Here is a 144,179-nt window from a genome sequence, read left to right on the forward strand (position 1 = left end):
CCACCCTGCACCCGTCCAGACCCCCGTCCGAGGACAATGCTTGTCAGATGGATCAGCAAGTACCCAGAGGTCACCCCTGGCTTCCTGCTCACACTTAACGTCTGCCCCTTCAGGAACTTAAGCCTTACCTCCCTAGCATGCAACCTGTGGGGCAGCATGCTTCAGAACTGCGCCTATGTGAACTTGTACCCACCCCTGCCTTGGCTGCCAACAACTTCCCTTTTTACATACTCATTTTGCCTGAAAATGAAAGTTATCCATTTCCTGTGTCCATAGAGCCCCGAGGCTCTGGAAATCATTTTCCGTGGTTTCCTTATTTACTTGCAGATCAGTTCCTTTGCATGAAAGCACCAGTGTGCTTTCCACAGGATTTTCCAGGAATTGGGTCCACAAGTATGGGTGGGTGACAACAGACACCTGCAATGGCTCCTAAGGTGTGTGCTTCCAAGTATGGCTCTCCTGCTATGATTAGGCCAGGGGTACTAGGGGAGTGACACCCTGAGCCATGGCACTGTGGCAAGCTGAAGAGGGAGCGAGCTTAGAAAACAACACACATAAGAAAGGGGCTTTCTTTGAAGTCCTTGCATCTGAGAAGTTCTTTCCAAAGGAATACAATCTCGAGCTCCCTGTCTACTATCTCATCAAACAGGGAAAACCTACCCATGGGAGAGGAGACTGCTGCTTATACCAGATCTGCCACCCTTCCTGAGAATTGCTGCCCCAGAGACTATTTTGCATAGCAGGGCAGACCTACGTGAGTGCCCCCTCCTCATGCTCCTAAGGCCTACACCTTCCCACCTGCCCTGCAGGTGCCCCAGGCCCCTCTTTTCTGTCACCATCTATCTCCTCCCCGAGAATCCCCAAGCCAGTATTCAGAAAGCTCTTCAAGCTTCAACCACTTGGCTTTGAGTTCCATTAAAAATTTTTATTTACTTATTTGAAAGCCAGAATGTGGGAGGAGAGAGAGTTACCATCTGCTTCACTCTCCTGCAACTGTCAGGGCTGGGCCAGGCTAAAGCCAGGGGCCTCATCTCCCATGTAGGTGACAGGGGCAAGTGCTTGGGGCACCACCTGTTGCTTTCCAAGGTGTATTAGCAGGATTGGAAGCAAGGCATCAGGACCTGGAACCAGTGTGCCAGTAGGAGTTGCTAGCATTGCAAGTGGTGGATTAGCCCTCTACACTCCAGCATCAGCACCTAAATCTCGTATTTTGCATGGTTCTATTTTGTTGGTTCAACTATTGGACTTTCTAATGGCTGAGAGGATTTCTTCTTGGCCCTACTAGGAAAATCTCCTCCCCTACCTCTTCCCAGAGGACCAGGTAACCAGAACTTCTGGACCATTTCTGCAAATGACCAGGCAAGGGCTCAGCTAGAGGTCAACTGTCAGAGCTTGGTGGGGCAATAACAGAGGCCAGTACCCCACAATGTTGTGGGCTGAGCAGTTGATTAGTGCTCATTAGGCTGAACAGGAACAGGAACTGGGCAGGAACAGGAACTGGGCTTGTGGCTAAAAACATCTAGACTAATTGGACTTATCTGTATCCAATATCCTGCTAAATGAGGATGGGAGGAAGAGTATATAACGAGAGGTGAAGGAGCAATGAAGTGAGACTTTGCAGAGACTTCTACCATCACTGGTCTCCTGTCAGTGCTTCATCCCCAGACCCTCTCCCTGCCTACGTACTGACTCGCCTGGACGGAGCACCACAATGAATTGAGCCAGGAGCACTACAACGAATTGAGCCAAGGTTGAGTCACAGCTGTGGAAGTATCTTCTGGCTTTGGCCTTCAGGAATGCTCCATATGGATCTTTCAAGGGCTACCTGTATTCAATCAGAAAGTCCCAGAACAGAGAAGGCCTTGGATGGAAATCTCCCTGAATAAAGAGGCAAATCCAAAGAAATGTGGTTAGCTGTATGAGTCAGGCTTGCAGCATGATTACAAAAGTGGCTATGCAGGGCTTTGAAAGCAGCTCACAGAAAATTAAGAGGGTAAAGGCAGGGAAACCAATGGTTTTTGTCTAACAATTCCAGTCTTCATGGAAACAAAGGCATGATTCTAAGAACAACTCAAATTCCCTCCTTTTCTTTAACTAACCGCACAGCCAGGTATTCACAGATGTAAAGTTTCAAGGACATAAAAAGTAAAAAATGCACAGATTTTAAAACATCGTGGATGTAAAACAACTGGATGAGAGCTGTCCCGTACTTGAAGCTGTGCCAGACCCGGCATTTTGCTCTTTCCATGGGCCAATTCCCTGTTACGAATGGTGCCAGCTGATCCTCAATTGCAGCCCAGCACCCACGGTTACCCTTCCAGTAGAAGTTGTGGAACTTGATTTGTTAACTGAGCTTGCAACTTTCTCTCCCATCCACTCCACCTGTGGCCTCTGAGTCTAAGTTGTCAGACTCTCTGGGGCAACTGATTCCTCGCCTCTCGGGTCAGTCACCCTCATATCCACAGGTTCTCTTGACCCCTTCATACCTTTCTCATTTCAAACTTCTCATCTGCAAATCTCGCCCACCAGAGATTTCCTACATAGCTTTAATGCCCGTGTGCTTTGTCATAACAAATCTGGTGGTTCACAAAGTCAGAAACTTGAGAGCAGCCTGAACCAATCTCCCAGCCATTCTCTGGGTTCTGTCCCTAAATGTGGCTGACTGTGAAGCATGGGCAGACCCTGTATTTGGTACCTGGAGAAAGGACTAAACTTCTCCATAGGGAGCCTGGGGGCCTTTGTTCTGAGATGCTGGTTGAGGGACCTGAAAACATAATGAACTTTCCCAGCAGGCTGTTCTCACCCTAGAATACCTCCTCTGCTCCACCACTGCAGTCAGTAGAGAAGGGGAATTGTGTTTAGATGAGAATCGCAGTTAATTTGCACAAGAGCCAAACCTCCTTGGTAATTCCTCATGACCCAGTCATCCCTGATCTGGCGACCCATCTTACCTCAGTTCCTGAGCACAGCCTGTTTTCAGGAATCGACCTCAACGTAGCCATCTCTTCTGCTTCCCTTGCACTCTGACCCACAACATCTCTGCAGGGACATGTAGAGCGAGCCTGTTCCTGTGGACTCACTTTGCCTTGAGGACCCTGCCAATCCCCTGCAGCTTTGTCAAAGGCCTCAAAGCCAGCTGGGGCTCTGGAGCCTCTCCCCAGGGTTCCACTCTGTGTGCTCCCAAGCTTTACGTCCTACCCAAATGGAGTTGTTTGCTCACGTCAACAGACACCAGCTGAAGAAAGCCCGCCCATCTAAATTTAAATAGGTGCAAGCACCTGTTAGTTGTTTAGGACAGACTGGTCCTGCGCAGTCAGCTCTCCCAGGATGCCTAGGTCAATATTGCCCAGCCCTCTACCTAAAGTGAAAACACCTGCCTAAATTTCTAGGGCCAGCTAGTTGCTGCCACTAATGGGTTCCTAATTTTACTGTTCTTGCTACACTTGGATCTCCTCCCACAGGCCTTCAGGGGCTCTTTGAAAGCTTTTCAGTTAGTCTTGCTCATGCCCCATGTGCTTGGCTTACCTAGTTATGATAAAGCCTGTTCACCCATATTGCTATGAAAATGATGGGATCATTTTAGGAATGTGAGATGCCCTTTTGCCTCTCAGTTATGCCGGGCAGTGCGTTTCTCATGTCAGTTACACCCTGCTACTATACCTGTGTGGAGTAGCCACTGAGCTGCCTTGCTGACAAAGGTAGCATTCTTAGCATTAGACTCCTCTGCCCACCTCTTTCTTGTACCCGGTCTGCTCTCTTCCATTCATCACACAGCACCTCTCTTGGTGACAGATCACCCTGCCAAGCCTTCCCACCGGCATCATCTTCCATCACTGTAATGCTTAAAAGCTGGCCACTCCGCTGCCTCTGTCTGAGGGGGCGGATGCATGCTGTACGCTTTGTTTCCCTTGTGATGATTTTGCTCACATGAAATTCTTCAGGCATATCCTGTGCCCATCGCAGCTCAAGCTGCTGAACTTGAAGCTCTTCTTGGAGCTTATCACCATTTACAGTGGTTACAGGCACTGCTTGGGAGTCAGCCTTGCTGTTGGCACAACCTGGATATCTCAGATTTCTAACGCCTGCCGATGTTCCTCCTGCCAGCAAGCCTGTACCTGCTGCCTTATTGAAGGCTATTCTCCCAACAATTGCTATGTTCATTGTTCAGCCTAGAGTGTATATCTAGAGAACAAGAGGGCCAACAAGGTTGCTGAATACAGACAAAAAGAGATTCCTCTAATCCCCTTCTCCCCACCAGGTTTACAAACCGGCCCTCTGTGGTTTGCCCTCAAGAGTTTACATGTTGAGGGCTTCACCCCCTGGTTGGTGATGTTGAGTTGGGACCCACCAGAGTTGGTCATTGGACGCATCGCCTTAGAAGAGATTTAGTTCTCACAGGACCTTGCTTAGTTTCCGTGGGAGACCTGCGAGACTGGCCCTCCCCATTCTCTGCCTTCCATGCTTCTCCTGCTTACCTGCAAGCCAGCCATCACGTCACCTGCTGTGACTCATTGCGTGGGAGAGCTGACAGGAGGGCTGCCTTGCTTTGGACTATTCAAAACTGAGGCAAACCCTTTTTCTTCATATAGCAACCAGCTTCTGGTATTTCTTTACAGTAATGACATATGACCTGCGACACTGCTTCTTCCCCTAGGGGATATTACTGATTATCAGGCAGGTGTCCTACAAGCTGAAAAGGACAAAGGGAAACAGCAGGGGGCTGGAATATAATGGGCTGGGTGGACTTCTCAGCTTGCTCCAATCTCCCGTTAGATAGGACCTCTGTGTAGACCAGGGATAATCAAGGAACGTGAAAAGGCACAGAGTGTTTAAAGAGGAGCTGGATGAACTTCACTTAGGAAAGCTGGAAGGAAGACATCACAAACACAGATGCAAAATATCCTTAAAAGTAAAACAATATCTCACATGAACCCTGTGTAGGTATCACTAGGGAGAGAGAAAACCAAGAGCTTGGATCTTTCAGTGGGGCTAGGAAAAGGGATGAGCATTGGCTGGCACTAATTCCTATCCCCAGTAGAAAATCCCTAAATGGGCCCAGTGTGGTAGCCTAGTGGCTAAATCCTCTCCTTGCATGTGCCATGATCCCAAATGGGTGCTGGTTTAGTTCCTGGCTGCTCCACTTCCAATCAGCTTCCTGCCTGTTGCCTGGGAGAGCAGTTGAGGATGGCCCAAAGCCTTGGGACCCTGCACCTGCAAGGAAGACCCAGAAGAAGCTCCTGGCTTCAAATCAGCTTAGCTCTGGCTGTTGTGGCCACTTGCGAAGTGAACCAGCACATGGATTTTTCTCTCTGTATATTTGCCTTTCTAGTAAAAGTAAATAAATCTTTGCAAAATCAAAAACAAAAAGGCTTAAAGGAACTGCTTCGTGGGCTGCAGCCGGATGGGCATACCCTTTCCCCTCAGAGCTCTCCAGGCCAGGGGTGCAGATGCTGTTCGCAGGTGGATCCCAACTCAACACCACCAACCTGGGGGTGAAGCCTTCAACATGTAAACTCTTGAGGGCAAAGCACAGAGGGCGGGTTTGTAAATCTGGTCGTAGACTCTACATGACCCACCTGGTCCATCAGAGAAGAAATACAAAGTCTAAATTGGCATCACGTCCTTACCCACACTGCCCTCTCGGTGAGCACCAAAAGAAATCACCATGTCATCTGATTCCTCATGCGTTCCAGTGAGTGAGAGTAACAAGCCACAGTCTCTATTCACACAACTTCATGGTCCACGAAGGAACTTCCATCATCAGCCTATCTCCAGGGAGTCCTTGAGAATAAACTGTTTCAAGTAAGAAATAGTAAATTCAAACATAAGCAGAGATGACTAGCACATCATTTTCAACTTCAGTGCGGAAGCTGGATCACGGAGTAAGAGCTGAAATAATCAAGCAAGCCTTTGCCTTCTGGAGGAAAAGACATCTCTGAAGGTGTTTAGCCCTGTTCCTGGTGGTGCACATGTGAACCGGTTCTGTAACACCCAGATCCACTGCCTCCCAGTACTGACGGCAACCATCGGGAAACGGAAGCCTCCCACTTTTCACCCTGCTTGGGCAAGGCACAAAGGACCCGGGCGCCTTGCTGGGAAACACAATCTTGGGATTCAGTGCTGGCAGGACCGAGAGAGCCACACAAGGGCTTCATTCAGGCGGATGAGGGCTGGCACAAGTACTATTGCTGCAAGGAACCCTACAAACCACTGAGCACACATATTAACCAGCCTGACTTTTGTTCCTTGCTTCTACAGTGACAGCATGTGATCTGGGTCAAGCTAGCCTAATTTCTCCCTGGCCTGACTTGTGACACATCTCTGTATCTGAATGAGGGTAGAGGAGCAAGCCGCACCACAGAAGAGAATCTAGAGGTAAATGTGTTCTTGCATGCAGCCAGAGAGAATGCAAACTGCTCCACCATTACACAAAACAGTATCTCCACACTGTTCATCAGGAAGTTAAAACAAACACTGCCACAGGAACTAGTAATCCTGCTGACCCTACACCTGAAGGCGATGAAATCAGAACGATGAGGATGCATCTGTTGTAGCACTACTGCCATCAGCTAAAAAAATAACCCAAGTCTCCACCCACTTACAACCGGATAAAGGAAACATGGTGCATACGCACCAGGGAATACTATTCAGCCACGAAAAGGACAAAATCCTATCCTTTGTGACAATACGGATGAACTTGAAGGTCATTACCTCAAGAAACTAAGTTAGTCAACAGAAAGCCAAATACCACATGATCTCCCTCATGTTTAGAATCTTAAAAAGTTGGCTCTGACAGTATGAGAATGGTATCTAAAGACAAGACTGTGGAGAGAGAGGGACAGAAGAGCATAGCGTTAACAGGCTCAAAACTACAGTGAGATAGAAGAGAGAATCCTGGCATTTTGTGGAAGAGGGGGGTAACTACAGATGATAACAACAATGTACTGTATATTTTTAAAAACAGAAGAAAGGAGTATGCATGTTTCCACGAGAAAGATATGAAAAAATTTTGAGTGGATATGTCTACCTTGATTTGAACATGGGACAATGGATACTCATGAGAAATTACATGATGCCCTTGTCAGCTACAATTTTATGTATCAAATAATACACATGAAAGTTGCAACAGCAGAATAAGGAGATGTGATTTGTCATTCTGCTACAAATTAACTATGTCCCTCAGGTGGGGTGGCGAAAGACACTGAAAAATATTTCTGGCCATCACAGTGTTGTAGTTACTTTAAGTTCATTCTAAAAGTAACACTTTTCCTTCATCCTAAAGTCATGATCTGCTTGAAGCTCACCTTGGACTTGAGCATTCTTTCACATGGTCCTTTCTATGTGGTCAGGAGCTGGCTGTTTGTCAGGCTGCTACAAGACTAAGGGTCTTAAGCCTTTGTAGATCACTGCATGTAGCATCCATCACACAGTAGCTAGAAAGTCAAAGTTATGCATAATTACTGAATGAATGAAGAAATATAAGAAGTATACCTCACATGGTCTTTATTTTCTGCTGCTCCTGAGCAGTTAGAGTAATGGTTTCACATTTGAGACTTTTCTGCAATTGAAAGAAATCATGACATCAGATCAACAATATGGAAATGAAAAATGTCACGTTAAGGATCAAATGCAAAGTAAATAACTTTTAGATGGAGAGATACAAAGATAGAATTGAAAACAATAAAACTGATAATAGTGTTTAAGTGGAGAAAGCAGAGATAAATAGAAAATGGATCAATAACCAAATATTAGCACATTTTATCTCTGTGTAAATGTATCTTTTTTCAAATGAAAAAAAGTGACAAATTTCTAGAAAATATTAATTACCACTGTTGGCCTCAGAGGATAAAATCAGAACATGGCAATGACTATGAAAGACGTATAAGAAATGGTCAAGCTCCCTACCCAAACTAAAGAAGTACTGTTAAAGATGATCTTACTGGGAAATCCTGCCACCTGTTAAGTAGCAGATGAAATGAAATGTGCTGGGCATGCATAAAAGAAGAAAAGTTCCCACACTCCCATGATCAGACTATGATTCCTATTCAAACTCAACAAAGGTAACAAAGTGAAGCACAGACCAACAGCACTTATGAATATATAGGGGAGGAATGAACGTTTTCCTTTACTCTCCAACTCAGTAGCTGAGTTAATCTGTCATTAGACAAACTGGCTATGAAGTGAATAGTTAACAGATTAACAGGTGGACAGACATACACATTTGATTGATGGCAACAGCTTTTAATGCCTGGGATTTTCATAAAAAAACAAGTGAAAAACCAAAGCAGCAGTTAGACTTGGAAGCTTATACCATTTTAACAAAAGGTGCTAAGTTGTGAACAAAGGAAGGACATCTGGTACACTGTGTGCAGGGCGTGTGCAGAGTGATACACTGTGGGAAAGTGACTAGGAAATATATGGGGAAATGATGGGAGAAAGCAATTATTTTATTGAAGTCGGCTTATGTAATTGATACTGGTGCCGATTTTCTGTCTCCAGGAATAGGGCTGGCTCCCCTCACCTTGGTATAAAAATTCACGTCACTTTTACAATGAGATACTTATGTCTTACTTTTAGGCAAAAAAATAACTATTCAATAAAAATGGTTGGACAATTAAATGAGTGACAATCTTTTTTTAAAAGGTTGAATTTTCCTACTTCATATAGCAGGAAAGTTTTAGTTAGACCAACAAAAATTTAAATTTAATCAAACTAACTCAAGAAGATAGTAGACCTGGGGAGTACTTACCCTAGTGATTAAGACACTGGTTAGGGAGCCTGTGGCCCACACCTGGGTTCCTGGGACTCACTCCTGCCTCTCCCCAGACAGGGATGATGGCTCAAATCGTTGAGTTCCTTCCACCCACTGTGGGGACCTGGATTGAGTTCCTACCTCCCCAGCTCCAGCTCTTGCATGCTTCTGGGTAGTGCACCACTGGGTGAGAACTTTATCTTTGCCACTCAAATGAATTTTGAAGTATCAGACAAAACCATGGGAGGATTTTTATGAGTAAATAGTAAGTTCTTTAGAGAAAATAGACATTCAAAAAAATCTCAGGAGAGATTAGCAATAGTAAGAAGTCTAATTTCCAGACCAAGTAGAGGGATCTGGGGATGCTTAGCCCTCTACAAGTGAACTCTCAAAGGAGTGGGTCATGCCAAACACTCCCCTTAATACTGGTAAGCAGTGCTACTGATATAGTGATGTATCACTTACTGTTCTATCTCCTAGTGCAGGAAAAGTACAGCCTCAATTGCTTCTACGTTAGCTTTTCCTTTGAAATTCAAATGAAATTAGTTTCAGTTCCAATTCTTAACATCCCTTTTCAGGGAAACTTGGGCGATTTAGGCATGTCATAGTCACTTTGGCACTTGGAAGATCCATTTCATCTTTCTCAGAGTTACTCCTCCTCTCCCTGTCCCTGTGGTATACATTCTAGAAACTCAGCTCTATTCTGTACACACTGCTGTGTGTTGGGTTGTAACCCACTTTCAGGCAAAAGGTTAAGTTTTCCTATTGCATGAAGCTTGCAATGTGCGAAAACAATTCCATAGTATACTAATCATGTAGCTTGGGGACTGTTTCTTATCTGTATTTATAGGACTGCCTTAACTTCCATTTTTAAGATCGTTAAGTTGCATATCATTCCACTTTATTAGATGATGTGATTTATTTTACAAAACTTGATCAATAGGCATTTGTAGTGTTTCATAATCTATTGCTGTCACCAACGACTCAACGATTTACAGTATGTGGAGGTCATTCTGCATGGGTAAGGATGTTTGGAGGACGAGTTCATACAGATTTGCTGCGTTACAGGGCAGGGACATTTACAATTTGGGCAGATATTGTCATGCTGCCCTCCACAAGGGTTTTATCTCATTCCTGTTTCCACTAAGGGCAGAATCATCCTTCCTTGACACTCCCACCAGCCGAGAATGTTACTAAGCTTTTCAAGTTTGTCACTCTTATGGGTAGAAAGCAGACTTCCACTGAATGTTGGTAGATTATTCTCATGAAGAGACTTATAAAGTGATGGTATATACTAAATCATCTATGCATTTAATATGTCCCTGGACTTTCTGGCCCTTTCCACTGGTCTCTTGTATCTTCACTACCACATTTTTAATCACATGAGCGTTATATTCTTACACTCTATGGCATGGCTAACCATCCTGTTTTTATTTCCCCCCTACAAATTAAATGAATATTCTTCATTTTTATAGGAATTTGAGAAACAGCTTGCCTGACTCTAATTCTATACATTTTATTGAAATTACATCACATGAACAGATTATCTAGGGGAAACAATTACTCACTTGTTAAAAAACTTTTCATTGAAGTTTTACCATTTCTTTTCCTATCCTTTCAGTTAGGTCTTGAGTTTTTAACAACAATGTTGTCTTAATTAAAATGTTACTTTTTAGTTTTTCACAGCAACCTTGGGAAACAGGCAGGTCAGATGAGATAGGCTATTAGTCCAAGCCTAGATTTGAAAGAAAGGCCAAATCCAGTTTCAAGTGTATCATTAACTAATGCCTGAGCAGCAGATTTAAGCAAATTCAACACCCACTTTTAGACAAAAAGTTAAGTTTTCCTACTGCACAAAGCTAGCAATGTGCGAGAACAATTCCACAGTGTACTTCTTGTGTGAAGGTCTGTGGCCAAGCGCTGAGGAATGCATTCCGATCATGAAGCAGCAATCTCCGAAGAATTTTGAAACTGGAGTTGGCTTGAACGTCATACAATGACACCCAGAATCTTGGCCCATTTCCCAGATGTTCCCTTTTTGGTTTTGTAGCAAGTTTAATCATGCCTGGCAGTTTGCTGAATATGGTCCTTGGCTCAGTGACTTCCAATGCGGACCAGTGGCTTTTGTCTGACCCAAGGTTTGTGGATCATAATTTACAGACATATTGCAGCTGTAAATAAATTCTCTGCTGAGCTGGTGCCCAGGAATCTCTGGCACGGGCACGAGACAGGAGAGGGGCTTGTGGACAATGGAAGGCAAAGGTCTTGAGACAATGCTCCGTTGTGAACATGAACTGCATACCTGGGCACGTGCAACTGCATGTGGAGACTCTTCCAGTCTTGAAATAAACATCTACTGGGTTTAAAAACTATTTTGAATGACCGCTCACTGAAGGTCAGCCAAAACTTGATGAACTGGGTGTCTCCTATCATCATGCTAGCGGACACGGGTGAGTCGAGAAGCAGTCCGCATCAGCTGCTGAACTGTTTAAGGCACAACACATGTTGACATACAGCTGAGTGTACTTTGGGACTATATTTTCCAAATACCATACTCATCATTTTAGTCAACACTTCTTTCCTCATGCCTTGTGTCAATAACAGCTCACATATTTAAAATACTTGTTAAAGTGCATGGCAAGATGTTACACAAAACCAGGCAATATTCGAATTTTTGGTGGCCACAAAACTCTGAACATTCTTTAGCTTCTCCCTCCACACAAAAAGACCACTGTGTTCCAAATTAGTATATTATGCAAGAATCCCACTAGTGTGTAGTTGAATGAATGCTGAGCTTGTTCGGTGACAAGCAAAAAGTAGGATAAAAGCTAAAAGCAAAAACCTGGGGCAAGTTCAGAGCAGCAAGACAAAAGGCAAATCGAAGATAAAGTAGTTAATTCTCTGGGCAGAGACCAGCTCGTAAGTCCCGACCAGTAAGCGTGGAAAGATGAGCGGTGAAGGAGCTGGCTGTTCAGTTTAGTGATCGCACTGGTTTGGTGAGCACTGAAAATGTTCAAAATCATGAGAGTCAACTTTCCTGAATAGGAGAGAGAACTGATGTGATGCTATTGGATGCCAAATGCCCTTGCTTCCCACCCTAATGGTAGCACCTTAGGCTATAAATACTAAATTACCGATTCATGAGAAAATAATGAAAGGTGAGAAGTAAAAGGAAATTGGTACAATAAATGAAATACATGGCACATTTCCAAGTCCAGCAACGCCATAGCACATACTTCGTGACTCCCTTTATAATAATGGATGTGTCAACCAAGTTATACAAGGAATATTTGACTTAAACAACACTGTACTTTTGAGTCTTAAGCTGCGAGGATTAAATGCTATGATTACAGGATTCAGAAAATCTCAGATGAATGGAAATCCAAGTCTGATGAGACTCAGACAGGATTTAAACTAAAGGGAGCTACTGTTCTTTTGATGATAATTTTTGATTAAAGATTTATGGATGTAGAGATTTATGGACTGTTGAGGATGTGTCTTTGTAAATCTCTAAGTGCATAAATGTATAATCAAAAATGATCACTAGCTTGCTGAATGTATCAAATGCAGCTTCTATGAAGATCTCTGTTAACCTTCACTTTGCTGTCTTCCTGGCCCCATTGTAGGTGCTTTAGATCTATTTCCTCATTGAGTGCCCACTGTACCCCTAAGAGGGAAATACTGCTACTGAACGCTGTTCACCAAGGTCAGGAAGGTAGGCCCAGCAGGCCACAGTCACACTGCTGCGCGGTGATGGTGGGGACAACTTCCAAGATGGGGCTTGAATCCAGCCACACTCCACATAGAAATCTGGATGTGGAGGCCTGAGAATTATGACTTCGGCAAAAATTCTAGCCTCTCCACTGCTTGTGGTCTTCATTGCTGGTAAAAACAGCCACAGTGTTTGCAAGGGGGAGGAAATCAGTGATTTTCACATGGGAGAGAAAGAGTTGATTGCATCCTGTTGGGCTGGCCTCCCATGGGCTCTGTGCCAAGTGCTTGGTGCCTCCACCATCTCCCAGTGTAATCTGTGTTTCTTCTGGCACACGTGGCAGCAGAGACCCCCTACCCAGGAACCAAGCAGTCCTGGGAGGGGCTTGGCCACACCCCTAGAGCTCAGAACTCTAGGAAGCATCCTGTATTGTAACCTGTCTTTGCTATTCTGGAACCTCATCTTTCAGAGTGTGAAAGCTTTTTCAGAATTGGACTTCATGAAATCTTTCAGAATTCCTTAGAATCATAAAATTACACAAACATTTATAATTTATAATCATAAAATTACACAAGCTAATTTAAAGAATGCTCGTGAAACTGCAGAATTAAAAGATTACTTTTATATCCCCAAACTGGGAAATCCACACAGTTCTTTCACAATGAGCATTTTTCCACAAACTTTTTAGAACCCTCAAAAGCATGGATTTGAAAAAAAAAAACTGGTCCCTAAATCAACATCATTTCATTCTGTTATCCACATCTTTTTGAGTACAAGATACTCAAATCCCCAACTGTCTGTAAATCTCTCCCTCTGTATCTCTTTCAAAAATAAATAAATCTTAAAAAAATGTTCATAGTTATTCCTACTCCTGGAGATCTTGGCATGTAGTACTTGTCTAGAAAGAATCTAGTCAATTTAATCTAAAATGAGCTGTGGAGGGGCCAATGATTGATCGGGCTGGGTTCCAACCTTCAAAGACCTTAACTCAAACAACTGGGGGAAGAGACATGAAATAAAGCTCTCATCAAGGCAAAACAAATCCAGAGCAGTGACTGGGAGGCTCCTTGCTCATGCTGCTGGCTCAGAAGCTTGGTCCAGGCCCACCAGGGAGTGTAGGAAAGGTTTCCTAAGACCTTGTCCTCAAAGGCAATTTCCACTGGGCCAGTGGAGATTACTTTGGTTGAGTGATTCTTGATTTGCACTCCTCTGGATTCAGGATAAGAGACCTATTCCAAAGCAACTACAGAAGGGGGAAAAAAAAGCACACTTTGACAAACGGGGGGTGATATTGCTTCAGTCTTCCGAGAATTCTACGCTCTGTTCATGTGTGCAGTTTTTCCCCCTGTGGCAGATAAGAAAGAGGTCGGATTTGGCCATGGACGGCACAGGGTTTTGTCACAGCACTTGCCACAGGATAGTGTCACCTGGACTTTGGGGCCAGCCAGCAAACAGGCCTCTTGGCTCTGTACAGTTTGAGTTGAGATTCACGGGCTCATGGGGAGAGAAACTAGGACTGACTGAAGTTGTGTATTCCTCCCCTGGCCATGATGTTGACTGGGCTGTGGTTGAGTGGTTAGTGGTGAAAAGGATTCACACACAGAGAAAATAATTTTATTCAGGAGTCAAGAAGACTTCCAAGTAATGTTTATGGGAGCAGCAGCCTCATTACAACCACAGGGATTGCCAGGTCTGTAGTAGTACTTCAGGAAGCCACTTACCATAAAATGAGGCATTTCTAGGCAACAGCATGTAACCTGCTCTGACATGGGTTGACTGGGGAAGACAGACAGCAGAAGGCAAGGAAGGAGTTGGGTTAGAAGCTTGTGGACAGCCTGGAATGGAAGCTGGTACCAAGGGCAGAGGTTGAGAAACATGGTGAGCAGGCCCATGTGACCCTGTCCCCTTCCCTGGCATTCTGCCCCTGGAATGTCCAAGCTACCAAACCATGGTGATCACACACCAGCCTCATCCCTTCCCACGATGACCTTCCCTTCCTCCTGGCAGCCTCCCCACCTGCACCCCTCACCCTGCCCCATCTCAATTCTGAATGTGGTTACTTTGGCCTGGCCTTTTACTTTCTAACCCAAGGTCAATACCACCTCAGGGAATTAGTTCTGTCCAGCACTGAAATTCCTGAATCATTAAAACAACACGTATCTCAAACCCCACTTTATAAGTCATTCTGGTATCAACCAAAGGGGTGAACAAATGGGAAGATGAGTGGAAAAGGTGGAATATTGGTCTCAGTCTGCATGGAGTCCTGGGGACAGCTTGGGAACAAATATTCTGGTCAGTTTCTGAACTCTGGGCCAAGGAGCTGCGCAATTATACTAAGACCAGACATGCTGCTTTCTTGTCTGTGCACCTTCTCCAGGGATGTCCATGACACAGTCCATTGCCAACACCCTTCCTAGAACAGCGTACAGTGGCCACAGCCATATAGTCTTTCTAAGGTTTTTGGGAGGCTTACCATAAACATCAGCAGAAGTATACTTTCTCAAATGCTTTCAGCTTTGCTTTGGAGGTTGTATATTGTAGGACAAAAGAATGGATCAATCCAGCCTGAAAAACAGGGTTATTCAGGAAAACACACTTCTTGCTCACTGCTTTAAAGTTATTAAATGTGCAGTTCTAGTTGAGAAAAAGCAGACTGGCAATGCCGGTTTTTTTTTTTCGTTTGTCTGTTTGTTTGTTTTGCCTTCCAACTTGACCATGACAAATAACACAGAAATAATGTGTGCTCCCACATAAAGCAGAAGACGCTGAGAAAATGAATGTCTTGGCTATTGAAGATGAGAGGGAACATCAGAAAACAAAACAACAAATACCACAAAAATGCCACTTTTAGCACTGTCAGCACATGGGGACAGAAGAGGTCCCAGCAGTGGCAGGAAGCTCTAAGGGTTCCCAGAGAGCCGTAGTGCCCACTGCCTCCGAGAAACGCATCTGAGAGCAGGAGCCAAAACCTGCTCCAACTCTCAGGGCAAGCCTGGGTTCAGGGCAGCCTTAGAACTAGAGAGCAGTTACATTTTTCTAACAGGAAGCCCACAGGGAATCAAAGAAACCATTTTAGGCCTAGCAGAGGTGGAAGGCAGAGGATATGGGTGTGGTCAGGAAAAGGGAGTGATATTCCTGGGTATGACAATCTTTCTAGAAGGAACCATCAAAGGTCAGGTATTAACACTTGGAGTAATCCTGAACACATGGGATCAGGATCATTGGGTTCAGCCAGCTGCAAATTAAAAATACCTGAAAAATCCAACCAACCTACCTACCTGTGTCTGTGCTGAACTGTCTGTGTTCTCTAAACAGTATGGAATAACAACCACTCCCGTAGCATTCAAAGTGCACTGGGTGTTACAACCCAGAGGTGACGTAAAGCGCAGGGAGAATGGGTGTAGGTTATATGCAAATACCATGCCGTTCACCATGAGGGACTGAGCACTGGCAGATTCTGGTGTCCTGGAACCAATCCCCCGGGATAAGGAGGGACCACTGGTTTCTCTTGCTCTAACTGAAGAGCAGATGTCATCTCTTGGAAGAGTGTTTTCCAGTATATCCTGAGAACCGTGGGATGGGGAGGAAGCAAGCTGTACTCTGCCACAAGTAAATGAAAAACCATAAGGTAGCAGACAATACTATGCCTACACCCACTTGTGCTGAAACACAAAAGCAGAGGAAAAGTTCATGTCAGCAACCTGCCAAGGATTATTTTTGAAGTAAACACACACACACACACACACACACACACACTCTCTCTCTCCCCGCTAGTCTCCAAAAACTACAGTACTTAAATTTCTATGCATTAACTCATGATATAAAAGTTTAGAAATGACCCACCTACCAGGAGTTGATAAAAGGACAAAACAGACTCTACAAAAGGGACTATTTCACATCAGTTGACACAGTGCAACCTACTTCCTGACAAAGCACCCACTTGTTGTCACCTGGAAAACTAACGAAATCTGGATATTCTCTCCCCTCTTTTTTTTTTTTTGGTAGTTTGGCGTTTTCCTCCCCTGCTCCTAGGATTTGAAATCTGAAACATGAGAGGAGGGAACTCTGTCCAGATGGGGGAGGCTGGGAGGATAAGGAGAGCAGCTGCGGAGCGCCAGCCTCCAGATCCTGTCCACAGCTTGCCATGAGGCAAGAGGCATCTCACACAGGCTGAGGGTGACAAGGTGATGGGGTAAGCGGGCAGTGGTGGAGAAGGGGCAGTTTTGCCCTTTAGGAACAGCTGCGGATTAGGAGCTGGATGTCAACTGTGGCTCTGGCACTGGCTGGACGTGTGATCAGAGTGGGGAAGCAGTTGCTTGTAAAACAAAAGGACTTACGTGAGGGGTTGACACCGTGTGAAGCAATGAAATGTAACCTAAGCATATTTCAGAGACAACAGTGTCTGGTTAAGACCCTTTGAGAACCCCCTCTCCCTGCCCCAGAGCACCATTTAGTTTAGTGCAGCAGAGGTACCTCAAGTCTCTCCTTGAAGGAACCTTTCAGGTTGAGCATCCGCTAGACTCACCTTTGGACAGGACACCTGTGGCCACTTACAGCCCATACAATGGAAAGGGATGAGCTCGACACCATGCCCGGCCTGATTCCATCACTGTGGGCATTTTCCCTGCGAGACGCTGCTACTTTCCTTCTGGGTCACTGTGTAGTCCTGCCTTGTGTTGCAATCCCTCATGGCTTTTACTGCTTCTTACATGTACAGGTGAAACTCAAGCAGGATTGGACAAGAGGACCTGTAACATCCATAACAAACCTGAAAATTTATAGCTTTTGAAAATTACCACCTGCATCCCCTGAAAACCGAAATAGGATGTCACAGCACAAAGTCACAGAAGCAGGGCTCTGAGGTGAGACTGAAGCTACAAACAGCCAGCCTGGACGCTGACAGAGACGTGGGCAGATCACAGATAACACATGAGGCTAACCACAGATGTCACCCACCAACACCCTCTGCAGTCCAACTCTTGTTCCTCCTTCTGCTCTATGATCAGCATCTTCGCCCTGCCAGGAGCTTTCCTTACCTTGTTAAAGTGTTTTTTTTTTTTTAACTACCATTTCTGTAACAAGGATTATTCAAAAGCATTTGGTATACAACTAAATGAAGTTTAATCAAATGCCCCAAGATGACAAAAATATCAGTCTAAGTCATCAGAAAGAAATTCCCTGACTTGTCACCTTTCCCTCCAGGTTGGTCTGACTCCTCCTGGCGTGGCTTAGGTCTCTTAAGGGAAGGGAAGCCTTTGCTCCCATGGAGGAAATAGCAGAGACAGCATGAGTGTTCACAGGTCTCTGGGGCCTCCAGTCTGCTCTAGCTGTCCCCCACAAGGATGTAAAGGACAAGATCCCCGAGCCTAGTCTCACACGTAAAGCAGCAGGGACCGGAGGCCTCAGGCTGTCCTGTAACCACACCACACTGTACAGCCACATCAGGGTTCTAACAGAAGCAACCCACTGCTGAAAATAAAATCAATAAAATCATGAACCAACAAAAAGTCTTAGTAAGGCTGACTTTAAAGGGGGGAAAAAAGCAAGATTCCACCTAACACATTTTTATCTTAATCCCTTACTCTAACTTCAGTTGACTGATCTGATGAACACATGAGAATCATACCAGGTACACAAAATAGAGAATAAAATTTTAATGGTATCAAAAACAGAACTTTTTTAGGGGGGCCAATTTAGTACTTGGTGGAATAGAGATGCAAAATGTTACTCAGTAACTGACCTAGCTTCTAAATCAAGCCAGAATGACACATAATCTGTGTATTACTGGGTATGCACAAGTATATCTCATGGTAACATGCACAGACGTGGAAGAGCAAATACTATAAAACCCAAATCGCATCTCTACTGAGGAAACACTGAAGACAAAACACCTCTCCAGGAACCTGGGACATCTATTTTGAGAAAAGGGGTTCTAGATGTTGCTCTTTCCAATAATTCAAATAAACTCCAAGTGTTTAAGTTTGACTTCTCTCAGTATGAACGAAAGAGGCAGACGGATTCCTCTGGCTATAGGAACACACTAAGAAATAAAGTTGGATATCCAGCTCAAAGGTTTGACAGTTTCCACTCTTCTTGGGTAGAAAGGATTCTTCGCGTTTCAGTGGTGAAGAATGGAACCCTTGAACACAGGCGTTTGTGACACCACCTATGGGCACCAACGCTCCAGTCCCTTTTGAGTCAGTCACATGACAGGAGTTTAATTTTCCTGAGAACTAAATCAGACCTACTAAATGACAGGCCATGAAAATGATCTGAGTTCATAGGAATCTCAAAGTTTGAGAAAGATCACTTCAGCCTTGCTCACTAAAGTCCTTTTATAGTAAGAATTTCCTAGTGAGTCATGGTCATGGTGGTGGAGCCCAGGGAATTTTTTTAACACTAAAAAGCACTTTCTGCTGTGCAAATTCAATGCGAGGCTGAAGAAGTTAACAGTACCAACACTGCTGTACGGGGGGAACACCTTACCTGCCACCCACAGCCACTGCTTATCTTACAGAGAAAGGAGTGGTTCAGACGGCCCCTGCAAGGGAGGTCAAGACAGTCCCTCAGTGGAAGCTGGAGGGCACTGCTGGAGAGCAAGGGTCCGCTGTGGTAGGGATGCCATGGGTCCCTTCTCCTCTCCAGAATGAAAGGGCCACAGAGCACGCACACAGGGGAGCACATCAGCTTGAGGGTCACCTCCTCCAACTGGGAACTGCCACTATAATTACTGCCTGCAGGTCATGCATGGCATGAGGCTTCAGTCTCAGCACAGGTAGACGTGTGCGGAGGCGGGAGCCGGGCACTTCCAGCATTTTGGAGTCTTGGCGGGTTACCCTGGAACAGGAGAATCACTCACTCGCCTTAAGGAGCTGCTAGCAGGACGGCTGAGTGCCTACCTCTTGCAGTACTTTGAGCTCCTCAGATGAAAAGCACTGTGGACTGCTGTGAGGAAGACTGCCGGGGTGCCCAGAGTCCTGAGTTCCTGGGCCCTGTGTCTCACCATTTAGCTCAACACACCCACAATCAAATCTGTTAGTGGTATGCTAACTGTTTGGCACACAAATTTTTAGAACCGGAAAGAGTTGCCATAGTCCCAATTTCAAAAACATTAACTTGCTGACAAGTTTATTGAGATATACCCAATACGGAGTACTTTATGTCAAGTTCAGAAAAAATTCAGCTTTCTCTGAGGTACACGTGAAATAATATTTAAAGAAAAAAGTAATTGAGCTAGTATTACTTTTTGGAAAAAGCTTTTTAATGGAAAAGGAGCCTGAAAATATGCCACAGTGTCTATATTTTCATCTGAAGAGTACAAAGATGGGAGTTCTGAGAAAAAAGTCTCAAACATTATAGAAAATAAATGTGGTTCTTACATTATGTTCAAAAGAAATATTAAAATATGTAATGTTTCATATTGAAATAAAGCAATTAGAGGTAATAAATTATGAGTATTTCAAATATTGTTTCTTTTAAAGTATTAGTCTTTTCTAAACAAGTTAAGTTGAAAAATTTAAAATGTTATATTTTTTTCAAAGGACTTGTGGAAATGCAAGCTTTCGTAGAAATCTAAACACTACTTATAATCTTTACAGAGAATACATTCTATCTCAGCCCTTTCAGATTTCTAAGACATCTCGGCCAGTCCACTGGAATCCATCCGTCACCAGGCCTTTGTATCTGGGCTAGGTCAGGTTGTGATCTATGACGTTCACATGCAGTTGACTCAAACCTTCCTCATTTCCAGGTTTTACTCATCACGCTGCAGCGGATTCTGTCAGATTCATAATTGAAATAATGTAAACTATAAATAACTTCTGTAGGACTGAAAACATTGAGAAAAAATAAAGTGCTTTTAAATTCAAATATTTCTTGCCCCTCAAAAAAACTGAGACAATTTACTCCTGAAATCTCCACATCTTGAAACACACCATTTAAACAAGGGAAAAAAAAATCGGTTTTGAGTCATTAATGTCCTTCAAGAGTTCAGATTGGATCTAAATTGGGTTTTGCATCATTGTCACGCTCATGTTTATACATGAAGGTTAGGAGAAAGAGAGCGACATCCAAGGACGACCAATAGGCAGTATGCGATGTGACAGCGGACCAATAGCGGCTCTCCACGAGGCCTTCTCGCAGTTCAAAATCAATTCTGTGATCCAACTCCACTGCAAAGAGAAAAGGTTCAATGAATAAAGGTTACAATAAGATAGGTTCTATATAAACTTACTAGAGTTGAGGCCAACAACTTAGTTAACAGATGATTTTTTTTAAGAAATTCTCCACTGTTATCTTGTGGGAGGAACACTCAGAAGAAGTTCCGCAGCTCGGGGTCCCACTCATAAAGCCCTTTCTTTTGTATGCTCCAGCTAGTAGGGGACACTAGAGGAAGAAGATGAAAAAATATATACTTGGTATCACTGAGTATTTCTGAAGCAGAAAACAGATAAATAAAGCAAAATCCCACTAAGATGGGTTCAAGTCCTGGCAAAGCCATTTATTTATCTTTGTGCCTAATCTGTTATAAGGAAAATACCTCCCTTGAAGAATTATGGGCAGACTCGCATGCAACAGTGCCCACAGGAGCATAACAGACCACTCAGTGTCTCTTAATGAGGGAAGCCCTGTTTATCAACTGGTTCTGTTGGGGATGTACTCAAAGATAAGAGTCTTTTTATAGTCCTAGAATGCTCTCTTTCCCACCAAGCAGAATTGCTGCTGTGTAGCCACCTCACACCCAAGTCAGGTCACCCAGTCTAACACGCCAGGACATACAAGTGCTCACTTGATGTTCACTCAACGAAAGAACTGAGTGATAGGATAGGACAGCTAACCAGGAGAACAGTGGGGCTTCTTGGGATGAAGGACTGTGCTTCTAACAATGCTGGCTTAACTATTTCAGTGAACTCAATGGTCTTTTCTAAAATACTTCCAAAGTCTTTGTAATACCTGCTTGAGAAAAATTACCTTGAAAAATCAAGGCTCTAGGGCAGGGGTGAGGAATGTTCAGGCTGTATAAGGCCTGTGAAACCAGGCAACTGCTGGCAGGATTCAAAATTCAACACATCTGCAGCAGGCTCATTTTTTAAGCTGTTGATTTTGGATGTTATGTGAATGAGGTTTCCTAACTCTCCTCTAAGAGACGTTCAGTGGACTCACTAATATATCCGTACAGAGGGACACTTAGATGACACTTTGACCTTCAGGAACTCCTTTATAATGGTCAGTGGCCCAAACAGCACCATCCTACCATTTCAACAAAAGCCAAAAGTGCCTTGGTCATCACCAATCATACGCTTACTGGTTGCTTTCTTTGCTCAGAGCAGCAAAGGATGTGAGAAGTAAACACTGGGAAAACAAGACGAAGGTTGGGGAAGGTGGGTTTTGCTCTACACTGGGAATCTGGTCATCACAAATGGGAAAGCTCATGACTTGAGGGAATGATTTCCTGCAAACAGTTCGCTGAGCTTTAACCACGCATGCTATGGTAGTCCCTTCTAGCGTTTTTAAATGGCCAACACAACTACTGTTTATCCATTGATGCATTCCTGATGCATGGTCAGGAATCTACCAACGCAGCTTTACAGGCGGTTTATACGCCTAGGAGGTATAAATGTCAATTATGCTATACAATGCTCGTAAAATATACACTCTCCAAGTGGCTGCAATGGCTGCAGCTGATCCAAAGCTAGGAGCCAGCTGCCAGGAGCCTCCTCTGGGTCCCCCACAGAAGGTCTAAATGCTTCTACTGCTTTCTCAGGCCACAAGCAGGGGGCTGGATGGAAAGTGGAGCAGCTGGAACACTAATCGGTGCCCATATGGAAGCCTGGCACATGCAAGGCAAGGACTTAGCCCTTAGGCTACTGTGCTGGGCCCATTGGTGCTAATTTGTAGATTCATCCCAGTACCATATATGGGAAGATGAAAAGACAAGAGGAAAGTGGATATGCCTGTACTGTCTTCAAAGCACTGCCTTTCCTATAGTAGGGACTAAAACATTAACTAGGTCTTGATAAGAATGCCTGAGGGAAGCGGGAATCTAATCAAGGTCATTACTCCTGCCCTTTTAAAATCTGTCTTTAGGTGGGTTCTGCCAGTACAGAAGAATTAAGAATCCAGCTTATATCTTTACCAGTACTGCACTCACACCAGGGAATTATGTGTGTAAGAACTGTCAACATGAATACTGCATGGAAAACAAAATAACAGGAAGTGACAGATCATCTTTCTACTATATAATGTGTACTAAATTGGTCAGGTTTTTACCATTTACTGAAAACATTTCAATTTCCTGGAGACAAAATTTCCAAAACCTAACAAGTCATAAAGTTGTATTATTTGCAAGTAATAATTATAGCCATAATTGCATGGGTTGGGGCTCCAAGTAGATACCAAGAAAACACTTAAGTACTCATGCTCCCAAAGGAATGATGACTCATTCACAAGAAACACGTTTAGAGTTCTTCTTGGAAACTACACATTTCACATGGTTAATTACTGCACACATAAGGGATATTTACAATTTGTGAATTATCATAGTTGCAAATATATTTAAGAATAGCCTCTAACTGTCTTAAGAAAGTGTAACAAAGGCTGGTATTGTGATACAGCCAGTTTAGCTACTGCCTGCAGGGCCTGGCTTCCCTTTTCAGAGTGCCTGCTTGAATCCTGGTCCTGCCAATGTGCCTGGGAAAGCAGCAGAGGATGCTTCAGTTTCCCCTGCTCATGTGGGAGAGCCAGAGGAAGCTTCATGCCCCCGGCTCTGGCTTGGCCCAGACCTGGCCATTGTGGACATTGTAGGAGTCAACTGGCAGATGGAAGATTTCTTTTTTTTTTTTTTTTTTTTTTTTTTTTTAAAGATTTATTCATTTTATTACAGCCAGATATACACAGAGGAGGAGAGACAGAGAGGAAGATCTTCCGTCCGATGATTCACTCCCCAAGTGAGCCGCAACGGGCCGATGCGCGCCGATCCGATGCCGGGAACCTGGAACCTCTTCCGGGTCTCCCACGCGGGTGCAGTGTCCCAAAGCATTGGGCCGTCCTCAACTGCTTTCCCAGGCCACAAGCAGGGAGCTGGATGGGAAGTGGAGCTGCCGGGATTAGAACCGGCGGCCATATGGGATCCCGGGGCTTTCAAGGCGAGGACTTTAGCCGCTAGACCACGCCGCCGGGCCCGGAAGATTTCTTTATCTCTCAGTCTCTCCCACTCTGCCATCCTGCCTTTCAAACACACACACACACACACACACACACACACACACACACACACACACCATATATATATTTTAAAAGCAACACCATCACTTAAATGGGTGTTCTAGTCAATTATTTTGTCAGAAACATTTTCCCAAATTTATCCTGGAAGATATTCAATTTCCTAACACTGGATGGCAATATGAGAAACTTCACGGAATGTCGGATTTGCTGCTTTGTCCACAACTCGGCTTACTAAATTTTCCTAACTGTATTCAGAACTATTCCCTTCCCTTCCTCCTCAGTTTTCCTCAAGGGAACTAACAGAGTACTGCATACACCACGGGTGCTGTGTGCCCGTGGTCTGGCTCCTGCAGCTGCCTCTCCCGGCAGCATCCTTGTATTCGTGTACACCCAGAGGCCAACCTTCCTACAGAGCCTTGCAGGATCCCTCCGGGTGCAGCAGTTCCTCATTGCTCAGAGCAGAGGCCCTGGGCCTCACCTCTGCACTTCGGTCACGTGCCTCATCCCATGCTGCCATAGGCAGTTACCTATGCAGACATCTGCCTTCCCAGTTTTCATTCCAGCTCTCTGTATTTGTACTATAGTGTGTTTCATCTTGGTTTTTTGGCACATACTAAACAGTTAATAAAAATTGTTGCTTAAATGAGAACAGAAGACAGACCCATATAAACATTCCCACCCAAACCTGCTGTGTTTATAAGGAACAGTAAGCTGGGATGGCTCTGAGGTATCAGGCTCCCTGACAGCAGGACAAATGTGTCAGTGATTCCCTTTCCTTTCTCAAACTAAAAATGGGAAGAGCTTAAATCAAGTTAGTTCTTTACAGGAGTGACTGGCTGTTATATGGGCAGAGACCGCACTTATATTAAGATTATGTTGTGGGGAGAATTCATAGAATTAGACCAACATATTTCCATTGCTATGGAGCCAAAAACAGGCTTGTAAAAATACAATTCTGGAGCAAGTATCAAGTAAAGAGAATTTTTGAAAACTGGAAATATTTATGTAAACCAGCAATAAAATATAAATTTAAGCATCGTTAAATAGCCAAAGGAAAAACCTGTGATCTTTTTTTTTTTAATTCAAAGTGAGAAACCACAAACCCAGTACGTAAGAAAAAAAAAAAGAGAAGCTATGGATGTGAAGTTAGCCATGAGACACTTTAAAACTGACAAAGATTAACTCCTAGTAATGCATTCAGAATATGATGAAAATGAAGAAAATGAAAATGTCCCTGGCACTCACCAATACTACTTTCAAAGTGAATCTGTCCCTGGCTGAAGCCAGGTGTCAGCTAAGGCACGCCTACCGCCTAAGGGGGAATGCTACTGGTCATCCGCAGCAACCAGATGCTCCAGCTCTCTGCACCAAGACCTTCTTGTATCAAAGTGGGTTACAACAAAGAACAGAGAACCTGTGAAACATCTGAAGAAACACAATGGCCTAACGCTTTCTTCACCTCACTAAACAGGTCCCACTTTGAAAAAGGGTACAGAAATATTTTAGCACCTTAAGTGCCTAATCCATACTCAGGTTTCAGGAACACCATAAGATTAGAAAATACACATAACATGGTGGTGACAGAGAAGCTGATCTCACAGAAGAACTGAAGCCATGTTCCAATGAGCGGAAGAACACTAAGCAAATCAGTCCCAGTTTTCTGAGAGCTATTCCTGACATATACCATACCGAGGGTATTATCTGTATTCTGCATTACATTTTCCGGAAAAAGAAGTTGTGGGAGATAAAGGAAGGATTCTTGAAGTCTGAAATCTGTGGAAAAAACAAAAAATGAGACACTGTAAAGGATTGGCTGATGGTTAAAAATGGCCTTCAATCAATGAGGCAGTAGCCAAATGTTAGGCCAGCACCTTGAATAACTGGAGGAGAGCCAGCATACATACAGAAGTATACACTGCTTTTTTTCGAGGTATTCTTTCATAAAAAAATGTAAGCATAATTAACGTTGAAATATAATGTATATGCTGTTAACATCTAAATAGCCCTTAAATTTATAACTTTTAGCTGGTAACCAAGAGGCAAAACAATGTTGAAAGGAAGTTTTTTTTTTTTCTTTTCATTAATACCAACACAGGAGGACAGAAATGAATTAGTAGACCCCCCAAAGCCTGGACTTTTCATAAAAGAAATGAAGAACAGCTATGTGAGGTGCTTCAGTTGGAAGAAAATGGAGTGGATTTCAAGAGATAGTCTTACTCTTGAAACAGTCTCAGTGATTGTGAACGCAAGGCTGTGAGCACCTGCCCCTCAGAGAGTGAGAACCAAAGATGAGCTTCAGAATAAGGATCACCCCAAAGAATGGAAGCCATCACATGAGGAGAAGAAGGAAGCAAAGCCGGAATGACCGCATCACAACACCCAAATCCAGGACAATTGTAGGAGGAAAAGTCTGAATGATTTGCAAGATATAGACAAGATGGCACAATTGCGATATTAGAAATTGTAAGTCAGGATTACATAGAAGAGTACATTACTGAAGCAGGTCAAAGAACTAGCAAGGCAAGCCTTCAGATTTGATTTCAAAGGAAGAAATTTGAGTCCAGCTTTAGTAATTAGCATTTATATCTAGAGATGAATGTATGTAACTAATGCTAACAAACAACTCAGATTTAGTTAAATCTATAGTTGACAAGAAATCTGCCACCTTAAGATCAGAAATTTAGACATGAATGACTGAATATGGATGTTGTTAAAATGACCAACACACTGTGATGTGATACAACCCAACAGCAAGGTCCCTGCCTTCCATGTGATTTCTCTACGCAGTTCTTCTATCTTGGATTCTCTCTACATTCTTGGAGTTTACACCTTGTTCTGCTCCTCTGGATTCCTCATTCATCCTAGTGTTTTGTAGTATTATTGTTGCATAATAACAACATTACAAAGAATCTTGCTTTCTACCTGTTTTCCTAAAAAATCCTATGAAATTATTTTTTCTCTGGTTTTACAGTTTTGACATCTGCATGTCGCAACAAATTCTTGTATCTTTACAATTATATTTTTGATATTAAGCAAAAAAAGAAAACTCAAATCAGTTCCAGTACAGTTCTTACAGAAAAGCTAAAATATAAATTTTACATGAATGTCAAAGTCTGAAAAGAACTTTGGAGACAATGTTCAAAAGACAAGTAATTATAAAATTTTTAGTACTCAAGAGTGTGGCACACTAAATTACATTAAAAATGCTTTTGTGGCCTGGTGTAGTAGCCTAGTGGCTTAAATCCGTGCCTGGCATGTACCGAGATCCCATATGGGCACTGTTCATGAACCAGCTGCTCCGCTTCCCATCCAGCTCCGTTTGTGGCCTGCGAAAGAAGCGGAGGACGGCCCAAAGCCTTGGGACCCTGCACCCATGTGGGAGACATGGAAGAAGGTCCTGGCTCCTGGCCTTGTATCAGCTCAGCTCTGGCCATTGCAGACACTTGGGGAGTGAACCAGTGGATGGAACATGCTTCTCTCTCTCCTTCACTCTGTTAATCTGCCTTTCCAATACAAATAAATAAATTTTAAAAAAGAATGCTTTGACCAAACAGGAACGGTCAAGCCTAGTTATCACTCATCCTGGAAAGCAAGTGACTGTGGAAAGCTTGGGAGCTAGTCACACCTGCACTTGTGTCCTGGAACTGTAAGTTTAAAGGATGACAACATGTCCTGGGTGTTTTGAAGTTCAGAACTGCCGTCACAGTAGAGGACCATCTTAGTATACTGGGAATGAAATCTGCTTAGGGAAAGAAAGCACATTTCTCTTTTTGCTAAAGTAACAAAAAGGGAATGCCTAGTTAAGAATCTATGCTTCCTTTTACACATCAATTGAGAAGTAGAACACTACTTATTTTACTTGACAATTACAAAAATATTCAAGTTTAGATCCCTGGAAGTGAATACATATTAAGCATATTAGTGTTTTACAACTAGTCAACCTTTACACTTCGTATGTTTACTGGAAAAACTTAAATAAAATTCAAGTCTAATGCTAAGGCCAATATAGCCATCATTTTTTCATTCACTCATTTCTTTAACATGGCCTTCACACTAGACAGCTGTGACAGGATTGGAAAGCAAACAGCAGGTTCAGCACAACTGCCATGATCTGATGGTCTTATAATTAGATTGGATGAAGGGAGCTGAGGGATTGGCAACAGAATGGTTCTGGAAGAGCAGTTTTAAAAAAGTCTAAAGACCAGACACAGCATAGCTTTGAAGTACTTACAGGAATCTAAGATACAGAGGATCATTTGAACAGAAATCTACTTTGTAAAGAATAGGGAATACTTACCCCCAAGAGATCTATGCTTGTTATTTGGGACTCTGCTGCCACAAGGTTCTGATTACTTGTGTTCTAAACATTAATTCACTAGTGCAGAAAATAAAAGTGCATTTACCTGGAAATCATTTTTTTTAAATGTAAGAAGGTAAGGTATGCTTTAGATCTCAGAGTTGATGGCTAATGTTACCATTTTAAACCTTCCTACTCAGCTCCAGTTGTAAAAAGAACATAAACTTAGAGAAAGAACTGTGCGAACTAACATGCAGAGTCAAGAAGGCCAGAGCTGCTCTGTGGCAGAGTCTGCGTTGCCACAGTGGCTGCAGAGGGAGAAGCAGCTGGCTTTTTCTCGTCTTCCATTGAGTCCTTCGAGCTCTCGGATGACTGCGATGTAGATGACCGTCCGAATCTTGAGAACAGCATTCCACCAAGTCCTTTTCCAATGCTAGCAGCCCCTGTATTCCAAAAAACAAGGCAGTCATTCTGTGAGTCACTCCGAACTTCAAATTAAAGAGCACCACCCACCATTACAGCCAATTGGCAGAGGCATGAGGCCTCACTCATGCTTTTCCAGGGTGGGAACCTAAGAAAACTGTCATTTATATAGTACATTTCCAAATAAAAATGGTATTGGATTGAATAAGATTTGTATAAACTTCACAGAAATAGCATATAGGACCAGAAGAAACAATATTCTATTTCACTATGGTGACCACTGTCCATTGTTTAGAAGAGTCATGCCATTGGCATGGGTATATATTTACTATGAGTATGCCTACTGTCAAAATAATGTGGTGATGTTATAAGAAGCTACCAATAAACTGGGTATGACAATGTGAAACATTAAATAAGTACAGTAGCTAAAGTTTATTTACAGTGCCATCTTGTGGCATTTTATGTTAAAGCAATTTGTAACCAAAAGCAACGGACAAATTCAACTGGCATCAAAGTGGGTTCCAGGACTAAAACACACACTGGGTAAGCACTGGAGATCATTCAAAGGGAAAATAAATATACATATTGCTCCCAAGAAGCTCACAGTTTGAGCAACTAGAACATTTCAGATAACAGGATGATGTGTCCCCATAGTACACAAGTACTTGTGGATTTCACAGATGAGGAAGCAGAGAATTAAACAGCATGAGATTTGCTCAAGATCTCCCACTAAGCATGCAGCAGGGCCAAGATGAAAAGGGCTGGATTCTTACAAGCTTGCTCTTTCTGGTCCATCCAACTATCTCATAATTTAAAACTTGACAGTGACAAAACAGTCTTAGGGTCTGACTTTCCTCTTTAGTCCTCAAAAATGAACAGCGAGAGAAGTGGTTAATCCTACACACAGGGGTTAAGTGCTGCAAGTTTTGTAATATATTGACTGTCTTCAAGTCCCTCTGATTAAATGTCTATATGAAAAGTGCTTCTATTCATAGATATGGAACACTTAGAGTAAATTACCTAATATACTTGCTTTGCCTATATTTGTTATAGATTCTGAATAGTGCCGGCGGGACAAGACAGGTGAGGTCACAGGGCTGGATACGGCTGAAACGCCTTCGTTGTCGGAAACTGAGGTAGCTTCTTTGGCTGGGTGCAGAAAGCTCGGCTTCATGTGCTCATAAGGTAGAGGGTTTGAAGTATTGTACCAGTGGATCTGGACAGGGGAGATGTTGCTGTAGTGCTTCAGTATTAACGGTTCTAATCGATAAGCCTTCATTAAAAAAAATTCAAAGAAGCACAACAGTAAAGAACAATGTTTGAACTTTAGTAACTGTTTTTATTTTACTATATGGCAAGTGGACCTTAAGAAATTACCAAAAAAAAATCCACAATGAATATTTCCAACACATATTTCTATTTGTTCAATGTTAATATGCAGTTGGTTTGATCACAAATCCTAAACAAGTGAAGAGATTATGACACAAAAAAGAAAACAACTGGAGTTCATCTAGGCTAACAGTATCATTAATCAGCTGTTTAGAGAAATGGGTGAATTCTGACTAGGATTATATCATCTGACAATTCGATTAATGCTGGTCTGACAAAGTAGTGGATGGTGATGGGCAGCACTGGCCAATAAGGTCCATTTTTAAAATTCTCGGAGCTCTAACTAAACCTTTCAAATAGGTTTTCAGATTAATGTAGCAGCATAACTCCAATGCCACCTAAAACCATCCATCTGATGTGAAATGTAGAGGATACAGAAAAAAGGCAACGTGGTATCACAATTCCCCAAGCTCATGCTGGGGTCTCTGCCACTTGTGAAGTCCATGTGGCCGTGGAACACAAGGTTTCACAGCCTCAGCGTCCTTCAGAGGGACAGGAGCAGCAGTGTTGGTAAACAGTGTTTAGCACAGTTCTGACATTATAAGGATCACAAAAGCAGACATGTGGTGCAGCTGTTTGGATGTGGCTAGGAATGCCTGCAGTGGCTGGCGTGGCTGGTCCAGCTGAGCCTCTCTGTTCCTGAATCCAGCTTCTTAATGCGAAGACTGGAAGCCAGCAGGTGGCAGTTCAAGTACTTGGGATTTGACATCCACTTAGGAGACCAGAATTGAGTGCTCATACCCTGCCTCCAGTCTGCCTCAGCACAGGCTGTTAGGAACATTTGGGGAGTAAACCAGCAGATGGGGAGATTTCTGTTGGTGTGCCTTTCAAAGAAAAACAACAATAACAACAAAAACCCAAAACCCAACAACCAAATCAAACCAAAATCTACAAGAGCTATAAAGTGAATAAAAATGGGGGTGGCGCCATGGCTTAAGGCTAAGCCTCTACCCGTGTCGGCATTCCATATGGGTACCGGTTCATGTGCTGGCTGTCCCACTTCCCATCCAGCTCCCTACTTGTGGCTTGGGAAAGTAGTAGAGGATAGCTCAATCTCTTGGGTCCCTGTACCCATGCAGGAGACTAAGAAGTTCTTGGCTCCTGGCTCTTGGTTTCAGATCAGCTCAGCTCCTGCCATGGCGGCCGGTAAGGAAGTGAACCAGTGGATGGAAGCTGCTTCTCTTTCTGTCTCTTCTTCTCCCTGTAAATCTATACTTCAATTAAAAATGAATTTTAAAAACATCATTCCTCTACAAAATTACAGAGTTTAAAATATACAAAGAATAGAGTTCAGAGTTCATCTGTAAACTCAAGTTTGCTTTCAAATTATAAGAGAGTGAGCACAATGAATGTACATTAATGAAATGCTTATTGCCTAGCTGGGTGTTTTTATATTACACCTAATCCTAATAACTCTATGAAGAAAAAAAACATTTTCTGCATCATAGACTCCCAGAAGTGATTTAGTCAAGATGGTTTATTCCATATCTGAATTTAATTTAGCTACCAGGTAAGTTTATTTCATAAATACAAGAGATTTTCTAAAATTCTAGTGCTGACTCAATATTATACTTATTTGCTACCAAACAACCTTTAAAGTCCTTCATGCAGCTATATAAAGCTCTTTTACAGAGACTGAATGTTATTTAACATAGCTTGCATTAGCATTAGTCATACTTCATTTTGTCCCTAAATGGATTTAAGGAAGTGTTTTTCTTGTCTAAAAATCTTACTTGGCATCACATTATTTATCAGAATGTAAGATACCTGGAGGGCTTATATGAAAAGAAAAAAATTATTGCAGTACAAGCCCAAGAGAATGGATAATGTTGACTTTTTAAAAATAACTCTATTCAGCTAAAATAAGGGGTTCCACCTTTCCACGTTTAATATAGAGCATTTGAATATTTTCACTTTGAGAGGATTTAGCAAACACGCCTCATTATTGCAACGTGCTTTAGAGGAATGTATTGAAAGCAGGACTTTAAGGTCTATCTATGGTTGCTAGGTTACTGACACTGCAAGTGGCCAAGCAGCCCAACAAATTGCTCTCTTTTGTATTAACTCCCAGCGATAACTTATTACGGTACGTTCCTTTTTTTTTTAAAAGCTTATTTCTTTTTATTGAAAAGTCAGATTTACAGAGAGAAGGAGAAACAGAAAGATCTTCCAACCGCTGGTTCACTCTCCAAGTGTCTGCAATGGCCAGAGCTGAGGCAACTGAAACCAGAGCCAGGAGTTTCTTCCGGGTCTCCCATGTGGATGCAGGTTCCCAAGGCTTTGTGTCGTCTTCCACTGCTTTACCAGGCCACAAGCAGGGAGTTGGATGGGAAATGGAGCAGTCAGGACCAGAACCGGAGCCCACATGGAATCCTGGTGCATGCAAGGTGAGGACTTTAGACACGAGGCTTCCATGTCAGGCTCTGTCGTTATGTTCCTATAGCATAAACAGATTTTTTTGCAAGGCATTTTATTTTTAAAAAAGATTTGCTTTTTTTACTTTGAAAGGCAGAGTGCCAGAGAGACAGAGAGAGAGACAACAGATAGATACAGAATCCCTCATCTGCAGATTTACTTCCCAAATGGCTGTGACCAGCTAGGGCTGAGCCAGCAGTCAGGAACTCCATCTGTGTCTCTCACCTGGGTGGCAGAAACTCAAGTACTTGAGCCATTGTCCACTGCCTCCCAGGTGCGTTAGCAAGGAACTGGATTGGAAGAAGAGCAGCATGGCTTCGAACCAGCATTCTGATATGGGACGCTGATGTTACAGGAAGGAACTTAGTGTGCAGGACCACAGTGCCCACCCCAGTTATTTTTTTTTTCATGAGCCTTAAATTCACCTAAACACAAATGTTTTAAAAATACAAACTTCACAAAGATGATCAGACAAATGAACTCTTTGAAATAATTTCACAGTACCTTATAAGGTTTCTTAGAGATTTTTTTAGGGAACAACCGAATATTGAGAAAAAAGGCTTCATTATTGCAACTCACCACTGGATCTGTGGGATGAAAGATGTTTAGTAACCGGTTACAAATTTCTCTAGGCAAAATGTGGTCTTGACTTCCAGTGTTTCCTGGGCGGATGCCACGCAGTGCTAAAAAAACCGCTAATGGGGATCCCATGCAAAAGAAATTCTCAACCTAAAAATAATAAAATTCTTGTCAGGTCACTTTTTGAAAACATTTGTTAATAAAATTACTTCAAATAACTCTTTTTATAATTTTTTTAAGGATTTATTTTCATTTGAAAGGCAAAGTTAGAGACAGAGGAGAGAGATCTTCCATTTGCTGGTTCACTCCCTAAACGGCTGCAATGGCCAGTCCAAAGCCAGAAGCAAGGAGCCTCTTCTGTGTCTCCCCACGGGTTAGGGATCCAAGTCATCTTCCGAGCTGGGAACAACTGGGAGTAGAGCCCAGCCCATATGAGACACCTCTGCACCAGCAGTGAGGCTTATGTACCACAGTGCCAAATCACCTTTACAAACTAATTTATTTGGAAGACAGAGAGGCAGAGATAGATCTTCCATCCACTGGTTCACTCTAACTGCCTGCAACAGCCAGCACTGTCCAAAGCCAAGAACCTGAGATTCAGTTTGGATTTGCCAGGAGCTGCTTCCCTGGGTGAGCATTAGCAGGAAACTGGATCAGAAGCAGAGTAGCTGGGACTTGAACCAGGCACTTCAGCAGGGAGCAAGGGCATCCCAAGTGCTGTCTTAACTGCTGTGCCAAATGCTTACTTGGGCTGTTATTTAAAAAAAAAAAAAATAGGATTTTTCCTTAACATATATTATAAAACACAAATGACAGTATCATCTCCAAGTGTATTTGTCTCTTCTTAATGATTTTGTCAAGACAGTATTTTTATCACTTGGTAACTAGGTACCTACCTTTAATCATTCTAGTTAGAAATGACTAAGTGCCAGAAGAACCTCATTATCGTTAAACTGAATGTAAGTTGAAAAAGAAAGAAGAGAAGGGGAATGAAGGCCATTTCATTGTGCAAGGGATTCTGTACCCTAGTCAAAGATTTATGAAACTGCTCTGCTGCATGAAGCCACAGGCTGGCTGCTGGGACACACATAGGCCAACAAGGACCACTGGAACAGAGCTTCCATGAACAAAAACACATGAGCAACAAAGGGGAAAAGTGCTGTAAGGCAGGGAAGAAAGGAACAATCAGTTCCAACTTGGAGGCTACAACATACAGATCATTTGTGCTGGCTGGTAAAGATGAAAACACCCAAATCCTTTTTTATTCATAGTAAGTTTCTAGTATCTCTAGCATGTACCTGAAAATCTAGGGTATGAGACACAGAATCAGAGATGTCATGATCCAAATCTATGATAAAAATGACATGTAGAACCAAAGGAGTAAGTTGCCTGACAGGTCCTTAAAATGAGAGGTGGGTGGGCCCGGCGGCGTGGCCTAGCGGCTAAAGTCCTCGCCTTGAAAGCCCCGGGATCCCATATGGGCGCCGGTTCTAATCCCGGCAGCTCCACTTCCCATCCAGCTCCCTGCTTGTGGCCTGGGAAAGCAGTTGAGGACGGCCCAAAGCCTTGGGACACTGCACCCGCGTGGGAGACCCGGAAGAGGTTCCAGGTTCCCAGCATCGGATCGGCACGCATCGGCCCGTTGCGGCTCACTTGGGGAGTGAATCATGGGATGGAGGATCTTCCTCTCTGTCTCTCCTCCTCTCTATATATCTGGCTGTAATAAAAAATAAAATCTTTAAAAAAAAAAATGAGAGGTGGGTTTCCTACAAAGCTAAGGAATGTCTGCACTTACTCAGCAGGTGGAGGAGGAGCACCACAGAGGGGCTGTGCGGAGCGAAAAGGCCCTGCAGAGAGTGGTACCACAGAGGCTGGGAGAAGCTGAGAGTCTTAAAAAAAAGACCACAGCAGTCCATAGTATTGGATTACTGATAGAATTTTGCAATATTCTCTCCTAAATCTATCCTATATCTCATTTTTCCTGTTTTAGTGAATAACATCCTGGACACAACATCAGTAAGTCACTTTAACCATCGAGCCTAACTCTCTACCTCATCACCTGCCCCTTGGACTGTAATCTAACAATGTCCCTGGACTGTAATCTAACAACGTCCCTGGACTGTAATCTAACAATGTCCCTGGACTGTAATCTAACAATGTCCCTGGACTGTAATCTAACAATGTCCTTGGACTGTTATCTAACAATGTCCCTGGACTGTTATCTAACAATGTCCTTGGACTGTTATCTAACAATGTCCCTGGACTGTAATCTAACAATGTCCCTGGACTGTAATCTAACAATGTCCCTGGACTGTAATCTAACAATGTCCTTGGACTGTAATCTAACAATGTCCTTGCACTTTCTCCACCTTGACCGCCCTTCCTTCCCCACAAGACTCGACTGCATTTTCTTCTCCAAAATGAAAAAATACATATGCATTTAAGTTGGTACCTCTAAGTTAAAGCAGGTTTGAGACAAAGTTTTGAAAGGGCTGGGTGATTTCAACATGCCTGATGGTAAGGGAAATTAACTTGTGAAAATACTATTTTTTAAAAGGAACAAGGCCATTTCTCCCATTAAATGAGGAAAGAAGGTTGAAAATTACTTAAATTTTTTCTGCTTAAGTGTGCACACACTTGTGTGCATGCACACACACAGTCCTAGGAAAATGCTTTATGCATTCACTGATTAGGCACTTCATTAATATCTGCTAAATAGTTTTATTCTTGGAATAAACAACTTCATTCATGATGAGATTGCAGCTTGATAGACAAATACACAAAGGAATGATTATCTCTCCAATAACGATGACGACTGCTTTAATGGTATTTACATCTAACATTTTAAAAGGTCAAACAGGGCTTTAGACATTTAGTCTGTCAGTCAGAAATGAACAAATAATGGACTCCGAAACAGTGATTGTGTTACGTAGCAAGTTGGTGGGAAAGCCACACGATCAAGGCAGAAGTTTCCTGTTTTCTATACCAATGTCTGTCAATATTCTTTTACCTTTTCCAAAGTTAATTTTTAATTTACTTGAAAGGTAAAGAGAGGAGCGAAGAGACAGAAGCAGAGGAGAGGGGAGGTAGGGAGGGGAAAAGAAGAGAACAGGAGAGGGAAGAAGAGAATGGGACAGGAAGGAGAAGGAGGGGAGGGGCAGGACGGACAGAATGGGGGGCCCCCGAGGCTGAGCTGCAGGAGGGGAGGGGTAGGACGGACAGAATGGGGGCCCCGAGGCTGAGCTGCAGGAGGGGAGGGGTAGGACGCACAGAATGGGGGCCCCCGAGGCTGAGCTGCAGGAGGGGAGGGGTAGGACGAACAGAATGGGGGGGCCCCGAGGCTGAGCTGCAGGAGGGGAGGGGTAGGACGCACAGAATGGGGGGACCCCGAGGCTGAGCTGCAGGAGGGGAGGGGTAGGACGCACAGAATGGGGGGGCCCCGAGGCTGAGCTGCAGGAGGGGAGGGGTAGGACGGACAGAATGGGGGGACCCCGAGGCTGAGCTGCAGGAGGGGAGGGGTAGGACGCACAGAATGGGGGCCCCGAGGCTGAGCTGCAGGAGGGGAGGGGTAGGACGAACAGAATGGGGGGGCCCCGAGGCTGAGCTGCAGGAGGGGAGGGGTAGGACGCACAGAATGGGGGGGCCCCGAGGCTGAGCCGCCACCTGCTGACTCTCAGGAGAGTGTGGGTGTGAGTGCAGGCACTGCCGCACGGGACACAGGCCCCTGAACTGCCAGGCTAGGTGTCTACCATCCACACCAAATGCAAACCCAGCTTCTCATCAACAAGCAAGAGACGACTTACAGTTTCTTTAGAACCCTGCACTCCTAAGCATTAATTTATCAGTTCCATCAGATATTCGTATCTAAACTTCACATTTTTGTTTCTTTTTCCCTAATTATATGACAATTTACCAACTCATTAAATTATGCATGATTATGCTTCAGGATACCTAATTACACTGTATATACGGAATTTCAAGATCCCAATATACTTACTGTGTAATACCCAAGCCTACATTAGAAAATTCAAAACAGAAACAGAGGTATTTAATTTTCTACCATATCAATTTGGTATGTCTAGCATAAATTATACTCATAATAATGACAGGAAAGAGGACTCCAAGGACCACACTCCTTGTACATCTTGAACCGTGTGGTAAAATTTTGTGACAAAACACCTTTTAAGAAAATGCAACAAAAGTAGACTAGATATGAGCATATACTCAATAGGAACTGAGGATGAAGAACTGATTTACTACTGACAGGAAGTCAACTGCCACTTAGGTCAAGATGTGTCCCTTTCAACAGCACTGACACCTCGGTGCCACCTTGGGGTTCCCTTTGCCTCTGCTCTACTTCCAACTGGGCCGTCTCACGTGCCAGATTCCTGACAAGCTGTCCGTCGCAACTTTCCAACCATTCCTGCTCTCCTCCAGCCCTCACCCTAAGTCCCGCGTGTCAAACACACAGTATGTGTTTAACCAGCATTCATGTGAAAGAACAGTAACTGAATCTTAAAGCCATGGCTCAAATGATGTTTAAAAACTCTGATCACTCTCTCCTCACCTTAAATTTTAAGGCAGGTGCTTGTGACACAGATGATGCCTTCAGTCCATGGAGCCGTTCTTCTATTTCTCTCAGCCTAGGAAGTGGTAGGAGGTTATATACATACACATTTACAGTTCCATCAACTTGACATTTACTAATGCATAAAAAAGCAAATGGCAACCTATTATTAATTCCTCACATTTTCCTTATCACCAGTATTAAACAGATGTAGTTGCCGTACCACATGTAAAAATCTATAATTACAAAAATCATCTGCACCCCTCATAAGAAGTGTTAGCAACTGGTTTTATTTTTTTAAAAAATTATCTATTTGAGAAGCTAACAAAGAGAGAGCTCCCATCGGCTGCTTCACTTCTACAAGCTGGGAGCTGGGAACTTAACTGAGATCTCCCACTTGGGTCTGAGAAATTCCTTGAGGCAGGAGTTGAATTACTTCACCTATCACCCTGGTTCACAGCGTGTGCAGGAGCAGTAAGTTGGAGTCGAAGTGGGGACAGGAGTTGATCAGACACTGAAGTGTGACACGGGCTTGTTAACTGGTCCTGTTACTAGCTTTCAGCAATTCCATAAAGACACTTTACATTCTCTTCAAAGGTCAAGATATTTTACCGTCGTTTTGTTATATAGAGTTCATCAAGAAGATTTCTTTCCTCATAGCTCATCCATCGCTCCTCAGGCAGCTCTTCTTCCTTCTGAATCAACTGTTCATAAAGTCGAACTGGATTCCAGCCAGTCATTATATCATAAGTGATTACACATCCCAAGGAATGGGACACTATTGAGACTTTACCCCCTTTTTCTTCAAAGTCTGGATTCCGAGAACAGAAAAGGGAATATAATCGATTGAGCTCTTGCTGAAGGCCTTTAACTAGCTGTTTGAAATAAGAAAATATTGTCATATTAGCGTTACCCTGAGAGCTATAACTTTATTTCTATACTCAGATACATTAGGAAAGAAAAGTGGTAATCACTGAACAAATATATCTAGTGTATACCGAGGTAAACTCTGGTGTTTTAAAACCTGTGGGAATGAAGTGAAGCATATATATTTGAGTCCATACCACACTAAAAAATGCAGGTTGAACACACAGTCCTTAAACTAACAAAATGAGCTAGCAGTTTCACAGTAAAAAGTTTACATGTAGTTTCCAATTAGATTTCCAAAGACTCCTGGAAATTTCTTATTCACTGCAACTTACTGATATGCAATTCTACATTTTTGTATACAAGGTTTTCAGTTATGGTAATTTTTAAAAAATACACATGTATTTATGCTAATAAGTACATATAACATATTATTATGTATTTAGATTACTATGGTAAAATCACATGAATGAAGAAAAAACAATTGATCTATTTGAAATTTTAAAATTGCCACTAAATTGATAACAGCTATGAGTAAGAAGTTAATTTCTATGGATGGAAAGCAAGGAATTTTTTTTAAGTTTTTACGTTGATAATGTGACAAGTGTCGTAATTTTTCTCTGTGAGACTACTTTGACATTAAGTTTAACAGATACTCCTAAAATACGGAGTAAAGTCCTCTTATTATCCAAGCCCATAGCAGGGTCCAAGTTCTAAGGCAGTCTTGTCTTATCTTCTTATTTCCTTGCTTCTATTTGATAACAAATTTCCTATTAGATATTCAATTTCTCAGGTTTTTTTCAAAGATGTTATTTTATTTACCTGAAAGGCAGAATTAGACAGAAACAGATGTATCTGCTGATTCACTTCCCAAATGGCTGCAGCAGCCTGGTCTGGGCCAGGGCAGGCCAAAGCTAGGGTTATGGAACTTCACCTGGGCCTCCCACAGGAGAGCAGGGTCCAGGCACTTGGGCCATCCTCTGCTGCTTTCTCAGGTGCATCAGCAGGGAGTTGGTTCAGATGTGGAGCGGCAGGGACTTGAAATGGTGTCACAGACGGTGGCTTAGCCCGCTACATTACACTGGTGCCTCCTTTTGGTACTTCTTACATAACAGCCATTGTTCTGTCAGGCAAATATTTATTCTCTGGTGCTCCCACTACCAATTGTGTTATCTTGACACCTAGTCTCCATCAGCTTGTGCTAAGCATTCTTTACCAGCTGACAAGCTGGAAATGATCTGAGCACTTTGTGGCTGGCTGGGGTTAGCCAACAGGAGTACAGATTAAAGGGTGATGTCCATTCTGCTGATATCTCAGAGCTTAATGAATGTAATATTGAGGTCTAGCTTAAGTCATTAAGACCATGGGGCATGTCTGACGAAACAGAAGCATCCCGGGAAGAAGAGGATAAGATGAGGTGGCAGTGTGAGGAAGGATGACAGCTCCCTTTCCTTCAGGGAGCAAAGTCAGCTTTACTTAAACTGGACATTGCAACTATTTCCTGCAGCAAATCAGAGCCCCACACTTCAGTGTGAGCTTTCTCTAACTTTCAACATACACACACGTCCACACACCCCAGAGCCACTTGTAGGGTGTGTGAAACACAGATGCTAGGCCCGTCCCAGACTTTCGTACTCAGAAAGTCTGAGACGAGGCCTGGGAATGTGCATCTCTGTTTCCAGGAGAGGAGGATGCTGCTGGCCTGCAGATGACAAGTTCAGAATTCCTGGCTTGGTGGCAAATGCACATAAATGCACCTTTTAGAAAGGGTAGTTCCCACCACGGACCTAGCCTCTCTGTCCCGATGTTTTTGCCTGTACCAATGGGAGGCACTTAGAGTGCTAGTTCAAAGATGCTGAGCAAACTCTGTTTCAGACTGCTGAGAAACCTCAGCCACAAGTTCTGTAAAATTCACCAAGGTCAGAAGACTAAAGTAAAGCACCGGCTGTTCTCTCCTTTATTACAGTCATTGCTCCTCTTGCAACTGACTGTTTCATTCAGTTCCATTCTGATGATAATTATCTCTGCAGACATGAGAGCAAAGCAAGAAAACAGTGGCCTTCCCAGCCATCGGTAGCCAATAGAGCTTTGCACTGGAAACTACACCTGTTTTCATTTGTGTTGTTACTAATGAAACCTTACTGTTACTCTTCAGGGACATAGCTCAGCACAATTTATTCTAGAACATTCAGGCTATCTTCTAAGAGGTATTCCCAACCAAATATATGTGGGTATGTCTATGAGGGTATGGAAAAGGAAATTAAAAGTATGAATTCCACCCTCCTCATACACTAACATGCTGCCAGCCTCCTCTTCCTAATTTTCTCCCTCATTGGTTTATTGCCAAAATTTGGTTTAGATTTTCTAGCCTTCAGGAAACATTTAACAATGCCCACCACACAATGCAAAGGATTGTGATGTATTCATCTTCACCACCGGGCCTTCCTGTTGGTTAGAATTCAGGCCCAGAACACTAGTTCTTGCAGCAACGTAAGACTCACTGAAGTTGCTCCTTACTTTTAGCAGAGGCAGCTGTTTCCCACGTTGTCAAATCTGTGAGCTGTGTGAACATGGCATCTCCTTCCTCCATGGGGATGTGCCAGACACTGGCTTCTGCTTCCTTTGTCTCCCTGACCTCAAGTTGCCCTCCTCTTACAGGCTAACAAGACCCAGGCATGTGCATCTTTTCTCTGAATCACTTCCCCTTCCAATCAGTTTATAGAACTGGCATGTAGGATAGAACTTTTTATTCCTTTTTACACTTCTTCAAATTCAAGGCTATAATTGAAAAGAAAAAGGTAACAAATGCTGGCGAGGATGCAGAGGGAAGAACTCTTGCACATTACTGATGGGAACACAAGGAGTCATTATGGAAAAAAGTATGGCAATTCTTCAGAAAACTAAAAATAGAAGTATCTTATGAACCTGGTATCACATTATTGGGTCAACATCCAAAGGAAATAAATACCAGTTTACCAAACAGATAACTGCATACTCTGCACTGTTTACAATAGCCAAGATATGGAACAACTGAGGTGTTCACTGACTGATGGATGAATAAAGGAAATGTGGCAAATATATACGAACGGGTATTATTCAGCTATAAAAAAGAATGAAGTCCTGAGTGAGCTCTACAGTGTGGCAGGGTGATGACAGTGATGAACAATTTATCACACATTTTAAAAAGAGCTAGAAGTGGGCCTGGCATTTTGGCACAGTGAGTTACACAGGTGCCTGCAATTCTGACATTCCAATATGAGCAACACTTCAAGTCTTGCTGCTCCATTTCTGGACAAGCGCTTTCCTAACGTGTGTGGGAAAGCAGAAGCTGACGGCTCAGGGCCTTGAGCCCCTGCCACCCACATGGGAGACCAGACTGTAGTTTTGGGTTCCTGGTTTTGACCTGGCCCAGCTCTGGCTCTTGAGGCCATTTGGGAAGTAAAACAGCAGGTGAGACACACCTCTCTGTTTGGAACTCTGACTCGCCAATAACATATCTTAAATCAATAACGAAAAGAGATAGAAGGGAGGAATCTTAAAGTTCCTAACCCAAGAAATGATATTACATATTTAAGGAGATAGAAATACCTCAATATTTAAGCAGGCAAAAGCAGACATCATGGTTTGATAACTGCATATTGATTGTATACAGAAATTATACTGTACTCCAAACACATAATGCACCAAATAAAACAAATATAATAAATACTGTTACCGCCTTTTCCAAATCCAAGTTATTTTTTGGTTTATGCAAGTGAAAATGTGTCAAATATGCTCAGAAAATATTTGGCAACATAAACTTCTTAAAAATCACTGGCTAATTTGAAAATGATCAAAACACTATTAGAGATACAAGAGCATGCAAAGATCACCATGATACTCACTTCATCTCTATACAGTGGGCTGGTGTAATACATTATGTCCATCGCACTGCTGTTCAGCATGTCCCTTAACCCTCGCACTTTGTCAGGGGTAATGGAATCAACGGTGTCTACAGAAACAACAAAACAACATTAAACTTACTTGTCTTTGTACATTATAAGCTAAAACCAACACTGTATAATATAAGCCAAAGAGCCAAGACAAGTTTTGGCATTAGCAGATCTTTCCTTCTTGTAAACCATTGTTAAGAAAAATTAGCAAAAGACAAACGTAGAAATGAAAACAAGCAAAGCATTAAAGAATGAGGACCGTTGTCAATGTGTAACATCTCAGAATAGTGCTGGGTTTGGCATGCTACTCTGGGGGCCCCAGAGCAAAACCAGGCCAACTATTCTGGAACAAGAGTCAAAAGACACACCACACTCTGTCCTCCATTTCTCTTTTCATTTTTTCCCCCTTTTAGATCTATGCACATTAGGTCTTGAAGCATCTATGTGAGATGCCTGGAGTTGCAGGTACATAAGGGTAAGAGTTTTAACGGTATGGGTACCTACAAGTGTTTACTGCAGTGTCATAGGGCACATGCGCACTTCACAATGTCACGTCATCTTCCAAAGTATTCACAGCAGGAGTGAATGAGAATCCTTACAGCAATCTATCCCCAACACTTGGTTCAATTCTGCCTGATGGTTGAGATTGATACTTCATTGTGGTTTTTTAAAATGTCCATGTCTTTGCGATATACATTTCGTGTGTGTGTGTGCACACTTTTCATTTAAGTTTCCTGTTCTTTACTCTGGATGTCAAGTTTAGGGTAGTTATATCTGTTGCCCTGTTCTAACATCTTTTTCTAGTTCGACTGTGAACTATCAAGATTGAAAAGTCACAACCAACAAAGAGAAGATCTTCATTTCAATCTAATCAAATCTATCTATGTTACTTTACTGCTGTACTTATAAAAAATATTTATGTCTTTATTTGAAAGTAACAGTTACAGAGAAAGAGGGACAGAGATCTTCCATCTGCTGGGGTATTTGTCAGTTAGCTGCGACAGTCACAGCCAAAGCCAAGGGGCTTCAGCTGGCGCTCCCATGTGGGTGGTGGGGGCAAACACTTGAGCCGTGTCAGTCACTTCTCCCAGACCAGCAGCTGGGTCATGAACTAGCACCCAAACGGGAAGCTGGAGTTGAAGGTGGCACTTGTACTTGCTATGCCACAATGTCAGCCCCATGGAAGTTGTATTTTTATATTAGTATTCTTTCCCTGCAATGAAGTCATAAGAATACTCCAGTATTTCATTTTTGTTTTTCCTAAAATCATCTTGATTTTCATGTATTATGTTCCATGTAGAGGTAGATACCATTTTTCACCAAGCACCGTTTGTGATCAGGCTGACTTTTCAGCAGTGAGAAATCGTGGTAAGCTCTAACAAGTATCAGGTTTTCAAATTACACACAAGCCTGGCTAGGGTCTCCAATTTGGTACACAGGTCTATTTGCTCGTCCTTGTGCCAATACTAACCTGCTGTAACAAAATAAGAATGTGTCTCCCCTTCCTTCCCGCATCTGTTCTACATCTTGGCTATTTTCAGATTTGCTTGTCTACAATCATTTTAGAACTTGTCAAGTTTCATTAAAAAGTTATAGATATTTTTGATTGGAATGTCATGGAGTCTATAAATCAGTTGTAAGGAATTATTTTTTCCGGAATATAAAGTCACGAAATCTACAAAAACTGGGCCCTGCGCGGTGACTCAGCAGCTAAAGTCCTCGTCTTGAACGTGCCAGGATCCCATATGGACACCAGTTCTAATCCCAGCAGCTCCACTTCCCATCCAACTTCCTGCCTGTGGCCTGGGAAAGCAGTCGAGGACAGCCCAAAGCCCTGGGACCCTATACCCGTGTGGAAGACCTGGAAGAAGTTCCTGGCTCCTGGCTTCGGATTCGTGCAGCTCCAGCCATTGCAGTCACTTGGGGAGTAAACCATCAGACAGGAAATCTTCCTGTCTGTCTCTCCTCTGTGTATATCTGACTTTGTAATAAAAATAAATAAATCTTAAGAAAAAAAGAAATCTATGAAAACTAAGTTTAATATCTGTAAACAGTCCTACTCTAAATAAACACCTTTTGTTAGATTCACTTCTTGGAATCATACAGTTTTGATGTCACTTGTTGGTGTAAAGAAATGCTATTATTTTTATATGCAAATTACATAACCTTGACAAATTGCAACAAAATTTCGATGTTTCTTTTGTTTATCCTAAGTAATCAATCACATGACTTGCAAATCAAAATATATGGTTTTGATTCCTTACAACTATTGCTTTTTTATCTCACCCCATATCTATGACTTTAAGTGGAATGTGGGACACTTTGAGGCTGGAGCTGTGGCGATGAGGCTTAGCTGCTACAGTGATCATTACTGGCGTGTGAGCTGGAGTCAATTCCCTTCTGATCCAATTGCTCATATGCCTGGGAATTGAGGGCTCAAGTCAGGTAGGATACCTGGTGGGAGCTGCTGGCTCCTGGCTTCAGCCTAGCCCAGCCCTGGCTCCTTCAGCCATTTGGGGAGTAAACCAGCAGATTGAAGATCTCTCTTCTCTGCCTCCCTCTCTGTCACTCTGCCTTTCAAATAAATCTAAATAAAATAAAATATTTTTAAAAAGTGGTATCTTTAGCTTATTTCTGATTTAAAGGAAATATTCTGAGTTTTTTTTTACTACCAATGAATATTACTGCTGTGTGCTATAAGTAAACACCCTTTTATGATTTTAAAATTGAAATACAGTAAATCTGACTCTGAATTTCAGTGTGTAGGTGAATTTTACATAGCTGCCATCACAAGGACACGAAACTGTTCTATCCCAGCAGCCTCTTCGAGAACGCAAGCCCTCTTCTCTTCCGTTAAGCCCTAGCAGCCACTCTGCGGTTTTGCCTTTCCCAGGATGTTGCACCAATGGAAACATAAATCATATAACCTTTCTGTGAAGATTGGCTTTATTCATTCAGTGTAACTCCTCTGAAGTTACCCCTGGAGTTTAAACCAACCAGAATTTACAGAGTTGTACTAAATGTTAATGATAATGTCAACAGTCATACGAATCCTAAAACTTCATCTGGATAAATGGAAAAAAATTCCAAAGCTTTGTTTCTGAGGTATAACTTGTACACATGCACTGTTGCTGCTGAGATCTCATCTCTGTCCTCAGCATCTTTACAGACTCTCTAACCTCTAATCCATTTTGGTTTGGTCAGCTGTAAATGACTCTCCCTGGTGTTGGGAGACAGAGTCACAGATCTGGGAGAATCTTCAGGGAATCCTCAGGGAGGCAGTTTTGTACAATGGTGATGCCATACAGAACATAGAAACCTAGAGTCTGTCTGCCTCTTTTAGTTAAATTCACCTTTTACTCAGTTTCGCTTTCTTTATCAGTAAAATACAGAAATGAAACAGGTGAGATACTGCATGGGAAAGGCAGAGCAGAGCGTAAGAGCGGCATTACAGCTCTGATGGTACAGGTCATCATCCTGAACATTCCATTTCATGGTTTTAATATTCGGTGAGTACAAGTTTATGCAGAGATACCTATTTTGGCTGACAGTCTTTTACAGAAAGGAACTAAAATGATTTTATTTAGACCAATATATTGCACAAATTTTCTAGGCAACATTCTAATCCACCAGCTTGGGGAATGCAGGAACAGCAACAACAAAAGAAAACAAAACCCTGAAACTTTATCTTCCAAATACAGGGGATAAAAATTAATCAGAAGAGAGCAGAAGCTAACACATAACTATGGACAACCAATGCTTTCAAGATTCTGATGAACTAGTTTAATGTAAAAAGCTACAAGAAACACCATGTTCTTTTCCACATACACCTCAACTGCCCTGCAAAGGGAGTAGGTGCAAACAGGGCTATCTGTGAAATCCACGCGGTGGTCTAAATGATGTGATCTTAAAAATAAGTGGATTTTATTAAATAATTTATAGCAAAGCATCAGTATACCTCTGGACAACTCAACTACAAAGACTGTGTGGTGTTCCCAGTGAGCACAAGCATCTTTTAAAGGTTTTCATATTTACTTTGGGAGTTTGCCAGTGACTATATATCATTCAATTTTTAATCAAAATATACCTCCATCAAGAGTAAGTTTTGACCGCCACTCAACAGGCAGAAATTCCACATGAGTTGCATGGTTGGAAAAATGCCTTTCTTCTATTTTTCTTGCAGCCTCTCTCATCCTATCAAAAAACCACAAAAAATAAAAAAACAGAAAACAAAATAACAAAACTTTGAGTAACTTCACAACTTCACATATGTATGTATACTGTATAAAATGTTTATTCATAACATTTCTATTTGTTCATAACTTTATCCCAATTTCAATTACTGCCACACTAAGCAAGTTTGCAATATAAGGACACCTCATTTTAAAGTCCTCAATTTGTCACCTATGATTTCAGATATTCTAAGATTTCACATTATATGTAATTTTAAGTAAAAAGTTTTAACACACAGAAGGGTTTCACAGTGTCATTACTGAACTGCAAACATTAGCAAGTCGTAGTCTATCTTATTTCATCTTTCATTTTCCCTATAATAAAATGTAACAATGTTAATTTAAAAAAATTAGATTCCACAAAATGACGTTTTCCCTTTTAGTGTCAGTACCTGTGTAGGTCTGTGCACACACACAACAGCTGATCGCTCAAAGCCTTCTCAGCCATCCCCTTAAACAGACATTCTTCTCTCTTAAAGACTGTTCTCTCCACACTGAATTGTCTTGGCATTTTTGTTGCAATCAGCTGAACCCCAGAACTGACTCACTGAGCTCTCATGTTGGGCAGCATCACACAATCCTGGCTGCTGGAGCTGCAGCTATAAGGTATGTTGAGTCCTGTCTTTATTCCTTACCGAGGTTATTTTGGCTTTTCTGTATTTTCACGTAGATTTTAGAAAGAGCCTGTAAATTTCTGCAGAAAGGAGGTTGGAGTTTCATAGAGCCTGTGCAGGATGCACAGACCAGTTTGGGAGTTGTACCATCATGGCAAGATTAAGTTTTCTGATAGAAAAATCTAAGTAAATTCCTGCAACTACATAGTCTAGGTCTCAGTATACCAAGAACACACTTCTGTTGTTAAACTTATTCCTAAAATATGCTTTTCTTCTTGATGTTATAGTAAATAATTTCATCCTTCCAGTATTTACACAAATCAACTTGTGTATACCAACCTTCTATCCCACAGCTTTGACATGTCTTTCCCACATACAAACATCCTGTGTTAATGTGTTAATCATTCTGCTATTAACACATACTACTTTTCAGTAAGGCAAATTTAAGGACATAGCCACAATGTACCCATCATTATCTTTCTCTTTTCCTCCCTCACAATCTTTCATCTCTCCTTTCTTTGTTTTCCAACTCTTTGCATCTCAAATTAATGAATAAAATTATAAAAAAAAAATTCTGAATTCGGGGCCGACACTGTGACATAGCAGGCTTTGGTGCCAGCATTCCATATGGGCACCAGTTCGAGTGCCGCTGCTCCACTTCCGATCCGGTGCCCTTCCAATGGCCTGGGAGTGCAGTGGAGGAGGGCCCAGGCCAATGGTCCCCTGCACCCATGTGGCAGATGTGGAGGAGGCTCTGGACTCCTGACTTGGGACTAGCCCAGCAGATGGAAGATTCTGTCTCACCTTCTCTTTCTCTGTAGCTCCACCTTTCAAATAAAAAAGTCAATTAAGCCCTGTTATGAGCTTATTTGTTTCCTCTGTATTTCAAAAAGGAAAGGAAGAGCTTAAATAGTATATAGCATGGACCCTGAGCGGTGGCTCAGTGGCTAAAGTCCTTGTCTTGAACACACCAGGATCTCCTATGGGCACCAGTTCTAATTCTGGCAGCCCCACTTCCCAACCAGCTCCCTGCTTGTGGCCTGAAAAAGCAGTCGAAGATGGCCTAAAGCCTTGGGACCCTGCACCTGCATGGGAGACCTGGAAGAAGTTCCTGGCTCCTAGCTTCAGATTGGCTCAGCACTGGCTGTTGCGCTCACTTGGGGTGTGAATCATTGGATGGAAGATCTTTCTCTGTCTCTCCTCTTCTCTGCATATCTGACTTTCCAATAAAAATAAATCTTTTAAAAAATAAGTAGTATCTAGCAGCCAAGAGCCAATTAAGATACAATTAAAAAGCTCTCAAAAACTTTGCAACTTCTTTCAATTAGAAACAAACAAACTAATAATTGGTTTTAAAAAGATGCTTACTGGGGTTGGTGTGATGGCTCAACCAGCTAATCCCCAACCTAAGAGCTCTGGCATCCCATATGGGTACCGGTTTGTGCCCTGGTTGCTACACTTCCCATTCAGCTCCTTGCTTTTGGCTTGGGAAAGAAGTGGAGGATGGCCTAAAGTCTGTGGACCCTACACCCATGTAGGAGATCTGGAAGAGACTTTAGATCGGATTGACTCGGCTCTAGCTCCTATATGATGCTGTGGTCATACATGGAGTGAAACAGCAGATGGAACCTTTCTGTCCTTCTCTCTGTAAATCTGTTTTTCCAATAATAAATAAATAAACAAATAAATAAACTCTTTAATATGTGTGATATCTATTTTGCATATATTATATACTTGTGCAAACATATGCCTACACACTTTCTACAGAAAGTTCATGGAAAATGGAATTAAAAGATCAACTGATATTGGTTTATAAAACTTTTCCAAATCCATGCATCGGAGGGGCTTTCAGAGTTCGTAGAAAACACACATTAGGAAAAATGCATAAAGCAAAAAAAATGTTTTGCACAAAGATAAACTTATCCTTAAAATTTTACTTTTCCATTAACTTTGAAGAAAACTTTAAAAGGGAAGGAGTAGAAATAAAAATACCATGAGCAACAATCCCCAGAGTACATTTTTAAACTAAAAAAAAAAAAAATTGAAGGTACAAGGGTAGGCATTTGGTACAGCAATTAAGAAATCACTTGGCAGGGCTGGCAATGTGTCCTGCAACGCCAGCATTCCATATGGGTGCCGGTTCAAGTCTCAGCTGCCACTTCTGATCCAGCTCCCTGCTAATATGCCTGAGAAAGCAGTAGAGGGTGGTCCAGGTCCATGGGCCCTTGCACCCAAGCGGGAGGAGATCCTTAAGAAATTACTGGCTCCTGGATTCAGACAGCCCAGCTCTGGCCGCTGTGACTACTTGAAGAGTAAAGCAGCAGATGGAAGATCTCTCTCTGTGTCTTCCCACTCCCACCCTGCCCCATAACTCTGCCTTCCACATAAGTGAATAAATCCTTAAGAAAAAATGCCATTTAGTATGCATGCACCTTATATCAGACAGCTGAGGCTCACACGCAGCTGACTGATTCCAGCTTCCTGCTGACGTGCACAGCGACACACAGTGATGACGGCCAGGCACCTGGGTTCCTGCCACACACAGACAGAACTGCAAGTTTCTATTCACTTGTATATTTTGATTTGTAAATCAGGGAAATGTATTTCCTACTCAAAATATAAAATTGTACTAACATCTATCATGGTTTCTGCATGCTTTTCCATACTTTCATCTTTTTTTTTTTTTTTGCTTTTTTTTCCAATTTTGACTGTAGGAGTTTTTGGTTTTAAAATTTCTTTGCAATAATTTTTAGTAAAGTTTTTGTAGGGAATAAACTTATGCGCTTAACCTATCATGATTAAATTTTCTTATTCTCTTCTAAAATTATAAATTTAAAATCAGATACTTAACTTCAATGCTGATTTTCCTTGCAATAAAACTCCACAAAAAAAGTAAATTCAATTTTATCTGAACTACATTCATCCTTTCTAGTAAATCAATTCTGGTAGCCTGTAAATGGTGTAAACTATAATAATGCTAGCTATGTGAACAATACACATATTTGGCTGGAATAAACTAATGTGATCTCACTAGCAGGTTCACAGAGATACAGGAGAAGAGAAAACCTCTACTTCCAGCATGGTGGGTCTGACTTCCAAAGAAGCTGCAGCTGAGCAGTGTGTGTATTTCCTTAATCTACCTTGTTCATTTCAACGCTGGTCTCCCAAATGAAGCCAGTAGGCTCCAGACTGACAAGGGTACATGAGGGACTGATGGCGAGGCTGGACAGCAAACTGAGAAACAGGAGAAAGCATGAACAAGACAGGACATCCTTTGGCTTCCTCTTCTATCTATAGGTAAAAACTTTTTCTATAAATTACTAATCTATGTGAGTGAGTTATCCATCAAATTAATCTGAATAGATTACGGCAATCATACCGTACAAAGCACACACACGGTTTCTGAAGCACTATGGAGTCATCATTCTACTTGCAACAATAGCTCCTGATTTTATCTACCACCCCCCACAGTTACGATCAAGCCAGCTTCCGTCTCATTCTGAGGTGGGACTATGACAAAGTTGGCCAGTTACACCCTTGCATGGCCATGTGGAACAATTCAGATAGTTGGATTACAACATACCAATTACTGAAATGTACAGAGTAGTAGGGAATGGTAAAAAAAAAAAAAAAGAGAGAGAGAGAGAGAGAGAGAGAAAAGGAACAACAACTTCATGTTTCAATGGATATAAAGTGACGTATACCACTGATTTAAAAAAAAGACAGGAGGTATCATACAACTGCTCCAAACTGAATGAGCAGAGAACAGAGAAACTGAACTATGGACTCTGATGACTTGCTTGGCAACAACGCCTCTCACTTTCATAAAATGTTCACTGTGGGCTAGGTTTTCTCCTACATGTACCCAAAGAAATAATCCTGATACCTTCTCATTTACCAATGGTTCCAGGGAGAATATGCCAGTGACCTATTTCTCAGGTTCCTAGACAGCAAGAGAAAAGATCTGTATCGTACAGAACATAAAAACCACGGGAAATAATGTACAAAGTACAATCTGGATTAAAGGGAAGAGATTGAAAGGATCTGACTCATCTAGGAGTGTCCCACAAACTAGATTTTTTAAAGTTGCTTATAGTTGAATGCACTGGCTGGCATGTACTTCAATGCAATGAGCCTAGCTGCCTGAAACGCTGGACTCTTGTATCAGAACGCGGATTCTAGGCGCAGCTTCTCTTCTTATCTAGCACCCTGTGAACATTCCTGGTGCAGTGGCAGAAGATGGTCCCACTGCTGGGGTTCCTGCCACCCACACCGCTAGATGGAGCTCTAGGCTTCCAGCTTCGGGCCTGGACCACTCCTGGCCACTGGGGCCATCTGGGGAGTGGACCAGCAGACGGAAGATAGTTTCCTCCTTGTCTGTCTCTGTTCTTTGCTCTCTCCCTTTACTACTCTGCCCTTGAAATAAGTAAATAAATCTCCTTTAAATATTAAATAAAAAGCGAAGTACAACCCAATACTGTATTTTAAGTACAGCAACAATGTTGTTTAGGATTAATTTCTGCTTTACAAAGTCTCAAAAAATTGATTTACCTGAAGCCTAAGAATCAGATAAACTGTAGTTCTCAATAGTCATTCACATGTTCTCTTCACATCACAAATATGTAATTGGCCAGATTTCGCTGTAGTTGACCGGCACTACTGCTAACTCAGAGCCATATTTGTGAAAGAACCTTAACAATAACCCTTTTAACACAGCTGGATTCATCTCATCAGTTTGTGTCACCTATAACAAAACATCCGAGGTGCTGGGGTCCATGCAGTGGGTACGGATGACACAAAGGTGTGAAGAGAACAGCTCCCCTGCTCGGCAGGGCCCGGGGGAGCTTCCAGCTGTTTGGTAAGGCCCAGCGGTTGTCTCTCTGACCACCTTGACGCTGTTTCACCCCCTGGTTGCATGGACACTCAAGCACCCCACTAAGAATTCTATAATCTACTGAGGCATTGTTGTTTGCCCCTGTGAGATGGCTTTTGCAACCGATGTGAGCTTGAGAGTTAATATTATTGATAATGTCTTGGTGAGTGGGCCTTTAACTGCATACAGGAGCACAATTAAGCCCATGCCATTTTTGGACACCTTATTGGGTACTTAACCATTGCCTCAGAAATCTGGCCCAGACATATAGCATGCCTTCTGGGAAACGGCTTAATAAGAATTTTACAAACTAATGGAAGTGATGGGAGTATGAGTGGAAACTGCTATGGCAAAAAAATATAATTACTGTGACCTTAAAGGTTAGTCTGTCCTTGCAACTCTTTGGAGCATAGAAAATGTAGCTGTTTTAGCTGCTCTCATAATTTTTTTTTTTAAAGATTTATTTTATTTTTATTACAAAGTCAGATATACTGAGAGGAGAAGAGATAGAGAGGAAGTGGAGCTGCCGGGATTAGAACCAGCAGCCATATGGGATCAAGGCGAGGACCTTAGCCACTAGGCCACACTGCCGAGCCCATGCTCTCATAATTTTTTAACTAGAGGAAATATAGGGTGATTTTATTAACATCATAGAGATATACTTTTGATTATTGTTTGATTGTTTATGAGGTTGTAGAGCCTGCAGCTGTAGGGGGATTTAATGTTTGAAACTTTTTGTCTTAGATCTTTGTTTTTTCTCTTCTGATGTGTTTCTCCCACTAAGTGATAGATAAGTTGTGAAAATAAAATGTGGTAGGAATGTACTACTGATTAGCAGGTAATCGCATGTGCTTTGGCTTTGGAGTCCTGGCTGTCATTCCATGGCTACTACTGAAGAATGAATAATGGCTTGCTTTGAAGAATATGAATACAGTATTTTGCAGAATTATCTTTAGGGGCACCTGCTTAGCCCAGAAGTACAGATGGAATAACCAAATGTCTGTACATGCCTCCTTAGTCTTGAAGTAAAAAATAGAACAATTAGTTGCTTGTGTAGAAGCTTGTGAGGTGTCTGAGTAAATAAAAACGACAGCTTTTTCTTGAGCTGTTGTGAGAGCGCACCAAGTGACAGTGTCTGTGTCTGTCTTTGTTGCCGACTCCACGCACCCTTCCCGAGCTCCGAACTCGGCTGGAGTTGGACTCCGGCACTGAGGCAGGCTAACTTCCTCAAGAAGAGGCTTACTGAGCTCCCGGGTTTGGAGGTTCAAGGCCATAGTGCCTGCATGGGCTGAGTTCTGAGGAGTGCTTCCATAGTCATATTACAGTCACTGCGGCGGTGGGAACACAGACATCATGAACACATGTGAGGCAGGAAGCCAGAGAGACTGGGTTGGGCTGGTCCATGAGAAATAGCTTTCTCCCCATTTGAGGGCTGGTGACTTAAAGACCTTCCCACTAGGCCCCGCCTCTTGCAGGTTCCCTCAGCTCCACCTGTGTAACACAGGGACCCAAGTATCCAACCCGGGCATCTTGCGGGATGAGGGGACAAGTTAAGTTCACATCATAGCGACAGTCCTTCACATTCTTGAAACACACAACCCTGGCATGCCTTAATACCACTTTACACAGTTTTTAGGATAAAGCCAAGTGTAAACAAGTTAATGGAGTATGTAACTCTCTAGTGCGTTAGGAAAGCATCTATATTATGCATTAAATTTAGAGTTCAGTTTCTTCTGGTAGCAACTAACTGAAAAGATTAAGTTGCTATCTAGAAGGTTAAATAATTTTAACCTTTTCACAGTCATATAAACGCTGTAGTCTTCTGAATTCCTGAAGTTCAAAAAGCAAAATACAAGAGTTATCTTAAGAGTATCTTTTTCTTCCTTTCAAACTCTCATTAATGTAAATTAACTTAATGTATCAGAATAAAAAGGACTTCTTATTCCTCCTCTTCTCCATACTGTGGGGACTAAACATCAAACGTCATCATCCAGGTATGAAAACATGAATCAGATCCTGAAATTTAGTCTGTAACTTGACACTAGAGTAGCTGGGCCAGAAGAAACATACAGTGGGGCAGAGTGCAGTTTGTTCACCTCTCCCGCACTCCAGGCAGGGATACTCAGTAGGACATATTCATCCAAGTACTCACATAGCTGTGTTTTTGATGATTCTTCCTTGGTCCATTTTCTGTCCAATGCCATGCACAACAAATACAATATGGGTAGTCTGCGATGGCTTGTCTTCCAACGAGGCTTCCTCCACATAACCTCTATGAAGTCTGGTCCCACTACTTGATGCTATAGAAAAGTTATGATCCTAACTTTACTAACTATTCTGAAAAACATTAGTGTTTTCACAATATGCTTAAAGAAAAAAGACATAAAATGAATCTTATGAAACAATTTCACTAGGGGAGAGAAAATTTGTAAGATGATGTAGACTGATCAGCTCTTAAATGGATAAGCAACAAAGCTTGAAAATACAAGGAGAAAGAAAAAGGACAAAGTGAACACAGAAAAATCTCAACCTTCTATGTTTAAAAAAAAATCAGGAAACAAAACAAAAAAATTACAAACTTGGGAAAATCATGCAACACACACATATATTAATCATCTGATTACACAAAAATAACTTATTAAACAAAATGTAAAAATGCAGCCATTCAAAGAACGAAATGGTAAGGATAGATGGTAACTCACAAGAAAGCACATCTGACTAATCTATGAAAATTTCAAGTACATTCATCAAAGAAATCAAAGATAGTAATCTTATAACATTATTCTAGTATTTAATCATTCATCAGTGAAAAAGTGCTAACAATCAAATAACACAAATATGATTTAACAGAGTGTCCACCATTAAATTTAATACATATCTAAAAAAAACCACCAGAAATAGAATCTGAATAGTCTATTTGGCATAAAAGATGCCTGACATTTTTATATGTTATAGTATTTTACAATTACCTTTAGAAAATCCTAGTTTTTGGGTAACCGTTCTTGCAATTTTAGATGTTGTTGCATCACTATAAAGATATACTTCATCCACACTGTGCCAGTCCACATGGTTGCGACTCAACTTAAAACTATGAATAGCTGTTGCAAAAAAGAAAAACTAAGTTGAAGGTCTCTGAAACAAACTTCATTTGTATGAAAAAAATTACTCTAATTTTTAAGTCAATATTATTTAACAATTCTGATGGTAACTCGGTTCAATTAAAAAACTGTCATAGTTTAAAAACTTAGGGGAGGGCATCTGGCCTCACAGTTCAGCTATCCGCATCCTACAGTGAGTGCCCGAGGTTCTGTCCTGAGTGTGATCCTGTTCACACTTGCATGTAGCGCAAGAAGGCTCTCTTGTTGCATCACAAGTAAATAAACAAACAAAAAATTGACGTGAAGCATGAAAGAGGGGACTTAGTGTTATGAGTAACCATGTTACAGGAATGGTAGTTGGTAAAAACACCACGATGGAATAACTAACTGGCTTATCTATCATTTTAATCTCTAATATGTAGTTATTTTGATTAATACAGAGCAACTTTCCAGGCGATATGATTATTCATGAGGTCCAAGAGTTATATACCTCTTAAGTACTCAATCACTTTGCCCAGAAAATTAAGTTCCATGTCGTCTGTTGATCTTTCACACATCTGTGAAAATTTCACTCAGTGAAAGACAAAACTCAAGAGGAAAAAAATACCTCCAAACTTGAAAGAGAGTAATCTATTAGAAGAAGATGATGAACTTTTAGGTTGGGTATTAGAGTCACTAATCACTGGATACTGCTCATGATCACAAAAATCCAAAGTGGAAAGATGCTTTAAAAAGAAACTAAGAGCATGTTTTTGGCACATACCACAAATTTGGTAATGTTTATAGAATCGATGAATTGATGAAACTGATATCTACCAATTGTGCAATCTATTTCATACGTTATTTTAGGTAAAAAAAAAAAAAGGAGAGATACAGAGTGATTTGTCACAAAGACAGCTGACTGGCAGAGCCTAACTTTGCTGATTTGAAGATAGTTTGAGAATCACCTTAGCTAAATATGAAAACATTTAGCTCTGCTCAAGATCTAAGATTTTAAAACATTTTAAAGAAAACTTGTTCCTATTAGAACACACAGTATATTAGAAGATCACTATTTCTTAATTATCTTACAAATGAATTTCAAAAATTCATTAAAAAAAGTTATATTTACTTACCTGTCAGGACACATTACTAACAGTGAATATAAGACCTCAATTCAGTTAACATAGTAAACACTAATAATAATATCGTCACAGTTGCAAAGAAAACAAAATACAAAAGGCCAGTTTTGAAATAAAAGGATGTCTTGTAAATTAGAAAAAACTTTTGAAAGGATTTAATGTTTACTTTTTTTTTTTAATCTAAGGATTACCTATGTCACTACTTTAAGCCTTTTTACCTAATGTTTCTAAATTGCATTTTATTACAGTAATTTGAAGCAACATATGCTTAAAATGTTGAAACTATATGACCAAACTACTTATAGAAAAATGTTAAGCCAGCAAAATTTTGTTCCTCTTTAAGTTATCCACATATTGTCTTAATATTGGTGAACATTAGGCTACTGGCACATACATAATAATACACAAAAATGTTTATGCACACTTTAAGTTAACACTAAGCAAAATAGCACAATGGACACATTGGAAAAAAAAATCCAGTTTCTATGCTTTGAGCACAGCTGAATGCTATAAGCCAGTAATACAACTACAGGGAGAAATGAAACTACAGTTACTGTACCTTGGGAACGCTTTCTTTTAAGACCTGCCGCATCTGTACTCTCCTTATATCCTCTCCATTTGAACAGAGAAGGGAGGGAGAAGGGAGGGAGGTGGTAGACAACTAAGAAAGCAAAAACACTGAGCTTCAAAGTAAAATTTAAACGAGGCTTGTCACTCTGCCTTTTTGTTGCATTTGTTAAAAAAGAAATTTCATTTGATAAACATTATTCTAAATATCTTATTTAATTTCTAATTTAAAATAATAAGCCAAATAATTAGTTTAATGTTTATCAAATACTTGCTCTATTTTGCTGAAAGGAAAAAGTCAATTGAAAATCAAAATACAACTAAGTGATCACTATTATTATTTTTGCACAGACAGTATAAAAGAGAACACATCATTTTTGGACGAGTGAGGAACTTATAAACCACACTTTTTACAATACTAAGATATTCATTCCCCCCGAATTTGTGACTATGACAAAGCCAAAGTCTGAAGTACAACTGAGAGTACAATACACAAACTCTCCGACATCTGAGGCGGTTTTCCTGGGGAAGATATCACAGCACACATTCCACTAAGTACTTCCCACTACTCAAGTTCAAGACTCAAGCCTTGCCTCAGAAATACCTTTACAACTGTGTTGAAGGTGTTAAAAGTGTTTTAATGAAATTTTTACTAAAACAACAATCAAAATCTACCTTTATGTTGTCCCATTTAGAAAGATTACTAGTGATAAGATTACTTAAAAACCACCATTAGTAAAAACGCATGTTGTGATATCCTGTAAACAGAGCAGAAAACGTAACCCGAGGCACAGATCGAACACTTGGCAAATCAGCAGGTAACATTAAGACAACACCTTCACTGTCAAATTTGCTAGTTGATGGATTTCTTTATATTTTCAGCAAACAATTATTTAAGTTCATTTGAAACTAAACTTTACAAGCTTCTTACCAGGTCTGCTAATAAATCACACAACTTTTGTTACTTTGTTCAATTAATTTTCTAATACATTTGATTTTTATCCTCTCTCCCATCCGCACCGATGTGACATTCAAAGGTTACATACTGCTCAAATACAAAATATTTAATTTTTGTTGTACAGTACTAAAAATGGGCCAAATCTGTTGTAAATTCAAATAAAGTAATATGCAATAAAAGTAAGATTTATGCAATAAAGAGCACAGGGAAATGTTGCCTGGTACTTGATAGCTATAACTATATAGCTATGGTGACTACCAAAACTAACATTAGGACTAAAAGCTGGTTTGCTACATCAGGACTATAAAAAATATTTCAATGCCACAGAGAGGTAGAAAATGACAATTGAAGCAGTTTTCCTGGAAAATATTTCTTCTTTCACGCATCCTCCGGTCAGTTAACTGAGGAAGAGGTGTGCAACTCAGACCAGCAAACAGTTCAATCAGAAAGACCTTAGGAAAAGGGCGTCAATTGTTTATACAGACATCAACTTCAGACTTAACTACACAAAAAAATGGATGGGCTGTGCAAACCTAGGTGTAAAGGAAACATGAAGCAATTCCACTTCTATTACAAGAAACACTGGCAGATGACACATAATACGGCCACTGGCAGAACCATGCGGGCACATTTAGAACCACTTGGCCGCACCTAACAGTGAAACCAACTTTCAGAAAGCTGGTAGAGATACAAATACAAAGACTTCCCATTCTGTAAAAACGGTGTCATTTGAAGGTCAAAAAAGAAGAGAAACATCCTAATACATAAAGAAAAAAAAAGTTCCCAAACAGAAAAACTTCCACAAAATATACACGGTTCTTCACTTTTTTCTCAAATTTCTTATTTTCACTTGAATGTCAGTTGCTTTATTCACTGATCCTGTAGCACATAGCTTAATCTTCTCCCAACCAAAGCACACAGGAAAAACAGGAATCATTGCTAGAGGAAACTCGGGTGCCAGAAAGCACTATTCAAGGTTTTCTTTTTACAAAGTAAGAGTTTGGTTAGATATTCTCATACACTATTTGCAAAAGTATGCATAAACTCAAGATCCACTTGAAAATGCTAATTTATTAAATGACATTTAATAACATTGGCCTTTTATCAAAATCTTAAGTTTGACACTAAAAATACGTGCCAAAAAACTTATTTCATACAAATGAGAAAGCTACAGAATACTCCAAAGGGAGTTGCTAACAACACACTTGTCCCTAGAAGGGAAAAACTCTTGATTACTTTTCTATAAAAGCTGACAATCTGGAAAATTCCAACCCCAAGGAGCATGTCCTTAAACACTGTTTGCTGTAACAAAGGATTTGGCCATCTTTCTTAGACTTTTTAAGTTAGGTATATTTGTACAAATTAAAAAACTAGACTAGAGGGTAGGTTCTTCTCAGAAGGAAAGTTGACTAAAAAAGTTATACTTCCCTACTCCCGGTTTCATCTTTTTCACTGAAACCTGAAATGTTATTTTCACAGTCTGGAACTATATTTATCCAACAAGTGACAGGAATACACACTTTACTCACTCAATTTCTAAACAGTGTAATCTTGAGGGAACCATCCATACTTGTATTGTCATAATGCCTTATCTGCCAATAATCCCATTGTTTTATCTCCAGCCTATATGTGACTTTAAATTAATAATGATTCTTTTGACAGCATATAGTCAAAATTTGCATTCTTATCAAATCTTTTACTTTTTCTAACTAAAAAAATTAAAGATTCATTAATTTTTATTGCAAGGCAGATGTATATAGAGAAGGAGAGACAGAAAGATCTTCCGTCCACTGGTTAATTCCCCAAATTGCAGCAATGGCCAGAGCTGAGCCAATCTGAAGCCAGCAACCAGGAGCCTCCTCTTGGTCTCCCACGTGGGTGCACATGAGTCCCAAGGCTTTGGGCTGTCCTCTACTGCCTTCCCAGACCACAAGCAGCGAGCTGAATGGGAAGTGGTGCAACTGGGACACCAACTGGCACCTCTACGGGATGCTGTGCATGGAGATGGAGGGTTAGCCAGTTGGGCCGCAGTGCTGACTCCAACCTATGCCTTTTAGCAGGAGCACTAGTTTACTTCTATTTCCAGCTGTGTGCAATGTGCATGAGTTTAATGGCTAACCATTTTTTACATCCATTTTCCCCTTTGGCTCATCTGTTTTTTGCTTCCTCTGTGTTTATTCTTTTTAATTAGATATATCTCAAGATTTCATTTGAATTCCTCTGCTGGTTTTATTTTGCGTGTGAGTTTAAAGACTTAACAGAAACAGCAAGAATAAGTCATTGATTATCACATATTTTTTGCTCAGCTTTCCCTCACGTTAGCATTTTGCATAACTATGGACTAATTGGCAAAACTGAGAAATTAACACTGGTATGATACTACTGATCAACATACAGATTTCATTCATGTTTTTCCAATGATTGTTTCTGTTTTAGGGTTTAATTCAGAGTAGCACACTGCATTTTATAGTATGCCTTCTCTCTCCTCTGTCACACATGCTCGGTCTTTTACGACCCCAGCACTTTTTTAGGAGCACTCATCCGTTACCTTTAGAATAGCTCCAACTGGAACTTGACAATTTTTCACTGTTAAGCTGATACTTCCCATTTCAGGGCCACAGGAAGGTGCAGCACTAATTCAACCGACGGAGTCCTTCTTAGTGATTATCATGAGCTCACATAAACTGTAAATAAGTGAAATGCTAATCTAGTAACAGATTTAAGTATTCAACAAACCACTTATTACAAGACCTTACACTTCATTGATGTTCATGGGGTGGGCTGCTAGATAAAATTTTGCCAGCTTAGAGAGTGAAATGGGAAATAATCTATTTTCATTTTAACCTTCGTTAAACTATTTAAGTCATAAATAGTGATTATTTTTGTGGGCTATATATTTTCATACTAAGAACAGTTATTCCAAACCTTCACCAACCTCTAAAACAATGCTCATTTTTGGGCCCACACAGTAGCCTAGTGGCTAAAGTCCTCGCCTTGCACGTGCCAGGATCCCATATAGGCACTGGTTTGTGTTCTGGTGGCTCTGATTCCAGCCAGCTCCCTGCTTGTGGCCTGGGAAAGCAGTCAAGGACGGCCCAAAACCTTGGGACCCTGCACCTGCGTGAGAGATCCGGAAGCGGCTCCGGGCTCCTGGCTTCGGGTTAGCACAGCTCTGGCCATTGTGGTCACTTGGGGATTTAATCAGCAGATGGAAGATCTTCTTTTCTATATATCTGACCTTACAAGGAAAGTAAATTAAATATTTTTTTAAAATGCTCATTTTGATATTAGTAGAAAAATATCAAACACATCCAAAACCATATGTGGTTATAGTACCCTAACCAGACAAGGCCAGAGAAACTGAAACCAAACTAAAATCTCAAAAAGGAATTTTATTTTAATGTCCCTGAAGGCAAGGACTTTGGTTTGGCTGTGTGTGTGGGTTTTACATTTTTTTTTTTTTTTTTTTTTTTACTTTCATAGGGTGCTTATTAGGAATCCCTGAAAACAGTATTTTAAAACTATTATCAGACTTCTCTGGAAGGTCTTCTCTGAGTAACCCCACTGCACCATGGTTTGTAGTGTGTGGCTATGCTCTGCCCACCGGGTGGGTTCACTGTGGTTTTCCATCCATCTCTTCCCTCAGGGTGGCTCTGTCTTTCCTAACAGGTCTGAATAGCCTTGAGAGTCAGCAAGCCCACCCACTTTCACAGAAGTAACTAAGCTCATTGGCATTTCAAAGAGGCTGACCATGTGAAAAGTTAGCAGGTTTGCTTGTGGTATTTTCCCATATACAGTGCCTTTTTAGACAATAAATGTTTTCTTAGGACCAGTTACAGCTTTCAAATGTAGTACAACATCGCCCATAATCTTCAACGTTAACTATCACATTTTAATCTATAAATGTTTAACATAAAATTGAACAAATGAAATGAGTGAAAATTGTAAATACAAATATACAAAACTGAATTTATAATCTTTGCTAATAGCAAAACATGTTAAATTCTTACATATCATAGCAATTATTAAAAATTTTGCTTGTGCTGAAACTCAGGGAACCATTTTTAAAAGATTACAATCTTTTTAAACAGTTAAACCAATTTGTTACTACTAATTACCACATAATATATATCCTTAACCACAACAAGAAAAAACTGATACTAGACTGATGCCCTCAGAACAACACAATCATTCAAAGACACACTACAACAATCTATTCACAAGAAGAAACCATGTTCTTATATCAGACTTACTTATAAATTGGAGCACTTTGAGGAAAATTGAAGGATTCTGTTACATTTGATGTTTTAGAGAGTAGAAGTAAAAAAGGACACTTGGGATCCTAATTTTCATTTTAATAAAAACAAGATTCCAAACAGGTGAAATCTGGAGATGAAAGAGGTGAGCTCCAAGAACAAGGCGACCAATGGAGAAAGATATTGAGAATACAGAATAGGAAAGAGAAACAAAACACTCCTACCTTTCAACTTAGCCTTTTCTATAAATTTTTGAATCATTTTCATGTGTTAATAAGTGATGGATAAACTAGGTTTGTTAAGATGAACTGCCATTTTCAAGGCAGAAAATTTAAGGAGAATTGTAGTCAAAGTGATCAGAACTCAGTCTTCTCCAAAAGCACTGAGTGCTCATGATACAACGTGTCATACTCTGGCAGCAGTGGTCAAAGGATACTAAATACTTCTGAATCACAGATATACTATCACAGACACAGAAAATGTGCTATTTTTGCTGGAAACGGAACGAAGTATTGTTTCCATGCAAGTATAGCACTGAGGCTGAACTTAGGGCATGTAATCATTTTGAACTTGATTTTTTACAATGGAACAGGGAACATGCATATTTGACTCTATAGATTAGGAAAGTGGCAATTAAAATTCCTAGAGTAGAGCATCTGCATGCAGCAGAAATCATTGTGATACAAATGCTACATTGAAGGGCCAATTTACACAAAATAGGACCCCTTTAGTCATACAGACTTTTCATCAACTAGATGCAATAGAGATTTTACCTGGTATCCAGAATGAGACAATTTCCTTCTCTAAGTGTGTGTGTGTGTGTGTGTGTGTGTGGCCAGAATGAGGCAACAGAGAGCAGAGAGTGGAAGCGAAAAACAGGTAATGTCACTAACCAAATACAGAAAAGAGAAAAACCCCCCAAACCAAAACAACAACAACAACAACAGAACCAAAAGGGCCCTGCGCGGTGGCCTAGCGGCTAAGTCCTCACCTTGAATGCGCCGGATACCACACGGGTTCTAATCCCGGCAGCTCCACTTCCCATCCAGCTCCCTGCTTGTGGCCTGGGAAACCAGTCGAGGACGGCCCAAAGCCTTGGGACCCTGCACCCATGTGGGAGACCTGAAAGAGGCTCCTGGCTTTGGATCAACGCAGTACCAGCTATTGCATTCACTTGGGGAGTGAATCATCGGATGGAAGATCTTCCTTTCTGTCTCTCCTCCTCTCTGTATATATCTGACTTTGCAATAAAAATAATAAATCTTAAAAAAAAAACTTGCTGCTAAATATATATGGTCTATTAATATTGTACAACTTGATGTATTTTCTCAAGTCAACATTAACTTGCTTATTAACACTGAGTTTTTCTGCTTTACAATGTTCTTCATAAGAGGGAAAGGAAATAATTCAAGTCGCTCTTTTAATTCACAAGGTTCAGTAGGGCTTGCCAAAAATCTCCCAAACAAGGGCAAGCATGGAAGAAATGCTTTCAGAAAAAAAATAAAGATATCTACAAACTCTAATCTACCTGTGCAGTTATACTCACCAGAATAGTTGATCCCACTGCCTGCAGTAAACGGAATAATAGAATTTTTAACTTTACCACATAGTTGGAAGTAGCTTAAGATTCATATAACAAAAACATTGCAATCATGGCTATGACACTGTCAATTATGGCAAACATATCCAAATGCTAATCAGAAAACCTAAAGAAGGAGTATATTGTTCCAAACTTTAAAAACCAGTATGGTTATCAAAAGTGATACAACTAAGTGACACAAAAGGGTAGTTAAGTTTTTTTTTTAACTTCCGGAACAGAAACCACATTAAAATATTAACAAAACTGTTCCATGATTAGGAATTTTTTTGTAAGTTCAACTTTCTTCTATTACTATAAAGAAAGTACTAATTTAGAGATTATAGTAACTTGAATATTCAGAGTAAATTGTGTTAGTGTCATGCCACTGAACATTAAGTCAAATAAATTTAGCTCAGAAATTCATAGCAGTTTTCAATTTTAGAACAATCATCAAGTATTCTAAAGAATCAAATATGAAAAGCTCCAAATTTTCTGATTAATTATATTAAATATGGACTGTTAAAAATGCAATAATTGCAGTGATTTGTAGAACACAGTGAATGTGGGGAAATCTCAACTGAACTTGAGCTGTGGTTATGCAACAAGGTGGAGGAATCCACCATGGTGGGAGGGTTTGGGGAGGGGTGGGGAGAACCCAAGTATCTATGTAACTGTGTCACATAATACAATGTAATTACTGAAGTTAAATAATAAATAATTAAAAAAAAAAAAAACTAAAAAAAAAAAAAAAAAAAAAAAAGAACACAGTGAATGTACTTGACTGGTCTTACCATCTTTTCCGTCTATGGATTTTGTTATTTCAATATCAAAATTTTCCTCCATTTGCCGACCCCTAAAACAATTGAGATGCTCCTGCTCAATTAAATTACTTTCTTCTTCTTCTAGAGGCTGCCAGGTACCATCAATAAACCACTGTCCACGCATTACTGGTATTTTATCAGCTTCTGAAAAGAAAAAACACAATTACACATTTCAATGTTAACCCTCTGCAAGAGACACACAGGAGCACAGTTACACTTGGCCACGCTGCCACGGACACCTGCTTCCACGACCCACGGCAATCACCTCAAGTCCGAAAGTTCAGATTTCAGGTAAGGGAGTGCAATTTTTACCACACAAAAATTTTCATTAAATAAATTCAAATTAACTGAAGGTCAGCTTTAGAAAGTCAGATGAATAGATATCTATATAACTGCAGGACTGAATAACCAAAATTAGTCAGCTAAAAGATTAAGGCAAGTTTCACAGAAGGTTTTAAGTATAGTTTGTCTTAGAAAAAACTAATGGAGTCAGTCAGTGTTGTAACAGGCTATTAACCCTCCACTACAATGCTGGCATACCATGCTGGAGCCAGGTTCACATCCCAGCTGCTCCACTTGCCATCCAGCTCCCTGCTTATGGACTGGAATAGCAGAGGAGAACGACACAAGTCCTTGGGTCCCTAACCCTCACGTGGAAGACCCAGGAGCTCAAGGCTTCAGATCAGCTCAGCTCTGGCAGTTGCGGCTATTTGGGGAGTGACCCAAGCAAGAGATGAACAATCTCTCCATCTCTCTGTAGAATCTGCCTTTCAAATGAAAATAAATAGGGCTGAAACTGTGGCTCAACAGGCTGACCTTCCAACTTGTGGCGTCAGTATCCCATATGGGTGCCAGGTGGTGTCCTAGCAGCTTTATTCTGATTCAGCTCTTTGTTTATGGCCTGGGAAGGTGGTGTAGGATGGCCCAGGTCCACGGGACCCAGCACCCTTGCGGGAGATCCAGTGGAGGCTCCTGTTGGGGCCATTTGGGAAGTGAACCAGTGGATGGAAGACCTCTTTCTCTGCCTCTCCTTCTCTTTGTAAGTCTTTCAAATAAAAATAATCCCTTTTTAAAAAGAAACTATTGATGGTGCCTGATGCAACAGCCTAGTGGTTAAAGTCCTTGCCTTGCACGGGCTAGGATCCCATAGGGTGTTGGGTGGTGTCCCAGCTGTTCCACTTCCCACCAGCTTCCTGCTTGTGGCCTGGGAAAGCAATAGAGGATGGCTCAAAGCCTTGGAACCCTACACCCGCATGGGAGACCAAGAAGCTCCTGGCTCCTGACCTCAGACTGCCTTAGCTGTGGTTGTTGTGGCCATCTGGGAGTGAACCATTGGATGGAAGACCTTTCATCTCCTCCTCTCTGTACAGCTGACTTTTGAATTAAAAGTAAGTAAATCAATAAACAAATATTTAAAAAGGAAACTATTGATAAAAAAGAAATTCAGTGTATATGGCAGTAGTTTTTTTTTTGTTTGTTTGTTTTTTTTAATTTCTTATTTATATTGTTGACACTCTTTACACAGTTAGTTACGGTAAAAAGATTCAGGGGCTATAGGGAGGTGGGTAAGACTATTATGTCCATATTATGTTCATATTATGTCCATATTGTTTCCTTCTTGTGTCTGAAGTAAAGGGGGATATTGAGGGAGACGCCCCACCCAGTTTCCCACCCACCCCAGGTCCTGGATGTGGGGCATGCTCTGAGATCCTTGCTCAAGTGGTTTTAATAGCTCATCAGTTATGAATCGCTGCCATTTTCGCCACATCAAGCACAATGAGGTCGTTGAAGAATCCACTGATTGACATAGTCCATCATAGAGTCTTCATTTGCCTGGTATTTCACTGCCAACATATAGCTGAGGTGGTTGACTGACTGGTTCTTTCTTCTGTGTTTTCTTGGCTAGGGTTCTGAGTCCAGCATTTTTATTGGGGGGATCCCCAAAGAAACTCTGAGGGATTCCCCGACAGTATGTGGCAGTAGTATGCTGTATCTTTTTAGGATTGCTTGGTGATTTTACGTTCCCAGTTAGTCTATAAATGAAACTGTTAGCGTAAATTCTTTACTTGTTTTAGAAAAATAAACCAAGAAGACATTTGTTTGAACTAACTACATTTCCTTGATTACATAATTCCTTAAAAAGGTCTACAAGTTTTACCAGACTATCTTACTTTTACATTTCTTCAAAAGCAAAAGCGAGAGAGAGGGAGAGAGAGAAAGCTTCCATCACTTGGTTTACTCCTAAAAGTTCACAGCTGGTGCTGGGTGCAAGGCCGAAGCCAGGAGCTCCGTCAGGGCCTCCCACGTGGATGACGGGTCCCCCACTCCGAAGGCATCCTCTGCTGCCCAAGGGCGCACATCAACAGGAGGCTATTATAGCAGAGGTGGGACTTGAATCCAGGTATTAGCATATGGGATGCCAGGTGTCTCCGGCAGTGGTGCAGCTTGCTGTGCCAGAAGGTCCATCCTTGCCAAGTCACCTTGATTTCTTAACAATAAATTTATTTAAATGAAGCAAAATTAAATCAAAACAGAAATAACAAAACCATAAAGGGCAATGAAACAAATGAACCTAACTATGTAGGGAGGACTGGCAATTTTATCTATATACAGAATTATCACTTCAAGTGAATTTAAAACACAGCAAATTTGTACATAAGTATCAGGAAATACACACGGATAAAAAGAACTGCAATAATTAAGTAATTAGTAATAATGCCAGTATTGCTAATTTGAAGCTCTGGGTTAAGAGAAATATACTGACTTTTCCAGTATTACTAGGAATTCAGATTTTTGGCACTAGAGACATAAGTATGAAAATTAAAGAAAAACAAAAAGCCATTTAAAATAAAAAAATTTAATTGACTGTCAGTATGAACTAACAATATATACTTTAAAAATGAGCTAGCATGGGGCTAGCGCTGTGCTGTAGCAGGCAGAGCCAGCATCCCACACAGGTACTGACGTGAGTCCCACCGCTCCCCTTGCGAAACACCTTGTCAGGCTGTTGTACTGTGCTAGATGAAGACTTCCTGTGTTTCTGTTGCTTCCTCATTTGCCTATATTCTATTCCACTCCTGTTATATTTACAATTTTCTGTACCATTTGGTACAGGGATACTAAAACATAGTAACTCTGTTATAAATCATGGTTTTTAAAATTTTAAGTGTACTGTCATTTTTTTTTTTTTTTTGAGATTTATTTTACTTGAAAGAGTTATAGGGAGGGAGAAAGAGATCTTCCACCCACTGGCTCACTTCCTAAATGGCTGCAACAGCCAGTGCTGGGTCAGTCAGGAAGTAAGAGCCAGGAATTTTTTCAATGTTGATTTTGGGACTCAAGATTTAGGGTCATCTTCTGCTACTTTCCTAGACAATTAGCAGTAGCTGGATCGGAAGTAGAGCAGCTGGGACTAGAACCAGCAAATGTCTGGGATGCCAGCAACACAGGTGAAGGATCAGCCCACTGTGAAACTGCACTTGTCCGACAGTTAACATTTTGAAAATTTGTGCCAGGATTTTACTCCATCAAAATTGTAACTTCTGATCTTGTTTTTTTTTTTTTTTTTAATTTGTCTTTTTAAAAAATGATTTTTATTTTTATTTGTTTTTTAAAAAACTTACTTATTTTTATTGCAAAGTCAGATATACAGAGAAGAGGGGAGACAGAGAGGAAGATCTTCCATCCAAAGATTCACTCCCCAAGTGAAAGCAACAGCTGGAGCTGCGCTGATCCGAAGCCAGGAGCCAGGAACTTCCTCCATGTCACCCATATGGGTGCAGCGTCCCAAGGCTTTGGGCCGTCCTCGACTGCTTTCCCAGGCCACAAGCAGGGAGCTGGATGGGAAGTGGAGCAGCCCGGATTAGAAGTGGCACCCATGTGGGATCCCGGGGCGTTCAAGGCGAGGACTTCAGCCACTAGGCCATCGTGCCGGGCCTAATTTTTTATTTTTTATGCTGTGTACATAGTTGATCAGGGTAGGAAGGATCAAGGGTTAGGGAGAAGTGGGTGTTATCACTGTTTCCAAATTTTCTGTTCTTCTTCCTGTTTCTGGGGGAGAAGTCATACCAAGCCTGCCAACCACCCCAGTACCAGTGATGTGGAACAGCCACTTCCATTTGCCTTTGTATTTTAACCTTTTGAATAACCATGTATTATTTTAAAGTTAATTTTTTAAGATTTATTTATTTTTATTGGAAAGTTAGATTTACAGAGAAGGACAGACAGAGAGAAAGATTTTTCCATCTGCTGGTTCACTACTCAAGTCGCCATAAGGCCAGAGTGGAGCCAAGTGCTTCTTCTGGGAGTTCCAGGGTCCCAAGGCCTTGGGCCATCCTCTGCTGCTTTCCCAGGCCACACATAGGCAGCTGGATGGTAAATGGAGCAGCCAGAACATGAACTGGCACCCATACGGGATCCTGACACACGCAAGGAGAGGATTCAGCCACTGAGCCATCGCGCCAGGCCTTAAAGTTTGAGAAACACAAACACATAGTAAGAGCAGGGCCCATCTGGGTCAGGCCACAGATGGACTGAGTCAGGCTGGGCTGGACTGTGCTTAAAGCTGGGAGCTCAGTCCAGGTCTCCCATAGGAATGGCAGCGATGAAACACTTGACCCATTGCCTGCTGCCTCCCAGAGTCCGCATTAGCAGGAAATTACAGCCCAGAGCTGAAATTGGGTACAGGATCCACACTCCCTGGACGGGATGGACACTGGCATCCTAACCATTAGGCCAAATGCCTGCCCCATCACTGTGAAGCCCAGAATTGGGTTTTGCTTTATGAAGGCATTTAAACTCTTTTACATTTAACAGGCGGATTCAGGCCATTTATGGTTCCTGATATGACCAATTTGTCTGAACTAAACTTTGCATTCCTTTATATCACTGTTTATTATTTCACTCATCCTTTTTTCTATGTAGTATTTTTTTATTCTTTTTGGTATTGATCGAGTATCCCTAATCCCCAAATTTGAAACTGGAAGTGCTCTGACACTAAACATTTTCAGTAAAATTTTCTTTTTGAAGTAAAATGCTGCTTTATTGTAGCCTTCTTTCACCTACTGTTTTTACCTACTTTGAGAGGCAGAGAGAGAACAGGAGTGAGTGAAAATGCTAGAATTCTCTTGCCAAATTCCCACAATGGCTGGGGCTGGGCCAGGGCCAAGAACTCCATCCAGACCTCAGTGTGGATGCAGGAACTCGGTTCCCTGCGTCCTCTTCACTGCCTCCCAGGGCCTGCAGCAGCAGGAAGCTGGAATGAGGAGCTCGAGAGGAAGGTAAGACCAAGCACTCACATGCAGGAGCCGAGCATCTTAAATGTTTCTAACAGGTAGGCTAAATGCCTGTCCCAAACAGCATTTTAAAGGGAGATTTATTTTACTTCTTTGAAAGAGTTACACAGAAAAACAGACTGTTCCATCTGCCAGCTCACTCACTTCCGGAATGACTACAATAGCCAAGGCTTCACCAGGCTGTCAGGAGTTCAGACTTCCATCCGGGCCTCCTGTGTGGATGTCAGTGGGCCTAAGTTCCTGGGTCATTTTCTGGTGCTTTCTTGTGTGCACTAGCACGGAGCTTGATCAGGAGTGGAGTGGCTGGGACTTGAATTGATGCTCTGCTAAGGAGTGGCAGCATCACAGGAGGCGGCCTGATCCACCGCACCACAAGGCCAGCCCCTAAATATTGTTTTTTGGGAATTTACTAAAAGTCTAATTTTCTGTTTTCGTAATGTGATGTTTCCTTTCAAGGAGATTAAAAAGAAAAAAAGCTGTGTTCAATATCTAGCAGTTTTAGGACAGACATGTGGCTCACCTGAATCTCCTGAAGACTCACCTGGGACAGCAGCATCCCTTATGGGGTACTTAGGTTTCAGTCTCAAGTACTCGGGTCACTGACGCTGTATGGGAGACCCAGATTGAATTCCTGGCTTCTAGCTTTGGCCTGGCCCAGCACCACCTACTGTGATTAGCCACTAAAGGGAGCGAATCAACAGATGGGAGATCTTTTTTTTTCTACTGTTCAAATGAATGGAAATAAGTAAAATCATAAAATCCATAACCGACTTATCATTAATCCATTAGGTCAAAGTGGGACCTTGCATCTCCTCCTCTCTGTATACCTGCTTTTCCCATAAAAATAATAAATGAATCTTTAAAAAAAAAAAAAAGAAGTGAAATAGCCAGAACTCAGAACAGCAACCATGTGGATGTCAGCATCATGTGGGCTCTGGGTTTATACTGTAGAAGTGCTGGGAGCTTTCTCCTCTTAAGGGTGGTTCTATCTGTGGTGCAGTTTAATCTCTGCTCCTTTGTCTCCTTTTTTCCCACACTTGCTTAAACCTCTCCTTACTCCATTCTCCACACTCACAGGTAAGAAGCAGCACCCAGAGGTGTTGCAATTTGCTCTTTCTTTAAACGAAGGCAATTAAAAGCGTGTGGCACCACTGACCTGTGTAATGCTGAAGTGCGGGGGTGACTGTGTAGATTCCTCTTCAATCTAATGGCTTTCAGCAGAGGGTTAGATGTCAACAGTTGCTACTGACTATCTTCCAGAACTAGAGGCTTATTTCTTTGTATCTTCTTTCTTATCTTAAAAGACAGGTGCTATTTTCCCAGTTTTACAAACAAGTAAGCTGAGTCTTCATGAAACTAAGTAACTTGCCCAAAGGCATCCAGCCAGTCATGTGAGAAGCAAGACTGCAAGCAATGTTCAACTCCAGGGTTCACCGAAGCTTTCTCTACCACACAATGCAACCCATACTCTTAAATAGAAAAGAGCCTCTTGACAGAACTCTCTCCAAACAGGGCTCTTTAGCTATGCTGAACCACAAAAGCCATGAAACATGTATGCTTCCTAAAGAAAAAACAGAACACAATCCTGTTCTTCCACAGCTGCTCCCAACCACAGTGGGTCATGCACAGTGGACAGCTGGGAATCACCCAACCTGCCTCTCTTTCAAACGTTTCTTTCAACTGTAACTCAATACGAGGTATTGATCATTAAATCTCCTAAATCATTCTCAAATCCATCCCTTACATCATGTCTGTGGTCGTTATTTCAGTTCATGATCTTCTTATGTCCTGTTTATTTCAAATGTCTTCTGTCTAAATTCAGCATCCCTGTGGCCACCCCAATACTCTTTTACCACAGCTAGGCAGTGCTCAGCCACCAACGCAAACGTGGCAGCACATGCACACAAACTCACTTCACTGACTCCCCTTTAAGGACCCAAGTCATCTTTTCATAGGCTTGCTAGAGAACCATTCCAGAGTACAGCGTCACATTATTTCAATACTAAAATTCTTTTATGGCCCTTCACTGCTTTCCAGATAAACTCTGAGCTTCTTTGGATGGTGCTTAAGTTTCTCAGAGTCATCCCCCTAACAGCTTCCTTTGGTACCTCCATGCATTTCAATGTGTAATCATCCATCCAACATCAAGCGCCTGCCACGACGCAGGTAGAAGGCGGTTGCAACACTGCGCTGTTCTGGGTCTCTAACATTTGAAAGATTATTGACTTGAACGTGGGGACGGGCAGAAAGGCTGCTGATTCACTTCCCAGATGCCCTTAAGAGCTGGGGCCGAGCCAGGAGGAAGTCAGGAGCTGGAAACTCAATCCTGGTCAGCCACATGGTGCAGGGACCCGAGCACTTCCACCATCAGTGCTGCCTTCCAGGGTGCACTTTGGCAAGGAGCTGCAGTCAGGAGGGTGGCCATGGCCTGACTCCCAGGTCCTTCGACACAGGATGCATCAGTAGCTGCCCGGCATCTCATATCTGCTTTCTAAAAAGGTACACACTATGATCACAACACAGTATGTACTCTTATTTGGTTTCTCTGGCTCAATATTATGTTGTTAGTCAATTACAAACATGGGATTATTTTGAAAGTTAAAGCTCTTGCCAGATGTGAGCAAGTGAGAAATCTGTTAAGTACATTCTTGACGCATTGTCATCTACCATTAAAATAATTTTAAATACTGTAGTGACATCACCAATAATCCTCCCATTACCATGTGTAATAGATACTGAATTGTAAGGTCAGGAGTGGCTCACCACAGCAATCAGGCTGAGAACGCGCCCTCCACGGGACTCAGTCACATATGTGTGGGCAGTCTTTTTGGGATGGGGCTGTCTTTGCCTCTTCGACACAGGTTCTCTTTATACCCTGGCTCAGACACACAACACCATGCACCAGGCTGCTCCCCTTCTTAGATACCCTCCTGAGATAGTGTAGCCTTGGAATCCCACACTAGCCATCACCCTTCCAAGTCATTCTCTTTACTCTGGTTGGCCTCCAATAAATAACCCTGCTAGGATGCTTGCCATGCCAAAATCTCTCACTTGGGCCCAGCGCAGTAGCCTAGTGGCTAAGACTTGCCTTGCAGAAGCCTGGATCCCAAATGGGCACTGGTTTGTGTCCTGGCCACTCCACTTCTCTTCAAGCTCCTGCTTGTAGCCTGAATAAGCAGTAAAGAATGACCCAAAGCCTCAGGACCTTGCACCAGTATGATAGACCTGGAGGAAACTCCTGCCTTTGGATCGGTTCAGCTCCGGCCACTGCGGTCACTTGGGGAGTGAACCAGCGGATACAGTATCTTTCTCTCTGCCTCTCCTTTTCTCTGTGAATCTGACTTTCCAATAAAAAATAGATAAATCTTTAAAAAAAATCTCTCTCTCAGCTTGGACTCTGTCATTCCAGTTCAGGCTTTCTTTGCCTACATCCAACCAGTCAAAATGGCAGGAAAAGAGAAGAGCTAAAGCAATGGTTCTCAGTTGCATAGTTCTGGCCCCCAAAGGACCCTTGGGCAAAATTTGAAGACATTTTTGGTAGTCACAACTGGGAAAGCCAGGAGGGATGCAGCTAAATGTCCCATAATGTACAAGACACCCCCATCCAGCCCCCATCCAGTAACAAAGAATATCTGGTCCAAGATGTCAACAGTGATGCTGAGCCACCCTGGACCAGGGACACCTTGTAAAACTTAGAACATTGCTTTCTTTTCACAGAGCAACTTCCAGAGAATATTCCAGAGAATATTTCATGGAAACCAAAAAGTCCAAAGACACTATACAGATGCTATTAAAGAACAAACTTACAAACAGCATAAGCCTGTGTTTGTGTAACACATACATTCAGTGAGTAACCAAAGAAGTGCAAGAATGGACACCAGATGTTACTAACAAGCATCTCTGTGAGGTGGAAGATAAAGGACTTCCAGTTTTTACGTTATACATTTCTGATGTTTGATGTTTAAACAATAAAAATGGATTAATTCAGATTAAGGAAATAGAAACCTATATAGTATTATGTATTTCAGAAGGAATGCTGGATGACCATCTTCTGTTGTTCTCCCTCTATTCCTTTTATTTATTTAATTTCCACAATATATTTGTGAAGGTTAGGGACTTCCTCTTGCCCTCCCCTTTCTTCCCCATGTTATAGCAGTACAGTCCTTTAGTGACAGTTACAGGTTTAACACTCTACTATGTAAGTACATCATTAAACTGTATGTATAGACAATGACAGAAAGTCTAGTATCACATTGTTGAGGTATATTTAGCTGTTTCACTCGGGATACTCCTTTTATTGGGGAGTAAAGATACCTTCTGAGACTTCACTTCTGGTATGCTAGTCTCCATTAAACAACTCATCTATGAGAATATATGTATATAAACTATCTTTTTTGTATTTTGCATGAATGTTGCCCCTCTATTCCTTTTAACAGAATCCCAATTTAAATAGCTACAGGGCTGTTTCTAATCTCCTTTTAATCTTGTGTGCAGCTGGGTTTGGCCATGTGATTGAGTCTGGGCCACAGGATCCAACTGAAACTGCTGGGCAGGACAGCTTTTTGAGCTCTCTCTTGTTCTTTGCTGCCACCTTTATGCCTGGAACTCCTGAAAAGCAGCTCTTAGACTATGTCACTTACAAAGATGGTTATTCTTCCTGAGAATAACACAAGAAGGTTCTGTTCCTGACTCTGGATACCTACACTTCTTTTATATGGACAGAAATATATCTGTGCTTAAGATTTTAGATTTTTATTATGTGTAGCAGAATCTAATGGTAGGTGATGTATATTAATATGTATATGGTTCTTAAACACCACCTCCCTCTGTTGATGGAGAATGCCAACATCTGGAGAAATTTGCTACACCATGGAGAAAGGCACCAAAGCAAAAGCATTTTACATGGTAAACACGTATAAAGAATGTATGTTGGGGGGCCAGCGCCGTGGCCTAGCGGCTAAAGTCCTCCCCTTGAAAGCCCGGGATCCCATATGGACGCTGGTTCTAATCCCGGCAGCTCCACTTCCCATTGAGCTCCCTGCTTGTGGCCTGGGAAAGCAGTCAAGGATGGCCCTATGCTTTGGGACACTGCACCCGCGTGGGAGACCCGGAAAAAGTTCCTGGCTCCTGGCTTCGGATTGGCGCAGCACCAGCCATTGCGGTCACTTGGGGAGTGAACCATCAGACGGAAGATTTTCCTCTCTGTCTCTCCTCCTCTCTGTATATCTGACTTTGTAATAAAAGTAAATAAATCTTAAAATAAAAAAAAAATAATGTGTGTTGGAATTAGATAAGCACAGTATTATTTTGTCATTTATAACAATACTTACTGGGAGTCAATCTGTCCTTTCTGCCCAGTAAATGAATACCAGGTCAATTCCTGGGCACAGCATTGGCATTCTAACTGCCACAGAATATGGAGACATGAATTCTGGGTGACGGTTTTAACATGAAGTTCTATCAGCTCCAGCACAATGGTGTTCATCACAGGGTCTGAAGGGCTGAGGTTCAGTCCCAAATAATCAAAAATGGCTAAGACAACCAAGAGAAAGAGACACAATCTACCCACTGGTTCACTGTCTAAATGGCCCCAACAGGCAGGTCTGAAGCCATGAGCCAGGAACTTCATGTGGGTCCTTCACATGGGTGGCAGGGCCCAAGTATTTGGGCCATCTTCCACCGTCTTCCCAGTATATTAGCAGGGAACAGGAGCCACCAGGACTCAAAGCAGCACTCTGATACGGGCTGCCGGTATTGCAGTCCACAGCTTAACCTGCTATGCCGTGACACCAGTCCAGTAAATATTGATTTTTTTCTGTAAAATTAAAATTTTTAAATTAGGTAATAGTATGTTGATTGCCAGTAGTTATTTGTAATTTTTTGTATGCTTGAAATGTGATGTAATAAAACCAATAATTAAAAAATAAAATGGCATATTTAGGTAGGTGATAAAACATGTTTAACTGGCAAATGGAATTAAAGGTAATAAATTAGGAACTAGATATCAAAATGGTACTGTACACTTGAATGCTCGAATACTTACTTTCTCTCATTCATTAGAAAGCACCTATAATCTGAAGGAATGATGTAGATTAAAAGTAATTAATCGTTATCCTAATCACCACCTAGCCTGTTGGCAAATACAAAGGTAAACAGTTGGTCTGCAGGGAGCAATGACATAGATGTTTATCTTACGAAGGCAACATCTATACTTCAAAATTATACCTGGGTTCACAATGGAGAGTCCCAATCACACCAGGCACACCACCGATGCTAGGACAGCAGTGAATGCCAGCAGGTGCCACTGGCCAAATGGGGGCCAATTTCATAAAGGGAAGCACTTCTGGACATTAAAATCAGCCCCGAAAAACTGCCTGTTTGTTCTGATTGAAAAATTAAGACTGCAAGGGGTTTAAAGCCTACAAAGATGTCTTAGTTCTTCAGTAGTATAACTGTAAAATAACCAAGTGGCTGAATGTCCACTGATTAATTTGCTTGAGCTGCCACAGAAAACACTGCAGACTGGGTGAGTTCAACAACAGAAATTCATCTTCTCTCAGTTCTGGAAGCTGGAGGTTCTGGCAGGTGTCGCTTCTTCCGAGGCCCCTTTTGTTAGCTAGCAAAGGGTTACCGGGGGCTGTGTCCTCACGTGACCTTTCCTTTGTGCAAGCATGCTTCCTGTGTCTATGTGTCTCTGAATTTCTTCTTACAAACAGCTTGGATTAGGACATCTTAGGGCCACACATGCAAAGAGTTTTCACATATTTAATGGAAATGCCTATGAGAAAACTACGTTGATCTCAAAATTTTGCCACACCCAAATAAACATCTTTTAATTCTATTTGCCTATAGATTTTCTAAAGTATACTAGCATGAACATAGCTGGAACTTTTGAATCAACAGAGTGCCATTCAAATTTATTTATCTTCTCTTTCTATTCCGCATGTTTTGCTTTTCTTTCTTTTAAACATTATTTGAAAGACAGAGCTACAAAGAGACAGAGATTTTTCCACATGCTGATTTAAAAGCCAGGGAGAGGCCAGGCCAGGCCATGCCAGGCCAAGAGCCTAGAACTCCATCTAGGTCTTCCCCAACAGTTGTGGAGCCTAAGTGCTTGGGACAGCTTTCTCTACTTTCCCAGACACATTAGCGGGGGACTGGACTGGAAATAGAACAACTGGAAACAGAACAGCTGAGACTTAAACTGGTGCCCATATGGGATGCTGCCATTAAAGGCAGTGGTTTAACCTCTGGCCCCACCACATGATTTTGCTGCTGCTGTTGTTTGTTTGTTTGTTTTTTGTTTTCACCTGTGGTTTACAAACCTGGGTGATTATCTGAATCACTTTAGGAATTAATCAATGAGTTTTCCAATCCTTTCTTTTCTTTGTAAAGCATCAAATCAAAAGATCTTCTATTGCATTGATAAATTAACATTAGAATCAATCCAAGGTCTTTACTTCACTAGCTGGACAACTTTAGGTCTTACTCATCAGCCTGTTGAACTATTCCTTTTTCAGAGACATATCCTTATTTTTAACTGTGGCTGCCTGCTGAATCAAACAGCTGAATTTGAAACAAGTTCGATATCATTTTCTTCAAGGACTAATTCATCTTTCTGGTCTTGAGACACTGAACAAGCAACTCCTGGCCTCATCCAAATCCTTTGGACACACTTTTCACCTAGGAAGTTCCAGATTTGCACCAGAGATCCATTCTCCTGAATTACCACGTTGATGGGGAAGTGAGCATACGCCGACCGCACCTTGTACCAGAAGCCCAGTGTAACTCCCTTGATCATGTTTTGGATGCTGACTACAGAGGGTAAGAACGGTGGCCAGTTCCTTGTGATTTCCCCACCATTTGTCAACTTGGAGCCTCTTCTTTGCCAGGAGGCTGAGTTCCACACTGAGGTAACTGAAGCCCCTTCGCAGGGTTCCTCTATGCCCCTTCACAACCACTGTGTGCCCTTCAGACTGATCTGCGCCATTCAGGCTCATTCTTGCAGTACATGTGGCAAAGAGTTCTAATGCTTTCTATACAACTTCTATACAATGCTTTCTAATGTTTTCTATACAACTTCATACATTTCTGGAAACAAAGTCCAGAATATACGCTTTTTAAACAGCTTTCCAGTTATTATGATATGAGGCAAAATGCTCACAAATGAGCATTTCCAATCTGTTATGTCAGTGATCTCCAATGATGGCCTGACAGGATTTATTGTCTCAACCCTAAGCTTTTCACAGAAAATCAGACATTTTTGCTGACCCGTTGAACAGTTCTGTGCTGAGGGGATCCACAGTAACGAGACACCGTCAAGTAGAGGGACACACAGAAAGACAGCACTCAGGACCTCTGCAAGAATTCCTTGGAGTCTGGCTCATTTATGCACAGAGGAGAAAACCACCTCAGGGAAAAGAACCACTGGAAACAGAGTACGTGGAACAATCTCCAAAGTTGAAATAGCACTGGGAATAATTCAAGTTCTGGGATTTTAGTTTAATATCTGACTAATGCTCTGGGAAAAGTATTGCTTTCAGGGGCGGGGATAAATTATTCAATACAAAAAGTTGCACTGATTACCCCAACAAAGCATGAAAGCCTTGATAAGATCAAACTAATATGAAGCAACTTAACTGTGCGTGAGAACTAAGCTCGACAAACTTAAAGGAATCACACAAAACCTTAGCAATAACTAACAGTACTCAAAGCAGCAGGAAAACAACCCAGGCCCAGGAGAGAAGATTACTAACAGAACCAGATCCAACAACTAATGGTAAAATTACGAGAAGAAGATGTTAAAGCAACCTTCACACTTCCTAGATCCAATGAAGTATGGACACAGGAAGGAAGGAAAAGGCAGTTAAGAAACACCTAAATGATACATCTGGACATGGAAAACACAGTAGTGGAGATGAAAAATACACCAATAAGACCAAAGATTAGGGGCAACAGAAAAAAAGATCAATGAAATTCTTCAAGGTCATAATATACATAAAATACAAGGTCATAATATACAGAACATATTCACTCAAGAATGTAGTGTTAGAGTGTTGGTATAATGTTAGTATGTTAGAATGTTAAGAGTATTAGCGTTAGGCGATATTAGGCACATTAGGGTGAGAAGCCACTACTTCGCTAGGTCAGGAGGCGCCTGAACTGTGGGAAAGCCCCACTTTAGTGATAAATCTGTCTCCCTTGTTTCTTTGTAACATTCAACTAACCCCGGTGCAGGAATGCAGGGGCACAATTCCCTGGTCCCGGTCCCAGGGACTGAAGAAGCCATAAAGATAAGGGTGCCAGGATAGGATGAGCCATAAATAATGAGTGTGAGAACGGAATAGACTGCTTGCACCTGGGAGCCACATAAGTCTAAATTTGTTACTTTTGAGTTAACTTTGATATATGTTACAGCCAAAATGGGGTATATAATCTCCAGCCTTACGCTAGGTCAGGGTCCGATCCTCTTGGCTGACCTGTGTGCCCCAAGTACGATCTGACCCCAGCATGCTGGCACATTGCTTTTCGCATTACCAGCGAGGCTCTTTGTCGTTTTCTGGGGGTTGACTAGCTCGCACCGTAACGTCTGGGGAAGCTCTGGCCCGGACTCTAACAGTAGCAACAGCATGTACAGCAACTCTCTCAACTGCAGCACAAAGGAAAAATGAAAGACCCTCATGGAGCTGCGAGGCAACATCCGAACGCGGACTGTCATCAAGCACTACAGCTTCAGAGAGGTGGGAAGGTGAAAAGCAGAATCAATTTGGAGAAGTAGCCAAATACTTTACATTTGACAAAAACAATAAACTCACAGGTTCCCAGAACCACAAATAATTCTACATGGATGAAATATGATGAAAACCACACCAGGAAGTATCAGCACCAAACTGCTGAAGTCAGTTACTGACAAAGAGGACGAGACTACCAGAAGCAAAGCTGACATGAAGAACAGGGATAAAAATAACAAACTTTTCATCAGAATCCATAAAAGCTAAAGACAATGGAATGCCATGTTTATAAAGTCCTGAAGGAAAAATGTCAACCTCATTTATACTCAGCACAAGTTTTTCAAAACTGAGAGGAAAATGGTGCTTAGGGTCTTTTTTAAAAGTTACTATCTAAAGCAAAAACCCAAGATTTTGTTTTGGGATTTAAAACATAAATGGGAATAAAATTTATGATAACAACAGCAGAAGCTGGGGGAGGGGTGGTAAATGAAAGTATGCTAACTAGGACCTTTTCTATTCTACAACAAGTGGCCCAAGAATTTCTGAAACTAACAAGCTCCAGATGAATACTGAAAACCCTAAAGCAATCTTTATAAAAGCAAAGTTAAAAGCCTGGCAGTTGGGCTCGGCAGCATGGCCTAGTGGCTAAGGTCCTCGCCTTGATCCCATATGGCTGCTGATTCTGATCCCGGCAGCTCCACTTCCTCTCTGTCTCTCCTCCTCTCAGTATATCTGACTTTGTAATGAAAATAAAATAAATAAATCTTTAAAAAAAAAAAGCCTGGCAGTTGCTTAGGATGTAAAAAATAAAAGAGCTTTGCTCTTAACCCTAAACCAAAAAAACTCACATGTAATTCGTAAAACTATAACTTTTCTGGAATGTCCAGAAAGCTAAGATCACAGGACAACTGATATAATATCTGGGGCAGACAGGAACAAACTACATGTTTAAAGAGGGAAGACTTTAGACTCCCTGTAAGTCAGTAAAAACATTACAGGTCAAGAGCAAGCTACATACAATGGAAGAACAGAACTCCTGGGGCTTCTGGCATGAAGGAAAATTACACTTCCTCATAGGCTCTTCCCACATTTTTCAGGAGTTCCTAAGAGTGGGAAGGGTAAAGACCTTGAAAATGTAAGCCTTCTCCCTGCGGGCTAGGAAAAGGATGAGTGGGGGATGGGTGAAAGGGTGAAGCAGGGGAAGGCTTGAAGCCTTTCCTCTGTATCTCACCTAAGAAATGAGGGGTTGCAATACTTAAGTGAAAAGAACAAGAAATGAGATAAGGTCACCATGGATTTCTCTAGAAACTCTTGAACTGCACCTTTAGACTGGCTGCAGGTTGAGCATAGATGAGGCGGCATCCAACAATCCAGAATAAGAGTTTCTGGAACTAATACTTACAAGGTGAGATGGACAAAACTCCTGACATCTGAATTTATTGGCACGTCTATCAAAAGGAAGCTTCTCAGACCCCAGCTTGTAGCTTCTTGAATCAAAATCCCAGCAATGAAATTTGGGAATCTACAATTCTAACAATCTTCCCAGTGACCTGGGCTCATGAAATCTGCAAACTAATGGTCAAATTTAAGAGGATTTTCCTTGGCAATTTAGACTACATGGAGTTTGACCTCATCTCACCTGAAAAAATTTCCTTTTTTGTTAAAACTTGGAGTATAGCAGAGGAATGGAGTTTCCTGAAGTGGGACACTTCATTGTGATGCCCATAACACTCTGGGTGATTGAGCAGGTTCAAGATGAACACATGGACGGACACAGGGGTTGGTTTTCAAATCACTGGAAAATGTGTACTATGAAAAGCCATGCACAGGCTGCAGCATTTTTTTCTTTTGTGCCAAAGCAAACTCAAATACACATGTTCATTCAGGTTCTAGTATGAGCATTAATGCTAAGGTATCAGTTTGCAGGGAACTACTAGTATCCAAGCAATATGCATTCTACTACAACTGAAGTTAGAAAAAACATCAGACTTCAGGTGGAGTGTAGGTAGAGGATGATGCAGAAATCATTGGTTCTCTGGACAAAGTCAGCAGTTCACAAATGAAGGACGAGAAGACACCAAAGTGAAAGCCTGCACACCTGCCAGGAAACAACTTAGTCCTGCTTGTCCTGGAGAGGATTTACATTTAATAGCAGAAACAACAGCCAACACCACAGACAGCTCAGTTGGCTCAGTTTGCACAATTCTGACAGAACAATTAAAGTGGTATAAACTTTCTGCTTGGTGGGTGGATGCCAAAAGGGTTATACTTAGATCACTTGTAGACAAGAACAAAAAGCTTCCAGTAAAAATTTTCAACAACTGAGATCAAAACCCTGAAGCATTTCTGAGAAGAATTCTGAGAGAGGGCATGATTTTATGAGAGTGATCTTGAAGACACAGCATAATCAAAACACTGGCTACCAAAACGTAGACTAGTCCAGTCAAAATATAAGTAGATTCAACAGTAAAGGTCATAGGGGCCAGTGCTGTAGTACAATGCAGTAAATTAAGCTGCCACTTGCAATACCAGCAACCTGTATGAGTCCTGGTTTATGTCCTGGCTGCTCTGCTTCTAACCCCACTTCCTGCCTGGGAAGGCAGCAAAGCATGGCACACAGGCTTGGGCCCCCGCTGCCTACATGAGACACAAGGACGTCTAGGCTACTCGCTTTTGCCTGGCCTAGCCCAAACTGTTGTGGTCACTTGGGGAGTGCATCAGCAGATGGAAAATCTGTTTCTCTTTCTCTAACTCTGCCTTCTAACAGACAAAAAAAGCAGCAAGGGGCACAGCAACTTTTTTTTTTAAGCTTAAGGCTTTTGTCAACTTTTTGGAGATAAAATAACAGTAACACGTGCTTCATATTTGAATATATAGAAAAAGTCATCCAAAGCTTCAGCAAATAAATAAATAAAACAATAAAACAGTATCTGTGAAAACTTGACCAAGAAAGTTCTACTGCTGTTCATTCCTCTCATAAAACAACGGCAACTCACAGTGGGAAGTAATCAAGCATCCACTTAACAGTGCTGATTTGTCCTTTTTTTTTTTCTGATCTTGAAAAGTCACCATTTTTGTTCAGTTAATAATACATAAAGGACTGAACTGACATGGTTAAATCCTAAGATACTTAATTCCTTAGGGATGGACCAAATGGTTGGTATCATTACTGACAAAAAGAATCTTCAATTCAATGGAGCTTATGCTGAGCAATAAAGCTTACTTTTTATCTTTTAATTCTATTTTGCCACAAATCTCTTGAATTCCCTCAACACAGTATGCATCAATATATGTATATGTATAGCCACCAATTTTAGGCTAAAGTAATTCTAGTGGAGCCATAACTTTCTCACATTAACAAATTAGCCAAGTGTACTACACACTTCTTAACTTTCAGAAGACAAAAGCTTGGAATTCAAAAGCAAGAATGTCATCCTGTCTTAAGTAGGTAACACTTCCTGATCCAGGCACTGCACTTACATGAACTACATATATGAATCTCCACAGAATCCTAGTAACAATAATCATCCTAATCATAACTCCATGAGGCAGGAATGATCTCCACTTGCAAAGGAGAAATTGTGTCACAGGTAGATTACATACACCCAGTCACTTAGCTAAGTTAACTCAAGGACTCAAAACGAGGAAATCTAACAAAGATCTGCTCATTGGAGCCCATGTTGGCTATTACTGCCAATGCTGAGTTAACAGAAGGCTGCCACAAACCAACCCCCACTAAGACCACGTTCAGGAATAATTCCAGTCAGATCTTACGCCAGAGGCCAGAATCTAACTGCCATTCCTATTATACTGCTGGTTTAAATGCAGCTCAATTTGGAGGAATCCCTCAAAGTTCTCATGTTGAGGTCCCTTCACTGTCATAGGATTTGTGGGCCATTTTCTTTTTGCCAACATGGCAGAAAACCAAGAACATGACTGGCCCTGCCTCAACTAAAAACTGAACACTCTTTTATAAAACTAAAGTACTCTATCATCATCAAAACTGCTGGTAGATGGCTGGCAGAGAAGATCTAAATGAACTTTAAGAGTGGAGTCAGTATTGCCCATGCTTGTGAACAGGAACTACTTATCAAAAGAAAGTAGATGTTCAAGTACTTACAATGGTTCCATGGGAAATAACTGGTCCTTTCCCACAGGCAGAGGATTTGTAAGAGAATGACCCATGTACCTCTGACCACGCGACCAGGAAGATTCAAGACAGCACAGCTTTGGAACCAAAGAGACCAGACAAAAACCATACCTCCTCACAGATGGGCAGCAGTTACAGGAGCTCTAGTGTTGTGCCTATTTAAGAGTTGAAGTTCAAGGACAGCAGGCCAAGAAAATGCCATGTCAGTAAATTCAAGGGGCCCGGCGCCGTGGCCTAGCGGCTAAAGTCCTTGCCTTGAACGCTCCAGGATCCCATATGGGCGCCAGTTCTAATCCCGGCAGCTCCACTTCCCATCCAGCTCCCTGCTTGTGGCCTGGGAAAACAGTTGAGGATGGCCCAAAGCTTTGGGACCCTGCACCCGTGTGGGAGACCTGGAAGAGGTTCCTGGTTCCTGGCTCTGGATGGGCGCAGCACCGGCCGTTGCTCTCACTTGGGGAGTGAACCATCGGATGGAAGATTTTCCTCTCTGTATATCTGAATTTGTAATAAAAATAAATAAATCTTTAAAAAAAAGTAAATTCAAACAGGAGGGCCAAGAATGTTAAGTGGGTTGTACCGCAGGAAAATGCGGAAATTGTAAAAGCCAGTAGTTACACAGACCTTATTATTCATCATGAGACATTTCAAAATCTTTCAATATTTTAACTCATTTACTAAGCAACTTTAAGAGGTAGACAGACAGGGTAGTCCACATTTTACAGAAAGGCAAAAAAAGCCCATAAATTTTAAGTTGTACAACGTCAAACAGAGGGCACACAGCAGAGCCAGGATTTAGGCCAGGCAGCCTGGTTCTAGTGGTCCTTCACATCCCAGAACTCAGTACAACTCTGTCTCTACAGAATCCAGCAGGAATGAAAACGGAGGTGGCAGAGAGAAGACTGATGAACTGTGGTAGGGCGAGAGGTGACCTGCAACAAATGTGAATCAGGCCCTTCCTTTACATGCAGCCCATTCTATTCATTACGGGTTCTAGGTTTTTCCTACAACTCAGAGAACTCTGCCAGTTAACTGGAATTCAAACAAGTTTGCCCAGCATTTCCAGATCAATGACATTCTTTATATAGGCAGTCTAGTTATATCCTCCCATCCCACATCAACAGAGTTGTGATAGACAATGTTGTGTTACACAAGATAGCTTTTTTAAAAAACAGGTTAAAGAATAAATTGCCAAACTCTCGTACAAGTTCTAGCAGTCTCTGTATTGAGTCTCTTGGCTCTTCTACATAAAGAATCATATCATCTGCATATAGTGAGAGTTTGACTTCTTCGTTTCCCATTTGGATTCCTCTGATTTCTTTTTCTTGTCTTATGGCCTCAGCGAGTACCTCTAGGACTATGTTGAATAGTAGTGGAGAAAGTGGACATCCCTGTCTTGTTCCAGATCTCAGTGGGAAGGGTTCCAGCTTTTCTCCATTCAGTATGATGCTGGCGTTGGGTTTTTCATATATGGCTTTAATTATGTTGTGGATTTTTCCATCTATGCCTACCTTGGTTAGGGTTTTTAATAGGAAGTGGTGTTGGATTTTGTCGAAAGCTTTTTCTGCATCTATTGATACTATCATGTGATTCTTGTTTTTCAGTTTTTGGATGTGGTGTATCACATTTATGGATTTCTGAATGTTGAACCATCCCTGCATTCCAGGGATGAATCCTACTTGATCTGGATGAATGATCTGTCTGATGTGTTTTTGAATTCTGTTGGCTAGGATTTTGTTGAGAATCTTAGCATCAATGTTCATCAAAGAGATAGGTCTGTAGTTTTTCTTCTCTGTTAGTTCTCTGTCTGGTTTTGGGATTAAGGTAATGTTGGCTTCATAGAATGAGTTTGGAAGGGTTGCTTCTTTTTCTATTGTTTTGAAGAGTTTGTAGAGGATTGGGGTCAGTTCCGTTCGGAATGTTTTGTAGAATTCTGTAGTCTCTCACCATACACTAAGATCAGATCTAAATGCATAACAGATCTAAACCTACATCCAGAAACTTTCAAACTTTTGGAAGAAAATGTTGGAAACACACTGCAACACTTAGGGGTAGGCCCTCACTTCCTAAAAAAGACTCCAAAAGCAGTAGAAATCGAGACCAAAATAAACAATTGGGACCTCATCAAACTAAGAAGCTTCTGTACAGCTAAAGAAACAATCAACAAAGTAAAAAGGCAACCCACAGAATGGGAGAAGATCTTCGCACACGACATAGGTGATAGAGGGCTAATCTTCAGAATATACAAAGAGCTACAAAACAACCAAAATGTCAAAACAAACAAGCCACTCAAGAAATGGGCACGGGAAATGGGCAAACACTTCACAAAGCAACAAAACCAAATGGCAAATAAACATATGAAAAAATGCTCAAGTTCCCTGGCAATAAGGGAAATCCAAATTAAAACATCAATGAGGTACCACCTAACGCCAGTAAGACTGGCCCACATGAATAAAAGCACCAACAACACTTGTTGGCGAGGTTGCGGGGAAAAGGGAACCCTACTCCACTGCTGGTGGGGCTGCAGGCTGGTACAGCCTCTATGGAAATCAGTATGGAGAATATTCAAACAACTCAAAATCAACATACTGTATGATCCAGCAATAGCACTCCTAGGAATATATCCAGAACAATTGTTTTATGAGAAACCAATATGCACTCCTATGCTCATAGCAGCACAATCAGTAATTGCAAAAACATGGAAGCAACCAAAATGCCCATCAACAGAGGATTGGATAAGAAAGCTATGGTTCATCTACTCCATGGAATACTACTCAGCTATTAAAAAAAAACAAAATGCAGTTCTTTGTGGCCAAATGGGCCAAAATGGAAACCATAATGCTAAGGGAAATGAGCCAATCCCAAAAGGTTAAATACCACATGTTTGCCTTAATTTAAGATGATATGATGTTATGTATAACATGTTATGTTATGAATGTTATATGTTGTGTATAAACTAAAATTGAAATGTAAGTGAGGTGGTCACAGAAGGTGGCTGGGAACTTGCATTTACTTTTAACATATTGGTTACTCATTACTATGTCAATTAATTCCATAATGATGTAAATTTTTGCTGATGGTATGTTGGAGCTTTCAATTGACTGGGATGATACTCTGCTGGCTCTGTCTTCAGACCAAAGAGGGGATACCTAAGAAGCTGTTGAACTTGACTGGACAATAACATGCTGGACTCTATGTTTGGTATACGCTTGCAATGGGGGAATCTCAACTGAACTTGAGCTGTGGTTATGCAACAAGGTGGAGGAATCCACCATGGTGGGAGGGTTTGGGGAGGGGTGGGGAGAACCCAAGTACCTATGAAGCTGTGTCACATAATACAATGTAATTAATGAATTAAAAATAAATAATTAAAAAAAAAGACAAAAAAAAAAAAGAAAGGTAGGCGATGGAATCAAAAAAAAAAAAAAAAAAAATTCCAATACTTTCCTCCACTGAAATTTATGTCCATTAAAACAAGTAAAAAGGCATTAGAAAGGATGTTTGTCCAAGGATGTTTGTCGCAGTGTTAACTGTAACCAAATCTCAAAATGATCTAAATGTTTGATCATAAAATAAAAGGAAAGTTAAATGAGTAATGGACTGATTAATCAAATTACAGATGACTGAATTCAGTGCAGCTTTCTATTAGAATATTTTTTGGTAGTAGAAAGCATAGAGAATCCGATTGAATGTAGAAATACAAGGCTGGAGTTGGAAAAATTAAACTGGTATGTTTAATATGGTATGTTGGAGCTTTTAATTGACTGGGATGATACTCTGCTGGCTCTGTCTTCAGACCAGAGAGGGTATACCTAAGAAGCCGTTGAACTTGACTGGACAATAAGATGCTGGACTCTATGTTTGGTATATGCTTGCAATGGGGGAATCTCAACTGAACTTGAGCTGTGGTTATGCAACAAGGTGGAGGAATCCACCATGGTGGGAGGGTTTGGGGAGGGGTGGGGAGAACCCAAGTACCTATGTAACTGTGTCACATAATACAATGTAATTAATGAATTAAAAATAAAAAAAAAGAATAAACTGCAATGTTATAAAAAAAGACACTAAGATATGAGGCATCAATATTTTCTATAGTAAGACAAAGAGCTGAAAAAAGGGTGACCTGTGCTAATCTTCAGCAGGAAGCATGAAGAGCAGTTGGCTGTACAAAGCGAATGTTGAGAAAGGCAAGCATCTGTTGACAAGCTTTCCAGACAAGTAAACTCGTCTTCGTGGTAGCCATCTAATAAGGGTTGATCTAAGCAGTAGCTAGCCACCAGGAAAGGAAGACATTGAAAGTGCCTGAGCAGACACACTGAGCTGGCCTGGCCTGAATGCTGTCCAACAGTCTCTGGTTTTCTCTGAAGTAGACTTTCTTTTTCTGATGATGCTCCTTTGATTCAAAGTAAAGACTGTTTTCAAATCAGAACGCAAACTCGGACATACAAGAGTTTAAAATGCACACCAGATGTTAAAAACCAAGTTTTACTAAAGGTCAGAGTGGGTGAATCAGGGAGACAAGGAATGCTGTGGCCCTAGTCAGAAGTAATTCTATAGAAAAAATAGGGGTAATGGATCCAGTCAATAAAACACAAACTAAAAGTTGATCACCTGTAATAGGTAACAAAATACAAGGGTGAGAGTGCACTTAGCTCGGCCCATGCTAAGGCTCAGAAGTAATTCCAATACTACACCTCGTGCATTGCTCCAAGTTAAGGAGCAGCATATTCCAAGGCATAAACTCTAAAACTCCTATGTTGCAGCATAGTGTGTACTCAAGGATTATTCTGCATCAAAAGTCAGAATGAGGATCCAAGAGAAGCAAAAGGAAAATTAGTAAAATCAGATATGTCTACCTCTATACTTACATTCTTTCTTCAAGGGTTTATCTGAATATACAAGGGCCATGATTATATAGATTATGTTCATGTGATTATAAATTAGAGCCTATTAATGAGCATATAATTTACTCTTGTAGACAACTGGTAAAACTGGAAAGCACTACATAAAACAGAATTACCTTTCTGCAGCTGTAGGCAGCTGTATAGGTAGCACTTCACCTACACAGGTGTTATACTGCTGGGAGAAAAGCAAGTATTAACTGGAGGGCATTCTGGGCCTGGTTAAAGCCAAATCTGTGTTAACTATACCAGTGTGCCAGCACGTGGTGGGGGGCAGACACAGGTACACCAACACAGGGTCTGGGAATCCGTGCGCAAGTATGTGTGGGTCCTGGGTAGTCAGGAGGGCCCCAGGCTGGGGGCGAGAGGACAGGGGCCACACCTCCAGAACACCAGGAATGGGGGCTGTGGATGGCTCAGGGAAGCGGGGCAGGAGTTGGGGAGCACTGGTGAGGGAGAGCATGACAGGTGGGCAGTGACTGTGGGGACTTCCACCAACCTGGCTATTGCACTTGCAGGTAAATGAGAGGCCTGAGACTGGGTGGTTTAAGAGGAAAACCAGAGGACTTTTCGGGGCCAAACCAATACACCTGACCACTTGGGAGACCTGAGCTGGGCTCAGGTATTGACCACCACCTACTGGCTCACACAAAAGCCACAATGAGGGGTCCTGCCTGGTAGGGTTCGACTCCAGTAACCACTAGTGTTGGGGCAGGGAGTGGACCATGTTAGGCTAGGCCATGACACTAACTAGTCTCACAGGAGACTGAGTCTGGGGCAGATTCTGTGGGGGACCGTGGGTTCACCCCTGTGGGATGCCATACTAGCCGGTTTGCTTGAGGGCTGGGGTGGTGATGGGCCAAGCTTGCATGACCATGGAACTCACCAACACTCATGGGTACTGGAGCTGGGAACAGACTGGGCTGGTCTAGGCTGCAGCACCTGCATCCATACCCAAGAATTGGGTGTGGGCCAGGCAAGGCTACAGGCCACAACCATCCACCAGTACACACAAAAGCTGACACAGGGGGCAGACTGCAGGTTAAGGGCCTAGCATAGGCTGGCATGCGCGAGATCTGAGTCTGGGAGAAGGCCTGGTGGGAGAACTGGGGGAATACCCCTGGTGAGCCCTCCCTCCCACTGGTGAGCATGAGTCAGGGTTGGGTGTTGGTCAGATCAGGCAAGGCTACTTCACTTGTTGGCAGGTGTGTGGGTTATCTCTGGTAGGAGCAGACCGGGCAGGGGCAGGCCAAATCATAGCCTACTGATGTATGCAGGAACCAGGATGGGGTGGCAGCCATGCCAAACTAGGTTAGGCTATCACGGCTACTAGTTTACGTGAAAGCCAGGAATGGGGGCAGGCTGGACAGGCTGGGCAGGGCTAGGCTATAGCTCCCACTAGTGAGGGTTGGGAATGGGGGCGGGCCAGGCTGGTCAGGGCTACAACACCTGTTGGCCTGCATGTAAGTTTGATTAGCAGGAGAGCCAGGCTGGGCTAAGTGACCATATCCACTGGTGCATGCATGATTGGCAGGGCTCTGTCATAGCATCAGCTGGCAAGTTTTGGGACTGGGGAAAAGTCCTGTCAGACTAGACCATAGAGCCACCTGGAAAGTGCAAGATCCAGGGCTGGGAGTGAACCCACTAGGGAAACTGTGGCCACCTCTCTGATGGGCTGCAACTCCCACTGGTGAGCATGAGAACCAGGCTGGGTGCAGGCCTGGCCAGACAGGTGGTGGCACTGCCAACATGAGTGTGGGCTAGAAAGTGGGGTCAGCTGGGCTGAGCTAGGCTCCAATGCCCATTGACATATACGAGAGCTAAATGGGAAGTGGGACAGACAGGACCAGTCTGCTGCACAAACTGGCATACACAGGAACCAGGGCTGGAGATAGGACTAGTGGGGGTTATTGGGGGTTGCTCCGACTAGGCTGCAGTTTCCACAATGTGTATGTAGGCTATTGTGGGTGATGAACTGAGCCAGACCCCACACTGGCTGGCACAACACAGGAGTCACGTTGGTGTTACCTCAGGCGAGGATTCTTTGGGGATCCCTCCAACCGGAAAACTGGACTCAGAACTCCAAACAAAGCTGGAAATCACAGGATCTGTGGTACGACCATGGTGTGCATGTGTCAGAACCGGGTCTCCACATTGCTGAGGCCTGTGCAGTGGATGACATGTCCAGATGTTCACTGGGGACATGACAGCCAGTTCATTGAGGTCTGTAGAAGACATCTAGCACCATGGAGGGCAGAACAAATTGGACAGCTCTCCCAGACAAGTATCTGGGAGAATCGAGACTCAGGTAGATCATGTCAGCCACTGGGCCTTGGAAGAATTTCCCCAACCTTGGAGCAATGAAATCCACAGCATTACAGAACTATCGGAATCACTTAGGCCATATCCTCAGAACATGCTTCACACTGAGCACCCTGGGATGCCATCAGTGGCCTTTCCCCATTCCTAGGTATTGACGCAGCTGGGCTGCTGGGAGTGGCCTGCTCCCCCTTCTTTCTCTACTCCCCAGATATCAGAAGAAAAAAGGAGATTGGAGGTGGTTGTCTCATCCACTTTTCCCCATTCCTTGACCCTCCCTACCCTAACTGTAGTCCAAATGAGCAAGCATCCCTCTCAACTTTGTAAGCATTAGCATCAAAAAAATAATTTATTATTTAAAAAAATACCAGAATTACCTTTATATGATCACATCCAATCTTCTACTCTACTCTTCTTCAGTTTTCTGGCACATGCAAATGGTACCTTCTACCACAGTGATTTTCATTTTTCCCCTAACCAGGGTTATTAAAAAGCATCTTGAGACCATCCAGGCCTGCTGAGGTCTTGGCCACACCTCCAGGTGGGCGGCACCAGCATTGTCCACCCATTTTATAATTATGAGACCACCAATGGGGAACATCCTACCTGTAGGTTACCCGCCCAACAAGGAGGGGTCAGGGAATGCTTAAAACCCCAAGACCCTTCCTCAGACCTTTGGTGTCTCTCTCCCTCCCCTTCTGAGCGGCTCCCCACCTCCTGGCTCTCTCCAGAGGTGCTTTCCCCTTCCTCTCCCTTCCCTGCTCACCTGGTCCCTTCGCAAATAAACCTTTCCATCTGCAATAGATTCCTGGCTTTTTATTTCTATACTAAGCTGAGGAAAGAACCCACCGGGCATTTCTGGTAATACATTTCTCTCATGCTTTTCATTCCACTGATCCACTAATTTTTAGTGATTTAAGATCTTTCGCTTTGCCAATGCAGCTCGACTAGATTTAGGTGTATATGTTGTATACAAAATGTTCTTCCTCCTCCTACCTATAGGGAGATGAGCTTCAGGAATAAACTGTGGCAGAAAAGGGCCTGGCTGTGTCTACATCTTTGTCAGTGTTGACAATCTTTCTTGATTACATATACAGTTTAAATTCAGTCATATCCACGAAAAAAGTGTTCCAGATGAGATTCCCCAAGGACCAGATGCACCTTCCAGCGTCTTTTGCCAATAACCTTCATCTTAGCTATCTGTCCACAAAATCCCTTTTCTTTGTGTGCCTCCACTATTCTCCTCCTCATGTTTCTTTTAGAGAATTCCTGGACCAGCACATCCAGCTTTGCCTTTGGTCTCGGCAAAGCGAATCAGCCTTAGGGTTCCAGACAACAGGCAATACAGCAAAAACACAAACCATGAGGAGTGCTAGGACAATTAAAAACAACAGAAAATAAAACTTTGGAAGAGGGAAGGCTATGAGACTACTGCTATTGTTTCATAACAAAACAATAAAGGAAGAAAGAAAAGAGGAGGAATTTGACAGAAACAAGAAAAACAAGCATATCAAATTAAACGTTTGTATGAAACATTGGCTCAACATGTATTATTTACACTGGAGCCATACACAAACGAGATGAGTCAAAAGCTAGTATTTGACCAGTCTGTAAACTAACTGCACAGTGCAGAGGGCGGACAAGCCCAGCAGGCCTTGGCCGGCTACTGCCTGCAGACACATCACTAGCGCTCACGTGCCTGTGCTGAAAAATACACTCTGCAGCCCACCTGGTTGGGGTGGAGCATTCTCAGGTGACTTCCACCAAAGCTCTGTGAACCCAAGCAGTCAGGGTTCCAAAGCAAGCCACGGCAGCTTTCCAGGCAAGGCCAGCGGAGGATAATGAGGATAATGCAGCTAAACAGAGCCCAAGCCTCCAGAATACATCAGGCTCAAGAATGTCAGTGCTGGGCCCGGCGCCGTGGCCTAGCGCCTAAAGTCCTCGCCTTGAACGCTCCAGGATCCCATATGGGCGCCAGTTCTAGTCCCAGCAGCTCCACTTCCCCCCCAGCTCCCTGCTTGTGGCCTGGGAAAGCAGTCAAGGACGGCCCAATGCTTTGGGACCCTGCACCCGCGTGGGAGACCTGGAAGAGGTTCCAGGTTCCAGGCTTTGTATGGGCGCAGCACCGGCTGTTGTGCTCACTTGGGGAGTGAATCATCACATGGAAGATCTTCCTCTCTGTCTCTCCTCTCTGTATATCTGACTTTGTAATAAAAACAAATAAATCTTTAAAAAAAAAAAAGAATGTCAGCGCTGCCTGGGTTCTACCACAGGCCTCTTCACTGTAGGCAGAAACTAACAACAAAGATTGCGTTCTGCTGCCTGGGGCTCTGGGGCTCCCCCAGGAGGCCCTAGGCCACACACAGCACTGCAGCTCACTTGAATAACATGGGTACATCTATTCAAGTTAGCAAACATCACATATTGAAGCAAAAGCTTGAATTTTTACATCTCATGTTATTGCGAACATAAGTTTCCATTCATTTCGATGTTTCTTGAAGACAACTAGCTAGTTACTCAAGTATTTTAAACTTAAAATGAGAGTCTGTGTGGTGATATAGTCAGTTAAGCCTCTGTCATGTCAGCATCCCATGAGAGCCAATTCGTGTCTCGGTTGCTCTACTTCTGATCCAGCTCCCTGCTGATGCGCCTATGAAAATGGTCCAAAGCTTTGGGCTCTGCACTCACGTGGGAGATCTGGAGCAGAGTTGCAGCTCCTGACTTCAGACGGGCTCAGCTCTGGTCACTGCAGCCACGTGGGGAGTAAACCAGTGGCTGGACCATCTCTCTGTCTCTCTTTTTCTTTCTGTAACTCTCTTTCCAATAAAAAACAAATCTTTATAACTGAAAATGCTTTAAAATTACATAATGCAAATGGGACTTATAAGGACACCAGAAATATAGGGCAGGATGGAAGGAGAAGAAAAGTGTGATTTGTAGCTATTGACAGTTTCTGAAGTCTATACATTCATAGAAAATTTAATTAATGTGCCTTATTTAGCCAGTGGTGGGAAATTACATACTTCCTGGTGCATACTGCACACATCACTGCCATCAACACGGTTTTAAGACTTGTGAAGTCATTAAAAAGTCCCAAAATGTTCCATCAGCTTTGGTCACTTCATTGTCCATATTCTGTATATAAATTCTTTCAAATTGAGGAGGTATAGGACAATAAAACTTGGGGACTCAACAATTTCATTGTGACTAACCTTATCAATCTTTGTGTAAGTGTTTCCAAATGATAGGCACAGTTCCTTGAGATCCACACTTACCTAGCATTATGTAGTAACTTCTGGACTACGCATGTTACAGATAATGCTTCTTAAAACAAGACTACTGGCGTCCAGAGCGCTAGCTTAGGGGCTAAAGTCCTCACCTTGCATGTACAAGGGTCTCATATGGGCACTGGTTTGTGTCCTAGCTGTTCCACTTCCCTTCCAGTTCCCTGCTTGTGGCCTGGGAAAGCAATCAAGGATGGTCCAAAGCCTTGGGACCCTGCACCCACAAGGGAGCTGGAAGAAGCTCCTGGCTTCAGAGTGGCTTAGCTCTGGCTGTTGTCGCCACTTGGGGAGCAAACCATGAGATTGAAGATCCTTCTCTGTTTCTCTTTCTCCCTGTAAATCTAACTTTACAATTATAAAAAAAAAATCTTAAAAAACAAAAAAGCAGGGCCCAGCGCGGTAGCCTAGTGGTTAAGGTCCTCGCCTTGCATGCTCTGGGATCCCATATGGGTGCTGGTTCTAATCCCAGTGGCCCCACTTCCCATCCAGCTCCTTGCTTGTGGCCTGGGAGAATAGTCAAGGATGGTCCAAAGCCTTGGGACTCCGCACCTGCATGGGAGACCTAGAAGAAGCTCCGGGCTCCTGGCTTTGGATTGAGACAGCTCCAGCCATTGTGGTCACTTGGAGAGTGAATCAATGGATGGAAGAGCTTCCTCTCTGCATATCTGACTTTCCAATAACAACAAATCTTTAAAAAAGGAAAAAACACCAGACTACCAAGGGAGTATAAGCAGCTCAGTACCAACACTGGAGTTCGCATAGCCATTACTCAGCAAGGATTAGTATTTATCTAAAATACCCACTGGCAGTCAGAAGAGTATCTTAACATATGAAACAAAAATAATTTCCTACAACTATTTTTTAAAATTATGTAATAATATTGGCTTCCTAGCCATGAAGACAAATTCTGATTCATAACTAACATGTTCTTGACACCCAGATGCATAGGGCTCAGGTCGCCAACAGAAACCTAAATGACCAATGGAATCCTACATGGGGCCTTGCTCGTATGCACCTTTCATGACCACTCTCCATAAAGCATCCAAAAAGATTGAAAAGGAAAAGTGAAGTAGAGCTGGGAGGAGGGCAAATCTACGAAGAATTCTGCCTGAAGAAGAGGGAGACTGAATGTTCCCACGAAGACACGAAAACTCACAGACTGCAGAGATGTGAAGAGCTCATTAGAACACAGTGCCTTGGGACTTTGGGAGACATGGCAAATTACAGGACACCACAGGAAGCATATTATGTCTTCACTGTAATCCATGTATGGGTCTTGGGTACTTACAGGACTACATCCAGCGAACTATCTAGAAAATGCTAAAAGGAGGATAAAACAAGTGGATAAAACAGGTGTTGCTGTCATCACAGCTAACAATAATTTAAAATCTGTAACTAGCCTACTAGCTATCTGCTTTAGGAAAGATTTGAGGCAATGAATTATTGGTTGACTTCGGCAGGCCCTCATCATTTCTGGATTAGTTTACATCACCAGCAATCCGATGATAACCATGTTTCCAATCCTCCGATCCAATCTTTACCCAGTCATGCATCAGGCCTAGGTGACAGAGAACGCTCAGTTACCTGGTTCTCAGTGACTCACAAGACAAAGTCCAAATAGCAATATACGCGCAGCCTGTTCCTTTCCCAGCTACCCTGGATATGTCTTTCGTTTCCAGGCGCTCTTAATAATGTCTACCCCACCCCAGAGCAAACAGCAGCCCTCACACAACCGCCACCTCTGTGGCGCCCAAATCCCAGACCCAGCCCACTGTCGGCCCCTGCTGTGGTAGCCCTCATTTCCTCAGAAGGCCCAGCAGTTTCACGCACCTGTGTCCTTCAGGTCTGTTCCACCACCTGGCTGGAAGGCCTTTCCCACACAGGGAGATGGGGATTCAACTCACTCTGTAGCATTCCATCTTATATCTTCTGGGAAAGTTTTTCTCACACCCTCATCTTGGAGGGGGCAAAAACTCTCAGCGACTACACTGTAATCCCCCTTTAGATTCATGAGCTGCTCCCTCCCTTTCTGAATGACCTTGAACAAGCTCATTAATTCCAGAGTTTACTGCCTCACATACAACATGCTAACATTAACTTGCTATCACTGTGAAGTAGCCATTGTGAAAAAAATCTTGATGGACAATGCATGTATTCACAATTTTATCAAAAATCAAATATCAGACATCATTCCAGGTAAATATGTTTCATTTAATCCAGGGGGAAGATTCTGCTCTTGGTTTCTTGTCCCCGCCTCAAGGATGTCCTGCATTTTATCCAAATTTGTGGCTCAACCAAGTCCTTGGGCTTCTATGTTCAGGGAATAAACAACAACAACAACAAAAAAAAACCTTTACAGTGATATTTAGGTCATCTGAAGAAAACACTCAGGGGAAACCCCTGCCACGGGGCAAAGATTATTTTCTTTATCCCACCTTTTCTAGTGTGTTCACAAACACTTCATGTTGCGGACATACAATTAACTCATAAATAGGACTGAATGAATGCATGAATGAATATAAGCAGATTCTTGACCTTAATGGGCTTATAATCAAAAGGAGTCATTTAACAGAGTCCACATGAACTTCACCTTAAAAAAAAAAAAAAACTGGTAACCAATGCCTTTCGTGCCGTAGGAACTGATGCCATGCCATACTATCTGGTCCTAAGGCTATCTTGGTAACTCACGCTTCACACACCACCAGAATCACTGATGCGATTCACTAGCTAGCCGCTGCATATCTCCTGCACCAGGCCCTCCAAGGGGACAGAGATAAGACTGATGCGCTCCGCCCACAAGCACAAGCTGCAGAAAGCAGCCATGGTCACATACAATTAATAGGGAGCAGAACCCCCTGAAGGCAAGTGAGAGCAGTGACAACCAATGACGGCGCTGGGCTCACAAAAACGAAATCTATACGCCAGAGCGCTGACGGCCATCAGCTTCTGCATCATCAGGCTCCGCATGTTACTTCTGCGGAGTCGCTGCACACACTCGGCCTCCTTCCTCTGGATTACAAACCCAAGGAGTGCACACGTTGGCACCGCGCACTGCTCCAAGCCCGCCCGTGACATTCTCGTTTTCCACAACAACCCTATGAGTTGTGGAAAACTCCCCATCTTCCCATCTTACAGGAGGAAACTGAATCACAGGGCTTGTGGCTCACCAAGATGAAAGGGCAAACTGAAAACATGTCAGGGTCCCAGACGAGTATCCCACGGGACTCGTGAACCCACCTGCCAGAATCACTCCCCGCAGCACCTGGCGCCTCCCACGAACGCCCCGAGCGCCGACACTCCATTTCCTTTCCCGCCACGGATCAATTTTCTTTCCATAAGTCCCTAACAGTTCGGTAGAAGAGATCCCCTTCAGCCTCCCCCAACGCCAGAGCGCAAGCTGCAGAAATCCTCCTGACCCCAGGCAGCCGGGCTCCTTCCATCTGTTCCTCTACCCTTCACCTGCCGGCGCGCTGCACCGCCTCCATCCTGCGGCGACCCCCTCGCCAGGCCCCACGCGCCTCCCTCCCGGCGGCGGCCAAGTCCCCAAGCCCACCCGGGCCCCCTTAGGAGGCTGGGGGTGTGGGTAGCCCGTCCCGCCACTTACGGTTCCAATACACAGGGTAACACTCTCCTTGGACCACGTCCACCTCGTAGAGGCCGCCCCGCACGCACACCGGCTCGATGTTCACCAGCTCCTGCATCACGGGTTCGTGCCTCGCCGGGCGCGGGCAGAAGCCGCAGGCGCGGTCCTCTTCGTCTTCCTCTCCGGAGCTGGAGGCCGGGCCCGCCGGGGAGGCCGGGCCGCACACATGATCTCCGTCCGGGGACTCGGCGCGGGGTCGGCTCGCCGTGGCTTGCGGCAGGGTCCGGAAGGCGAGCTCGATGCGGAGCGAATCGTAGCCGATAAAGGGCTTCCAGGTCTTCTTGTCCTCTCTGTAGAACCAGCGCACCTCCTCCGGGCCCAGCTCCGTCACCACCTCGTAGCGATGCCGGGCCGCCGCGCCGCCGGGCCGGGTGCGCTTCCTCTCTCCGGAGCCCCCTCCCGCCGCCCCGCCGCCCCCCGAGTTGGCCGGGCCCAGCGGCGCCTGCGGAGTCGGGGCGTGCAGCGACGAGGAGCTGCCGCCGCCGCCGCCGCTCTCGCCCTCGCTGTAGTAGCGCAGCGAAGAGCCCGATTCGGCCGAGCTGAAGTCATAATTCTCGTCACTCAGGCACGGGTCGAGGGCCACAGGGTGGCTGTGGTCCTCGGAACTCGGCGCCCCCAGGTGCAGCCCGGGCTCCCCGCGCAGCAGGGCCAGGGGCACGCTGCCTTCGCCCGGGTCCCCGCCGGGCAGGTGCTCGAAGCAGCAGACGCTGCCTCCGCTGCCGCCGCCGAACGCCGGCTCGGCATCCGAGCCCAGCTCCCAGGCGCTGCCGCCCCGGCCGTTATGCTCGGGGCTCCGCGGGGAGCCGCGGCCCGAGTAGTTCATGCTGTGGAGACGCCGCCGGCTGCCCGGCCGCGCGCCCAGCCGCCGAGGCCCCCAGCGCTTCCGCCACACATTCAACGCAGCCGCCCTCTCCACCGGGAGTTCTTAATCTTTCAAATCCCGACAGGGTGCTGAGGCGGCGGCGGCTGTGGCGGCGGCGGGGGCGGCTCCGCCCCCCTTCGGAGCGCGCGGTCGCCGCAGCCGCGTTCGGTGGCCCTTCCCCTTTGTCACGCTGCCTGACGTAGGCGGTCCTAGGGCCCCGGCCCCGCCCCTCTGGCCGCGCGCCCCGCCCCGGAAGCGCCGTCTCCGGGCACCGCCCCCTTGCTCCTCAGGCTGAGGGTGCGAGGTCGGCCGAGGTCGCCCGCTGCCACCCTGTCGTCTCAGCTCCCCTCTTCCTTCTCTCTCCTGTGCCTCCGTCCCCGTCCCCCACCCAGGGATTCAGAGTCCAGTCCTTACCAATTGGGTCGTGAGCCCACAGAGTCCTCGGGCAGGCGGTTAGCTGGTGTGGACACCAGTTCTGTGACCTTGGTTTCGCCCGGGGCTTCTCGGCTGAACTTTGTCAGGCAGCTCTGGTCGCTCCAGAATTGTCAGCCTGCGCAAGGGCGCTCCACCCCACGTCTAATACTCACCCACTCGAGTCGGGGCCTCCCTGAGATGTCTTCTCACACTGATTACTTACCTTTCAGTAGGTCAATTTCCTGTTTTCTCGCCCTCGTTGGGCAGTCCTTGATGAAAACCCAAGTCCCAACCTCTCCCACATGGTGCGTGGTTGTTAACGGTGGCTAGTCTAGCCATCTGTGGAAGGAAGAATTGTTGATTGGAAGCCAGAAACCAGCCAGGGCCCCGACTCAAAGTTTGTGAACTCATTCCGGCCAGATCGCTATAATTAAGAGAATTATTCAATCAGATAAATTCTACCAGCAATAGAACTCTCTAGAAACCTTTAAGGTTTCTTTCAGTTCCTTTATACATTACTGACTATGAAACTCACACCGCAGGCTCAAGGGGACGAGGGAGATTCCCACGCAGGGTTTCTCCTTTTTTAAAATAGTTCTAAGTCCATCGCCCTATGTTGAGACTCAGGGAAAGCTAACAGCCAGCCTCCTTCCTCTCAAGCCTAGACAGTCTTCACTTTTCTCGTACCATCCTTTGTGCTGCTGATTGGGTAGGGTAACTTTTCTTGTCGCCGAGATCTAATCTGTCAGAGATTAGCCTGTCATTTCTAAAGCAGGACCATGTCCAGTTTGTAGGGATTGGGAGGAAGGCGTTGCTCCCTCAGGTCAGAGGCAGAGCAGTACTGGGGTTCATGGCGTGCTACCTGCAGCACACACTGGCCTTTCCAGTCCAGTTTGTACCCTCGGCTGGATCATCTTGAGCAATGCACAGCGTGCCCAGTGGCACACTGTGGCTTTGACGCAAGGCATCTAAAATGAGAGCCTTTTTTGCCATTCGTAATAGTCCCAGTGTTCCTGCTTCCCAATCTCTTTTGCAGTGTTTCTGTTAACACGCAGGGGGTAAATTTGAATAGAGACTTTGCTCTGTGTACTACCATGAAAACGTTCAGTCCAAACAGTGCCTTCATGACCAACTGTGTCCCAAGGTACCTGGGTGCTACCTTTGATACCAAGAGCGGCAGACTAAATTCCTTCTTCAGCAACTTACAGCCTACTGTGAGACAGACAAGTGTACAGCTACAGGATAGTATGATGTGAAAAGTGCCATAAAGTGGGTTAAAAATAAGGGTCATCCCATGTAAAATGTCTCTGTTCCTTTATGTTTCTTGATGGAACATGGCCTAATTATATAGTCATGTGGTTAAATTATTTTACTCAAATAATAACGCTTAACAAGATATAAGCCCCATGAATGCTTATTATCCTCTGTGAAAATATGACTCCTTGTCTTGGTTTGAATTACTTATTTTTTAAGTGTTGTGCCTATTGGACTGTGAGATTATCTGCTTGTGGTCTATAGCTCAAGGCCAAACTCTTTCAGGCCTCCGTGATCCTCCTTGGATATGCTGATTCTCAACAGAATGGAGGTGTCGGGAGAAGGGAGCTCTAGACTCTAGCCCTGCTGAGGGGAGATGAAAGTCCGCATTTGTGGGAGTTGAGATTACTTCTGCTCCTTGGAGAAAAGCTGGAGCAAGCAGACTCAGGCAGTAGAATATTATCTAGGTCTCTGGGACTGCTTAATTCATTTCCTTATTCTCTAGCCACATCAAGGTGCAGCTTTATGATGCTGCTTTTCTCAACTTACTTTTTTGCTTTAGAAGGCCAGTCTTAATCAGATGCTTCCTGCATCTTTCCTGTCACGTGATCCTGATAAGGTAAGGCAGAGCGAGGCCTTCATACCAGTGCCCATCTGCTAGAATGGATATCAGATGGCTCTTCCGCACTGCTCGCCATAATGTGTTGAGTGCACACCTGGTGGCTCGTGGAAAGCATTCTGCTGCATTTACATAATTACCCAAGACTAAGTCTTCTTTACATAAGGCAAATACAGGCAGTTGATTCAGATTCCTGGCATCTGAGGAGCTGTGCTGCTGCAAGAACTAGATGGATGTAGAAATAAGCCAAGGGAGTTCTTGGTAGGGGAGAGAGAAAGAGGTCAAGGCCCTTTTACCAGATTGGCAGGGTGCTGTGCAGGTTCTATCTCATTCCTTCCTCAGTGGGCACATGGTAGGGGCAGTGTGGTAACAGTGGCCACATTGCCCTTTCCATCCTAAAAATTACATGGTTCAATTTTGTGCTGTTATTTCCTTTTCTTCCCTCTTAAAGAGTGTCCCTGATGTTCATTTCAGCTTGTCTTCATTGAGGTGTTAAGGACAACCTCATGCTGTGTCATTGATTCTGAACCAGTATCCCACACTTACACTTGAAATGGCTTCATCCAGAGTGCACAATGGAACACATATATTTAGAAGGAGGGAAGACAGCAGGCTTTTAGGAATACCTCCATCTGCTGTATCTCCTTTGATAAGCCACCCAACACACTTTAAGTTTTATTTATAGGATGAGTGTTTATCCAGTTTCTTAAGGCCAGAGTGTGTTCTGTGGTGTGATGACTGAAGCAGAGAACAGCCAATGGGTATATATTTGGTGTCCACAAGATTTCAAGCACTAAACTAGATTCTTAGTGCCTCATATATAGTCTAGCTGTATCTTTTCCTAATGCCAACTTTTAAAATTCCTGGGGGAAAATAATTGAAATGCCAGTTGGGCCGCATTCCCACTGCAGAGGTCATAATCTCCTTGAAGACAGGAACAGAGGACGCCGCGTGCTAATTCAAAGGGAACTGGTGAACAGAGCACATAGGAGGATATTAAGGACAAAATCATGCATCCATCCATTTATTTATTCAGCAAATATTTGCTGTCTAGTGCTCCTTGGGAGAAGGTTTGATTTTTGTTTTCAACTGAAATCGCATTTTATATTCAGAATTGTCAAACACATTTACTTAAAGATTTGTCAAACTCTCATACTGTTCTGGACAATACAGGGAAATTATTTTCCAACCTCTGTAAAAAAAAAAAATCTCTGTATGCTTTGGAAATAATGGTAAAAGCCATTGAAGGCATTATTTGAATGAAAGAAAATGTCAATCGATACAATATTGATGCCACTTCCATGCACGCAACCACAAAATCGTCATTGGCATCTTTATATGAGAAAGACCTTTCAGCTGCAGTCCTGCCCTCCATGGCCACGGCTGTGAATGCCACATTACGCATCTACTGTGCATGTGCTCGACTTCTGGACTCTGTCTCACCAGCACACTGCAAGCACTTCTTCATACGCAAAACACACAGCCTAGTATTCCCACGAACCTTCAATTAAAAAGTAGTTGATAATCATAGTCCTCTGTTGAAGTGACTTGGAAGTGATATCTTGGGTGTGTGTTTTATCATTATTTTCCCACAACAAGGAGGAGAGAAGAGAGAGGCTATTTCTAATGAGGATTTCTATCAACTCTGAATGATTGGCAGAGTTTTTTTAAAGGACTGAATGGCAGAACTGATTTGCTGTTTTGTCAGCATTTCAAATTTAAGGTTTCAGCTTAAACCTTAAAAATAGGATTCTAGATTTGCAAGTTCACAAATCCTTTCAATAATTCTCATAGAGGGCTTTTTTAAAATTGTTACTATTATTTTCCATGATACAGCCTTGTAGGTATAGAGATTCCCTCAGTACCTCCTCTTCCTTCCTCCTTATTCCCTTCCCCCTACCCCACAACATTTTCAATATAGGGTTTTGGAACCATACCAGAGAGCCATCAGGACATCACCATTAAGGCATTAAAATGCAATCATAAGGAACCAGCATTCTTCAGAATTTTAATCTTTGGAACTAAGTAATGTATATGTTAGGGGTAGAAATTATGGCACAGCTGTTGGAATGCCCCTTAAGAGGGCTACATCCCATATCTGAGAGTCTTGCTTGAATCCTTGCTATTGTGCTTTTGACTCATTATTCCATGGAAGTGCACCCTGGGAGGCAACAGGTGCTGGTCCACTACCTAGGTTCCTGCCATTGACGTGAGAGACCCAAATGGAGTTTCTTGCTCTGGTGTGGGCCTGGACAACCCCTGCTACTGTGGGCATGTGGGCAAGATCTCTCTGTATCTTTTTCTGTCACTCAATCAAATAATTGAAAAAAAATAAAACTTAACCCAAATTCTAAACAAATCATGAACAGTGTTGTGCACTTGGAGCTCATTCTTCTTTAGAACTTCAGATTCAAATGAATTCTTAGTCATCAATGCGAGGTGACAGTCCTTCGCTTAATTGTTCATATTACTTTGCTTCTCAGGTTAGAAATGATCAAGTTGGAGCACTTGTATTCCCACTCAGCGGCCTGAGTCTGTTTCTTATTACTATAACAGAATACCTGGAAGTGAGCAGGTTGTAAAGATGAGAGGTTTATCTTGGCTCCCAGCTCTGGAGACAGGGGTGTCCTAGATGACACCAGCATCTGCCTGGCTTCTGGGGGGTTCTTGTGCTGCATCCTATATGACACAGAGAAGTGGAAAAGGGGGTCGGGCAAAAAAGAAGGGCCTGAAGTAATAGGCAATATAATCCAAAATGTATTATCTGCAATTTGAAAATGACACAACAACCAAAAAAGCACCCTAGAATTAGAAATATATTAAACAATTCTAATAATGGAAAGGTTAAAGTGCCTCATGTATGTCTGTGACTACAGCACGCAGAATACACTGGTTCAGAAATCTCCAAGACATGATTATTGAGTGGAAATGGCAAGTGACATGACAGTGATCTTTATATTTTAATCTTACTTTTATATTCCGAACACAAATAAATGCATATTGATCCATGAGCATACATTACACATGTCTATATTTTTATACATATATACCCACATATACATGAATTACTGATAAAAGTAAACAAGAATAACCTCTAAATAATCTGTATTGTTATTTCTGGAAGGTAGAAAGCACACAAAGGTGGTTCTTCAGGTTTGTATTATTCAGACTTTATAGAATTGTATGTTACAAGTATAAGTAAAAAAAATAAAATAAAATGGAAAATAACATTATTTAGTATCGACCATGCCTACCACTGCAAGCAGTTTCTCTTCTCCAACAGGTTTTTTTCCTGGTGTGGCTATGTCAGTCTAGTTAATCAGCATTCTCAAGTATAGTGGGTGTCATAGAAATCTCATGTAGCTTGCAGATAGAGCTAGGGTTAGCTCCCCATCCTGTCAAAAATCAGCCATGTGAATTTTGAGTCTCTAATTGACTGTTAAGTATTTGGGAACAGTGATTTGGCTCATTGTTTTCTTGTAGTGAAAATTATTTAACTCAAAGCGAGACAAAATAGATGAAAGCTCATGTGGTGTCACCCACAACTGCCACCTGACATACAGCTGGCAGCAAATACCTTACGCAACAGAAGACACTCCTTTTTTCACAAAGTTACCCCCATCTCTTTTCATTTTCTCCCTCCCCCCCGCGCTCTCTCTGTTTAGTCTGACAAAGTAAAAGGAATGGCATTCAGCATTTAAAGTACTTTGCTTTTTTATATTTCTTCCTAGCCCTGCGAGTCCTTGGTTACCTAACCTCGCTCCTTTCAGAACTCTTGCCCAATTCACAAAGAGGTCGGGGAAAGGCACTCAGCTCTTTCAGTTCTCAAAAGGTCTGTAATAAGCTGCACCCTCTTGCCTGAAGCTGTTCACAAGGCTTCTTTTGACTCCTACATCTTAACGAAACTTCTTGAAGAGGCCTGAATCCCAGTCACACAGAGTCCTTGTCGCAACCCTGCTCTCTTCCCTACTTAACTGCTGGCCTTCCTGAAACCAGTGGTGCCATCCATGGGTCTTTCAGAACCAAAAATTAAACACAGTCTTCAATGTATTTTGAAATATACCCAAGAGTTCAGAGACCTGTGAGTTTTTTTAGTACCTAAAATTTCTTGATATACTTCAAAAACAATCATAAAACCTATGAGGACCCCTTTAGAGCTAAATGAATTCCGAGAAAAAGAATCTTGGACCTTTTTGGTTTGATGACTTAGTGGTCTAAATCACAGGCGAAAACATGGAGTGTATCATTATAATTCTTAGAGAGGAAAATGATGTGAACAAAACTTTGTTCCCAGTGGCATTTTTCGACTACTATTAATAGTGGTGATGAAAATATTTTCCTACTAGTGAAATGAAGGACCACTGAGATGACTTCTCTCTCAGGAGTTAGGAGTGATTAGAGGTAAGTGATGAAACATCAACTCAAATGGATAAGTAAATACTGAGTTCCTGTGAGTATGAGGCAAACCTTCTATTAAGGAACAAAGACTTGCAGAACTTACAGTTAGTGGGAAATGTGAACATTTGTGTTGTGAATTGTGAAAGCAGCAAAGAGAAGGAACAAGAGGGATGCTTCTAGAGAGGGATGCCTCAGCCACTCACAGTGGATAAAACTGGGAACATTCACTCACATCCTTTCCAGAAAAGTATACAACTAGGCCAGGATTGAAACAGTTCACTGGAAAGAGGTAAGGTGGAATGCAGTTTGACATATCCCTATATCAAAGGTGGCAATGTATAGATGTGCAATTAGAATGGTCAGGCTTTTTACTAAGTATAAACAAGGTCATGTTAACTTTTTAATATTCCAATTATATCTTGAGCTCTAAATGACTTGCTTGCTAGTCAATTTTTTCCCAAATATTTCCCAATACACCCACAGGAATGCTTTACAGTTGTTTACAATCTGGCCTACTCACTACAATAACCACTGAGGTCCACCAAATTCCTTTTATTGTGGTCCATCCTGGCCTCACAGTTGTTTGAGGGAACTGCACCATTGCCTTTCAGAGGGTGCTGTCTCCTCATGATATGGTTAACGGCCTTGCCAAGAATACTCTCTGTTGACTCCTGTTAAGTTCCCACTGCCCAGATGCCAGAGCAGTACTAGGATGCCGGCGACACCCATGCCACTGTGTTCCTCGAGCCGAGTGGAGGGACTAGGGTTGAAGAACAGACAACACATACTGGGTCATTCATGTAAGGAGAATGCCGCTTTATTGAGAAAATGCTGCTGTTTTTGTACTATTTTCTGGTGTCTGTACGTGTCTACCTTCACTCCTGGGGGCTTATCTATCTCTCCATTTGACCTCTTCCAGACACTAACAGGAAGCTGCGGTTGGGGGGATGGCCCAAGATTCTCAATCCCTGAAAGTTTGTGCAGATAACCGAGCAAACAATTCTGGGAATCACTCAAGCATCCTTGTGACCAGCCTGCAGCTGAGACAGTGGAATTTCCCCATGATAGGGTCTAGGATATGTCGGCCACAGCACCAGGACCAGTGGGGAGAAAAGGAAATCAATTCTGTTGCCAGCTACGAGCCATATTGTGTAAAAGAAACCTAGACCATCACTGCTATGCCTCTGTTCAAAGCTTCCTCTGTGACCTCTCACTTCAACTTCTGTTTACCAGGAACAATTTTCTATCTTTTGTCCTCCCCCCAGAAAAGCCAAAGAGGGTCTCACTGATAAAGCCCAGGGTCAACCAGCCCAGAACAGTACCAGATAGGACGGGAACGTCTGGTGTCTGTGGTCCCATCCAGCAAGGCCAAGCAGGTGGACAGTGTTTCCTGAATGGTCTCCGCTGCAGGTGAAGAAACAGCTCTCCACTTTGGAGCATGAAAAAACCTGCAACTCCAAAATGATAACTTTCTCAGTTTCACTTACTCAGGATGACCTAGGCCCATCCAGAAGGAAAAGGACCACGATTTTCCCATTAACCCTGTGAGCAGCTAATAGTTGTCATGAAGGATCTAAATCTCTTTTTAGCTTGAGAAGGAGAAAGAGATAGAGAGGTCCGGGAAAGAGAGAGACAACGACCATCTGCCAGTTGGCACTCTCTAAATGCCCTTAATACAGCCAGAAACTCAACCATGTAGGCAGCAGAGTCTCAACCTCTGGAAGCATGACCTGCTGTCTTATTGGGTACAGATTATCAACAAGCTGGAGTTTGAAAAAGAACTGGAACTTGAACCTGGGTACTCCCAATATGAGAAGTGGGGGTCCCAACTGGTGTCAACTGCTAGGCCAAAGGCCGACCCCAAGTGTAAACTCTTCAGGTCAGTTAGTATCAACATAGAAAATACAGTCAGCTCTCAATTTCCATCAGTTCCACATCTATGCATTCAAATAATAATGTATGGAAAATATTCAAAACCAAAATTGCACCTGCAATGAACACAAGATGATTTTCCTTCTCATCATAGCCTACACAATACAATGTAACACGGTATTTATATTGTCTTGGGTACTCTAAGTAACAAAGAGGCGACTTAGTCTGTGGGATGATGTTCATGGGTTACATGCCAACAGAATCCCTCAGGATCTGGGGGGGATTGGTTCCAGGACCCTCAGACACAAAATACACAGATGCAAAGTCCCTTATATAAAATGGAGTAATATTCACTTAAATCACCTCTACATTGCTTATAATATCTAAAATAGAAATGATATGCAGATATGTAGTTGCTATAATGATAAGAAAAATATATACATGTGTTCTGTACAGGTGCAATTCCTCCTTCTCCACCTCCAGACCTAGTTCCAGAGTTGGTGGAATCCATGGCTACAGAGGGCCATCTGTACTGCATTATGGAGGACTCACACATCATAGAGTCTCTTGGGGGGTAGGTGGCAGTTGTGTCATGAATCCAGACTCCCCTGGATACTGAAGGATAAATGACATTACTTGGAACTAGAAACTCTGTATAATATGGATCAGGTCAAAAGCAGGAATGACAGAGTAAGAAGAACTTACTGGAAGATTCTAGACATGAATTTTATAGAAAAAAAAAACTGAGGCCCTGTCAATTACACTATGAATGGTTTGACTTTCTAAAATCATACTTTGTGTAAACTCAGCAAACTCTGAAAATATTGTGGCAAACATGACTGATATATCAATAAAATATGATACATAAGGAGTTCCTTTTCATGCACTGTTAAAAATGCCAAATTGTCATCAGAAAAGTCAGCTGAAGTTATAAACAGAAGCTTAACAGAAAAGGAAATGAAAATTTGAAAAAAGTCGTTAAAAGGACAGGATTAAAAGTTCAGCTGGTACATGAGCAAAATAAATATATAATGTAAAATAATAATCACATGTTAATTGTGTGCCAAGTACAGTAAGTTACCAATTCCAGAAGACATCACATGAGATGAGAATTCATTCTGTAAATAATATGAAGAAGTCGAAAGGCATTTTAGCAGCAGAGTAACATTATTTCAAAGAAGATTAATTAATCAATGAGGTAGAGAATGGATTAAGAAAGATGAGATCGCTTACCATACTTGCATGAGAGAGACATTTCGAGAAGTGGTATTTGTAGGCTTGCTGTTGAAGATAAGCGATTGGAAAGACTCAAGAGCAAGCATTGAATTACTGTCTTCTCTGATCCATTATGCGCTCACTAGACCTCGCTCCTGATAAGGGCTGCTAATGTATTATGATACTCCCTAGAAAACGCTATCACACAGGAACAGCCAACAACTCACTTTCAAACTGAACAGAAGCATTGCTGTAGGCAAATTTTGTCTTTCCACAACTATTTGGAGGCACAAGCCCCGCACATTAGGGAACTCCCATCGCAAACAGGTGCTCTCTTTTGGCCTATGATGTATAAGCAAGCATCTGATCAACCTCCTTGAGATGGCTATGCTCTCCCTTTTTAATGATTATGTTTCATTGCACAGCTTTACCAACACAGTTTCCTTAAATTTGGCTTAACCCCAAGGACAAAGTGTCCTGATACTCATTTTCTTAAAAAATATTGCAATCTTCTTAGAAGAAATCTTTACATAAATATTGCTTTCTTCCTTCAAAGAAATAACTGAATAGCAACGCCATTGAGCAAAACCCAATTTTTCTGCCCAGATTTTCTCTGTTTATTTTCCTTGTTCTGCCCATGTTCCTCAGTGCTCACTAGGCTGTGATGATGCAATGATGCTTCACCTTGTCCCCAAATAAGACCGTCACCCGGGCCATTAGCTATATTTATGTGATTATAGAAATAATTAAATGCTCTCTTACCATTTAATACCATTGCATAACTGTGTCTTTCAGAACCATTTCAGGTTCTTGATATAAAAAAAGAAATATTTGGGTTATAACAACTTTCTCACTATGGATAAATACTTTGACCCTTGCTGAGACCACCAGCCATTAGTAAGTCTTTTGTAGAAACGGCAGGACAATATATTTGCACTTTAAAAAAAAAGATTTTATTTATTTAGAAGGTGGAGACAGAGATCTTCCATTCACTGCTTCACTCCTCAAATGCCCACAACAACTGGAGTTGGACCATTTCGAAATCAGGAGACCAGAATTCAGTCAGGGGCTTCCAAAGAGTGGCAGGAAAAACCAAAGCCTCCAGCCTCCTCGGGGCCTGGTACTGGAAGTGAAGGAACCAGGACTGATACTCCAGGGTGGAGTGTCCCACAGGACACTTCAGCCACTGTGCCAAATATCCAGATTTGCTTGACAGCGAGCAAAAGTGTGTTTTAAGGCGTACAGCTGATAGTAGTGTTGGGAATGAAGCCGGAAGTACGAGCTAGGGGAAGCAGGAACCTTCTACACTCAGTTCTGCTATGAATTAGAGCGGGGCCTCTGGTAACCCTCACAGAGTGATTTTCTCAACTCTGAGAAAGAGTAAATTAAGCTAAGCTTATTTTTGGCTATATTTTTTTGTTGTTGTTATTTTTTCCACCCATAAACTCATCACCTGTGATTGCAAATGGTTTTTGGTCCTTTTGCTAAATAGTGGTATCTGGTCAACCCTTAGGATTGACCAAGATGTGAGTAACTGAACATTCACATGAAAAACATGTCATGTTAACCCAGAGGAAACTAAAGCCATGGAGATCATGGGGTGTCCTTGGGGTTGGGATGGGGAAGAGGGTGGGTTGCCCCTAAGACTGTGATGTGATCTCATACGTTAGCTGTTCCCCTATGTTGTCTTGACTGTCACTATAATCTTACTTATTTTGTGTGTGTGTGTGTTTCAATTGTTTGATATTTCTCTTAGAGCCCTGGCTCCTTTGTTTCCCTTCTAGTATTCAGGCTTCAATTCTAACAAAAGAAATTTCAGAATCTGTGTTCTGAAAGAAGTGCATTGTAGCTCTTCCTAACTAAAACACAACCCAGCCAGTTTCATTCATTTGCTCACACTGGACAAAGCATCGGGTGTCAAGTGGGTGGTGCTGCCCTTGCAGGACTTCTTGGCATCAGGGTGCTGAGGAGGGGTTCCATACACATGCCACCCACGCAGTATGCAGCACAGGCTTTCAATTTGCATCTCCATCCACCTGGAGCCCTATCTTCTTTGTCTTTTGCTTTTCTTTCTATTTGGCAGAATTACAACTTGTTCTACTGACTAGCATAGTGTGTACTGTACTTCAGGCATGCAAGAAATGTATGCTGTTTTTTTTTTCTTCTCTTCTACAAGGTAGTTACAATGTCAGGGTCTGTTCTTGGGCTCCTTGCCTGCGCCTGGGAGTCAGAGTGGAGATGAGAAGCTGAGAGCATTATGCAGTCATTCAGGTGCTGGTAAGACTGTTAACATTCCTGTCTGACCTTCCATGGCTGCTCAGTGGGTCACTTTCATGTCTTTTTTTGTCCTAAACTCAAGGCCTCTTCAGGCCTGGCAACCCTTTTCCAGGTATATTGATAGCATGGTTTGAGTGACATGGTGGCACAGGAAAAACTGTGCAGCTACTTGAGGCCCTCCAAGCAAGGGGAAGCAGGATGCAGCTGTTTGTACTCTGAGGAGACCTGAAGGATCGAGCGGGTTGCTGAGATTCTGCCTAGAGACAGTGAATGCAGAATGTTCCAGCTCCCTGGGCTCAGGGAACGGTGAAGAAATCCTAGCAGCTACTTACTGGAGTAGAAGGGGAAGGAGGTAATAGGGGGAAGGGAGAAGGTCTAGCACAGGATCTCAACTACTAAGTATTATTAAATATCATAACCATATTAAGGGGTCATTATTTATCCTCCAACTTTGGGCATAAACCTGTAAATTATTTTGATTTTTTTATTCTAATGTAGCTAGCTGAGATGGGAGTTTATTTTAAAGGCCTAATGCTTCTACTTTGGTAGAAAAAGCTGGAAAGCGTTGGTATTGCTTTCAGGTCTGTTTTCCTTTCTTCCCTCTCTTTTTCTTTTATTGTTTTCTCCTCTCAATGTGTTCATGTTCTTTTTGTCTCTCCCCCATCATACAAATTCATTCACACTATTCTTTTCTGTTTTATATGCCTATTTACATATTTTAAAGATTTTATTTTATTTTTATTGGAAAGTCAGACATACAGAGAGGAGCAGAGACAGAGAGGAAGATTTTCTGCCCGTTGATTCACTCCCCAAGCACCCGCAATAGCTGGAGCTGAGCTGATCTGAAGCCAGGAGCCCAAAGCCTCTTCCAGGTCTCCCACATTGGTGTGGAGTCCCAAGGCTTTGGGCCATCCTCGACTGCCTTCCTAGGCCACAAGCAGGGAGCTGGATGGGAAGCCAGAGCTGCTGGGATTAGTCCCATTGCCCATATGGGATCCTGGTACGTGTGAGGCAAGGACTTTAGCCACTAGGCTACTGTGCTGGGCCCACCTATTTACATTTTAGAAGAGGCTAGGAAGGCATTCGTACCCTGACATAGTAGGCTAAACTTCCACCTACAGTACTGGTGCTGACCTCCTATACGGGTGTTCATTCCAGTCCTGGCTGCTCCACTTCTGATCCAGCTTCCTGCTTATGATGTGGAAAAGCACCAGAGGATGGCCCAAAGCCTTGAGACCCCATATCCACCTGGGAGACCTGGAAGAAGCTCCTGGCTCCTCTAGCCATTGTTGCCATTTAGAGAGTGAACCAGTGGATGGAAGCTCTCTTTCTGTCTCTCCTTCCCTCTGTAACTCTGCCTTTCAAAAGAATTTTTTTTTTTTTTTTACAAAGAGGGAAGGGGGCCAGGGGGATAAGTCAACATTTTATACAAAGACATGGATCACTACAGGTGAGATTTAGGATGACTGTAGGGGAAAGACTTATCTTTTTTTGTTTCTCACTGTTGGACTAACCGCCATGCAATTGAGGCTGAAGCAAAGGGGACTGCACCAGATTTCAGAGCTCCAGTTTCAGAGGCTGATCATTCCAACAGCAGGGGGCTGGCTCTGCTGAGGCTGCGTCATAAAGAGAGTGTGTACAGGAGGGAGAGATATAAGGCGACACAGGAAGCCAGAGTCGCCAGGCAGATGTGCAATACTCTCTCAGGAGTATTAACCAGGGTCTCATGAGAACTACTCTGATTCCTTCCAAGGCTGGTGACCTCAATGACTTCCCATTAGGCTCCGCCTCTTGACAGATGCACTGCCTTTCAGCATCACTACCCTGGACACCAAGCAGCCAACATTTGAACCCTTGGGGACAAACCATATCCAAATCATAGCAGGTGCCTGACAGGCTGAGACACATCAGTGAAGGGAAGGACAACTCAGAGAAGGCAGATGTGATGGACTCTAAGGACGTCCACAAGGTTGAGGGACAGAGTTGCAGAACAACAATCAGAGCAGGCCATTAGAGACAGGCAGCCAACCAGGCTGGCACACTGGGGGCATGAGGACAGGCTGACAAGCAGGAGGGGTGAAGGTCTTTCCAGGTGAGGTCTAAGACAAGGAATGGGAAAGGACGCCTGCTTCAAGTGTGCCTCCTATGTGCTTGAAGATACTCAGCTGGACGGCTAGTGGTTAAAGATGAAATGAAGGTCAAAGTGGTCCTTTGAATGTCCTTGAAAAAAATCCCTACCATGAAGTATACTGCTTATTGCTTTTGGAAATGAGGTTAAGATTTATTCTCAAGATCAGTAAATTCCATAAATACAGAGCAATACCTTTCACCTATATTCACCTATATTCTCTGTTAAAAGATTATGTAGTCTTACTTCTAAAGGCCTCCGAGGTGGTTGCACCTTTTCATTTCACCTTTGTCATAGGAAAGTGAGTCAGGCTTAGTGTTTAAGGAGTAGTCAGGTTCTCGCTGTTCGTCCTGACAGGCACACACAGGGCTTCATGTCTTCTTACTGGACCATGTCTTGTGTCTGCAACTCCTTATCGAATCTTCCATCTGACTGGCTAGAACTCTGAACTTCAGCACTGTTCTCCTGCCCTCCCAATCACTGATCTCTCTTGGCCTGATCCTGGATACATGGACTGGACCTTAGGACTTCTTGGTATGTTGTACCCAGATATGAAGACCTTGGTTAAGGTTATAATTAGAGTGATGGTGGTTGGGAGGAGATCAAACCCAAATAAAGACACTTAAATTATGTCCTAAGTCCTCATTCTTCTTTTGTTGAGATAAAAAATACTGTATTTTAGATACCATAAGCAACTCTGTTGAACAACTCATTTCATTAATCTTATTTACAATCCTTTGGTGATAAACCAGTAGGACACAACTTCAGAATCAGATACCCGTTAAGCATCTTTAACCAAACGATTATTGGCCAATCATGAACAGACCAGGCTTAGGAGATGCTCTGGAGGGGAGGTCAGGGTTAGGCTGAGCCATTCTGAGATAAAAGCAGAAATGGATGTCCTGAAACAAATACACAGATTCAGCTTAGCTTTGGATTTTGGAAACATTTCAATAGCAAATCAATCAGCCAACATCCTTAGGAATCCTGAAGAATGGTCCTGTCTGAGTAACACTTCAGGACAGAGATGAAACAGAAAGATGTTTCCACAAGCACAGCTCAGTCTTGCAGAGGATGATCGTGCCCAGTACACAGCGATAGCGGATGGGCGGCCAGGGGCTGCAGCCCAGGCTTGGAGTCGGCCAGGCACAAGTTGGAATCTTGGCCTCTTCTCTTAGCAGCCATGTGCTCTTCTACAAATGATTGCCTCTTTGACCACCTCATTTTCGTCCCATCACGAAACAGGTTGTGTCAGAGGTTACAACAATAAAGGACAGTGCATGCGTTGAGTCTCAGCCAAGAAATAGTGCCGCTGTTTCAGTAACGGAGGGTGAGGTTCTAGTGACTGTATGGTTGGCAGGCTGGTCCTCCAGGTCTGATGCACAATACACATGGGACTGGATCTGAAAGCATGGCTGAGGATGGCCTGGGGTTGCCAATGTGTTCCACAGTGGCTTGTCTCCAGACCTCCCTACTTCTCGCCAAGTAGAGATAAATGCTGATGGAAACTGTCACCTTCCTAACATCTCCCTAAATCTCTCCGTCTCCCTCCCAGCAGCGCTGTCAGGGATGCTGCTTCAGAGCTCAGACCACAGGAGCCTGCAGCTGTCACATCGCTCCCGTAACACTTCAAAGAGCCGGCTCAGACACGCACAGCCAGAGCAGAGGAAGGCCTAGAGGAGCCCACACAGCTTCGTTCCCTTCTCTTCCCCTTAAAAAAAAAATCATGTCCTTTTTATTTTTTTATAAAAGTCTTTATTTACTTTCTGTTGGAGGCAGCTCAACAGCTCCCATCTGCCAGTTCATTTCCCCAAATGCCTGTAATGGTTAAGTCTGGGCCATGAAGAAGTCAGGAATTCGGAAGTTACTGCTAGTCTCAGGTCAAATCACAAGCCATCACCTGTGCATGAGCAGGCAGCTGGAGTCCAGAGAGGAGCTGGGACTCGTTCCAGGCACTGCTTTATGGGAATGCTGGTTTTCCATCAACGTCTTCATTTCAAGGCCAAATGCTCTCTCTTTCCTGTGCCCCCTCATCACAGTCTAAAAGCAAAAGCCACCTCTACACATTAGTTGAAGGAAGCAGTTATGCATAGATATGAATAGTGGAGAGGAAGGGACTTCAAAAAGCTTGTGGAAAATGAGTATCATGACAAAAAAAAAAAAACCCAAAACTTTGGGCCCAGTGTGATAGCCTAGTGGTTAAATCCCAGCGATTTCCTCAGGTCTGGTTGGAGATAGAAATGACAGTCATTTTCACCCAGGATCTCCCACGGCCTGGTAGTCAGTGCTGTATGATTAGTTACTTTACTTGGTGCTGCTGAGAACTCAGGTAAAACGACAGACCATTACAGTCACTATGTAATCATCCCAGGCGTGATCAGCATGTAGCTTTGGCTATCGCCGATTCAGCACTGCACGCGGCCAAGCCAAGCGAAGGAGCGAGAGTAATTGTCCTCAAACGAGCAAAGACTATTGAACAGACGCCTCCACTGACGCCAGGGGGACTCCCTTCACGACACCCTGGCAGTGTAATGATGTGCAACGAGGACAAACCATACGGGTAAAAGGAGCAGGAGAGCTGGCAATATTCTAAAGGCTATTGATTACAAAAAATTTCCGTTTCCCTACCTTTAAGATCCTCTAATAAGGAAAAGGAGAGGGCACAGTTTCCAGAAAATACAGATCGGATGTACAAAAATAAGGTTGTCAATTTCACTAAGGAAAGAAGTAAGAATAAAGTGATTTTTAAAAAAAAGAAGAAGAAGTAGGGCCCGGCACCTAGCAGCTGAAGTCCTCGCCTTGAACGCCCCGGGATCCCATAGGGACGCCGGTTCTAATCCCGGCAGCTCCACTTCCCATCCAGCTCCCTGCTTGTGGCCTGGGAAAGCAGTCGAGGACGGCCCAATGCATTGGGACCCTGCACCCGCGTGGGAGACCTGGAAGAGGTTCCTGGTTCCCTGCTTCGGATCGGCACAGCACCGGCCGTTGCGGCCACTTGGGGAGTGAATCATCGGACGGATCTTCCTCTCTGTCTCTCCTCCTCTCTGTATATCTGACTTTCCAATAAAAATAAAATAAAATCTTAAAAAAAAAAAGAAGTAAGAGATTTACTTTAAATTATTGATCACATTTCATGAATAAAGGACATTCAAGCACCAAAACACTAAAGGTGGACATACTTCCAGAATGAAGGGATCTTTCAAATGGAATAACAGTGGCTAAAATTTACTGAACATGCTACATGCCAGGAGCTGCTCTAAGCCACCTGCATGTGCTTACAATGTCCTACAACCTGGCGAGGCGGAAACTGCTGGTCCCAGTTTTATGGATAAGGACACCTAGGCAGCTTGTGCAAAGCAACACAATCATGGAAGAGTCTGGATTCATGGTTTCATGATTTCAAAATCTTTACAGAGAGCCTTAATAGAGCCTTAGATACACTTAGCTTCATTATAAAAAATGTTTATTGCCTTAATCAATTCAGGCTGCTATTAACAAACTAGCTGAGACTGCATGACTTGTAAACAACAAGAAATTTATTTATTTCCTCTGAGTCTGGAGACTGGATACAGCAGGTTGCCAGAGCTTCAGTTTCCAGGGAAGGGCTCATTTCCTGGTTCACAGACACCTGTTTGTTCAGCGCTCACAGATTGCCACTCACAGGTCCCACTCCCTAACATCATCCCCTGGGACCTTAGGATTTCAACCTATGAATTTGGGGGAGGAAACAGACGTTCAAACCATAGCACCTCCTCATTGGTGAAGGATTACATCAGCCTGAAAAGCTCCTGAAGAAGGGGCAGGGGGCAGGCAGTGAGCATGGGACACAAGGCTGGGTTTGGAGCTCAGCTTCAGGAGAGTCCTTGAATTCAGACTATGCAGACTAGACAGAGGAAGGGAAGGAGAAAGACTCAGCACCCTGGGGGAATAAAGGGTGCCAAGGCATATACAAGACAATGAGGGGGCTGGTGCTGTGGCATAGCATAGTAAACCTCCGCCTGGGGGGATGGCATCCTAGACAGGCACCGGTTCAAGTCCTGGCTACTCCATTTCCAATCTCTCTCCCTGCTAATGTGCTGGGAAAGCAGCGAAAGACAGCCCAAGTCCTTGGACTCTTGTATGCTTGTGGGAGACCCAAAAGAACCCCCAGGCTCCTGGTTTTGGACTGGTCCAGCTCTAGCTGTTGTGGCTATTTGGAGAGTGAACTAGGGGACGAAAGATCTTTGTCTGTCTCTGCTTTTCTCTCTTAAATATATCTTTTGAGTAAAAATAATTTTTTTTAAAAAGATGAAAGAAAGGAGTTATTCCCTAAACTTGTATATTATACTCAGATATCTGACCCCAGGCATAATGGATTGGTTTCCTCAAAGTGTACTTTGCAATTATCTCGCAACAAACACAATTTGCTGGCCTGTTTCCTGCTTTTATTTTCATGGGGAAAGACAGGTGGGGATTCCTTTTCCTGCCTGCCCTCTAGGGAGCTGGGTGACCCACCTGACTGGTGAAGCAGCCAGCTGGGACCAGTGCCTTGTGGCATTCTCCTTGGAGCCAGTGTATCCACAGAACACTTTCATTTTCTGGTTTTCATGGGGCAGCTCTGCCTGTAGAGAGAGGCAAATTCAGTTTGGGGAGAGGTGTTTGTAAGCCCTGCGCTTCCTGTCTACAGTTACTACCAAGTAGTCTCATCTGGCGTAATGTTTTCTCATATTTCTTCGTTTTTTTCTTCTGACAGATCTTCTTGCCACTGGTTCACTCCCCAGATGGCTTCAATGGCTGGGACTAATCCCAGGCGCTGGGGCCCAAGCACTTGGGCCATTTTCTGCTGCTTTTCCCAGTTGTTAGCAGACAACTGGATCAGAAGTGGAGCAGCTGGGCCTCTAACTAGCGCCTACATGGGATGCTGGTGTTGCGGGTGATGGTCCCACCTTTTATGCCACAATGCCCCCTGTCATTTATTCTCTACTTTCAGTGTTTTGGTTCTGATTTGGTTGCAAATTTTGGAAGGGAAGAAAGGTCATATTATTTACAGGCATATCACTACTTTTTATACCTTTTTTATTTGCACATCCTTTTATTGCGCTGCACAGATACTTTTTTTTTTTTTAATAAAGTGAAGATCTAAGGGCAGCCCTGTATGGAGCAAGTCAATCAGTGTCATTTTTCCAATAGCTCAGATCATTGTCTATATGCTTTTTCTAAGCAGTGAAGCATTTCTTAAATTATACTACATACTATTTGAAGATACAATGCTATTGCACATTTATTACACTACTATATGGTATAAACATAACACATACGCTGAGAAACAAAAGCAGTCGTGTGATTGACTTGATTGCAATGATCATAATACTGCAGTGGTCCGGTACCAGATCTGCAACATCTCCAAAATTACATATTTTTACATATAATTTCTATGAATTTTACATGTAAAATTATATCATGTATATGCAGTCACATATAATTTGTGCTATATATCCTCATATGGTTTCCTTTTCTTGCATGGCTGCATTGGGTTCCCAGGTTCCAAAATTACACAGCTCTTACAAAGGAAAGATGAAGTTTGAAAGAGACCCTTGGAGGTCATCTGGGACCACATTAAAGTTGAAAATCTATCTACTTAACATTTTCCTTAGCACTTGCTATGGGAACCATCCTGGACCCAACCTGCTGCAGGAGGGAGCTCACATAATTCCTACAGCAATCCTTTATCACTGTCTTCTTGCTTGGAAGCTTGAACCCTGGAGAGGTTAAACATACACCCAAAGTTACAGAAAGACTGCAGCAGAGCCCTATCGAGGGGTAAGCAAGATCATTCCAATTCAATTCCAGCTCTGTGTGGAGAGGACAGATATGAAGCAATTAACCAAATGAATAATTGATGACAATGCTAATGACAATGTGACATTCAGTCATGGCCTTCCACGTAGGAATCTGTGACGTTAAGGGAGGGAGGCTGGGATGGGAGTAAGCAGGGAGAAGGGCAGAATTTCTGGGGGAGTCTGAAGTGGGAGGGGGTGTGTCTGTTCCTGAGACTGGCAGAAAGCCAGCAGGCAGGCTGCAAGTCAGATGAGAGAGAAGGGAGCACAGAATGAGGCCATTAAGCAAGGCTGGGGTCAGGACACGGACTTGGTGGGTCATGCTAAGGCTTGTAGGCCTTACCCACTTTGGAGAGAAAATTCCTATGAAGATGCTCTCTTGAAGACCTGTGTCTTTTTATGAATGAATGTCCCTCTGAGTAACAGGTAGGGAGTATGAACACTACGCAACGGTTTTCCAGCCTTGGCTGCACCTTAGAATCATCTGAACAACTTTTAAACACGTTAATACAAGGCCACACCCAAGACAAAGGAGGAACTCCAAGCCTGGGGAAAGAGCATCAACGTTACTGTAGGCAGAGTAGCCTCTGCAACCGGGTCTAACACACTTCCTGAGTTCTGCTGGTCCCACACACAGGTATCATAGCAGAAGCTGCACAAACACAGAAAAATGAGTGTGGTGTCAGCTGGGCAGAAGTTGTAGTTGCTCCAGCTGGTACAAAAGACAAGTGAGACGCAGGCAGTCTCAGGAATCAGGAGGCAGGTCGAAGAATTCCCAGAGTTAGAGTCAATGACAATCAATGACCATAACAGGTCATGTGGGTGCAGGCACACAGGATCTCACCGCGTGCATTCAGCCCAGAAAGCAGGAAGCCCACGCCAGGAGAGGCGGATGCTCCTTCTCCCGGTGTCCTGTGGGAGGATTTGGCCTGCTGCCTGCCAGGGGAAGGAGAGAACAGCTCCATTCAGTCAAATGGCATGTGAGTACCTATTTGGTGGCACAAACTGTGTTAGCACTGGGGCCACAGGGATCGTCTGATGTCCTGAAATCAACAGGCACAAAATAAAGACAAGCACTCTAATCTGGTTTTAGTTTATTCAGCCAGAATGAAAACACCTTCATAGTGTATTTCAAAAGCCTGGTCTGTGAATAAAAAAAAAAAAAGGACAATAAATATTCAAGAGCTTAAAGAATCCCGGATGGAGTAGAAAATTCCATACCTTGAACCATGGAGCTACAGGCCTTCAGAGTCAGCTATTAAGGCTGTTGATTGTGAAACATATTTCCAGTCATTTCTTTTTCAATTATGTATCTTCTAGCACTGACTCAGGCCCAGAGGGCATTTAGCAAATGTTATTTTGACTTTGTTTAGATAAGGATTTAAGCCAGAATAGACACTTTTCCTTTGTTTAGAAGCCAGTAAAGTTTTGAAAGTTTGAAAAGAACATGGAATGTCTGATTTTTACAGCTCTAGCAATAGCCAATGTTTGTGATGGCCATTGGGAGCTTGAAATTCTAAGATTTCAACCAAATAAGATATAAAAGCACCCTTTTTAAATAAATATCTAACTGCACTTATGTGTCTTTTAGAAATCTTTGTGTGGGGCGAATCAAGATGGCAGAATAGGGAAAGGACATGTTTAAACAGAAAAACATTAGCCAGTGTGAAGGAGAGAAGGGATAATCCAGGAAATAGGAGAGGACAGAATAACAGCAGAGGGGCACCTGGAGACTGACAGACCAGGAAAGCAGTGGACACAACGGTGTGGTGTGGCAGTGACTGATACCCCAGTGGCATTCAGCAAACGGCAATCTGACCTTCACCAGCAACAAGGTGGGAAGAGACGTTCACCAGGAACTCAGCAGGTGAATCCACACAAAGAACTGCCCATCCTGCTGGTCTGTTTGATTTGACCAGGAACAGAGAGCAGCAGGTTCCAAACAGGCAGTGTGTGATCAAGGTGGATCTCACAGCCCAGCCTGTCCCCTGGAGCTGGATCGGGTGCCATTTTGTATAGGGAGGCAGTGACTATGGGACAGGACTGTGCATGCACTGAGCTGGAAGTGAACACTTTCCTGGCTCAGTAAACTGTAACAACATGGCATCCTACAGGTTCCACCCAAGATAGGTCCCAGTAGTCCTCAGACCTGACGACCAGTAGATCAAGAACTCTAGTAGTGGCACATCAGGTGTTATTTTGTATGGTGTGGAGACTTTAAGACTGCATGGATAAAAATGAGCTGTACATGCACTGAGCTGGGAGCAAACTCACTGAACTCAGTGCGTTGTGCCAGTCTCACAGAAAAAATAATATCAACTTTGGCATTATATGGGTCAAAACAAGTCCATGTTGCCCTTAGGCCTAACAGCCAATAGATTCCAGCAAGATCAGTGCCGCCACCAACCTAGCTATATAGGATACCTGGTGTCTCCCTAATCCTGGGAACTGCTAGAACTGGAAGTGGGAGAAAGGTTGTACAACCGTGCAGCCTCAGCATGGTATCACAGGAGGTGGAGACTGGTGAGCCAGGAGCTGGGGCTATAGAGACCATGGTGGAAATCTAACACAAGAACCCAGACCTGGAACTCGCTGGAGGGAGTGGCACAAGTGACTGCAAACAAAGAGCTGTGTACAAACCACAATAAATAAGATTGAATTGCAGACCTGTGGGTGACAGAGCTTAGAAACCTGTCCCAAAGAGAAGAATCTGATAACCAGAAGTAAAATGACCAAGAGCAAAAGAAGAGACAAAGGCACAATGAATATTACTGAAGACTCCTCTGCAAAGGAGCAAGAGCCTTTGCCAACCTCAGAGACAACTGAGGAATATAGCAAGAAAATGGGGGATACAGAATGTAAAACACTTGTTATAAAGCTTTTTATCAACAATGAGAAGCACATAAAGCAGGTGTTCAAGGAATTTAAGGAATATGTCACACAGGAAATGAATCCAATGAAAGCTGATATATCAGAAATTAACAATACAGTGAAGCAAATGAAAAGTACAGTGGAGAGTCTCCAAAATAGAATGAAGGAGGCAGAAGAAAGAACGTCAGAAATGGAAGAGATTTTCTCTCACCAGAATGAAACATACAAAAAGCTGAAAGCAGAGCTGTGTAGGCTAAAAAGTATTCAAGAATCGACGCACACTATTAAAAGGCCAACTATAAGAGCTATGGGAGACTCAGAAGGTACAGAAAGAGAAGCTGGATTTAAAAATGTACTTAATGAAATAATAAGGGAAAATGTCCCTAATCCTTGGATTATGCTAACTTTTCACATTTGTTAAAATGTTCACTAGAAAAAGAAAAAAAAGTACCGGTGTTGGCAAGGATGTAGAGCAACTACAACCCTTGTCACTTCCAGTGAGAATGGGAAATTATATGACCACAAAAATTGATAAAAATGATACATAGTGCAAGGCCTGAGAAATTCCCAAATGCAGGATTTTCACATCCTCTCCCCCTGAATTCTACTGTCGCTCACCTGGTACCTTGATATGTTCATCAGTCAGGAAACTCTACTGAACTTTGGAGTCCAGGGTTTTTATTGGGGCACAAGGGATTGAATCATTGACTGTGTGACTGACATTTGATCTCCTAGCCTCCTCATCCCCATCGCTCAGGCTTGCTCAAAGTCCCAACCAGACTGGCTCCCATCCTGAGTCATCTCATTCCTCAGCATAAACTCAGGTGCAATCCAAGGATTTCATAGATAGTACAGAAATTCCCAGCCCCAGGAACCCTCAAGGATTGTCTCCTTCCAGGGAAACAAGGATAAAAGCTGGTGAAATCTTTAATTATATAATGGATCACCCATGGAACTTGGACCACCATTCCTTTTGCATGCTTAGATGTTTGGAGCAACTTGTGTGGAGTTGGGATAGGAGAAATATTAAGTTCATTTCCCAGCATACTCAGCAACACTAGTGTTAGAACTGATACTGTCTTACGTACTATCTGTGTTAGCATTCAAGTATGGTAGATGTCACCCGACCAATGAAAGTCAGACAACACTGGCACATTATGAGCATTCTCCATAGCCATGAATCATTTGTTCAGTCCATTATCATAGTGTATGGCCACGGCGAGGGCACTCAGGTGTGTGGGCTTCCATTTGATCTGATCGGATTTCAAAGGCAGAAATGGTTTTGGCAATAGATGTCTTCACATCCAGGTATTCGGCATGCATGAGCCTCTTTCGAAGCATTAATGTAGTATTGGGTTTTCCCAACTGCGTAACTGAGTATTTATTTATTCCTTTGTCCTCAGCTATAAATGTCCATCAATTTATACTCAAACTTTTCTGCTTTTGGAAGAGATGTTAGCCTGCTCACTGGCCTAGGTGACAGTCAACAATACTGATCCAGCAAGTGCTTCCCTCTATGTCAATTTCTCTTGATTCGCATGTTGTTAGACAGGTGGGCTATTTCTTTTACAGGGCCACTCAAAGGTCAGCCAAGTTCTTTATGTGAACAAAACAGAATTTCCTAAAAGAGAATTCTAGATGCTGAGACCATTGTGCTTTTTAAATTTATTTTCTATGGAGCACTTAGAGTGGTTCATCTCTACCAGGGTCAAGTTCCTTGTCAGACATGTACTTTATAAATACTTCCTTCCAGTGTGTAGCTTATGTAAGAAAAAAAAATCTTGCATTTTCCATTAGACCTTTTATAATTTTACATTTTGCATTTGGATTTATAACCTGCATGGTGTCCACTTTTGTAAATGGTGGGGAATACAGGTGGGAGGCCTTTGTTTTTGCACATACCTGTCTAAGTGTTCTGGAATCATTTGTTGAATTCAATGCTGGCCCCGCTCCATCAAGATTGAGGCACAGCTTTCCTACTCATGCTTGCTTCCTCTCCCATGGGGATCACACTCTGTCTTGCACCCAGGCTGCTCTTGGGTCATAGGCAGTGGAGGTTCCTTTTTCTTGGCCTCTGTACTTGTTATTTGCCTTATAAGCTACATTACATTTCTGCCATTTTTGCTTGAGATTGTTTATCATTTATTTTGTTTCACTTTATCTAGTTCTGGTACTCTTTCATTTTTGCCACAGATTACTAGGTCGATATACTATATACTCCTTGTACCTAATGATTTTTCTTTAATGTTCTTACAGCTCATATTTATTGGTAATGAATTTGGCCTGAATTTGCTTGACTAAACATTCTTGATTTCAACCTCAATTTTGAAAATTTTCTTGCTGAGTGTAAAAATTTAGTTGACAGTTTCTTCTGGATTTGGGACTTGCATTGTCTTCTGGTCTGTTCTGTTTTGACTGGGACTGTACTACAATACTTATGGTTGTGCCTTAGTGTGTAACGACTCTTCTTTTCCTCGCCTTGAATACTTCCTCTTTATTGCTGGCTCTCAGCCGTTTCTTCCCCTCCTTGGTGTTTGTCCTGCTTCAGACACTGATCTTTCTATTCTGTGGTTTGAGGCCTTTATCTCACTTTGAGAATGCTTCATCCATGTTCTGTTTTATTGCTTTTTGAGTCCTGTTGTCACCCTCTTTTCTTCCTAAGTCAGAATTAGATCTCAAATTCTCAGTTTTTTCTTTATTTTTAAAATAATTAACTTTTATTTATTTGGAAGACAGAGAAATAGAGATCTATGTCTGTTAACTTTCCAAATGCCCCAAATAGCCAGGGTAAGGCTGGGCTTAAACAAGCAGCCCACAGCTCAATCTAGGTCTCCCATGTGGGTGGCATGGACACAACTACCAGAGCCATCACCCGCTGCCTCTGGATGTACATTAGGGAGAAGCTGGAAGAGGCTGCCAAGCAGGATTTGAAGCCAGGGTATCCCGAGTGGTATCATACCTCCTACACCTCATATATATAATTTGCAACATATCAGGCCAAAGCCAGGAGCTTCATCAGGGGGCCTCCCACATGGGTGGCATGTATCCAAACACTTGGGTCATTTTCTGCCACTTTTCCCGGTCATTAGCAAGGAGCTGGATTGTGAGTAGAGTAGCTGAGACATGAACTGGCAACCATACAGCATGCCAGTGCTATAGGTAGCAGCTTTGCGCACCACTGGCAGCCCCAAACTTTTGCTTCTTGATTGTGAACCGAAGATTTTCTTTTTCAGACAACTAGAACTCCAGTAGCACCATCACCAACAAAAAAAATTGGATTTTGTGTCTCTGATACTCCACAGCACATTTCCTAAGTACCTTTCAGCTAAAGGAACAAAAGTCATCCTTGAATTACTGACATATATTGCAAGAGACTCAAGTTGAGGATTCTTAGGAACTATTTGATGTAGATGATCTTTGGGGGAGACAACGTTCACCAAAGACTTCCAGTCAAGTACACAGCCACGTGAGATGCAGACAGTGACTGCCCAAGCCCCCTTGCTATCGTGCTGCAATTTCACACTCTCTTACTGTTTTTCCAGCCATTTTCTTTGCTTCATTAGTGGCATAAAGGTTAAATTTGTCTGTTACTTGAAACTGTTCATATTGTTATGTTTGATGTGAGTCCAATATCTGGGCACAATTCACCTGTGAACCAGATGAGTCATTCATCAGATTGACTGTTGGACCTGTATACATTTTCATTTGCCAACCATTTACTCTTAGTTGATACTGGTTGCTTGTAATAAATCACTGGCTTTCTCAGTAACTGGGTTCAATTGGTGGGTGGATTTTTAGATGGCCAACACAATAGCTAGCAATATATTCATAAATCTAACATTCTTTATTGTGTCTCATTTGTAAAGAGGGGTTCTTTTCTCTATCAAAACAATACTGAGGGAATTTTTACAGGAGCCAATTAACTTTACAACTGAACTCTCACAGAACCAGAACTCAGAATAAGGGAACAAAAGGCATATTTTGGAGACTCTTATAGATCTTACCAGTATGCTTATTTTTCGCTTGCAATCTTACTATTAAAATTTCCATTTGCTGGTGCTGCATTCTTGGTTCATGCTACCTGAATGTTATAGTACTACATGATAATGTTTTCAGGAATATTTTGGCTAGGAAGACATTATAGAAGATTCTCCATAATTGGTATTAGATTTTCAAGCAAGGCATATTGTCCATTACCTGCAAACTAAACAGGTCACTTTGATAAAGTGATGCTTTTGTCTAAGACAGTTCCTATTATCACACAGGAACCATTTTGGACTGTTAATTTTTCTCTTGGAACGATATATTATTAGACAACCCCTAAAAATCAGAAAACTGCACTTTTAATAGAGCATTGATGCCCTGACTACTCAAGGGAAGTTCTGGGCTTCTTTCCTTTGCTTTAAGCTTCTTTACTTCACATGTATTTTTTATAATGAAATTCAGAAAGTTGAGGAACTGTACCTGCCAAAGTCCACAGAGCAGTAGACAATCACACTAAGCTCTAGAACTCCTCATCTGAAATGTTTATAAAACTCAACAGGTGTCCATTCATAACAGAGGAATTTAGATGTAATGTTGACTTGTTAAATTTATCTTGGCTGTCTTTAGTGGGGGAGAACATTGTATTTACATTCATGCAGATCTCTCTGGAATCCCTAACATTACATTAAACATTCCAGAAAGCAAGTAAGGAAATTAGAAAATTTGGCTAATAATCCATACCTAGTTCAACAGGCTTCAGATTGGGAAGGAGATCTGTTCTTTTGGTTTATTCTGGGCACTCTTAGATCATGGTTAAAAATCAATCAAGGGAGGAGACTCGCAAGATGGCCGACATAGGAGGAAGACTGTGAGAGAGCTCACAGACAGAGAGGGCTAGAATGTGACAAAAGCGTAAGTGGAGCAGCATAGAACTACAGGGAGAAGAACGCGAAGTTCCCTGGACAGTGTGGAACCAAAAAAATCCACACAACTCGGAAGAGCAACCAGGGAAAAACAAAACGAAGGGCAGGGAAGACGACTTTCCGCTCCTGACCTGCTGAGTCACCTTTGAATGCAGACGCTGAAAGCCGCCAACTGACCCGCAGACGCTGTGGCCGTGAGGACCGGCAGTGATCAGGACCTGCTGGCATCTGCTCACCCTGGTCACCAGGACCCGCCAGGACCTCCGCCTGCTGCAGACACCAGGACCCTGAGTCACGGGGACCCGCCGGCATCCGCCCACCCTGGTCGCCAAGCCCCACCGGGACCGCTGCAGCCTCCAGGTTCCACCCGCCTACACCCGCCTACACCCGCCGGGACCAGCAACAGACGGAGTAGCCGGGAGATGCACCCGCGGTGAGGGTTTCCACCAGAGGAAGAGGCAGACTGCAAGAACCTGAGGTTTGAGTGAGTTGGGTGGGGACAGTGGTGGGTTGGAGGCTTCGGGAGTTGGCCCCCCAGGGGCATGCACAGAGCCTGAACACAATTGGTGCTCGTCTCCCTGCCCCTCCCCCCCCGAGAATCCAGCGTCTAGAGACACTGGGAGAGTGCCTTGAAACTGCCAAAACTGTGTCTGGGAGAAAGGCAAAAGGCATACTGAATACTCCCCCGTGCCTTTGTGGTCTGGCACTCAGCTGGGCGGTGCTATCCCACAGGAACCCAAGCACACCTCTGGGCTGGGCAGTCCCGTGCTAGCGCTGGGGCAGTCGGTCCCCTGCAAGCGCTGGGGTGGGCGGGCCTGCGCAGGAGGCGCTTCCAGAGAGCACCTGGAACACCCCAAGCCCTATAGTCCTGTGCTTGGGAGACGAACCAGGAGAGCACTGCAGACCCGCGTGCAGGAGGCGTTCCCAGAGAGCACCTGGAACCTCCACGCCCTGCAGTCCCTGGCACTGGGGACACACCGAGAAAGCACCTAGAATCCTCTGAGCCCTGTGATTGCGCGCACAGGGGGCGCTCACAGAGAGTGCCTTCACTCCCCCACGCCCTGTGGTGGTAGCATACCTGTAGGGTACGAGCTGAGAGTGCGCTTTGAATCCGCTGGGCCCTGGAAGTGGCAGCCTGAGGTCCAGTGTTCTGGAGACGCACCAAAAGTGCCTTGAAAATTCCCACACCCTGCTACTCCACGCCTGCAGACTCCGATCTCTACAGGATAGTGCTTGGAGACCCCTCAGCACACTGGTGCCTAGGTCTCTCAAAAAAGAAACACTAACACAATGGGAAGAAATACCAGAAAAGGTAATGATCCAGATGAGAGTGCCAACACCCTACCAATTAAGGATCAAAAGCCAATGTCTAATTCGGAGATGCGAGATGAAGACATAGAAGATCTACCAGACAAGGAATTCAAAAAAATAATGTTAAAATATGTCAGAGACGATGAGAAGAATTGGGAGGACTTCAAGGAATTCAAGAACCACATAGCCTCAGAAATACAACAAATGAAAAGTAAAATCCTTGACTTAGAGCACAAAATTGAGAGCCTAACCAACAGAACAAATACAGCAGAAGAGAGGATCTCAGAAACGGAAGACACACAAAACGAACATACCCAGTTCATTAAACAGCTGGAGACAAGTCTGAACAAAGCCAATAAGACCATACAAGAAGTGAAAGACAACCTCAGAAAATCGAATATTAGGATTATTGGCCTTCCTGAAGGAGTGGAAAAAGAGTCAGGAATGCAAATGGTGCTCGACGAAATTACACGGGAAAACTTCCAAAACACTTGGAACATGAACCCAGCCCAAATCCAGGACGGTCAGAGGACTCCCAGCAGATATGACCCAAAGCGATCTTCACCCAGACATATGGTGCTCAAGTTCCACTCCAACGAAGACAAAGAAAGAATCCTGAGACAAGTACGAAGCAGAGAAAAGATCACATACCGGGGAAACCCAATCAGGATCACTGCTGACTTCTCTGAAGAGACCTTACAAGCAAGAAGAGAATGGACAAAGATCTTCCAAATCCTGAATCAGAACAACTGTCAACCAAGACTATTGTACCCAGCAAAGATCTCATTCGTATTTGAGAACGAAATCAAATACTTTCACAGCAAAGAGAAATTAGAAGAATATGCCAGCACAAAACCAGCTCTACAAAATCTCCTTAGAAATGCACTAAATCCAGAAAAAAAGGAGGTGAATCATAAGCAAAGATGGCAAACAGGAAGATCTCCCCACTAAAGTCCACACAAGGAAGGGCAATTACACAGATATCAACACCCACAAAAACAAGTATGGCAGGGCAAAATCACAACCTCTCAATTTTAACTCTTAACACAAATGGCCTGAACTCACCAATCAAAAGGCATAGATTAACAGAATGGATTATCAAACAGCACCCAACTATCTGTTGCCTACAAGAGACACATCTAACCAGAAGAGATTCGAAGAAGCTGAAAGTGAAAGGTTGGAAACAGATATTTCATGCCAATGGATGAGAAAAAAAGGCTGGGGTAGCTGTCTTAATTTCAGATGATGTGGACTTCAATCTGACACACATCAAAAAGGACAGGGAAGGACATTATATATTGGTGAAGGGACTGATCCATCAGGAAGTAATTACCATTGTGAACATATATGCACCAAATTCAAACGCACCTAGCTACGTGAAGCAATTACTCACGGACTTAAGGGGAGACATAGATATGCACACAATAATAGTGGGTGATCTTAACACCCCACTAACAACTATAGACAGATCAACAAAACAAAAACTCAACAAAGAAACAACAGAGCTCATACAAACAATAGAACAACTGGACTTGGTTGACATTTATAGAATTTTTTATCCTAAGGCCACAGATTATACATTTTTTTCAGCAGTGCATGGCACCTTCTCCAGGATCGACCACATGATAGGACACAAAGCAAACCTAAATAACTTCAAAAAGATAGGAATCATACCATGTACCCTCTCAGACCACCATGGAATGAAGCTGGAAATCAGCAATTCAAAATGCCCCAGGAAATACAGAAACTCTTGGAGGCTGAACAATATGCTATGAAACGAACAATGGATCAGAGAAGAAATTAAAGATGAGATCAAAAAATTTATGGAAACCAATGAAAACTCTGACACAACATTCCAAAATTTGTGGGACACTGCCAAAGCAGTGCTACGGGGTAAACTCATCGCAATTGGAGCTCATGTCAAGGCCCAAGAGAGGCGCCAAATACAAGAACTAAACACACACCTCCAGGAATTGGAAAAACAACAGCAGAAGTGCCCCACACACAGTAGGAAACAAGAAATCATCAAAACAAGGGAGGAAATCAACCAGATAGAAATAAAAAAAACCATACACAAAATCAATGAATCAAAAAGCTGGTTTTTTGAGAAGATAAACAAGATAGACACCCCACTGGCCCGACTGACAAAGAAAAAACAAGAGAAGGCAAGAATTAACAGCATCAAAGATGAAAAAGGCAACATAACAACAGACACCGCATCCATTAAGGCCATAATTAGAAATTACTACAAAGCACTGTATTCCAACAAATCAGAAGATCACCAAGAAATGGAAAAGTTCTTAGACTTCTACCACCTGCCAAAACTTAGCCCAGAGGCAACAAACGACCTGAACAAACCCATAACTGAAGTAGAGATTGAATCAGTGATTAAAGACCTCCCAACAAAGAAAAGCCCAGGCCCAGACGGCTTCACTATAGAATTCTACAAAACATTCCGAACAGAACTGACCCCAATCCTCTACAAACTCTTCAAAACAATAGAAAAAGAGGCAACCCTTCCAAACTCATTCGATGAAGCCAACATTACCTTAATCCCAAAACCAGACAGAGAACTAACAGAGAAGGAAAACTACAGACCTATCTCTTTGATGAACATTGATGCTAAGATTCTCAACAAAATCCTAGCCAACAGAATTCAAAAACACATCAGACAGATCGTTCATCCAGATCAAGTAGGATTCATCCCTGGAATGCAGGGATGGTTCAACATTCGCAAATCCATAAATGTGATACACTACATCCAAAAACTGAAAAACAAGAATCACATGATAGTATCAATAGATGCAGAAAAAGCTTTCGACAAAATCCAACACCACTTCCTACTAAAAACCCTAACCAAGGTAGGCATAGATGGAAAAATCCACAACATAATTAAAGCCATATATGAAAAACCCAACGCCAGCATCATACTGAATGGAGAAAAACTGGAACCCTTCCCACTGAGATCTGGAACAAGACAGGGATGTCCACTTTCTCCATATTCAACATAGTCCTAGAGGTACTTGCTGAGGCCATAAGACAAGAAAAAGAAATCAGAGGAATCCAAATGGGAAACGAAGAAGTCAAACTCTCACTATATGCAGATGATATGATTTTTTATGTAGAAGAGCCAAGAGACTCAATACAGAGACTGCTAGAACTTGTACGAGAGTTTGGTAGAGTGGCAGGGTACAAAATTAATGAACAAAAATCAACAGCCATAGTGTATGCAAACAGCCCCAAGATGGAAAAAGACTTAACCAGCAAGATACCATTCAAAATAACAGAGAAAAGTATGAAGTATCTGGGAATTAACCTAACCAAAAATGTAGGAGACTTATTCGAAGAAAAGTACAAACTACTTAAAAAAGAAATTGAACAAAACCTCAAAAGATGGAGTAACATCCCATGCTCCTGGATAGGTAAAATCAATATCATTAAAATGTCTATACTACCAAAAGCAATATATACATTCAACACAATCCCAATCAAATTGCCCAAAACATTCTTCATGGAACTGGAAACAATGATCCAAAGGTTCATCTGGAAGCACAAAAAACCACGGATAGCTAGAACCATCCTGAAGAACAGGAAGTTAGCAGGGGGAATCACAGTTCCGGACCTCTGGACATACTATAGGGCAGTGGTTATCAAAACAGCGTGGTACTGGCACAAAGATAGAGAGGAAGATCAATGGAGCAAAATAGAAACACCAGAAGGAAACCCACACAGATACAGCCAAGTAATCTTTGACAAAAAGACAAACGACAACCCAGGCAAATGGGAAGGTCTGTTCAATAAATGCTGTTGGGACAACTGGTTAATAGCCTGCAGAAACAAAAAAAATAGATCCACATCTCTCACCATACACTAAGATCAGATCTAAATGGATTACAGATCTAAACCTACATCCAGAAACCTTCAAACTTTTGGAAGAAAATGTTGGAAACACACTGCAACACTTAGGGGTAGGCCCTCACTTCCTAAAAAAGACTCCAAAAGCAGTAGAAATCGAGACCAAAATAAACAATTGGGACCTCATCAAACTAAGAAGCTTCTGTACAGCTAGAGAAACAATCAACAAAGTAAAAAAGCAACCCACAGAATGGGAGAAGATCTTCGCACACGACATAGGTGATAGAGGGCTGATCTCCAGAATATACAAAGAGCTACAAAACAACCAAAATGTCAAAACAAACAAGCCACTCAAGAAATGGGCACGGGAAATGGGCAAACACTTCACAAAGGAACAAACCCAAATGGCAAATAAACAGATGAAAAAATGCTCAAGTTCCCTGGCAATAAGGGAAATCCAAATTAAAACATCAATGAGGTACCACCTAACGCCAGTAAGACTGGCCCACATGAATAAAAGCACCAACAACACTTGTTGGTGAGGTTGCGGGGAAAAGGGATCCCTACTCCACTGCTGGTGGGGCTGCAGGCTGGTACAGCCTCTATGGAAATCAGTATGGAGAATATTCAAACAACTCAAAATCAACATACCGTATGATCCAGCAATAGCACTCCTAGGAATATATCCAGAACAATTGTTTTATGAGAAACCAACATGCACTCCTATGCTCATAGCAGCACAATCAGTAATTGCAAAAACATGGAAGCAACCAAAATGCCCATCAACAGAGGATTGGATAAGAAAGCTATGGTACATCTACTCCATGGAATACTACTCAGCTATTAAAAAAAACAAGATGCAGTTCTTTGTGGTCAAATGGGCCAAAATGGAAACCATAATGCTAAGGGAAATGAGCCAATCCCAAAAGGTTAAATACCACATGTTTGCCTTAATTTAAGATGATATGATGTTATGTATAACATGTTATGTTATGAATGTTATATGTTGTGTATAAACTAAATTGAAGTATAGGTGAGGTGGTCACAGAAGGTGGCTGGGAACTCGCATTTACTTTTAACATATTGGTTACTCATTACTATGTCAATTAATTCCATAATGATGTAAATTTTTGCTGATGGTATGTTGGAGCTTTCAATTGACTGGGATGATACTCTGCTGGCTCTGTCTTCAGACCAAAGAGGGGATACCTAAGAAGCCGTTGAACTTGACTGGACAATAAGATGCTGGACTCTATGTTTGGTATACGCTTGCAATGGGGGAATCTCAACTGAACTTGAGCTGTGGTTATGCAACAAGGTGGAGGAATCCACCATGGTGGGAGGGTTTGGGGAGGGGTGGGAGAACCCAAGTATCTATGTAACTGTGTCACATAATACAATGTAATTAATGAAGTTAAATAATAAATAATTTAAAAAAAATCAATCAAGGGACTTGAGTTGTGACACAGGCTAAGCAACCATTTGCAAAGCTGGCATGCCATGTTAGAGTGCTGCTTTGGGTTCTGATCCAGCATTCCTGCTAATGCACCTGGGAAGGGTCTGAATACCTGGGCCTTTACCACACACGTTAGAGATCTGGATGGGGTTCCTTGTTTCTGGCTTTGAACTGGCCCAGACCTGGCTGTTGCAGCCATTTGGGGAGTTAACCAGTAGATGGAGGATCAACATATTTTTCTCTCTCTCCTATCCCCTATTGATCTGCCTGTCAAATAAGTAAATTTTGAAAAGTAATTTTAAAGATTGACTGAAAACATTGATCTTAATCCTGAGACCAAATTTGGTTGGATAGTCACTTAGCCATCAAATAATGCAATAAATGCTCACTTCAGACACTTGATGTTGATGCAATTGAAAAGATCACCTTCCTAAACATGACAGGCAATCATGTCAACTTGAAGAGCAGAGAGGGATGACCTGGACCAATCCTGCTCCCAGAGGTCAAAGGCCCCATTCTTCAGCTGAGGCGTCATGATGGCCGCAAAAGAGTAGAGAGGTGAAGCTATCTATGTACAAACAGCAGGCCTTCTACACTGGCCTAACTCTACTGCTTCATCATTTTCCTCATTGTAGCTTTATGATTTCAAGAAACTCTTACCCAGAAATATTTTTAAAAATCACAAATAATTATTTTCCATATCAAGGTCCTTAAAATCTATATAAATAAGCAGTAAAGTTTTTAACACATAGCATTTTAATACACAGATTATTTAAAACTCTTCCCTCAAATTCTTACCTTGCTGCTTGTACCAATCCTTAATTAGTATATCCTTACACAATGTTCATCAAACCACTCCCTCATCTGAGGTAGAGCTGCCTTTAGCCTAACTCCAAGTGCTACAACCATCCTTTGTTTTCTGTCTCACTAGGCAGCATGCTACCACACTGTAGTGAGCAATAATCAGTTTGGCCTTACCAACCAGTTGTTTGGGTATTATTTTAAAAGAGGGAGCATTCAAGAACAGTAACGGGCACAGCATGGGGCCCATGTTTACCCAAAGTCAGTGCTGACAGGGGCAGTGTGGTGTTCTGAAAAACACTAATCCTAATGTGCCTCCCGCTGTCTTCTAGTTCTTTGAATTGTAGGGATAGATGGGAAATGGAAATTGTAAGGATGTATAGAATGTTGAAGTGGTCCAGTTTAAAGGATTGAACAAATGCTTGGGGAAGCACCTGTGTCACAAGCAGCCTACATGTATTTTACTATTTTAGTAAGTGGTTAATGTCCTGGTGGGTAGCAGTTAAACATCAATCATTAGTGAGATGATTGGACCAACCAGATGGGGAAAAGGATGACTCATGGTGTCAGCCGGGGCAGAGGTACACTAGTCTCTGGAATGCCTTGCTATTTTCTAAGCCCTTGAAATTTCAAGTAGCTCTAGGGAAAGTGGGACATTCAGTTAGAATAAGTTTTTTCCATTTGGGTCAATAGGACTTCAGTGTAGATACTACATCCAGCATGAGAGAATTAAAGTCTTGCTATTCTTTTATACATTTCAGTATTTTGGACTGGGATTCAGAAATCTCATGTACTTTTTCATGTAAGTGGATCACTCCTTTTTTTTTTTGCACTTGGTAATATGTCAATAATACAGCTTTAACACCTGTTTACCACATTCTCTAACACACTTGCACAGTAGTTTCTTTTGTGAATGTGCTCTGATCTATACATGTTGGGTAATTATATTGTTACAGGTGTGTTGCTACTCTTAGTCAGTTTCTTAAGCTTTCTCCAAGCTCTTGCCACCACAAGAATTCAAAGTAGACACAAATGCAGTGCACAAGTGAAAGCTGAATTTGTTTAAAACAGAGAGAGTGAATATTCATTCACTTGTGAATGTAAGTAACCCCACACAAAGAGATAGCTGTCATGAGTGGGAAAGTGGCATTTGAGGAGGCAGAATGGAAAAAGCCAGAAAAGGAGTCTCTCGAAGCCAACAAAGGAAAAGGGCATCTCCCACGCAAGTCTTTCGTATGAGATGGGCTGTGTGGTCCTCAATGGAACACACAAACGAGGTGGAGGTCAGTGTGCATCAGGTTTTCCAAGAGTTTCATAGCATCTCCATGTAGAGCTTAACTTCCATGTGACTATAAAGGTGCTTCCTCCTTCCTGGTCTCAGGTAAGAACACAGGTGTATCATGGGAAAGTGGGAACACTGGACTGACAGCAGGTGGAGTTACAATGCAGTATCACACCGAAACTATGCAACGCATTCTTGCAGCTTCCTTCATTCTTGCCCAACTCCCTGCGGAGCTCCCCTGCATCAGCTGTTACAAACATTCTAGAAAATATTTCTCTTTGCTACTTGTGGAATTCTTTATTCAGCAGAGGGTTAGACATCTAAGTAAAGCGAAAACATGTCACTGTAAATTAAAAGAAAACGAGAAAGCAAGGAGGAAGGAAGGAGAGAACGGTAGGGTACAAACTAGCATTATGCTCTTTAAAAGGTAACTACATAAAATTCCTGTATTGAAATAAAATTTTTTAACATGCATCTTCAGTAAAATTCCTATGAATGGAGTTTCTGAATTAGATAGTGCCTATTGTTTTTTAATCAAAATGTCTGCCTTGGGGCTGTGATACAGTAGGCTAAGCTTCCACCTGCAACACCAGCATTCTCTATGGGTTCTGGTTAGTACACAGGTTATTGCATTTCCAATCCAGCTCCCTGCTAATGTGCCTGGGAAAGCAACAGAAGATGGTCCAAGTCCTTGGGCCCCTGCATCCACATGGGGCAGCTGGATAAAGCTCCTGGCTCCTGGCTTCAGATCAGCTCAGCTCCAGCACTGTGGCCATCTGGGAAGTAAAGCAGTGACTGGAAAAGTGCGCGCTCTCTCTCTCTCTGTATCTCTTTGATAGAAACAAAGCAATAAAACAGTACAAGTAAATTAAATAAAAACAAAACAAATCGTTTCAAAAAGTTTGCCTCAGCTTACATTTCACACCAGTACTGTATGAAAATGTTGTTTCTTCTTAATATCAACACTGCATGCTGTGTATTTTGATAATATTTGACAGTCTGCTAGGAAATGGAAAACCTTCTAAAGATGTTTGTTGAAGCTAAAGTGAGATAAACATATTTTCATCTGTTTAGTGTCTGAATGTGTAAAATGTGTTGTTTATTGCAATGAGATCTGAGCTCTTTGTCTATTGAAGAAACAAATTACCCTTGAATCTATTTTGCGAGTTAGTGATGCCTCACATCTTTTGGACTTGATTTATGGTAGTTTTTTAATAAGGAAGCTTAGTGTTTTCAGGTAGCCAGATTGCTAAACCTTCCTCATTTATTTTTTGTTCTATATTTAATGTCACACTAGAAAGTCTTTTCAAGAGTAGGACTGCAAAGCCCTCTCAATCATGGTCTATTCATGGTCCCATTCTTAAATTTGGCTCCTCGATGTATTGAACAGCCACTGTGACTCAGCAGGTGCAGTAACCATCCAGGTGTGTGTTCCAAAGGCTCTTCCACTTTCTACTGGCTCAATGGTGAGTTCCCTGAGATTGGTTGCTTACTTGTTTGAAATCTCTGATGACAGGTCCCCAAGTTTGTGTTAATGAGACTGCTTAAATTTCACTTTAGGGGATAGCCTTTAGCAATTCATTGGGCATATTGTTTTCTCACAAATGCGGTTGCATGTAATGAGAAAAAAATATCCATTGAAAGTAGAACAGACTGCAGCTGCTTTCACAGGCTGGGGAGTGGCATGATTCACAATAGGCAAGAAAGTTGGTCTTCCCTCCTCTCCCCTCCCCTCCCCTCCCCTTCCCTCCCCTCCCCTTCTATTCTTCCCTTCTCTTTCCTTTCCTTTCCTTCCTACACAGTCAAGAAACTATAAGTGAACTGCTTTGACTAAGAAAAATCAAGGGAACCTCAAGGCAAGAGGCTGGCTGCTAGGAAGACTTAGGGTCTGGAAAAGAAGATGGGAAAGATGACAAGAAGCTGAAATGAGAGGGCACTAGAGACTGCCCAGCAAGGAGAATGGTAGTGGCGTTTTAGATCTGGGATGTTTAGTATTCCTCTGTAAGCCATTGCTTGCACTCCATGAACTTTGATCCCATTTCTGCTACCTTCCATCCTCCATGAAAATGTTAAACATACCACCATGTAGAAGGTTGTTTCCAAAAGGTAATGGGAAATGGAATTTAAAAGATAGTTATTTTTGTTTGCAACAATTTTTTTAGGTTTTTTTTTTTCCATTGGAATGTCTGATTTACAGAGAGGAGATACAGAGAGAAAGATCTTTCATCTGTTGCTACACTCTCCAAGTGGTCACAACGGCCAGAGCTGAGCCGAGCCAAAGCCAGGAGTTTCTTCTAGGTCTCCCACATGGGTGAAGGCTCCCAAGGCTTTGGGCTGTCCTCAACTGCTTTCCCAGGCCGCAAGCAGGGAGCTGGATGGGAAGTAGAGCAGCTGGGACACAAACAGGCGCCCATATGGGATCCTGGCACATGCAAGGCAAGGACTTTAGCTAACAGGCCATCTCACCTGCAATTTTTTTTAATCCACACACAGATTTTTTTTAAAAAATACCTCTTTTTAACAAACTTTTTAGTGACTTCTTATATTAGGAATGCTCTCTGAGGAGTGGAGAAAAACACAAATGCTATTTTCCACCTGAGCAGAGAAAGATGGCAATAATTAGCAGGAGACAGGGGACCCGAGGAGTGGGTTGTAGAGTGAGCTCACCGTCCACTCTCCAGCTTTCTTATCCTAACACACGTGGAGGATGTAAGCTCCATGAGGCATAACTTTTTTAAACTTAGTTCTTAGAATAGTGCCTACCACATAGTAGCTGCTCAATAAAGAGGTTACTGGAGCAAATGATTGAAAATTCTGCCAGAGGTTCTAGACTGTCCATTGTACAGCTGAATTTTTTTTCTTTTGATGATGTTTACATAGTTGATTGGGTTGAGAAGGATTGAGGGTTAGGAGAAAGTGTGTAAGATCACTGTTTCCATGTTTTCTTTTATCTTCCTCCTGTATCTAGGGGAAGGGGGCAGATAAGAGGAGAAGCTGCACTCAGCCTCCCAACTGCCTTAGTACACAGGGATGGGAAATAGCCACCCGATGTCATCCCAGGGTCCCCAGTGTGGAGTGTGCTCTGAGAGTTTTGCTTAGGCGTTTTTGATAGTTTTGAAATGCTGTCGATCTTGCCACTCCAAGGAGGAATCCTTCCAATCCTGACATAGTCCACCTAAGAGTCTCCACTAGTTCAGACATTTGCTGCCAACGCTTGGCTAGAATAGTTGATTAATTTGTTCTGCCCTCCTTCTCTGTTACGGTACCAGATGTTCTTTGCAGGTTCTAATGGACTGACATATCCTCCATGTGCATCTAGGTATTCTGTCCATTGCTCCGTCTAAGCCACTGAGGAGGCCCAGCTCTGACATATACACTCAGACCACAGATCCAGCAATTCTTTCCACGGTTGGAGTTCTGAGTCCAGCAATTCAGTTGGGGGAATCACCAAAGAAACCTTGCCTGACATGATCCCAGAGTTGGCTCTTGTGTGTGCTTGTCACTCTGGGGTCCAGTGCTGTCCGTCTCCCACATCAGGCTATGCACACACTGGTAGTGGCAATTGCTGGATCAGTTCTGTCTCTCCAACCCCATTTCCTGTGTAAATCAATAGGTGCTAAAGCCCAGCCCAATCCTGCCCACCACATATCCTGCCCTCACTTACACCAGTGAGAACTGAAACCTAGTCAGAGCAACTCCCAGTGACCCTCACTAGGCCTGCCCTAAGCTCTGAATCCTGTGTATGCCGGTATGTGCAGCACATTGGCCCATTCTTTCCCACATTCCATTCAGCTTTCATACACATCAATGGGCACTGAACCCTAGCTCAACCCAACCAGCATCACTACCCAGTGCACACTGATGCTGGTAAGTGCCACTCTCTGTTTAGTCAGGCTTGCCCCAGTCCTCGTTCTCATGCTCACCAGTGAGCACTGCAACCCATCAGAGGCTTCCACGGTTTCTTGCACACTCCAGGTTGTTCTGCAGCCTAGCTTGACAGGATTTGCTCCCAGTTCCAGTGTTTGCCAGATGATGCTGTGGCGAATACTAACCAACCTGCATCCACTCTGGCCTTTGCATGCACCTGTGGATACAGTTGGTTAGCCCAGCCTGGCTCGCACCCTAACCCAGCTCACAAGAAGGCCAGAAGATGGTGTAGCCCTGCCTGGCCTGGTTTTCCCCCAATCTCAGCTCTCACGCTCACCAGTGGGAACAGTGGCCCAGCAGGGAAACCTCCTGCAACCCCCCTACCATGCCTGCACCTCCCCATCCCCTAGTTCTCTTGTGTACTGGTAGATGTTACAGCCCAATCTGGCATGATCCGCTTCGCCCCAGCATTTGCCAGCAGGTGATATAGGCCTACCCCCAGTTCCAGCTCATGCTGGTGGCTACTTCAGCCTACCCCAGCCCAGTCAGCCTCCAGTCCCAGCTCTAACCTGAACTGGCTGGTGTTGCAGCCTGATCCAGCCTGTCCTGCATCCCATCCTGATTTTCAGATCTGCCAATGGGTACTATGGCCCAGCAGAGCCTGACCCATCCCCATACCTGAGCCACAAGTATGACAGTGGGTACCATAATCTGGCCTGGTCTGGGCAGCTTCCAGCCTTGGTTCTTGTGCTCACCTGCAGGGACTGTGTCTTGACAAAGGAGTTCCCCAAGCTCCTCTATCATGTCTTCTCCCAGTGGCAAATCTTGTAGACACTGGTAGTTTCTTGGCCTAGCTGACTTAGTCCACTTGTTTTGGCAGGACCAGTGTTCTTGCCCAACTGGCTCACACCTATCCTGGTTCTTACTGTTGGGTGTTACAGCCCAGCCGCTCTTGTCAATGCCCAGACACAGCTCTCATGTGGTTCAGCAGGGGCAGAAACCATGTATGTGGGGAGATCCCAGGCTTACTCCACCTTCCTAGACACGAAGCCCCAGGTCTCCCCAGTTCTCTGCTAGCACCATCCCCCTAGCCCTCCACAAGCCTGCACCCCCAGGATCACAGGAACACAGGGCCATGCCCACAGGCAGCCAACCCGCATGAACTGAGCCCAGGGGAGTGCAAGCCTGGGGCCAGGCCCCTTGCACTCCGCAGGCAGCCACTCTGCATCTGGAGTGTGGCTGTACAGTTGACTGTTAAAGCAAAAGTTGAACTTGGTTGTTTGACTTTCGCTGGTTTGGAACCCTGGCTGCTTCAACTCTGGCCTCTCCTGCGAGATGCTCATGTGCCAGAACTGCTTTTCTACAGAGAAACACTGCGTGACACCACAGGGATGGGAAGTCTCACATCTTAAATTCCCAAATGCGATTTCAAGCTGTAAATATATCTTCTATGGAACATCACCATGATACTCCCACATAATTCCCTTAAATCAATCCTTCAAGGTGCTTTACCTACATTGAAGTGAGTTTGAGGGCTCAAAGATTGCCTTTTAGTCAGAAACATTATTCTCTTATGTGGCTCATGGAATTGGCGGGGAGAACATGGGCTTTAGTTCAAGCATCCTTTTGTGGCCATGGTGGGGATGCATCGGTTTCCTCAGCAATGAGTTTGCGAGCCTGATGAAGAGAGAACTCAAATTGAGGTGAAGATTCTTCGAGAATCTTGAGTGCCTGCACCACAGCTGTGATTTAACTGACCTTCAGCGACCAGGTAAACAGGCCAGCATTCATGGAGGTGACAAAAGTGACAGCTGAGGGGGAACCTCCAAGAATGTAGAAGTTTGGGGCTTCGATTGGGGTCTTCCACTCTAAGCTGGCTAAAACATTTTGGGACAGCCATCTGAGCTCACAAATGAGGAAGAAGGTGACTTAGGCACTTGGCCGCTGATTCTTGGAGCATAAAAATCTCCAGGTCCCTGGCCCTGAGTTTGCATGAAGATAAGCATTAAGTAGAAGTGAAAGTACTTGGGTGGACTTGGGCGTGATTTACAGGAAAACTTCTATAAATACCAAACTGAGTGCCAGATGCACACGAAACACTGAATCAGTGGTAGGTATTAAGACCATACACATCTTTCAGATTTGCTTAGAGATAACTACACAGCAGGCAGTTCAAGAAAGCCCAATTAAAGGGTTTGTGGAAGGTCGTATTATGAATCTATTAACATGCGTACAAAATTCAAGATGGGTGCTACCCTCCTCCATTATACGAGGGGCAAAAGCCTATTAATTCACATCTGTACCAGAACTGAAATATGACAGAGACTAACAAACATGACTCTTTTTAAATTGCCTGAAATGTGTTTCAAAAGGTAGTTTATGTTATTGGTAGAGCCTCATGAGATAGAGAACAGAAGAATGAATAATGAAGATAATCAAAGTCAGCAGTGTGGGGCCTTTACCTAGGTGTCCGGCCCAGTGTGGAATGCTCTCCCGGCACCTTCTCTACCTACTGGTTCCTAAGAACTTGACTTTGCAGTCTTAGTCCAGGAAATAGTTGCAAAGCTGCAGTGAGGAACCGTGTTCATCCTGCCAAATTCCATTTACTTAGATTTGACCTTGGTACAGGCAGCTATGCCCTTTCTGTGTTCATACTGTCAGGTACCATCATTGTTCTTTTCTATCTTCCCGTTATCTTAAAAGTTGACTCACTGGCCACAAATATCCTCATTTCAAGTTGTCAAGGGACAAGGACAAAACTGCTGATAGGATTTAGAGAATTTACTCCTTTCCATGCATAACTCAACATTCCTTACATCTAGCTAAAACTTTTTTTTTTTTTAATTATTTATTTTTATTGCAGAGTCAGATATATAGAGAGGAAGAGAGAGAGAAAGATTTTCCTTTTGATGATTCACTCCCCAAGTGACTGCAATGGCCAATACTGAGCTGATCCGAAGCCAGGAGCCAGAAGCTACTCCAGGTCTCCCATGTGGGTGCAGGGTCCCAAGGCTTTGGGCTGTCCTCAACCACTTTCCCAGGCCACAAGCAGGGAGCTGGCTGGGAAGCAGGGCCACTGGGATTAGAACCGGTGCCCGTATGGGTTCCTGGTACATTCAAGCTGAGAACTTCAGCCGCTAGGCCACCATGCCGAGCCCTAAACCTACCTTTTAAAGCAGTCAACATTCACTCATCCTGTCTATGAGAATGGCGTGATTTCTGAAACGCTGATATAAAATAGCTGTAGCAGTCTGTGGTTCCTATCACATCACTAATCATTGGAAAAGCGTTTGCTGCAAGTGTTTTGGAATTCAGGTAATTCCTTGTGATCACAATCTCTCACTTACATGCTTACTTATATACTAAAAATCCATTCTAGTGTCCCCCCAAATCAGTGGCAGGCTTCCTTGCCTCCTGCTTTGGGCTTTCAAAATTCATATTCTTCCCTTTGTTTAAAATCAGAGTGGGCCTGGTTTTGTGACACAGTGGGTATGTGGGAGACTGGATGGAGTTCCAGGCCTCAGGTTTCAATCTAGCCTAGCTGGCCTTGGCCACAGTAGCCATTTGAGGAGTGACTCGGCAGCTAAAAGAATGTCTCTCTTACCATATATCTCTTTTCATCTCTGCTTTTCAAATAAGTCAATCTTTAATGTATAAAGTCAGAGAGGAAAAAGGTGTTCTCTAGATTTCTGATTTCTTTTTTTCAAATAAGTTAATTTCTTATTTCTTTTGTTCTCTAGATTTCTGATTTCTTTTTTAAAAATTTATTTGAGAGGCAGAGTTACCGAGCAGGAGAAAGAGGGAGAGAGAGAATGGGAAAGGGAGAAGGAGAGGGAAAGGAGCGAGTCTTCCGTTCACTGGTTTGCTCTCCAAACAGCCACAATGGTTGGCTGATGCTGGGCCATCTTGAAACCAAGATTCACTAGCTTCACGTGGGAGCAGCAGCCCAAGAACTTGAACCATCCTTTGATGCTTTCTCAGGTGCATTAGCAGGGAACTGGATCAGAAGTGGAGCAGCTAGACCTCGAAGTGGTGCCTGTATGGCATGCTGGCACTGCAGACTGCAGCATCACTTGCTATGCCACAGCACAGATCTCTCAATCTTTACAGCATAGATGGTAGAAGAGACTCAGACTAGGGCCCAGCATGATGGCATAGTGGCTAAGTCCTTGCCTTGCACACACCGGTGTTGTGGGCTGTGGAGCTGATTTACATTGCTTTAGCTGAGCACTCAGGAACTGGGCCTACGGCAGTAGCACCTGGCCTTTGCAGACTCATTGACGTCCTATTGTCCTGTTAATGGGCTTGGGGGAAGAGGAGATAATATGTAACAAAGAGGCTTAGGAGCAGGCCGCTCCCAGCACTTCTACCACCACCATGGTGCTTTTCGCTTGGACATTCGCCGTGCCTACTATGCCGGCTCAGCGGAAGAATTCTAATCTGTCCAGGCATTTTTGCTACTGTGAGACTGGCTTTTTACACAATGTGAACTTGGAGGTTAATGTCAATAATAATGTCTTACCAAAGGGCCTTCTATTCCTACTGTTTTGGGTGTCCCCATTGACCTTATGCTAATCAAGGGACCTGTGTTTAGGGTTTCATCCTTTCCTTAATCTTTAGGTTCTCCTTTTCTTTGTGATACAAGATTAGGTTGTAGGATAAGGATTGTAGCAGGAATTTCTGTAGTTTTTGGATAAAGCAGATGGCATGGTTGTCCTTAGAAACACCCACTTGACCATGACGTGGAAAGTCTGAGCCAGAGTTGAACTGATTCTGCATAAATAAAGCGGACGGCTTTATTGCCGTGTCCACTATCATCATGGAATCCTAGTGGTCCGTCTCTTTCTGCGCCTCGTCCACGCACCCTTCCCGAGTTCCGAAACCCAGGCTGGAGCTGGACTCCGGCACACCGGGATCATGCTGGTTCATGTTCTGGCTACTTCACTTCTCATCCAGCTCCCTGCTTGTGGCCTGGGAAGCAATCAAGGATGGCCCAAAGCCTTGGGACCTTATACCCTCATGGGAGACCTGGAAGATGCTCCTGGCTTCGGATTGGCTCAGCTCTGGCCATTGTGGCCACTTGGGGAGTGAACTAGCAGATGGAAGATCTCTCTGTATTTCCACTGAATCTGCCTTTTCCATTAAAAAAAAAAAAAAAAAACTTAAAAAAAAAGAAAAAGGATAAAACTTAACACCAGATTTCAAGGTACTGAATTACTTAATGGCAAAATTCAGACTTGAGATTTCCTGATGTTTCCTTTAATCTATTGAAAACATCTTTTTGTTTTGACTTCAGTGACAAGAAGGATCACTTCAGTCTATTAGGAAATTTACCTGTAGAAAGACCTTCGGTTAGTTTCTAACACTCCTCCTTTCTGCC

The 144,179-nt window shown here is 42.8% G+C and overlaps 1 protein-coding gene across 8 annotated transcripts; it reads right to left on the bottom strand.

Annotated features, from left to right (window-relative positions):
* Window positions 1–19,944: 19,944 nt before the first annotated feature.
* On the bottom strand, window positions 19,945–98,601 carry DDHD1 (DDHD domain containing 1). 8 transcript variants are annotated; one of them, XM_058666454.1, is made up of 15 exons: window positions 97,556–98,601; window positions 64,246–64,419; window positions 63,422–63,442; window positions 56,654–56,755; window positions 54,845–54,973; window positions 54,028–54,175; window positions 46,244–46,350; window positions 42,109–42,215; window positions 37,970–38,232; window positions 37,358–37,433; window positions 32,791–32,940; window positions 29,428–29,680; window positions 28,236–28,427; window positions 25,377–25,460; window positions 19,945–20,635 (listed from the first exon to the last, which is right to left on the bottom strand). In XM_058666454.1, exons 1-15 carry the CDS (start codon window positions 98,415–98,417, stop codon window positions 20,454–20,456), a joined length of 2,850 nt encoding a protein of 949 aa, XP_058522437.1. In that variant the 5' UTR covers window positions 98,418–98,601; the 3' UTR covers window positions 19,945–20,453. The 8 variants fall into 8 exon arrangements, with proteins under 8 accessions (XP_058522437.1, XP_012782357.2, XP_058522439.1 ...); XM_012926903.3 differs by lacking the exon at window positions 63,422–63,442; XM_058666456.1 differs by lacking the exon at window positions 56,654–56,755.
* Window positions 98,602–144,179: the final 45,578 nt, after the last annotated feature.

Source organism: Ochotona princeps, chromosome 6 (genome assembly GCF_030435755.1).
Source record: "Ochotona princeps isolate mOchPri1 chromosome 6, mOchPri1.hap1, whole genome shotgun sequence".
Classification (NCBI taxonomy): Eukaryota; Metazoa; Chordata; class Mammalia; order Lagomorpha; family Ochotonidae; genus Ochotona; species Ochotona princeps.

Excerpts from the sequence above, each read along its gene's own strand:
- DDHD1 (XM_058666454.1), bottom strand. The coding sequence starts at position 98,417 with ATGAACTACTCGGGCCGCGGCTCCCCGCGGAGCCCCGAGCATAACGGC. Across the intron at positions 54,176-54,844 it reads AAAACTAGGATTTTCTAAAG|CATCAAGTAGTGGGACCAGA; the intron begins GTAATTGTAAAA and ends ACTTTTCTATAG. Across the intron at positions 38,233-42,108 it reads GCCCACTGTATAGAGATGAA|CTAGTTAAAGGCCTTCAGCA; the intron begins GTGAGTATCATG and ends TATTTCAAACAG.